The following is a 143,788-nucleotide window of genomic DNA, read 5'->3' on the forward strand; positions in this document are numbered from 1 at the left end:
TCAGGTATATTCAGTTGAGGAAGAACACGCCCTGCCACCTGCACACATTTTAAAGTCATGCAAGCACATGAGTTTCTGCAGTTTACATGAATACTGTCACCACAACCGGGTTTGTTTCTCTAAGGAGGCCATTTGTAACACAAGGTTGCAGCTTTTTTCTAAAGTTAAGTTCCATCCACCTGACAAAGGACACAGGCTGAAGCTGAATTTTGTTCATTATCCACTTCTTCAGCATAAGAGGTGGCTTTTTTTCTGAAGTATGCACGGTTCAGAACACAGAGTCTAGAGATTTTAATAGTTAGGATCATCCTGACTAAAGTACATTTTGTTCCTTTATGAAACGGAAAGTACTAATGGCCAAAAAACTGTTTACATTTAATAACAGTATTTTACGGATTCCCTTTGTAATAAGTAACAATTAAACATGTCTGTTGAGCTTGAGGATTTCATTAAAACCTAATATAGTTCCACATTCTAATATATTTAATTCAGCTGACTACGGACATCCCACTCAATAAATGCTTGCTAAGAGCAGTGTGTATTAGCACCAACGTAGCCTACCAGCATCTTCACTATCAACCCATAAGTCAGAAGCTCCCAATTCCTGAAAATTCACTCCACACTAAACCTTGGAATATCTCAAGTTTCAGACAATGTCCCCGTGCCCCTTCTCTGTGTCAGCAGTTCAAGGTCATGGTGTGTTTCTGGTTTATTTATTAAATAAATCAGGTATTTATTTAATTTATTTTTTAATATGTAGCCCAGGCCTTTAATCTCACTGCTGGTTAGTTCAGAATGCAAACCAGGGTCTCAAGGATTAAGAATAGCAGATGCTAACTACCACTTGGAAACTGGCATGTGTCCAGTCCATTTTTTCAGTACTTTAGACCCATCCGTCTAAACAGGACCCACACCTGCAAACCTTAATCTCATGAATAGTCCTTTTGAAATTGCAAGATAAACACATACTTTGGATTATGGTTTAGTAAAATAGATACAGCACATGGAAGTAGCAGGACAAAGATTTGTATGAGTACTTCAGAGGCATCCACTCAAAAATACACTGTAAAGCAACTGTTCCCTATGCTACGGCTTGACAGTTAGCAAGTAATTGCTTGTGTGGTTATTAGCAAACACACACCTTATTTTAGAAAGGGCCTTACGTTATTCAAGAAGTCACAATTACAGCTCACCCACTAAATTCGGTTTTAAAAGTTATGTCAATACTTATAGACAGGGCAAACCACAACTAGCGCCGAGTGCCTCATTAAGAGATAAACTACCTACTTTCACAGACCCCAAGCACTAAGGTGCATTGCCCTTGGCTGTTGAGGGGATTAAGTAGTTCATAAAGAATTCTGAAAATGGAAAGTGCTAAATATTATGAAATGGCACAAATCTAGAGAATGAGATTACACATAGAAACCCACAGGAAGCCTGAAATCAGTTGTTAAAGCAGCTTGAAGCCAGTGATGTGGGATAAAAAAAATCTAGTGTATAGAATGCAGTGCAGCTAATTTCTGTCTTACCTGCATACTTAAATTGAAGGTCTCCCCTCTACCAAAACATTGTTTGCCCAAGTAAGATGTGTGGCCCTGTTCTATCTGGCTGGACAATGTGGTTTCACTGTACACCTTCTGGAACTTACAGTTTGTAACAGTACAAGAAATAAAAAAAAATCGGCAGGAAGATGTAAATTACACAAATGGAAGGGAATTTCTAAGCCAAGGAACAAATATATTCAACTTAATATTTAAATATTATAGTATTCCCAAATTGGGTTTTGTAATTAAAGTCATAACAAAATCTACAGAACATGTATTTGCCTACATATTACCTGTCTGGAAACCATTAACGTATTGGGATCACAAGCCAAATAAGAATTCTGGAACAAGTTACCTTTCCAAAAACGTATACTGCTGTTTGATGTCTAATAACCTAGGAGTTTAAGTCCAACTGGAGTCAGCATTGCCCCAGAGAGAGGACACTTCTTTATTAATAAACTTGGATTAGTTACCACGTTCCAGGAAATTTTAAGAGAACTATTTGCACTGTTTTCCTCTCATGAAATTAAAACAGGCTGGAAACCAAGGAGACTTGTTACCCCTGCAGTATTTGATGTAATCCAAGTACAGCTGAGTGTTTTTGTTTGTACCTGAGCCCTTCTCGATTATGCTTCTATCACTTTGTATATGTGGTTTTCCCCAGGGGGTTCTCCCTGCATCTGACTCAGAAGTGTCACCCCAACATAACAACATTGCTTTTATTTATTAGGTCTCCTGCCAGCAGTTACAGAATCAGACACTGGGGACTGCAAAGTTAAAATTGCAAGCATAAATCAGAACCAAGGCAAAAAATCCACAGAAGCAATAAAGCAAAATATAAATACGGTGTTCTGGAACTCTTTAATTCATTTATTTTTTTTAAATAAAGAGCTGGTTATGTATTTTCTTTTGGCCTAATCCAAGGATATCATTACTCTTTACCAATCTTAATTCCCCTCATACAAAAATTGATATTCAACCTTTAAAATAGAAGCCATTATTTTCTTTACAAAGTAAGTTGTGCTGCTGCTTGTTTTTTTAATAAGTACTGTACATCAGCTGCTCATGTCTATTCAACAAACGGACCACACGAAGTTCAATCGAAAGCAAACACACAAACACAAGGAAAAGAAAAAAACAAAGCAAACAGAGTGTCTCGTGAACATCTATGTACAGTTCAACAATTGCTTGAATAAGGAGGTACAAAAGGGGTTAGAAACTGAACACAAAAGCACTGGAGTCCCCAACAGTTTTCTTTCACAAATATTTTGAAGTGCAAATCACAAGCACAAGATATGTATTTCACTTTTTTATTGCTGTTCTGCTGTCTCGATTCCCCTCCCCAAAAGGATCAATCCATTCTTCTATTTGCACTAATTTTCTAAAAAGAAACCTTCATTTTTGCAGTGTTGAACACTTGAGCTTATAAAGGTTCAAGCTTTTCAATACTAAGTATCAGAGCATCTCAGACTTGCAAATATCAGAACACCCTCTCTGTCCTCCTCCAAGTTCTTTTGAGGTATGTTCTGCCCTCGGACACCCCTAGTTGTTCAGATATAAGCATAATGTAAACAAGCTCATTAAGCAACTGACAGTTAAATTGAAGTTATTCCATCTCCCACAGAACTGCAAGCACTTGGCAATGTTTCCAGTTGTACAAGGGACGTGTGCATATTCAGAAAGTCACAGGAGCTGTCTGAGTTGCTTACATGGGATTTGTACCTAACTATAAATCGTGATATGTATATGGGTTAACACCTATCTGCCCTGGGCAGTAAAACACACAGCACCCCGACATGCAGTTACTTCTTTATACTTCAGACGCGAAAAGGGTAGAAATACAGAATACTGAAGCCATGTTAAAGGTACAGTGCATAATCCAATATACATAACATGCGGGTAAATCTAACCCATTGAAATGTCTTGGAAATGGAAACATGGTTCAGAGGGCAAAGCAACTACAAAATTTATTTCATTTTTTTATTGGTTTAAAATCCAATGTGCATGGGGTGAGATAAGGGCAGAACATGATCTGCAAAGTTTTCAGTGGAGCACTTCACGAGCTATGAAGCTTTTGTGTAGTTATAAGTTGTTAAAACCAGGTCCTCATCGGTGTGTCTTCATTCACAGTTCTCTATGAACAGCCACCTTACAAATGAGTGCAAATCTTAAGGTCCATGTTACATTTCAAGTCTTAGTTAAAAAATGTTTACAGAGCAACAGGCAGTTTCTGTAAATGCCCCCACACACTCCCTTCAAATGGTTAAAATGGCACGTGCTAGGCCACAGCTACTAAAAGACATTTCAGCATTCCAGACCCAACTAAAACAGTAACAAAAAATAAATCCTTTGACCTTACAACAGCAGCAAGGTACGTTCACTTGTAATGCTGGTGAATGAACTGAGTTTCAAAGAGAACCTCAACCTAAGCACAGATGTGGAGAACATGTGGAAAGACACACAACAATGTGTGACCTAAACTGAAACCCAATTTTTATCCTTAATTAGGAGCTTTCTACACTACAAGACTGGGTGGGTTTCTCCCCTCTGGGATCATCCTTTCAATGAATACCAAGCGGAGTTCTGGGAATGGAGTCGAGGGGTGCTGACTTCGTGTCACCATGCAGGCACTTCTATAAAGGAATGTAGGCTTCTCACTTAGTGTTGATGTATTCCCTACTCTCTAACCCCAGCTTGAGAGTTGGGTATCCAACCAACCACGACCACCACCCAGCCTCCTGCCTCTGCCCTGTGCAAACAAACAGAAGCAGAGTTTGATACAAGGTGGAAAGGAGACTATGATCCAAACACTCAAGTCTTGAAAAGTACAACTGTTCTAGATTTAGGTTCTTCACACAATGTGGCACTGGTGGGCTAAACAGTTAGTTTGCATAGCATACGGATCTTTTAACTCATAACAAACATGGTGCCCAATGTGTGAAGGGGGGAAGAGTACAAATAATTTATTGTATTAGAATAGAGTGTGATGGTGAACGTGATCTAAATTGATTTTATGAACTACTAGCAAGGCAAGTTTAAATATCAGAAGGTATGAAATAAAATGTGCTTATAGCAATAGGTATTGGTGGAGCACAGGGGTTGCTAGGCTTTTAAAACTGGTTTGCTTTGGCAGTAAAATCATAAGAGCTGCTCCCCTTGTCAGTCCAGGAACTGGATGGACAAAGCATTCCTTCTCCTGAAGGAAATCTGTGGTGCATGCTTAAATATTAAACTGGGATAACCTGCCCATTTATTATAACTAGTGAGTAGCTACCGCAGCTTTCCGTGCAGAAGGGTCATTCCACAGAGCAAAAGGAGTTTAAAATACCATCAGCGTGTTACTGTTGGGGGGAGGGGCAGGGAGGGGAACCCCATGCTTTTTCCTTTTATGAGCACAAATCAGTAGGAAATTCCCAGTGACAGTAAAACGCATTTCATTCTTCAGAATGATGAACAATCTGGCAGCATTTCAGATTTTAAAATCCCCGTGCATGAAACCAATAACATCTGTGGTACGAAGAGCAGTAATACCTAGCAGCGGAAACTACCACGACAGTTTGAACATGCTGGAGTCGGGCAGGTAGTAATTTAGAAAACAAACAGCCTATAAAGATGTGATGGATATACACGACACATGGGAGATACACAAGAACATTACAAAAGAATACCCCAACGCTGCATGGACTGCAGTTAGTAATGCACTCATTGGACAGGAAATACTATAAATTTCTGGCATGAACATACAGTCTCAGGAAGTGCAGGGATGTAAACTGACAATGTTAATGACTTGTGAATTTTGGCAACAGACTTCGTATCATATAAAAATAATGCTTAGTAAAAAAAATCCCGATGTGTCCATCATTGTAGAAATTCAGAAAAAAAAACTAATCTGGAGATTTCTGTCCTCATGGGATGAATGCCCCCATTTGTCAGAAATGCAGTTTTAAATAACAAAATAGTGTGCTGGAAACAAAAACGGGTCAGCAGCTATTAAACTTGTCCTATATGAAAGTGCACGTCTTTCAATGGAGTTTAACCATTGTGAGGTTGTGATCTAACACCACCTGTAACTTTATGAATATAAAATTAACTCCTTCAGATGGAAAGATGGACCACCACCAAGACAAGATTCCTAGTTTTTTCCTTACAAGATAAAAACGTTGAAATTTTGCAGCATCGTAGTAAGGCACTCACCCAAGGAAAAGTCTGTGACTGTTGCTTCAAATGGCAGCAGCTAACTAGCTTTTAACATAAGGAAGACAGATTTCATCAGTTCTGAGCTAAGTGCTAGGGTGCCTTACGTTACATGGGGGGGGAAATGTTAGTGTTAGAATTTTTCTATAAACTAGTTTTTTTCCTTCACCCATTAAAGCATCTTGTATCCTAAAATATTAGTTTATAAATCTAGTCTTCTGTTTAAGGCTCTAAAAATCCCCCCACCCCACCCCCAAAATACCAACCAGCATCTGTTTGGCAATGGAGGACCAATTCCTTTGTTTTGCAGTCAGAAGTCTATAGTGTATTGCGTTTTAAAATTAAAACCTGTTTCTGTTTCCGTTTTATCCCTTCTTTAAACACCTTCATTGGAGGTGGAGATTTGCAAAACCAGAAAAATAATCAGTCTCTTCCCATACTATGAAGGTGTCTGGTGTCTCTCCTGCACATGGTGTTGGTCTCCTGCCTCAAGCGACGCTGCCTGCCCTGCAGTGATTCTCATTGGAACAAACAAGGTGTCTCAATGCTTCCTTTTTTGTATGGCTCCTACAAATCTGAAAGCTTTCTTGAGTGAGGTAAGAAAAGTTAGGCTTTCAAGCAAAGTACATGGTACGTAAAGTGTCCTGATGAACTTGCACAGCCTTTGCCAGCGCCTGCGGGTCTCTGCCATTGCTCTGTCCAGATATATGGCTGCCCTCTCCGCTGAAAGTGCAAAACACACAATTGGATCATTTAGCGTGTGCACTGTGGGAGCGTTGAGAACCTGTCAAGGGGCGAGCCCACCTCATGCAGCACAGAAGCCCCCAGGGCAGAGCAGGAAGGCTGAGGTAACTCTGACAGGCCCCCAGGGCTGTCTAGATTCAGCTGGCAGCCACTCCAACCCTCCGAGCAGCCCAGGATCAGGATGGCACAAAGGAAGACTTAAAGCCATTTTAGCACCCCGTCCTGGGGCTGAGAGCTCTGTGCACAGCCCAGAACTGCTCCCTAGGTCTGCTGCAGAGCAAAAACAGTACAGCCCCAGTCTACATGTGCTAAGACCCAAAGACCAGCTGGCTGCCTGTCCTAGCACGGGCATGAACCTATTACCGCCGCACTCTTCTCCTGCCCCTCCCCACACTTCCTACCCTGGAGGGGTCCTCTAGAGCAGTGCCGCTCAAAGTGGTGGTCCACGGACCGGTGCTGGTCCACGAGCCATCGGCTGCCGGTCTTCGCACACGTTGGGGAAAAAAACTGCCGGTCCCCCACATCAGATAGTGGGGGAGCGCTGCTCGAGAGGACACCTGGCAGACAGCGAAGATGGTGCCATGCAGCCCGGGAGCGCCTCTGTGCAGCGGCACCACTCACCTGTCGTGCTCTTTGTCCACTAGGTGGTACCGTGCCCTGAATGCCACCAATCTGGCATAATATGCTGGTGCTGGGATGGAGACTGAGCGGGTGCAGCGCACGTAGGTGTGGCAGAGCTGGTACGTGAGGATCTGCAGCTCGTCTGCTGTAAACCGGTTGTCGTCCCAGAGGACGTAGTAATGGGAAGGTCTGCTCGTACCCTGGGAAGGAGGAGAGGGGGAGGAGTTGGAGATGCCATCTGAGTGTGTCTCGTGATCAGAGCCAGAAGTGGGCCGCTGAAAGGACATACACGTGCACTCCCACCCACCTGATCTAACTGGGACCCTGGCCAAAAGTCTGAGCAGGAGAGACAGATCCAAAGGCTGCACGGAAAGATGCTTTCTGCATGGGAACAAGCTGCAGAGCTGACAAAACAGCTGGGGAAGCAGATGCCCCAGTATCAGCTCTCTCTTTACAGACCTGGCAGAGCTTCTGTGTATCATCTTGCTAAAGAAGAGAAAGCAATGTAGACTAGGAGTTAGATCAAGCCAAGGGGAGTCGGGGCTCCTGTGTTCTGTCCCTGAGACTTCCAGTGTCTGGACCAAGGCAGTTAACCCTTTGTGGCTTAAGTTCAGCCCCATCTGTAATATTTGCTTCCCTACTCACGGGCTGGAGAGTCAGCAGTCTTGAGAGGCAGTGAAGTGCTTGGTGATGGTTGGGTGAAGAAAGCTAAATGCAAAGGACTAACTGCAGCTGGCCAGTCCTTCCCCACCACACAGAGCCAGTGCATTGGTGGCAAGTCATTGCCATGGTGCCCAGGCTGGAATAACCTCCTGACCCTTCGCAACGTAAGCTGTATGCTAGTGTGTTTGACCAGTGGCTCCTCCCAGCTCCTCAGTAGCCAGGAGCCTCCTGTCCTTGGAGCGAGAGAAAGGAAGCCAAAAAGCCTCCCTCGTGGAAGCACCGGCGAAGTTACTGCAGCCTGCAGCACGCTCAGCTGCCAATGCAGCATCAGAATATTCATGGCCCCCTACAAACAGCTGCAGAGCAGACTCACTCTGCTTCAGCGGCTGCTAGAATGGCACTTTGCCTGCCCAGGCTCCATGCAAGGATGGGTTTCCAGGTCCCTCCTGACAATTAGGAGCATCAGCGGGAATTCAGAGCCAGAGAACTCAGGTGAGCCTGGGAAGCACAGAACCCTAGCTGAGGAGTTTTCCGCAGGGCTGGCACTTTGGGCTGCCTGTTTCCCAGGACATCCTAGGAAGGAGAGAACTAGAAACTGCAGGTTACTGCAAACCAGCTGCTACACAGTATTCTGCCCCCTTGGATAAACTGAAACCCCAAAGGCCAAGGACAAAGCTAAGCAATTAAGAATGGAGCACCCTTTGCTGCCCAGGACAGGTAGCCTCTATGGACAGAGCTATTAAGCAAGTCTCCCCTGAGATGGGTAAGGACCTCCTCCCCTCTACAGAAATATCCCACAGCAACCCTGCTCAGCAAGTGGGGAGAGAACAGAACCACCTCACCCCCACCACTGCACCAGTTGAAGCCACAGGGGGTGAGGGGGATTTCAACAGATTTCTTCCCACTGGAATCTGGCCAGGCCCTAGCGTTAACGGCCATATGCCAGGGAAAGGGAGGTTGGAATCTTTAATGAGGAGGACTGGACAAGGCAGGGAGACTGTAGCTGATCAGCTAAGGATGCTGGGCAGAGTCAGCAAACAATCTCTCAGGCTCCGAAGAAGGAAGCCCTGGATGGTGTTGCCTCGCTCAGGCTTGGGACGCAGTACCTGAATGCCTGCATGACTGCACAGGTAGAAGTCAAACTCGAACGGGTGGGTGATGTTCGTATCCACAGTTGTTCCAGCCGGGATGTTCCCGCTCTTGCCAATCTGCAGAGATTGAACAGAGACCCAAGCATTATATTCTCTGGTTACCTGAAGCGGCACAGCTCCGGGTCTGTCCCATACACCCCACCCACGCCAGCTCTGTCCGAGATGTATACTCCCCCAAGCCCTCTGTGCAAAGTTAAATAGCTTCATGCCTGGCAGGTTCCCAGCATGACCACTCATCTCAGCAAGAGCCAGGGACCATTGCTCTCCATGAATCCACAACAGCAGGTTTCTTCCATAGCAGCTCCGCCCTGTAGGGGCCCTTGGCACACTCCCCTTTCCCAGTTACAGAACAGGTCTCTGCAGTGCCCCGACAGGTGCTTCCTGCGTCCCCACCCCTGGTGGGAAATGGGAGAAAATCAGGCCCTCTGCACAGGGAGCAGTGAGGGTGGCAGGCTTGCTAGTGCTCTCTGCACACACGACACTGGAGGATAGTGCAAGGGGTGACGAGGTGGAAGCAGATGGGGAAAGAAGTGCCCCAATGTCTGCACACTCCTACTGCAGAAATGGACTTCCAGTGGCCAAAAATTCTAGGGGCTCTGCAGAGAGCTTCAATCACCCCATACCCAGGCGTCTCTGTCATGCACCCACACACCTTCTTATGCCAAGGTCAACAAAAGCCTCCCTTTCCCATATCTTCCCTCCGATGGGCCCGCTGCCAACTTCGGTTTGGCTCCAAATGTGGGTTTCACTTAGGAACCCTACTAGCAATAGGAGGGTTACCTGATTTTTTTTTTAAGTTAACCTCTTCCCTATGTCCTCCCCCTCACGCCCCCCCGGCTGTTCAGAACCCCATCACCGCAGCCAGCGCCAGGGGATGAGAGCTAGGAAGAGAAACTGAAGTCCAGCTTTTTGCATCTTGCTGCTTGTATGTTGAGAACAGCAGGGATCAAACACATTTCCACAGTCCCTCTCTCTTAACCCTCTAGGCGATTTTAACCCCTCAGGTGAGGAAATGCTGAAAAATATTTTCAATCTGACACTTGCTCTTTAAACATCATCCCTAGAGACTCACCTCCTAGGAGCACGTCATGCAAGTGACCTGTGCCTGGCCTCTCAAGCCAGCACAAGAGACTTTGCTACTGCAGCCAGGGTGAGGGTTGCAGGTTCTCCTGTCAGGACTGCTCCGTTGGTTAACGCTACGCTTTCCATGCAGGTTCTGTTCAACAGGGCTGGTGACTAATCAATCATCCCCACCCCCAAGACTACTTCCCACGCCCAGCCTCGACATCCTCACCCTTTCGTTCTTATCCGCACAGAAGAGGCGGGTGTGGTGCCGTTTCTGGACAACTATGTACGTGATGCCGGGCTGATAATCCTTCTCCAGTTTGATGCAGGCGTCTCGGATTGCCAGCAGCTCATAGTGAAGAATCTAGAGGAGACCGTGTATCGAATGAGTGACAACACACAGCTCTTCCCCTCCACTCTTTGGACAGAGCCAACACAGGGACCACCGCACCTTTACATGGCAGTGCCGGCAAGGCAGCAGCTAGTTTGCCAAGGGGCAGCTCCTTTACTGTATATTATTGGCCTAGCTTCCCTGGCACTAGCCTTCTCCAACCCAAGCAGGGAGAGGGAGCTTGGAACTGTGCTGCCTTACAGCCAACGGCACTGAAGTAAGGAGCTCAGTGCATATGTATCTCATTCACAAGGACAGATATTAAAAAGTCCCAGCTCATATACTGTGATCATTTCCCCTACTCTTGTCAGCAAACATGTAACTAGGACTGTTGGCAACTAGACAACTGCAGGTCTCATTTTTCAAACTCGTTCTCTAGACTTCTTTCCGGTGTAATTCAGCAACCACAGTAGGGAAACCAGAGCTCCCTGGGTCCCTCTTCAGCAGCTCTGCCCACAAACACCATTTCAGAGGCTCCCTCAGATCCCCAGTGCACCCAGTGACATCTGTTGCCTTTAGACCAGTGTTTCTCAACGGCCGGTCTGTGGGCCAGCACCAGTCCCTGAGATCTCCCTGACACAGGTTAGGGAGACAGCAAGCCTGATCCTGGTATCAAAAAGGGGGAGAAATGCTGCTTTAGAAAATTATTTGGGGGTGGGGAGAGGTGAGAGAGGCACTGCTCCCTGCCCTTCTGGCAGCTGTGACTCCTCACTGAGGAGTGTGCACTGTGGACACCGAAAAACAAAGAGGCACCATCAGTCCCTGGGCACTTCTCTATGCAGAGTAGGTAACAGCAGCCATGCACTTGAGCTCTTCACTTCTACAGACCCAAGTTCAAATCCAGCCTCAGTCGACAGGCCAAAGCCAATACAATGACTTCATCCCAGCCTGTCTGTTCTGCTCTACAAAACCATCCCGCCGCTCTGCGTCTGAGCGGAGACTGACAGATGTCCAGCACGCCAAGCATCAGAGGCTACTCCAGTTACGATTGAGAAGAGCTGGCAGAGGTGCCCATGCAGAGCTTGCCCAGCGCCATGGCTAGCTCTAGCCAGAGCATTAGCTCTGCCCTTCCACACAGACAAAAAGAATATCACGCACGTAACAAACAACTAACCCTGGGCTGTGAAATCTGAATGAGGCAAGTCTGGAGCTCCTCCTCTGAGTGAGTGCCAGCAAATTAACAGGGAAGCGTATGCAAGACGCCCCAGTGTAACTGCAGTGCAAGCAGCAACCAGCCCCGCTGACAGGTTCCTTACCTGTGGGAGTTGCCCCTCTGGAACCCCATCCCGGTAGAAGATGATCCTGGTGGGTTTGAAGCGGGTGGACTTGTAGAACTGGATGAGCAGCTCCCTCACCATGTAGGACAGGTCCTCAATGATCTCCTGCCGAGGGCGCTGGACCCGTACCGTGGCACAGTAACGGCTTGGGTGGGCATCCATGCTGCCCACAACCTGCAGTGACAAAGCAGACGGGCCACGCTGAGCCATTACAATGAAAAGGGAGAGGGGGAAGGACATGCCTGGCTTGTCATGCTGCCTTAATAGGGACGCCCATGACCAAGTCCCCTTGGTCAGAGCACCATCCCCTACTCCTGGAGCTCAGGGATGGAAGGAGGAGTATACAGAGAACCTATATCCAAAAGGAACCACTTCCAACAACCAACAACTGTGATTCCCCGATGCTGGTCCACGTCAGTACTGGGATCTCAGATCACTGCTGCCTCCCCTCCTTCCCACCATGGAGCCAAGGCTGCAAAGCATTCTTCAGAGGGACATCAAGGCTGGCTGGACTGAACATGGGACTGGGAGACAAAGGTTCCTGAGCTTCCATCCCAGGCTTTGCTGCCAAAGCCATATAGCAAGGAGAACATGCCATTCCCAGGAAAAGAAGTTCACAGATCCTTGCTAGGCATGCGCACCTGACAGCTCTGTTTGCCTGTTGCATTAATAGAAATAAGGGAGTGGAACAGCATGGACTGTGTTCCACATGGCCCTCCACAAGTGAATTTACTATAGTCACCCTCTTATTCCCAGTTTAAATCAATGCAACAAAAAAAACCCTCTGCAGAACCATCAAGCCCTGCAGATGGCTAGTCTGAGGAACTCGGGAACTTCCTGCAGTAACCATCATCTCTTCCCTGGGCAGCCTTCCTCACCCTCCCTTACTGGGCCAAGCGTAAAGGGGACATGTGTTGAGTCGGGCAGAGTTGCCCATTTCCATGCCTTTAAGTGCTGGAACAAAACCGCCCCCTCTGAATGTAGGTAAGGACACTTACCCACTTTTGTAAAGTGCTTTGAAACCCACTGAGGGAAGCTGCACAATGCTACATATTGTGTTATCAGGCCAGGGGACAATGATTTCCAGAAAGACAGACCCAGGCTCTCTATTGAAATGCTGCTGCGTCAGGCTACATTGAAATTCCTGTTTAATGAACATCTGAGAGCTCGACTCTAGTTAGGTCCTTATCCCATGCCCATCACCATGGTATCAGAGCATCCTGGCAGCATTCTGAGCTGTCCAGGAATGACCAAAGGAAACACTTCTGCCCAATAACCAACTCTTAGCTGGATAAACATTTTTAAAAGGCATCTGCAGGCTTGGACTCTGCTAACCCTCGGTGAACGGTCATTGAATGCACCCACTCAAGCTCAGAACTACAGAGCATCTCAGAGAGCCAGCAAAATCTGCCTCCACTGCTTGCTGCTCTTCTGGTTCCTAAGGAAGTGACGTGGGTCTGAGTCACCCTTCACTTTCCCCAGTTGCTAGGCAGCAGTCCTGGCCTGGGGTTCCTGCGGGAGTGGCAGGGGATTCAGCAAGAACATGCTCTGAAAAGGAGACCTTGAAAATGTCAGGGGCAGGAAGGCCAAGAGCAGCCGCACTCGACACTAATGCAGCCCTGAGTCACTGGAGATGAGTTTGTAACTAGAGAACAAAGCTGTCCGGAAAGGGACAGGGGGGAGGCTGCCTTGCCATTTATGCTGGAACGATTCCCTCCCCCTATCGTGAGGGAGCAGCTTCCACGTCAAGACTTCTCACCCAAAGAGCTTTTGACCCTCTTTCCAAAGGCTCTGAGGCTGCACCACTTGGGTAGGGACCAGCAGCATCAATCAGCTGGAGCAGGAGGTGCAATGTCCAGCTGGAGAAGACGCACCCACACTATCTCTGATCAACCTAGTGGACTAAAAGACGCAGGGCTGTGGAGGCATGAAGAACCGCCCGAGTATGTACCGAGGCTTGCAGATGGGATCCTATGCAGGGTGGTTAGCCCATCCCGGCACTTCCACCTTAGCCCCATCACAGCTAGCGTGGGTATGTCTACCTGCCCTGGAAATTACACTTCCAGCCTCCGGCTCAGACAGACCCTAAAGTAGCCAGTGTCAAGAGGCCACTACTGGAGATAGATGTTCATTGCTACACTAGAGCTTGTTTTGGGATTCATGCCTCCAACCCACCACATCCTGCTGAAACAGACTGAATCCAATTCAGGGCACATATCCGCCGCTGTCCCCCAGGTTGGGAGGGAACGGCAAGCGCAGAAGTAGGGAATTATTTGATGGGAAAGGGGTTCGTAGGCAGGATGTGTTTTCCAGCTAAGTCAAGGGATTAGATAAGACCATTAGAAACAACTGGACTGAGTGGTCTGCCCAACATCCACAGTGATTTCTTCTATTTCTTTTCTACTCTTCCAGGTCCTGCCTACAAATGCAAAGAAACGGCCAAAAGCACTTGTTGCCCCGCCTCCTCCTAATTAAGAAGAGGGAAGGCTCCCAAAGATGATTTCACATGCCAAGGAAAACCTGAGCTCTGAATCCTGGAGGGCAAAGGGTTTATGACGAACACCCTGACATGCTCAGTTACAAATAGCGCTGCTCGAACCCCACAGCTTCCTCAGCTGGAACAAACACTGGGTGGGCATTATGTTACAATCCTGAGAAAGGGGCAAGCTGCACTGTCAGATTATTTCATCTTCTCTTCGTACCAGGCCAGCCCTGGTTGCCTCGGCCTACCAGGGGTGACTAGCATGGCAGGGAGGGTGCCTTCCTTCAGGTCTTGCTCAAGGTCAAGCCACGCCCCTGGCGCTTTATTAAACACCGCTGACTCCTCAGCAGGTGGTAGAAAAGAGGGCTCTGCTCCTCTTCCACAGGCAATATCTTCCTAGCTTGCTGCGACTGAAATTCACTTCTCCAGCCACATAAGCCCTGCTTGTACTCGAGCGGCAGATCTGCAAGGCAAGCCCAGGGGTGAAATGAAGTGGGGCTGGTGATTCTGGGGAAGGGCGGCTCTTCCCTTTGTTAGTACAGTTAATGCACTGGGTACTTCATGGACAACTAAGTCAGCAGGACAAGCTCCCCGCCTTGAAGAGCTGATACACGGAGCTTCTCTGCCCCGCCGACATTCTGCATAGGAAAGTGGGATAGGGCGACTGCTCTGAACACGGATGGACTCCAGTTACCCTGGATGAAAAGCCACCTTTGGACATCTCCAGAGACCTAGTGCAGCAAGCTAGCAGGTCTCTGAAAGATCAGCTCGATTCTTCCATCCCAGCCCCGCAGGGAACAGCAGAGACCAGACTCATGTGTCACAGGGTCAAGAGGATGCACTGACCTTTAGTTCACACTCAGCTCAGGGTGGTACCAAGCCCGAACCGTTAACCAGCTGGCTGCCTGTGAAAAGACCGGGGAGGTCTGGGGCCAGGGTCTGAGTCCCAAAACCACCCCGAGCAACGCTCGCCCACCCCCCTCGTTGGCAGGCGGCCAAGCACTGGCCAGGGACGGTGGGACTGTGCTCCCCGCTAACACCTAGAAGCGGCCCTGCTCCGTATCGGCACGTGGGTGAAGCATCTTCCCTGGGGCTGTCGGTTCAGCACTGCTCACTCCACCAGCACAAGCACTGGCTGGCACTCGGCACACGGGCCCCAGCTGCTGGTGGCTGCCAGAGCTCATTCACCTCTCCCCCAGGCTGGGAGCTCAGTCAGGCGCCAAGCTGGCACCTGGGATTCCCCTGGAGAGCAGTCAGCAAGAGCCAGAGGCCCGGGGGCCGGAATGCTAGAACAATGTTGACAGTGGCAGCAGTGGGGGGGCAGGGAGAGGGCTGAATGCCATTGAACCAAACTGTAATGCTTTCGGTTGCTACTATTACCTCGATCCAGAGATGCTGCCACACACCCAGCACTCCTCGTTCGAGCCCCTGAAGAGGGGCCGAGATCTAGCAGGGCAGCGAGACCCCCGAGCAGCCCCATGTGCTGCATAGCAGTCACCCGGAGAATCCCACGGCCAGGGTACCAACCTTGGGGTTTATCCCCATGGGGCCGGGCACGGCCAGTCACTTGCTCAGAAATTCCACACAGATCCCCCGCAGGACTCAGCCCATTTCAGCACCGCCACCATCCAAGCAGTGACATTCGCAGGGAGCAGAGACAAGCCTGGCCTCTGTCTACATGCCTCAAGGATTCTGGGCAAGCCTGCTCTGGCTGGACAGCATGAAGGGTCCAGCCGAAGCGCACAGCCTCGGCTTCGTGCGGACGCCAACCCTCCCCCCAGGGCACCAGAGCGGGGATGCGCTCCCAACCAGAAAGGCAACTTACAGCCGTTATGGAAGGCTTCTTCCCATCCCCCGCTGGTGGGTGAGTGACATCTGCACCCAGGAAGATCACTGGCTGCTGAAAGACCGCCGAGCTGATTGGAGAGAGGAGACAGGGGAAAGGTTTGCCGCTATTCCAGTCAGAGTCACCGACTGCGCTGGGGTTACTCACATTCGCAGCCACTGAGCTATAGGGAGAGGGCAGACTGCGGTGAGGAAACCCCTCTCTGAATTAGTCTGAAAAGGTCTCAGCCACTGCCTTTTCCTGTGGTTTGCACTGATCTTTGCTCATGGCATTGCAACCTCTCTCTACCCTGGCTTGGGGCACCCGCCCCCCCAAAGTGTCACAAATCAGCCACATTTCTAAGCTGTTTGGGTTTAGATGCATCTTTGCACCAGATCCCGGGGTGAGCAAGGGCAAACTAACAAGAAATACCGTGACATGCCCAAACCAAACATTTAGGCCCCAATCTTGTAAACACTCAGGCATGTGGTTAGCTTGACACACTGGGTAAAGTTAAGCGTGTGTTTCACATGTATGAAGTCACATATCTGCTTAAGTCTTTGCGTAACTGGGGCCTTAGTCTGAGTCATTTATCTAAGTGACAGAGAAAAATACAGACTCAGGACCTGCCAGGAATAGGGATTCCTTTTCAGAACAGAAGGGGAGGGATAGCTCAGTGGTTTGAGCATTGGCCTGCTAAACCCAGGGTTGTGAGTTCAATCCTTGAGGGGGCCATTTAGGGATCTGGGGCAAAAATTGGGGATTGGTCCTGCTTTGAGCAGGGGGTTGGACTAGATGACCTCCTGAGGTCCCTTCCAACCCTGATAGTCTATGATTCTATGAACAGATCCTGTACTAACTTTCTTCACCAGCTGCACAAGCTGCCTATATTGCAGAGTGGGAATTCTTTATTCACATAGAACATGGCTTCAAAGTTCTCTCCTTTTGACTCTTAGGAGATTAGACTGGTGGCCACAGCCTAGCTAGTGGCATATGCAGCAGCACATAGCTCAGGTGTCTCGCAGGGGAGGACTGGTGGCAGAGCATTCTCAGGGAGGGGCTTTTCGCTTTGCAATTCATTTCCTTGCCTCAATTTGGAGCCTAGATTCAGTGACCTTCAGGATACTTTGCAAGACTTCTATTTTTCCCTGGGGGATAGGAAGGGAGGAGTTCGTTCTGGGGTGGGAAAGGTTTTTTTTGAGGCCTGATCTGTTCCAGTGCTTTTTTGACATGTTTCAATCAGTGCTGGTCACTTGCCTAGTGACTCTAGCAATGGGGGAGGGGGCGTGTCCATGGCCATTTCTGCAGTTGACTCAGTTTCCAGGTTCATATACAAGGCAGCACCTGGGCTATATTTCATTCCTGCCCCTCTCCCCCCCCGCATCCCAGAGACAGACAGGGGATTTTAACAGCCACTTGCCAAGCTCTCCTACTGGTAAGGCCAGACAGAGAGAGGCTGGCACAGCAGGCTCTGCTGGGGACCCTGGTTTGGTCCCTTGATCCCAGCCCCACAGGAGCAGAGCAGAAGCGGCGTGCTGGGAAACACGAGGGAGGAAAGCCCTGCATTACTCTCCAGCAGCAGCTCCCCTCCTGACCTCTTCACCAGGGCAGAAAGGCCTAAGAGGGAAAGAGCCCACAGGGATAAAGGGGAGGGGAAGATGTGCAAGGCATGGGGGGCAAGCCCATCCCACTGTCGCTGGAGCCCAAGGCGGGCAGGGGACTCGTACATACCGCTGGTGAGGCACGAGGATGTTGTTGATCCCACCCAGCTTGACGTTGATTTTGAGGCAGAGGTTGGACAGGGTTTGCGGGGAGGTTTTCACCACGTTCTTGACCTGAACGCACTGCGTGGCCATCCCCAGGAGCGTGTCTCCGACACGCTTCACCTCCGCTGCCAGCAGAGAGGTAGAGTGTTAATACAGCAGCCGCCGCGTACACCGCAGCTCGGAAAGAAGGCACCTAAAGTACGTGCATTTACAGGGAGAGCTGGGGCCCCGAGTCAGGACTCCTGGGATCTACTCCCAGCTCAAACAGAGAGACCTCGGGCAAGTCACTTCACTGCACCTCAGGGCGCCCATCTGCGGAGCAGGGATAATTCTTCCCCACCACAGCGTTAAACTGAGAGATTTAATGCCTGTACAGCACCAACGCTCACAGACCCTTCAAGCCTTATGGCCACAGGCTCTACGTGGCAGGCTTTGCATGCAGAGGCAGATCATGAGTGGGAAGACGGGACACAGATTAAAGGCTGTTCTAGGAGCAGCTCTCTTTACCCGTGTTCCCAGGCGGCTCTTAACAATCCTAGACGCTTTTCACCATTTCTATTGCTCCCTTTTGCATTTCATCTCCATCTGCAGGTCAGCTGTTGCTGCACTCCTGAATCCCATGCTTATTCATAGAGTCTAAGGCCAAAAGGGCCCATTAAGAACCACCTGTCTGACCTCCTGCATGGCAGAGGCCAGAGATCCCCACCCAGCAATTTCTGCATTGAGCCCATAACTTCTAGTGGAGCTACTGCACCTCTTTTAGAAAGACATTAATTTGGGATGTAAAGACGTCAAATGAGGGAGAATCCACATGCTCCTAAGTCAGTCATCCCAATGGCTAACACGCAGTCACGGCTGGGATACAAATGCTGCTGAGGGGATGTCCCAATCCCACAAGAAGCTGCTTTCATCGGAATCCTTCTCTTTTTAGCATGAAACATTTCTAACCAACATTGGCATGGATCTCCCCTCATCCTGGCTCCAGAGCACGAGATGGGAATCAGCAGCTTGCAAGATCAGTTCTCAAATCGGGAGCGGATGGTTTCTGGGCGGAGCAGCTGACACAAGAGACTAAAGAATTTCTATGACAGCCCTCCCCACATGGATGTACCATACACAGGTGTTTTCCCTGGCAAGATGACGATGATGAGCTGGAGCCCGGAGTAGGTATTTTTAAGGTGTCGGAACATTGGCTCCACGCTGTCCGCACCCTGTGCATATTTGCAGAAACATGGCTGGCCTTGGATCGGCATCCCTGCATCCTTCGAAATCTTGCGCAGCTGGTCTGTGAAGTTCCTGTGCCAAGAGGGAAAGGAGAAGTCAGTCCCTATGCACATGTGGTTTCTCCTAAACACGGAGCACAGAGCTGCTAGCAGCTGGCGTGTGCAGCATGGAACGGGAAAGGCGCCCATTCCATTCCCACTACTTAGCGGGATACTGTGACACTGCAGCCTGACCGATCCCAAGAGGAATGGAGAAAGGGAGTCACTCCCCAGCCCTCAATCAACATGCCTTGTGACCAAGCACAGAATGACTGACACGTGTAACAGCTGAGCAGATCCAGTTTGGCAAAGATCTTGCCCATGCTGTGAGGAATTTATTTTGACGGGTGAAGTTACAAGCAACTTTTATTCATATAACAGGAAAGTGAGGGTGAGCAGATTTGCCTTACAGGCTGGTGGGTTTCCATAGTTTTGGGAGCACTGATGTGACTCATTCATGTGTTGCCAAACTCGGGAGAAGTTAGCGTTCTGCATGTGATCAGCTCATCCAGTGGCTTTAGGCATCTTCCGTTTGAAGCAGACACACTCAAAAGCCTGGACTGGAAGCTCAGGATGGCTACTCTCAACCTGCTCTTTAGAGAGGTCACAAAAGACAGAACTTCCCTTCGACTAGCTGCAACTCAAGTAGCCAAGTGTCCCCAATAAACCTATTCAGAAATACCCCAATTGTCCCACCCAGTAGCCGTGTCTCATCTATGACTAAACAGTGCAAGGAGTTTAAGTGCAAGTGAGGCCAGAGGCAAATACACAGGGGGGATGGGAGCAACACTACCCAGAAGAGGATTTGATTCATCTGTGGGTTTGCTGAGAGTTTAAGATCCAAAGTCAGGGGTAACATTGCCAGACACCAAGCAGCCTCTCCCACGCCTCAGCTCCTCTCCGTTGTTTAACAGAGGACAAAACCCAGGTTCATCTATAAAAGCCTTTCCCAAGGACAAGATTTAAGTGGCTGTCAGTCAATGGATAGGCTGTTCGAGCCATCTGACTGCTCGGTAATACACCAGAGGTAGGGTACCATTGCCAGCGTAGCCATGCATGAGACACATGCTCCTCCAACCACCACCACCAAAGGGTTGAACGCCCTTAAGAGTAAGGAAAGTTCTCTGCCTTTTAAATTTAAGTTTGCTTCTCCCATTTGAAGAGAAAGCCAGAAGCAGCCACCTTAGCCTCTTACTCTGTAGGGCACAGAGCAGACAAACCATGTTTAGTGTTTATGCGTGGGTGGAGACAGCAGAGGGAGCTCCTGGGAACCAGAATCAGAGTCTGAGATGTGGGAGGGTGCAGATCTAATAAAGGAAACCAAGACTCTATATTAAATTCCAGCGTAAATCTGAAACGGGGGAAATAAACTCATGTTTGCCAGACAGAGGGTGACAAAAACGTCATACATTTCCGGGCCTCTGAGGGGGTGTCAGTGGAGAACAACATTACACTTAAAAGAGCTTCCAGCTCTTTACACAAAGCTGCCGTTTAAAAAAGCCAAGCAGATGTTTCAGTATGGGGCACTCAGATGCCAGACTCATCTCAGCCCCTGCTCTTCCCCCAGCCCCCACTGCAGGCTGCCCAATTCCTTACTTCAGCACCTCCTCTCGACACTGCTTCTGGGGGGCAAAGCAGGCGATAGCCCAGACTTTGATCTCGATCCCGTTGTAGAACTGCTTCCCCCGCATGTCCCACACACCCTGGTTGGGAGTGGCGATCGCTCGGTTCTGCAAGGCAAGCAATCGGACAGAGGTCACCCCCACAGAGTCCAACCTGCCTGGCAATTTCCTTGCTAAAAGCCCCTTTTTACATGGGAGATCAAACTGGGGAAGAGAGCAAGGTCATCTGGAGCGTAATGGAAGGTGCTCCCAGATCCCACAGCTGCGAGGGCCAGGAACATACCTGGATAAAATGATCCATGCAATCATGTTGCAACGATCGTTTCTCCACTCCCACCCCACTACATTCCTTGGATGCAGGACAACAATCTAACTGCAGAAATCCCTCAGACACCCCCCCCACCCCCCCTTCACAGGCTGTGGGGTTTAAATGTGCTGCTCAGAGGCTTGGTATTGCTACACAGAATCTTCCCTCTTCAGATGACTGGTTCTAACCCAACCTGGGCTGGTCATGATCCAGAGCTGTCCCATCTGACTGCTGAGTGGCCCCATGTGATATGGCTTTGGTGGTCTCAGTATTGGCTCCAGTGGCCCACATGAAATGGGTTTGGGAGACCCACTGGGCACAAAAATAAATGTCAGATTTGAATCAAGATCTGCAGAGGTGAAAGGCCAAAGAATCCACCCGCTGGGCCACCCAGCCCCACATGCCCCTCCATGCCACTGGGCTCTACCCAGCCCTGATTAAAGCAGCATTAATGCCCAGTTAGGGAAATACTCTATTCCAAAAGAAGTTAATAGAAAAGAAAACTGCAGACCCAATCTGCACCTCTTAAAAGTCCCCGTTGCAAGAAATTCTCTGTCCTCCCTTAAATAGGGGCCCTCTCTTTAGATGATATAGGCTGGGACTATCAAAGGGATTTATTATTTAACTCCCCAAGTCTCCTGTGGAAATCCCAGCCTTCAGGCACAAACTGAACATTTGAGTCTGTTCTGTTTTGGGCAGAGAACTGCAGGCTGTTGAACTTCCCAAGCCCCAGATTGCAACGTAATGACGTCGCCTTCGGTATGAAAACAGACAGGTGTCTGAGCGACAACACACTCCGGCTTACCCGGCCTCCATACTGCAAGATTGGTGCTGGAAGGACCCTCCCCGTCACTTCTGTCATGTCGTCCTTCACCTTTATCCCAAACTCCTGTATGTACGGATCCAGGTTGTAACTGGCATTCTTCATCTGGGGGAAAGATACCACTTCAGTTCCTTATGCTGCTCAGTAAATGGTGTGGTCTCCTTGGCCAACGTATGGGCAAAGCAGTGGTGGCATGAAACCCGAGCAGTAGCTCAGAGCTGGTTTGCAGCCTTGGGCAATGACCAAACTGACCCATTAAGAGTAGAATGGGCAAAGCAGATGCTGCTAGTCAGAGATGCCTGCACTGTGAGGTGCAGGAAGGTGACGACTTCCATCCGGATCTGGGACAGGCTGAAGGTAACAGGCACCATTCTAATTCTCTGTTGACATCGACATGGCAGGGATTTTAAAATTAAGGGCCAAACTCTGCTCTCAAAACTGCCCCCCCCCCCCCAGTGGAGCTAACTCTGGGTTTACACCAGTGCAGCTGAGACCAGAGTTTATTCCTAAGAATTAAAGCTTCACAGCAGAGATTCAGAGTGTCAAGAAACCCGTATTAAGTATACCAGTAGAAAAATCAAACATCTCTGGCTTCTGGAGCCCAGAAACCTATGTTAGAGTAACGTACTAACTACCAACCCCTCACCACCAGCCATCTGGGCAAAGAGGAGTCTCCAGTCTCCTAGTGCTCCCTGATTTTCCCCAAGAGCTTCCCCAGGCAGCTGCAGAGCATTAGGGCAGCCGGATGAGTGCCATGAGTAGCATGTCCCCTGAAGGGCTGGCGAGAAGTTTTCCTAGTGGTAGAAGGTCCTACTGGATCCCATTAATGATCCCTGCCCCATGGGTTCTCAGGGGTCAGGTTTATTTCTCTAGTCTTTGATTCTAGTTTTCGCTCTAGCTCTTTGGGTTGGGATTCCGCCAATAGCAAGGTTCCTGCACTGTGCACGTCAAGTTTGCATGGCCACAGAGGGAGCTGACTTTATTTGTGAGAGTTTTTATTTGTATATAAATACATAGGCTTATGAAAGGGGACTTCTAGTACCGTATGGCATTAGACTAATCAGATCATTATCCTCACTACGCTCTCCTGAATGGCTCATAGCACTCCCCAGTAACAGCAGAATGGCCGATTGCATGCGCCATACAAGCAAGTGAAGCATGACTTACTACAGCAGTTCTGTAGTAAGTGTGACATATACCATGTGACAGTCAGCTGCCATGCGGCTCAGAGTCCCGCATGGTTCTTGGGGAGGATGCTCCTCTTCCCCCCCCCCCAAAACCTCCTCCCAGAGGACAGGGACAAGTGCCACATACCAGTCGACTGATTTCCTCTTGTCTATCCGGGGCAGATCTCGCTGTTGCTTTTATCATGGTTGACGTCTGATTGTCCGTTAGCTTCTTGATGCACCGCTGGCCTGCCACAATGTTACATACCTACAGGGTAGGGCAGAGAGCGGGAGGCAGCAGCCAGAAGCATGTTAGAAGACCTACATGGTTAGCTGCCTTGAGCACCTGTAACCTACCCGTTCTATGTGGTGCTCTGGCCCCCTCTAGTGGTATCTGGGCCACAGACAGAAGTTGATGAGCCTGTCACAGCCCTATATGGAACAGAGCCACGGGTTCAATTCCTGCACCAGGAGACTTTGCTGGGAGGAGCTCTCTCAGTAACACTGCTCTGCTGAGGTACTCTGCAGTCCTTGCTTCCTGAAAGCAGCTCCCTTTAGACCCAATCGGGGGGCTCCCCTTAGCCTCAGCCCCTCCTGCTCTCTCCCTGCGGCGCACAGCGGTTTACTGTCCAGAGGGCTGTAATGCTCTGGTCTAATGTTGGTGGTTAGGCTTGGCATGCGGGTGCTGATGACACACAGGAGGTCAGACTAGATCTGGTGGTCTTCTCTGGCCACACACTCTAGGACATGGGCCAGGTTCTTTTGCTTCTTTGAGGTGCAAAACATTCACTCCCTGCTCACCGTGCATCTCTGCAAGCCAGCCAGTGCACCGAGGGGTTGGTACCTTCACTTCCAGGTTACCAGTTCAAGTCCAGCCCAGGTTGGACTAAGGGGGAAGGACGGCAGATTGATGAGCACATTGCAGTCTCCCCACCCCTCCCAAACAACAGTCACATGGAACTGGTCTCCCTGTGGGCAGCCTCAGCAGAGGCCAAGGAGCAAGGAGGCTGGGAGAAAACTTTAGGCCTTGGCAGCCCCGTTTAGTAGTGACTTCGAACTCACCTCCAAGGGCAGATATGTGTGCTTCTGTTCCTGGCCGACCTGCAGACATGGCAGGTGGGGGTATTTCAGCTGCAGGTTGTATTTCTGCTTGAAGTACTGAGCCACTGTACACTCCACTGTCTGGCCACTCTCCAGCTGCAGGGGGAACCTGGCAGATGAGGGGGATGCTCAGGATGCATCAACTTAAACAAGAAATCCTACACACTTCCCAAACCAGAGCACATACTCTTCTGCTTGGTGTGAGGGAACAGAGCAGCGTCCAAAGCACCTGCGCATGCAGGGCACACATACCCCAATTACAAATGAGGGAGAGAGAAAGCAAAGAGATGGCTGCACAGCAAGTCTGCACAGGAATATCCTGACCCTTGGGTTGCTCTGAGGTCCACAGATCAAGCACTGATTTCACAAGCTAATCAGGGAAATCATTTTCTTACAGAACACACTGCACATAATATTGCTGGGTACACAAATTGATGGCTACAGGGATTTATATTCGCTCGGTTGCCCTCTGCAGCAGCACAGCTGGGCTCAAGAGGAAAGTCACCAATTTATCCCTTCTTGCAACAGGACAGTGGCTCTTGAAGTGCTAAAGGGGTATGGGGAGGTGTGACACTTCAGAACCAGCGGAGAATTAACTCGTGCTGCTAAGCTGCACAGAATTAAATGATGCTGCCTGACCAATGGCAGGAATCCAGGACACACAAACTCCACCTGCACCAGTCGTTTCCCAACTCCATAAAGAGCTTCTGGAGAACCCGGAGACACCCCGACATTCTTAATGGGGTCATAATTAGAAAGCCAAACAAGCTACAAATGCCCCTGAGGAGACATCACATTATTTCACTACTGACTGTGCCCAAGACTTCCTTGGTCAAAATTTCAAATGAAAGTCCCTGGAAGGGGTTTTGGAATTAAGGATACTAAAGGAACAGGGGGAGGCAGATGGGAGCACTCAGTGCTGGGGAAGTAAAGCACTCTGAATTGCACTCTACAGCGGGTGCAGAAGGAACGCATGCAGCAATGCTTGGCCCAGGAGGCAAGTGTCCAGAAAGGGATTCCCTGAGCTAAAAGGGAGGCACAGGAGAGATCTGCTGGGGAACAAACTCCAACCCCTCCAAGGAGCCACTGCCTGCACTTGGATCTGTTCTTCCCACATATTTACCTGGGATGTTTCCAATTTACTGGTGAGCCCAACAAGTTTCAGAAACAGCCCCATGGCATCAGAACTATAACAAGGGCTGGCCCAAAAATGCTAATTATTTTTCAGAGGCAATCGTGAAATTTAAGTGTTTTTCCCACCAATGTTTCCAATGTTTTTTAAGTTTTGGTTTTCAAACATCATTCCGGTGAACAGATTTCAGTTTTCGAAAACCACAAAGATCTACCCAAATAAATCAGTTTATATTTTCATCACAAAATGTTTAAACAAAAATATTTTGAGCAGCTCTAGCTACAGTGCAGGGGACACCCTGGAGAAAGTGGCAACCAAAAGGCTGGTACAATTCCCATTTAACACATCACACACAGAGACCTGGACCAGCCACAGCTCATTCACTGCCAATTCCCAATCCACAGCTCCCACATCCGAGGATCTGTAGCAATCCTGGACTTCTGCAAGTGTCTCCTGGTGCATTTCACAGGTTACCGGGGAGTCCTAGAAAGGCTCTTTGAGGAAGGAACTGTCTCTACTTGTGTGCAACTCCCTCGCATGCTTATGGGCACACACAAATAATTTAAGGGATTAATTTACCTCCTGATTAAACCTTCTGTTCTCCAGTGTCTATTTTTGACCAAGTACAAAGCCGAATTCAAAGAGATGCAAACTGGGCAGGTTGACAGCGAGTTAACTCATGCAGTCTGCTGCATGCCTCCTAACATCATAAGAACCTCCTCTCAGCTCCCACTCCTCCTCTGCATCCTGCTCCTGTCATTTATAGCACACTACATGCAGCCATGTAAGTCCCTCTGTGCAGCACATCTGCAGAGAACTGAACACCAGAGCTCCCTTTACCGTCACATGCTATAGAGTTTGCCTTTTGTATCTCACTAATGCTACCAGCAGCTGCTAAATAACTAAGAGAATGGCTCAGATTTTTCCAAGGGCATTCCCCCCCGCCTTACGTCTGGTGACTGGCTGGTCGCCTGGTAACATTACACACTCGGTATTTCCTCTTCATCTGCCCACAGTGGGTCACCTCTACTTTCAAACCTAATGCAAGAGAGAGAGACAGCAAATCTCTGATCAATGTCAGGAACTCCACCAAGCATTTCACTGACCAGCTTCCTGTCTACTCCACATGTGCTTTAATTAAATCGTTAACCCTTTGGAGACTTGGCCTATCTACAAACATGCCCTCTGAAGTACATGTTTGTCTGCCAATGAGGAAGATGCCAGGGTGCTAAGGGTTAAAGAGTGCATCTGCAAAACCCTCATCAATCCTCCCTGTTTTACAGATGGCGGGGGAAGGGTTAAAGTGAATTCCCCAAGTTTGCAAGGCGATTGAGGCAGAGCTGGGATTAGAACCCAGGTCTCCCATGTTCCAGGTCAGAGTCTTCACCATAAGGCTATAGTAGGCAGAAAGTTGCTCTGTACCCTGGGATCTCAACACCCTCCCATCCACCCACAGGACATGAGACACTGCACACGCCCTTGCCGCCAGAGTGCCCCATCTCTTTACCTTTGATCTCCTTGGTGAAGCGCACCCTCTGCGAGTCCGTCAGGGGCTTTGGCTGCTCGTCGATGTTCCGGATATCCAGCACTTCGCACATGAACTCAATCACGGGCTGGGCTTTGTAGAAGGCGGTCGCCGACACTGCAGGGAAGGAGAGTGCGAGACGTGGAGATCTTTCCCTCTCTCTTTCAAGAGTACTAGGCACTCCCTGAGAGCAGGCGACATCTTGGGCCCTGCCCTAAGTCAACACTGAGTCATCACAACCTAGCACACGTTTTCCCCATGCTGCTGTGGTCAGTCTAGTGTCTATCATCCCAAGCAAATGGGCTTCCAGAGATGCCCCGGGGAGACAATTTGACAGCCTAACAAATCTTCTAGTGACCTACCTGAGAGTAGGACCAGACTCTCCACCTCCTTGCGCCACCCTACCCAGCCCTGCATCCACTGGACAAAACACGGAGTTGTGGAGACACATCACTTCTAATGAGAAGGGCAGCGCCAGTCAGGAGTGGGGCCCCACTGTGCTAGGCAGTGTCTGAACACCCACAAACCCACCCCTTGTCCCAAAGGGACAGTCAAAAGATTTGGCCTCTTCTAGTGCAGATCCTCGGCACTGGCTGCAGTACGAAGCGAAGCGTCAGACAGAAGCTGCATTTAGCATCCTCCTGGCCCTCACCTAGCTGTGCCCCTATTGAAGTCTCCTGGGAAGCGCCCACCAACTCAACGGGTTCAGTTAGGCCCGCACTGAGCCCTTCTGAAATGCCCACCCTCACCGCACAGTCCTTCCCACTGTAATCAGCAGATATTATGACACCCCTGTAACTAGTGCCTTGGGATACACGTCTCCGCCAGAGCCTCAGAGCCTGCAGACCTGGGTTTGCACTACAGCCCTAAAACCCGCTGTGCGGACGTTGCAGCTCAGCTTGGAGCTCAGGCTCTGAACCCCACCCGGCACCCCGGCTTCACAGCCCGAGCCACAACGTCCGCGTGGCTGATTTCAGCGCCACAGTGCAAGCCCCAGGAGCCTGTGGACCCAGGCTCTGAGACTCATTGCCGCTCCCTGCATAGATGCACCCTAAAAATGAATCCCACTTTGGCAGGCGAGCAGTGCCGACGTGCCTGAGTGGGACACATGGGAGGGGGAAGGGTGTACGTTAGCAGGTGAAGCTGGAGTCTGCCAGCACTGAAGGTGACTTACCGTCAATGTTGAGCATCATCTTCCACATGGCAGGCCTGACCGACTGGTGGAACCCAAACCAAACCTCCCTGCCTCCTCCTAGAGGGTGGTAGTAACCTTCAGGAGGGGAGAAAAAGGAACGGCCCACAGGGGTGTACCTGCAAACCAGGGAAACAAGGCTCATGTTATTCAAAGCAATGTCAGCAACTGACTGTGCAGAAACAGGGACTGCAAGTCAGCCTGCATGCCCACGGCAATGGCTTAAAAACTCTAACTTAGCCACCTACATCCATGTGGGTGCACCAAACTGAAGTCCCATTACTTGTATCGTGGGAGTACCTAGGAGTCCCAGTTATGGGCCAGGACCCCACTGCGCTAGGCACTGTACCAAGAGAACAAAAAGAATGGTCCCTGCCCCAAATTGATTATGATCTACCTAAGCCACCAAGATTGGGGGCGCTCAGCCCCTCAGAAGACAAGTCAAGCCTGAAGTTAGGTGGCTAAATTCAGACCGCTGAGAAAAGCTAGGCTTTGGACATTCAAGTTTGGAAATTCCAGCCTCCCCAAACATCTCTGCCTCCTCACAGGGCTACGGCGAGGGCTAGCTAATGGATGTGCCGTGCCTAGAGAATGAGCACTGCGATGCTGACCCTTAGCATCTGCCCCCATCACTCAGCAGGGGGAAAGCACAAGGATGCAAAGCAGTAGACAGTTCTCTTTGAAACGTACCCACCAGACTCCTCAATCCCTCGCGTGCAAGGGCTGTCCTTGCAGCACTGAAGGCAGAGTGACGGCACAGGCCACCAACCCACATGCAAACCCCAGCAACCATAGAATCATAGAATATCAGGGTTGGAAGGGACCCCAGAAGGTCATCTAGTCCAACCCCCTGCTCGAAGCAGGACCAATTCCCAGTTAAATCATCCCACACCACAGTGAGACTGAAGGATCCCAGCCCACAGGAGACCAGGCTGTGCCCGGGCAGAGAACAGGAGAGACCGAGGTGCACCGGTGCCCAGGGAATTGCATTCATCGCTACCACACACACGCGCCATTCGCTCGTTTTGCAAGGCAGCAGATGTGTAACTGTTACCCGTGACCTGCCCTGGGAGATCTCAGCTCCTCTTGGCAACACTCCCAATGTCTCTCCAGCACACGCAGTTCCACTCCGATGAATGCTCGATTACGCCAGCTTTCCTCCGGACTCTGCTGCTCCTGCCCCGGACACATCACCCCATCCCAAGCGCCCAGGGGAGCAGATTACCTCATTGAGGCCAGATGTCTCATGGCAACATCTAGTGCCTGGACAGATTCCAGTGGGACGGGGATCTGCCCGCTCACCAGGGCCTCGTGGAGCATCCGCCAGCTCACAATCGCCATCCACTTGATGGAGACCTTAAATATCCTGTCTTTGCCTTCCCCTGGGATCGTTACCTCAAAGTCAACCTGAGGCAGGAGGGGAAGAGAGAGACATCATTAGAACACTGCTAGCCAGACTGCAGCAACATCTTCCCCTTCCAGCTGCATCACCTCTTTCCACCCACACCTCTTCCCCTTCAGGGCATGGAACTTTCTACCTTGCAGCACGGTCCAGCAGACACAGCAGGGACCCCGAGTCCTGGGTCCACATTCCAGCTCTAGCACTGACCGGATGCATGACCTTGGGCAGTTGCTCTTGGCCTCCAATTTCCCCTCCCAGCCTTTGCGGGTAATCTGTTTAGACTATAAGCTCTACAGGGCAGGGATCACCTCCTGTACACAGCCTGATACAGCAGGACCCTGACGTGGCTGGTACCTCTAGCCACTAGTCTAGGCAATCTCTAGGAAGCACACTTGGTTGACACTGCTAGGTAGTAACATAACACAAACCACCACCTCTGTGTCTTAGTCTCCTCATCAGCAAAATGACACAATGACACTTCCCCTGTATCATGAGCAGTCAGCCGCAAATATCTGCTCTGAGCTCACCCACTGGCCCCAGGAACTTAGAGCCCACCCATCCCCACATCTCTACCCATGGGCCGAACTTCTTGGCCACAGACTTGGGGAACAGGACCCCTCTCCCATCCCCAAGCTCCTTTTGTTTTGTTTTCTAGACCCAGAACCACGCCCCCATTCAATCCTTCTGCATACTGTGCTCCCAGGAAGCACTGAGCACCGCTGGCTGGGCCACCCCCAGGAGGTTCTGCTCCCCGCTCTCACCCGTTCGTTTCCGATTGGCAGGGCAGTGACGGTGTAGATATTCTTTTTCCCGTCATACACCGGCTTCCGATCTCCAAAGATCTGAGGTTTGAAGTGCTGCACCATGTATTCCACAACCTCCCTACAGAGAACAGGGTGGCAAGAGAAAGGAAGAAGAAAAGGAGAGAAAAGCAAAGCTAACTGGATCATTTATTTGGCTGGTTGACTCCCAGCTTAGCCTCTCGGGACAGAGCAGGTCATATAAAAATTACTGTAACCTGGGCCATCTCCAGATCGGATAGCAGGACCTCAGGCAGGTCAGAAACAATACAGACAACCCTTCAGCCCCCAGATGAATGGGTGTGCGCCTTGCCCGGTATCTTGAAAAATCAGTGATGGTGTAACAGGGTTACAAGGCACATGGGAATGTGCACCTGTGCACTCGGAGCGGGTGGCAGCCCCGGGGAGCGTGCCACAAGGGCAGGGGAGAACGACAAGTGTCTACACAGACACAAGCTGCCAAATGGCCTGGGAACAATAGCAGCATCTGCTCACTGGTCTCCCAAGTTCTGAATTAAATATGCTGCTGGGGTCGGGCGGAGTAGGGGAGCAAGAACTTACACTGGCCCAGGATCTGGGGCTTTCTATTTTTAAGTCTGCATCTGTTGCCAAAATATCCCAGCTGCTCCGAGAGACCGGGGACAGTATTACGGTCCAATATCTCCTGAGCCATCAGGGCCAGGAACAAATGCTGAGCAGCACAGGAAAGCTGGGACTGTACAGGTCTGCGTGTCAGCTTGTGGGTCAGCCATCTGCGTAGCTAGAAGAATGCCCACATCACTCGGCTCAGGAAGGCTTGGGGCACATTGGACTGAGAGTGTACTAGCTCCATCCAAGAAGAAATACAGCTGTAGCTGGTATGTTCTCAGTGTCTAGAGCGAGCATGGATGCCATTAGACAGCCGTGCTAGTAGAATTCACTTTGCTGCCCCGGGCGGGCGCAGCACCACTCCGGAACAAAGCAATCCATGTGTCACAAGCCACACTGCAATTAGAGGGGAGTAAAACAATCACGGTGCAATCTGGAGCGCTTTGCATCTTGTTGCACATTCAAACCTGACCCTGTTTTCACACTGAATGGGACAGTGTTTGAAAAATTGGTTCTGCTGGGGAAAGGCGACGTTTCATGTTCTCACAGCCAGATCACATTATCCACTGAACTTCACAAAGGTGGCAAAAAGCTACAGGAGATTTTGCAAAGAGGTCCCAGAAGTTTCACGTGGTCTTGGGCACAAGCAGGAACAGCAGAAACTTCTCCACATTCTGTTCTACATCCCAGCGTGGGGAGGGAACAGAGATCACAGAAGCTTCATTCTGGTGCATCCCTGCACCACACACCTCCCGGAAAGGGAACAGCGTTCACGACCGCTGCTTCTGTACAAAGAAACTGAGTCAGGAAAGAGTTCTGAATCCTTTAATACTTGCCTTACCTGTTGACTCTGCGTGGACATTTATCGGGCTTGATATCCACTTCATAGTGATACACGTCAATCTTAGGAATGTCCACTTCAAAATAGTTGGCCAAGAGCTTGATAGGCTTCCCTACGGTTCCTATCCCAGGCCGACGTGGTGCTTGAAATACCTGCTGCAAGGGTGGCAGGTAAGTGCCTGCAGCTAGGGAACAAGAGACATTTGGAAGGTCAGGAGATCTGGAGAGACCACAATAAATAAGCAGCCAGGAACTGTGAAGCTGGAATTCCACAGAGAGCTTTTGGGGACAAGAGCCAGAGAAGCAGCACTCAATAGAGCTTCTAGTTATCAGATGACATGTTTGTTTTTTCTAATGTGTTATTTCTCCTTTGTTTCAGTCTCGCTGCAGTCCTGATGTGGTGCGGAGATGCGATTGCAAATAATTTTTTACAGAAGTTTACTAGGTTACAGCGTTGCAAGAGGTGCTTACAACTTCAGAACTAGGATCAGAGCAGCTAGAGATGGAAGAGGCTTCACCTGTTCTCTGCAAGTGCCAAGCCCAGTCAATGTATCAGATTATAACACTGACTTCTTCCCTTCTGTGGTGCCTTTCACCCATGCATCTGGAGCAGCTTGCACACAGGAAAACCGCCCACACAGTAGGCAAATATCCCCATTTTGCGGATGGGGAAACTGAGGCACCAAGGGGTAGCAACTTGTCCAGGATCACACAAGATGGTGACAGAACTGAGGCTGGAATCCTGGCTCCCAGCCATGTGCCCTGATCACAAGTACACTTAAAACATGAACCGCTGCTCAGACGTACAGAGCGAGAACCCAGGGTAGCACTCAGTTAACTCGGGGGCGAGAGGACCGGTTGTGCCCAATGCCTATTTTAAAAAGAGCCTGAAAGCAGCCAGTAATTTTCCCAAGCTGCATACTGATCTTTTCCACGCTGCACAGAAGAACTCATCATTATACACAAGTAGCCAGCACTAGTAACAAAAAGCCCTCCTGGCACTACTTCTGGAAGATGGAACACTCTTCGGTGTTTGGAAGGTCAAGTGCAACCCTGCATTTCTGCCAAGAACCTTCTCTTTCCACAAGCCGCGGCACTGGCGACGAGCTGAGTGTTTGAGGCAGATGGGCATGTGGGATTACGGACATCTGACATTTAGATAAACTACAAAACTGGAAGGGCTGATACTTCACCACCCACCCCATCCTAATTCCCAGCGGGAAATTCTCCTGTTGGAATCTTTCCCTGAACCTCTCCGGTGATCCCATTCCATCAGATGGCACTCGCCGACACAGAAATGTAGAGAAGGCCAAACGCTGGCCTGCCTCTAGGGCATGTCTGCTCAGCTGCATGGAAGTGATGGTAAAGTTAAACATGATCCATGCTGGGCTATGACAAATGGAATGCTTTGTTATAAGGACAGCCCTATAAATAGACTCTGGTCCTGTCAACTCCCAAGCCAGGCACCGCAGCACAGAGGCAAAAGCCTTGATGGTTGTTAGAATGAGATGGAGGGAGACACTGTTTAGCATACCCTCCAGAAGTGGGCCCCATAAATAAATCCATCTTTGGCATCAGTATAAAGCTAGCAAGGGGCCTGCCTCTGGCAATGACAGAGGCCTGCTAGCGGAGCAGCATGCAAGCTTCAGGCTTTGCATCTGAAAGTTGTGTGGTCTCATGAGTAATTAAGTGGATGGATTAAATAAAAACAATCCCACGAGCTTTCAAGCCGGCCATCTGCACCCTGTTTCGCAGCAGGAGGACGTCACTGCAAGGGTTGAGGGACCACTGTGACTTCTGCACAAAACAAAGACCCTCTCCCACAGCCTGAAAGCAAACGGAACTTTTATCAGTCGGCCTCAGCACTGAATGCCAGTGCCCCAGAGAGGCGTCTTTATACACTCTCCAGACAAAGAGCAACAGATTTCAGCACCCTGCCACAGCAGAGATACTGCCCCAAGCTACATATGGAGATGGAAGGCATGGCAGGAACAGGTCTTTCAGAGACAGCCTGAAAACAGAAAGCCAGCTACCATTCCCTCCCCGCTCCCACCAGCCCAAACCGTAGTTTGCTTTGCCATGCATGTGGATTATCAAAGGCATTTGGCTTGTGGGGGTCCAGCAAAGGGCTAAGTGTATTGCTAGCAAGGAGCACCATGACGACAGACCTCTTCACAGAGCACGCACAGGCCACGGATACGCAAGGTCCCCCCATTACGTCCCATCGTCCCCACCCCCGCGTCAGCGTGCCTGTGTCAGGCTAGAAGAACCCACTGTAGGAGGGAAGATGGTCCATTCTCCCCCTTAGCTTCGCCACTTACATGGCCACCGAGAGGGATCTATCAGCAGCAACTGTGGTGGGGAATGTGTTTGACTTAGACACTTGCCACACGGGAAGCAGATAGGGACAGGAGCTTGGAGGCCCCTGAATAGATTTATACTTAAACATTAGTAAAGCCTCTCCTTTCCCCAGCTCTCACATGAAGCCTAGATGCACAAGTGGCTGGATCCAAGTCAGTAAGCTCTGCAGGCCAGGGGCTGTCTCTCCACGTGTGTTTGTAAAGCACCTAGCACAATGGGGATCTTTGGGCACTGCTGTAACAAACACTATTAGCAGAAAGAAAAGGAGGACTAGTGGCACCTTAGAGACTAACCAATTTATTTATGCAACAATGCATCCGATGAAGTGAGCTGTAGCTCACGAAAGCTTATGCTCAAATAAATGGGTTAGTCTCTAAGGTGCCACAAGTCCTCCTTTTCTTTTTGCGAATACAGACTAACACGGCTGCTACTCTGAAACCTGTCACTATTAGCAAAAGTAATAGACTCAGACAACACTATCCTCTCGCCTGACCTCCTGCATGTTGCAGGCCACAGAATCTCACCAACCCACTCCTGTAATAGACCCGGAACCTCTGGCTGAGTTACTGAAGTCCTCCAATCATGATTTAATAATACCGATAACAACTAGAGATAAATACCAGTAATTACTGACAACTGTTCAAGTTTTGAATGGTCAAGAGACATGGATGTTAGAGGATTAAGGGCAAATCCCCCTCCTTGTCTGGGTAAGGGGTTTGCCTCTGGGGAAAGAACTGCAGCAGCGGGAATGCAGAATAGTTACCAGCCACATTCATTGCTTTGATCCACTCCCACCCCTCACCCAGTAGCCTCAGGTGGAAGATAGAGGATGTTTTATAGCAAAAGAAAAGGAGATTGTCTCTCTCCGTGTCACATGTCGGGGTTTCAGAGTACAGGGCATTGGCAACATTTTACAGGTGAAAAGAGAAAAACTAAAGATATTTTAGTCCAGGCACGTTCCTCTCTTTAGGTTTTCAAATCACCAGGTTGAATATTTACTTGGGATCAAACATTTAACCCCTTGCCTGCTCCTGTGAACCGAGTTTGGGGGTGGATTCCCAGCCAGGTCACAGAGAGTTCAGTGTCAGAGTCACAGTGGAGAAAGCCTCATTGGCAATCCCCAGGGTAGCTCCCCACAGCACAACCAGCTATTGTCCCCTCCGAGCAGAGAGGAATCTGACGAGCCCCAATCTCCCAGAACCCTGTCCCCAGCCTGATTTACAAGCAAGAAGCACACACAATGGGGAAGGAACCCCGCTCTGGCAGACAGACACAAGAGGCTGGCCTGTGCTCCGAGGAACAGAAATGAGGGTCATTCTGGGAACTATTATTTAATAGCACCTAACAGCATGCTGGGCACTTGGCAGGACTCAAAGACAGACTCCAACAAACTCACAGTCTCAAAAGCAACCCCACTTTCCATTTATTTGCTCAGCATGACCATGTCTAATAATAAAGGCTAAAGCAACTATTCCACAGCCCTTCGCACACCCATGGTATACTGTGTCCATCATCTTGAGTATACAGACTTCCTGCATCAGACACAGAACTTAATCCATCTTGCCTAAGGCTTTACAGAGTCCACTGGGAAACTGGGATTAGAACCCAGGCAATCCCAATTTTAGTTCTTGTATTCAAAACTATGGCTCTCCGCAGCAGGCCTGTAGCGAAGCTGTTCCTTACACAGGTGGGAAGGACAAGCAAATTAGGGTCTCAAGTGACAATGCGCAGAAGATAAACACTCCTTAGCAGCTAATAGGAGGGGTGTGGCGGGGCTGTGTTAGGAGAAGGTATTAACCAGATGAGCCGCACTCCCCAGTGAAAAAACCAAGACATGCAAGTTTACTGTATAATGGATGAAACTACTGGCATAGATTTCCTGGCCATGATACAACATGACTAGCTAGCTCAACCTTCCGCAGCTCAGGGGCTACTTACTGTTCAGCTGACACTCTGATTTTGCTAGTTTTTTTACCTTGAGGTTTGTATCTTCTCCACTAGACGCTAGGTAAGAACGCAGCCACAAGCAGTAACTCTGCGTGGCGGAAAAAATCACATTTAGGCATATTTTTGCAACAATTACATTCTGATTTATTTGGATGCTGCCAACCTGGTACCTAGTGGAGAAGTTTAAAGGTGGTTTGAAGGTAAAGCACTTTGCCCTACATCTTCCCATGGGTTTCCAGTCACTGCTAGAAAGGAGCTATTTGGGAAAAGCAGGAAATCTCTTATGTAGAGAAATCATTAAAAAGGCAACAGTGGGTATAAAAAGAACCTCCTTCCTACCCCAAAGCCTCTACCAGCCAAAAAAGGAATTTAATAAAAATCTAAAAATAATGCCACCCCTCCCAGACTAAATCCCAGCTCCAAGCAGCATTTTAACCCCATAGAAGGAGAAGCACTAGGGACCCCATGAAGTTCACAATGGACTTTGCTATTGCTGTTGACTTTACACGGACAGTGCCCAGATACTCTAATGATGGGGAGGTAGTATGAAACCCTAGAAGAAAAGTGTGGTTTCTAAGCTGATGGCATCCCTGCACTCTGGTGCAGTTATAAAATATTACATGAAATAATGTCAACAACAGATATCACCCACCCCCCGCAAGAGGCTGCAGCCACAGATCCTGCCCACTCCTCTCACTGCCTTCCCACTTGGCTAACCTTCACCCAGCAGCCTCAACCCCCTGCTTCCCTATCTGTTTCCTGCAGTCTGGTCACGTCTGTAGCCAGCTGGGCCAGGTGTAAGGGACTGTGTTGCACTGGCTGGTCAGAGCTCTCAACTTGCATGATCCACTGGTGTCTATGTCAACTGGTCACAGAGAGCTGGAGCCGCCGTTCCAATTCCAGATCTGTAGGACATGGTGCTCTTAGCTCCAGTCTCTGCCCCCTACCCCTTCGCTCATATTCACTGACAGCCAGTCTCAGGTTCTACTTAAATCCAAATTTCAATTCCAGGCTGAAAATAGCAGCAGCAGAATAAGTAGGCAGAGCAATCTGAATTTCAAATTCACTTCTCAAATGTGCAATGGAATCTAATTTTTCAATTGCACACATCTTTACAAATGGTTTGATTTTAAAAAAAACAACATGCCAACGCGCTCCATAACTCTAACAAGGGCCCTTTCCTTTCCAGGTACTCACATGCTAAATTATCATTTTAATCTTAAGGGATCAACAACACCTTTGCAAATACTGTACTAAATACACTTTGCATTTTCATCCAAGCAACTTAAACTTTACAAATCACGTCGCATGAGGAAAGTATTTCCGTTTTACAGGCAGAAACCTGTGGCTCAGAGAAGTCTGGTGAATGAGCAGTAGAACAAGAAATAGAACCCAGGAATCCTACTCCCATACAGCAGGGCAAGTGCTGTAATCGGTTAAGGTCCCTGCAATTGCTGACTTTTGCAAACAAAAGTTACATCTTCTGTATTTTCCACAGTATGCATCCGATGAAGTGAGCTGTAGCTCACGAAAGCTTATGCGCAAATAAATTTGTTAGCCTCTAAGGTGCCACAAGTACTCCTTTTCTTTTTGCGAATACAGACTAACACGGCTGTTACTCTGAAACCTGTGGACAATGAAGCCCGACAGTTCCATCGAATCTGATTTTAAACTCACACTTCCCTGCTCTCTTACTTTCACCATGCTCTGTTAACAACTCTTGCAAAACTTCCGGGAGGGGGGAGGGGGATTCTCCTGCAGTTCCCTTCCAGAAAATTATTAAACTGTGCTGAAGCATTTCTTTAAAAAGTACATGCCATAGTTTGCAATTCCTAATATGCATCTCTGGCAATCCATTTGATACCAATGATAATCTCGGCAGGGAAAGGACATAACTTCCTCTGACTAACACTTTACCTTCCTTTTGCACTTGTCATCTGAGGATCTCAGGGCCTTTTACAACCATGAATCAAGCCCCACCAACCTCTTCCCATGAGGCAGGCATTACCTTCATTTTATATACAGGAAAACTGAGGCACAGAACTGGAAGTGACTTGCAAAATGCCACTCTGCAAGTCAGTGGCAGAGCTGCAAAAAAGACTCAGGAATCTTGACCCCCCACTTGGTAAGGCAACTCCCATCTTTTCATATGCTGTGTATATATATCTCCCTACTGTATTTTCCACTCCATGCATCTGATGAAGTGGGTTTTAGCCCACGAAAGCCTATGCCCAAATACATTTGTTAATCTCTAAAGTGCCACAAGGATTCCTCGTTGTTTTTGCTGATACAGACTAACACGGCTACCACTCAAACTTGTCTCCAAGTGTAACAGAGCCGTGGTCCGCGGACTCCTGGAGATCCGCAGACTATGTCTAGGGGTTCCACGCAATGCTGTTGTTACCACAGAACAGTTGTTTTCAACGTGTGGTTCACTGACCCCTGAGGGTCCACCGACTATGTCTAAGATTTCCAAAGGGGTCCCACCTCCATTCAAAATTTTTAGGGATCCACAAATGACAGAAGGGTGAGAACCACTGTTATAGAGTGACCCCAAAGTCAATCCATGTCATGGTTCTGAGAGAGAAACTCCCTGGATGAAAGCAACTTTTGAAAGTGCAGGCCCAGAGATACAGATGGGCAACATATGCATTGCTTGGAATCCCGACAACAAACCAATTTCTAAGGTGACGAGAGCTATTGAGAAGTCTGTCCTACAGGGGAGGAAAGAGCAAAAGCAGGGCTTCACATCCACAAGGGAGCCAAAGCAAATGGCCAGGCAACACACGCTGCATCAGATCCCACACGGCGCTGCTGGTGCAGCTCTGGTTCAGACATTTGCAGAACAAAATGAAATGAACACACTGCAGCTGTGAACATGGGACAAAAGAACCAAAATGTTATCTATTCCCAGGCACCACACTTTCCAGCATCTTCCTTCCCTCCCATTTCCCCACTGGCCACCTGTGATCCACTCTGCCAGTTACCCAATCCGCAGCTGCCACTGAAGTTAATGATAGCTGTTGCTTTTGTGTTAAAAGCAAACCTTGCACCTCTGTAGAAGAGGAGCCTTTCCAGAGCCTTCTCAATACAAAGAAAAAGCAATGCAAGAGCTAAAAATGGCTCTCAAAGCTCCCATGGTGTCAGGGCACTGCAACCCTAATGCCATACAGACTGGCTGATAAATAAGACTCTGCATTTACAAAGCCTTTCATCCAAGGACCTCAAAATGCTTTATGAACATTAAGCCTCATAATTAATTAAGACTGTGAATTAATACCACAGATTAAGCAGTTAGTTCTGACAACAGGATTTGGCTCAAGAATTATAGCTTGAACCACTAAGCAACAGTGACTGCAACAAAATTAAGTTCGACATCGTTGCTAGAGAGATGGTACCCAAAAATTAGCACTGTGACCAGTTGGAAAGGAGGGATTTCATAAGAGGAGAAAGCTAGGCTACGAGACTCTTCTGGCGGATGTGAGGAAGTTCAAATCCTTGGACCTGGTCTACACGACCAACTGATGTCGGTATAACTACATCACTCAGGGGTGTGGAAAGTCCATGCCCAAGTGACTGGGAGTCTGAAAACTTAAATTCTGCTCCCAGTGCTGGCACTGAGCTGTGGTGTGACTGTTGGCAAGTCATCTCCCACCCCAAGCTGTGCCACTTTGGCAAAATGGGGATAATTATTTTCCTTTCCAAAGTACTTTGAGATCTACAGGTGAAAAGCTGCTGTCATTTATTGTATTTGTTCAGTGCCTAGCATCATAACTAGTGAACTGTTATTCTACCCCATGGCAGGCAGAGTGTCAGCTGGAAATTCAGGGGTTTAAAGTGGAATACGAAGAGCAAATTGCCAGACAGCTACTTTTACACCTGCTAGCTAGACAGGGCCCACGAGCAGGGTCTGAGGGCACCACCCGGGGAGGAATCCCAGTATTACCCAGGCTTGGAGCAACCTCCAGCATAAACAAACCCAGGTCTAGATGAAGAGAACTCCATTAAACCAGTAGCTAAGGCATCTCTGGCCAGCAACAGTATTTGGGCACGAATATTTGTGCACTTGGTGGGCCATACCTTGGGACAGGCTGAGCACCTGCAGCCTGCACTAGCTTCATTTTCACGTGCGCATGTGTGTCATCTGCTCACAGGATTTACACTTGCTACAAACCATCACCGTGCAAGTATGCAGGACTCTTGAACAAGATGCAAAACACTTCTCTTCCCCCCACCTTCACCCCCGGAAGAAGCACAGCAAATACAAATGGTTAAGACGAGCCATGAAGGGGGCATATGCATGGGAAGGAGGCAGCAACGGAATGTGTAAGTTTTGCCCTGGAAGAGGGAAGCTTGTTAGGAGTGACCCGTCTGCCTGGAGACAGGGGGTTCTCCCCGCATACCTCAACTCTCCATGGTAAAACTGCATAAACTCCCATTTTGTCATGTAAATGAGAGCGCTGAGGCACAGTAGTTTTGCTGGAGTACAATGCATTCAGTGAGCAGTATGAAATCTGCCTGCCATTATAAATTCAGCAGACTGGGAGGAATTGCAGACTTTAACACACAAAAGCAGGGCCCCAGAGCCATTAAGATAGAGGTGCGATGGGAGAGCTCTGATCACTTCGCACCAGAACCCCCCCCATGCTATGTACTTTCACACATGAAAAAACAGCCCCTCGTGAACTAACCAGCTCTTTTAGGAAGGGTTGTGTGTGTATGGGGTGCAACAGGAGTCAAGGTAAAAATCCACTTGGGGTTATTAGTGCTGAAAGACGCTTTGTTTATATATTTAGCGGAACAGCTGGCAAACACAACCAATTGACCAACAGCTGCCTGATGGGTGAGAACCTGTAATGTTTAGGAGGGCATGAAATTAACATGTCAATTTAAATCCTCTCCAAATGCTCTATTCAAAAAAAAAAAAAAGACGGGCCACTGGAATTGGACAGACACACAAAAAGAAGTTTCTTTACACAGCAGAGTTTGTATAATAATCTCCCCTCACACACCTCACGCACACACCCTGTTCTTAAAAAATAAAGTTAGGAATCTGAGAAAATTATAAATGGGTTTTGAGGAAAAACCGGTTGCTTTACAAAAGCCTTGAGGGGACACATTTGGCTGTCACCAAGTGGCGTGTTAATAAACAGAGAAAGGCCATTAATCACCACTACCCCACGCTCACTTTAAACACCCTGAAAGATCTTCCACCCTGAATCAGTTCAATGAAACCTCTCATAAAAAGCCAGAGAGCAAGTGGCAACACCAGATGAAGGACGATATATTCAGGTGGGGGGAGTTAACAGCCTGCACAGAATGAGATGGTCGTCTATTAACTTTGAGGGGACAAGGGCTGTATTTCTCTTTTGCACAGAGCCAAGCAAAATTACAAGAAAATATGGACATCTATTCCCAGGACATTGCTACTAATTCAATACAAGTCTTCTTCCTGCATTACCCAAACTAAGATCTCGGAACCTGCTGGACAATGCGTCCCATTAACACATTTGCTGGGTGAGGAGGATTTGCTCAGACCTCCTTGTCAGTTTAGCAGCTCACACACAAAAAAAGTCACAGCAGAAACACAGCTTCATCCACAGTCCCCTCACGTTCATTCTCAAGCCTATGATCAAAATTTAACTCTGGGAGAGAATCATCAGCACCTGTTTTCTTGAGTGTCTTGTTTTCCCTAATGCAGCAAATAGACTTAAAATAGCAAAATTTAATATCAGCTACTACTAAATAGCTAATTACAACTATGCAGTTTCATTTGCTGTAAAAGGCTGCACACCAGATGCAAAGAGGTTTCTGTGCTCTTAGGTTCACTTGAAGAGATTTTAATTTAAAAAGGTGGAAGATAAATTTCCCTATTGTTTCAGGATTAAGGATTTTCTCTTTCCAAACTAAATAAAAGCCTGTTGCCACCACTCCTGTCTGGTCTACCCTGGTGAGTGCACATTCATAGATGCCAAGGCCAGAAGGAACCATTGTGATCATCTAGTCGGACCTCCTGTATAAAACAGGCCAAGGAACTCCCACGCAATACTTAGAGAAGATCTTTTAAAAAAACATCCAACCTTGATCTGAAAATTATCGATGATGGAGAATCCACCACAACCCTTGGTAAATTGTTCCAATAATTACTCATTATTAAAAATGTGTGCCTTATTTCCAGTTTAAAACTAATTAATAGTGGGTTATACACTTCCCACCTCCAAGCTAACATTTTTAAATGCACAGAGGAAGACTTATTTGATACAGGGGACAGAAGAAAAATATATGCAGAGGTAGATTTATTAAAAACACTTTCCTTTACCTAATCTCTGCAGATTTGTACTCACTAACATTAATTCTCTATCACACAAGTTACTTTAACAGCAATTAGGTTAATACTGGCTGTAGTGGCTTTTTGGTTCAACACTAAACTGAGTATAATTAGAATATGACCACATGGCAGGCAGAGAGCTCAGACTGAAAACACTGATTCAAAGCATTAAATCTGTCAGCATGCTCCAGGGCCAGCCTTCTGGGGGAAAAACTGAATTGTCCAGCCACCCAAGTATTGCTTCTGGCCCGGGTCTTGGTAGCTGTGTCCAAGAAACGTGAAGAAATAGGCACTAATCTGTTTTACTATGGTATTTACTTCTGAAAGCAATTTAGCTCTTTGTAGACACTGCACAGAGAGCCTTAAACTGTAAAGCACATTGTTACGCAGTGTCAGGATCTCAGCTTTTAACTGGGAAATCAGAAGTGTCTAAATTGGAACTGCCAAATTAAAAACATCACCCACCCTTTGTCTGCACAGATCTGCATCTTGTCTGCACTAGCGTGGTTGCAAACTTCTGAGAGACACCCTAGACTCTTGCCAAGCTCTGTTCACAACTGGGAAACTCCTTGAGAGTCACTGGGTTTTGCAAATTAGCAATTTAGTGAGTGAAACGGAAAGCAAATGTACCATAAGATGTACTAGGCTCATTTAATTTGAGTTTAGGTTTAAAATTTCGAAGACTACTAGAAAACATAATGCAGTGTATTTTGCACAAATCCCTCTTAGTAATATGAGACCTCAATACAGCACCTGCTAATAAAAACCAAGCTGGGGAGATACCACCAATTTTTTGGGGTGGATTTTAAGGAGGTTGTAATGAAACGAAATCTGCTGAATGATTTTATGACACCTGCCAAGTTAACTTAAAAAGAGATAATGGTTTTGTGACATGACAGATGAGTACAAGAAGCTGCAACTCCAGCCCTGTTCCCTTGTGCTCCCCATCTGTTTGTTACATCCATCTGTCATCTCTGGTCTAAAGTTGGAAACCCTTTTGGACAGAGGTCATCTGTGTGTTATGTTTGTACAGCTCCCAGCACTTGGCTGTTAAGTGCCATCACACTACCAATAAAATAATAATGATTATAGGCTCCAAGCAAAGTAACAATTCCATTATTTGCAATCGTGCAGAGGATTAATGTCTGGAATGAGTCTAGGAAAATGTCTCACTCTTCGCCTCCATTACTTTGCTTCCACCCCTCAAAGCACAGCACCCGCCTTACAAGTCTGGGAAGGGTCACCGAGATAAAATAGTCCCTCAAATACCTGGTCCATCTCCAGCCTCCTGTACAGCAGTGGAAGCAGACCCTGGTCTCTTGGCTCCAGAGTTTGTGCACAGCAGTCAAGTTTTTAAGATGTTTTAAAAGCACACTCTCCAGATAGCCACACACTTAACCCAATCCCAGACTATGATGCCTCACGCCACATAGCCAGAAGCCACATTTGCTGCTAGCAACTAGGAAAAAGCTTTGCTGTGCTCCTTGAAATATGGAGAACCATGAAGCACGGGAGTTTTCGGGAGCAGGGAAGGTGGGAAAGTTAGAGCCGTGACATTTATAAAACAGAAGCCCCACCACAGTGACAGGCTTTGCGGATTTCCAAGGCTGGCTCTTTTAACATCTGCTGAGGTGGAAACTGAATTCATTAAAGTCACTTTCACTTGTGAATTAGTCTAGGATCTGATTCCTGTCCTCCACAGATAGTAGCGTACTGCAGAACACAGGCTGATTACACTGTAACAAATAGAAAATATAGGAATTGCCAGACTGAATCAGATCCGGAGTCCATCTGGTCCAGTATCCTGTCTGACTGTGACCCAGTACCAGCTGCTTCAGCGAGAAGTACAGGAAACCCTGCAGTAGGCAGTACGGGACTATATATGGAAATATGTATTTGCTCACTGTATGGAAAAGGCCAGCAGTGTTTTGGAACGCTGGCTGCTTGCAAGATTCTCACAATATCTTCAATGTGGGTTGCTAATCCAGTCTTTTCAGTCATGGATCAGGAGTGTCAGATCTCTGCCTTCTCAGTGTCTAGAAGAGGCAAGAGATGCCCTTGCTACTATCGCTTGTTCCAGCCGCATTTTACACATATAGTCATCTAGAACTTCTACACAGAAGCCACTAAGCTGCAGATACATGGAACTGCAAACATTCGGACACTTGATTACTGTGTTCAAAAACACAGGACTAGGCAAAGAGACACTATTTCCTCCTTTTTAAGGATTCTACTGTAGTAGCATACAAAGTTACTCCCTATCAATGGAGCAGGCCCAAAGACTGGGATCTAAATGCCAGTTTCCTCCATGCTAAAATGATTTAAGTGTATGCACACAGCAGTGATTTACCAAAAAATTACTCTACAAACCATACAAGAGCATCCTTGCAGGATAATTTCAGTATGCTTATTTTCCTGATTTCTTTTAACATCTGCCATTTTAATCATTAGTCTCACATTTGCTTTTGTAGGTGTTGTAGCTACACAACAGAAAGCATTTAGAGATAAATCACATGTTATGTCTTGAGGCAAGGTGCTTCTCCCGCCTTTGTTGCATGAAATAATCCTGTCTAAGAAACACAGTAAATACCCAGACATGAATTCGTGTTTCCTGAAGATAAAAAAATCCTTTAGAATGAAACAGCTGCAGGTTTTTGTGGAGGTTAACACACAAAGACAACAGTTAATCTTAACGGTATTTAGGAAGTTTGTAAGGGATATAGAAGGTGCCAACTACAGGAGAGTGGGTTTAGTAGTTAAAACCACCATGCATGTATGTTTAGTTTCCTTTTTCCCCAAAACTTCCTTTCTTAACTGCATGTAATTTAAAAGCAGAAAGGGCTGAGTTCTTCTCTGCTGTCTTTCCACTCATTCTTATGTTCCACATATCTATATTAAGTTTTTCCATACACTGTACTATCGAATCAAAGATCAGGATTATGGTACTATTTGATGCAAGGTTTATCTGGCTGCTTAGGCTATAGCCAAAGAGGGAGAGTGGGGTGAAAGGGAGCTGAACTGAGAAGGGAGTGTACAGAATTTTCTTCTATTGATACATGTTACATTGAAATTGTTTATTTTGTGCATGCACCTAGAAGTTCGATGTACTTTATTGCAAACATACAAATAATTTTCAGTACAGATATTTTCCCCCATCTCCTTTGCTGTGGTGTTTGCTCAAATGTTCATGATGAGCCTAACTGGATTAATGAAAAGCAAAACAGTTCTTCTCCGTGTCATTACACAAGATTTTCAGGGACAGACAAGGTGGCCTTTGCGTACAGAACCCAGTTATGGATTTCAGAGCCATTCTATGAGCGAAGAGTAGCAGATCTTACAAGCAGAAACAATGGGAGGCAGTCAAGAGAGCCTCTTGGCGGATCTGTTAGATTTATGGGTTAGACACAGCCACACTCACACTAGACACTGAGGACGTGTGTCCCACACTGGGCCTTTTCTGTCACTGGCGTCTCAGCTGCTGGGGATGGCACGGTCAGGGATGCTCAGCCATAGCTGCTCTACGAGCAGTGTCCAGAGCCTAGATTAGTGGCGCATGCCCCACGGTGCACTGTTCTAGCCCACAGCTTCTGGACTGGGTGAAAACTGTAGCAAGTTCATGCACATTGGGTGTGATCCTGGCTAGGTGCTGAGTGGACTTAATCCCTATTGGCTTCTCGAGTGGGTGAGGTTGCCAAGAACCTGTGTATATATATTCTCTGTGTATATATAAAGCCTGCTGCAGTTTCCACGATATGCATCTGAGGAAGTGAGCTGTAGCTCACGAAAGCTTATGCTCTAATAAATTGGTTAGTCTCTAAGGTGCCACAAGTCCTCCTTTTCTTTTCAAGAACTACATTGACTCTCAGACACCCTTTTTGCTCCAATAGCAGCCACACCACCTGCAAATTAAGTTTTTCACAAGTGTGCGGTGGAAAGGAAAAATAAAGGCCACCACCCTAGAGTAGCAGCCTGCTGTAATTTATGCAGAGTTCCCGCAGCTTCCTGCAATAACTGATGAGTAACTGACCAGAACGAATAAGGTGCTGCATTCCCATGATCCAGCCATTCACAGCAGGGTCTTTAAATGTGGAGTCTAGTCCACCAACACACTTCCCCCACTCAGAGGGCTTGAACCCGATACAGTAGAGTGCTAGGCATGCAAAGATGAACAATATAATGCAATTCTAATCTGATGCATACTTTTCCATCTTAGGATCTCAAAGCTACTTTAGCTTCACTGTGCAAGGGAAGAGGGCATCATTATCCTTATCGATAAGAAATCAGAGGCACAGAGAGATTAAGTGTTCACCCAAGGTCACACAGCACAACATCGGTAGGAACAGGAACCCAGGAGTCCTGGTTCCCAGCTTCCTACTTTAACCACGAGGTCACACTAGTCAGAATGCTAATAAGCCAGTGTTAAGTATTAGCTTCTAGTTATCAATGTACAGATGAGCTATTTCCCCATGACACTGAAAACACCCACGTTATAACTGAGGCTTTGATGCGTTCAAGTTAAATTAATTTACTTCAGAATTAAGCCAATCCCGTTTTAACTGGCGCCAAACTCATCAATTTAGTTTTAAGAGCCTAACAGAAGCCGATGATCTAGCATCGCGACTGATTTCTTCTCTCCACCCACCACCCTTTATTTTACACAGTAATATTCTGTAGGAAATTAAAGTCACGCATTTGAGATCAAATAAAAACATCCATGGAACCCACATGAAGAAGAATTAAATGATCTACTGCTACGAAAGCGGCAGTCTAATGACATTTGGAGGGGTTTTGCAGGGGAGGGGCAAACCAAGAAAAGGACAGTCTCAGAAGCCTTGTTAGCCGCTCACATTGCTTCTCCCCAGCACACCCAGTTAAACACCGTTGAGGGCACTAGAATGAATCTCTTTAGCAACAGTCGCTGCCTCCCCTCTCCAGCTGTCAGGCGTGCAAAGGAAGCCCAGACTTCACGCATGCCCCAAGCACAGAGACAGAAACCACTTCATTCTGTCACAAGAAAACGGCCGCCACTGGCCCTTGTGTCCAAACAAGAGCGCGCCAGCACTCCTGCTCCAAGGCCGAGCACCGTCTGCTGCCTTTCGCCCTAAGACTCTCCTGCAGGCATTAGGTGGGGGAGGAGGAGGATGGGTAGAAATGGGGGATTCTTCCTCCCCTCCCTATCCTGGAAAGATAAGCCATTTGCTGGGGTTTGAGATATAAAAGGAGTCTTTGGCAGTCCAGGACCTTAGCAGCAGGATTCATCTATACACAACATGCTCTGCAGGGACATGCACCTGCTGCTCAACTCAACAGCCCCTTATCCTGCCCCTTGCAGCTGCCTCAGTCCCCCAGGCTCCCTCCCCCTAGTCAGCCTCTTGCAGGAGCTTGCTGCCTCCCACCACCATCCTGATGGGGCTTGCAGCTCCTTTACCCAACAGTCCCCTTCCTCTGCAACCATCCCCTTGCACAACCCTGGTTCAGTTGCCAATCCACCCCGAAAAGCCCTCTCTGCTCCATGCAGCAGCTACCCCATCTTCTTCACTAGGGGGCAGCCCAAGAAAGCTCCCCTTTTCCATACTTCCCCTCCCTGAAGCTGTTGGATTCACTCATTTCTTTAAAGGGTCTTCTCCTTTCCACAACCCCCACCCCACAGCCCCCTCAACAACCCATTACACCCCCTCCTATGCAACACTCAGCCCCCTCAAGGCCTCTCCCTTACAACACTTCCCATTTCCCCATCCTTCCTTGACACCCCCTGGTAGCAGCCCTGTCTTCCCCCTTCCCACCGAGCCCCCATTTTACAATACACAGCACCGAACAAACACCAACGCAGAGCCTTCCGGGCCCCAACTTCACAGGACCCGCCACTCCCAGATCACACAGCCCTCAACTCAAGAGCCCCCTTACACCTCCAGTGCACCAGCAGCCCCTCTCTCCCAGTGCCTCTCCACTGCACAGCCTTCCTGGACCCCACATAGCAGACCCCAACCCTACAAATGCTAGCCCCCATCCCTCTTGAATCCCACCCATTGCACATGCCCCTCGATAATTTACAGCCTCCCCTCCCCATTGCACAGCCCTCCCAGGCCCCACATTGCAGACCTCCTGCCCCTACACTGCATCAACCACTTCTCCATCCTTTTGCACGGCCTCTCCCTCAACTGCAGCCCTTAACTACACATTGCACCAACCCCCCATCTCTTTTCACACCCTCACTGTACAGCCCCCTCCCCCACAAAACAAAGTCTCCCCATCCTCTATGCACAGCTCCCCCACTTCCTTCTCTCCACTGCAGCCCCATAACCCCATATTGCACAAACTCCCCTTCTCCTTTTGTAACCCCACTGCACTGTCTTCCTTGGCAGCACACCACATACCCCCTTCCCCATATTGCACCAATTTCCCTCTCCCCTTTTGTGCAGCCGCTCCCCCACTGCAGCCCCTTATCCCCACACTGCACTCCCCCACTACACAACCCCCATGCCTCTTCCCCACCGCACCACATCCCCAATTCCTCCCCCATCGCAGCTCCCACACATTGCACCAGCTCCCCTGCCCCTGCCTCTTTGCACCCCCCTGCCCGAGCCCCCCTGCCCCACGGCACCCCCCCGCCCGAGCCCCCCTGCCCCACGGCACAGCTCCCTTGCCCCCGCGGCACCCCGCCCGCCCGAGCCCCCCTGCCCCACGGCACCCCCCGCCCGAGCCCCCCGCCTCACGGCACCTGCCCCACGGCACCCCCCCGCCCGAGCCCCCCTGCCCCACGGCACCCCCCCGCACAGCCCCACAGCACAGCCCCCCTGCACCCCCCCGCCCGAGCCCCCCTGCCCCACGGCACCCCCCGCCCGAGCCCCCCTGCCCCACGGCACCCCTGCACCCCCCCGCCCGAGCCCCCCTGCCCCACGGCACAGCTCCCTTGCCCCCGCGGCACCCCGCCCGCCCGAGCCCCCCGCCTCACGGCACCTGCCCCGCCCGAGCCCCCCTACCCCACGGCACCCCCCCTGCACCCCCCGCCCGAGCCCCCCTGCCCCACGGCACCCCCCGCCCGAGCCCCCCCGCCCCACGGCACCCCCCGCCCGAGCCCCCCCGCCCCACGGCACCCCTGCACCCCCCCGCCCGAGCCCCCCTGCCCCACGGCACAGCTCCCTTGCCCCCGCGGCACCCCGCCCGCCCGAGCCCCCCTACCCCACGGCACCTGCCCCCCTGCCCCACAGCACCTGCCCCACGGCACCCCCCCGCACAGCCCCACAGCACAGCCCCCCTGCCCCACGGCACCCCCCCGCCCGAGCCCCCCTGCCCCACGGCACAGCCCCCCTGCACCTGCCCCTTGGCGCCCCCCTGCCCCGGTACCTGCTCCCGAGGGTCCTGCTTCCATCCCATCCACGCGGGCACGGCTCCGAGCTGGGCGGACGGGGGGGGGGGCGAGCGCGGCTCCCTCCGCCTCCCGCTGCTGCTGCGGCCGCCGCAGCCCCTGGGCAGCCTCCTGCTCCTCCCCGCCTGGGCCCCAGTGCGCAGGCGCGACCGACCGGCCAACCAGCGCCGGCGCGAGCGACTCGGCCCGGCCCCAGCGCCCACAAAGGCGGCGGAGCGGGGGCAGCGCCCCCTAGCGGGGCGGGGCGGGGCGGCAGCTCCCTGCGGGCCCACAGCGCGTCCGCACAGCGCCGCCATCTTGGATCCACAGCGAGGCTGGGCGGGTTCCCTCGCCGCTGCTCTAGGAGTGTCCTGTCTGTGCGGGGGGGGCTGGGGAGGGAGCGCCGGGTGTGCAAAGGGGGGAGTAGGGGAGGGTGTGCAAAGGGGGGAATAGGGGAGGAAGTGCTAGGTGTGCAAAGGGGGGAATAGGGGAGGGAGCGCCAGGTGTGCAATGGGAGGGCGTGTCAGGTGTGCAATGGTGGCTGGGGAGGGAGTGCCGGGTGTGCAATGGGAGGGAGTGCCGGGTGTGCAATGGCGGCTGGGGAGGGAGTGCCAGGTGTGCAGTGGGGGGCTAGGGGAGGGAGCACCAGGTGTGCAATGGGAGGGCGTGCCAGGTGTGCAATGGCAGCTGGGGAGGGAGTGCCGGGTGTGCAATGGCGGCTGGGGAGGGAGTGCCGGGTGTGCAGTGGGGGGCTAGGGGAGGGAGCACCGGGTGTGCAATGGCAGCTGGGGAGGGAGTGCCAGGTGTGCAATGGGAGGGCGTGTCAGGTGTGCAATGGCAGCTGGGGAGGGAGTGCCAGGTGTGCAGTGGGGGGCTAGGGGAGGGAGCGCCAGGTGTGCAATGGGAGGGCGTGTCAGGTGTGCAATGGCAGCTGGGGAGGGAGTGCCAGGTGTGCAGGGCTGACATAGTGCCAACTCCACTCATGCAATTTACACACAGACCGGCAGTCAAGAATATATCCAATGCCACAACAGGAATGAAGCTGAACTATTCCTTTGAAGTATAAAAATGCCTTTTTCCAAATTGAATCTGACAATTAAAATTTGGCCCATAACTTATATTTGGGTAAAAAAAAGTTCTTAAAAACCCGAAGATCAATAGAGATGTTTCTACAATTCTGTTTTAATGCCAGTAAAATAGTTGTTTGAAATAAATAAGCATTCTCCTGCAGTGTCACAAACCTTAGCATGGCTGCACGGTGAGGATGAAATTGACTTCATGATCCAAGCAGAGAGGAAAGCAGAAAGTTAAACAAAGAGCATAAACCCTGACAAGGAAATGGGGCTTCTAAAATCCTTCCACATTTAATAATCTAGTGGGGTTAGTAATTTGAGCACTGATCCTCATGTACGTGCTGAACTTAGATACTCCCATGCAGAACTTAAGCGTGTCTATGTGTTTGCAGGATCAGAGCCATAGCTAAAGAAATTTTACAATATAAGATTTTTAAGTTATCAGTATCCGTTTAACACTCCGCTATTGCCAAATACAAATTCCACATACACCAATTGCCATTTAGCTTGAGAGGGAGGAAGAGAAACAGCCCGAAAGGTCACCTCTCCTCCTTCCCCACCGTGTCCCTGCAAGTCCTGCCTATCTGAAAACCGGCACTTTCGGAGTCTCCAAGCAGCACCGGCGAGGCTTCATCACACTCTAGTGATCGTCTTTGCTCTAGCGGGAAGGCCAGACAGAATGTAACACAGAATCAAAAATGGAACGAAGGTAGATGCAGTACAGGGAAATTCTGAATCTAGGAGGATGTGGAAGAACTTTACAATAACTTTGGGTAATATATTGCCCAAGATGGCACAAGGGGTTGTACTAAACAGGATGTCTGGTAAGCACTTTCCTTGGTCTCACTCTACCTTTCGTTAAAGCATCATCAGATAAAAAGGAAATGCTTTAATAACTAAGATGTCCTTCAGGGCTGTCGGCTGAGCAGGGCTCGAGCAGTTTGGGGTTCCTAGCAGGTTCGTGGCGAGACACATTTGGCAGGGTATTTTTTGGAGTCATTTTTCTCTGGTAGGCTAATGAGAGAACAGTAGGGGACAATTTTATTTAATAGCAACTTTTATTGTTTTAAGTTTGCTCCTTTGTGAACCTTGTTGGCAAATGGGAATGATAGGTTGGTTGGTTTGACATCAGGGGCGTTCGTTAGTGCTGTGTTAGAAGCACCCCCTTGTGGTTATGTGTAATGTGTAAGGATCGCTACGAAGCCATGGAAGGGAAATGGGATCTGAGAATGTAGGGGTCAGTGAAAGTGTTCAGTTTACCTGCACAGTAGAGCTCCCACCTTTACCCTGTTCCTAGAGCTCAGGGCATAACCTTCTGCTGGTTTGTAGGGTCTTTTACTAGTGAAAGAGCCTTACACATATATCCTTAACCTCAAATAAATTTGTTAGTCTCTAAGGTGCCACAAGTACTCCTTTTCTTTTTATCCTTAACCTCTGTTAACAATCACTAAAACAGAATGCACACACTAAGCATACAATGCTCACCACTCCCAGTAAGGCAGACAAACTTTTCCTGGTGGCCAGTTAGGATCAGGTCATCCAGGGACTCCAGCTTCTGCACGATATAGTTGGCAGGGTGTTGAGATCTGGCAGCTCTGATCTTGGGCTGTGTCCTGGAGTGGGTTCCAATTAACTTCCTTTTGGACCCATTTATATAGTGAAACATGAGTTCTGCTTAGCTATACTTTAACCAATTATTTAACTAAAATATTATAAAGTAATTCTTTGACCAATCCTAACATATTGCAAAACAATTCTTTACCCACTCATACCCCACCACCTTAGTTAATTTAAATCTTGCAAAATTAGTTATGCAGACAGAAACCAAAGAACCAGACAGAAACCATACAGGTAAACAATAGAGAAGTACGGACCTTAAAGGCCAGAAGCTGGGAATGGGCAACAGGGAATGGCTCACTTGATGATCACCTGTTCTGTTCATTCCCTCTGGGGCAACTGGCACTGGTTGTTGTCGGAAGACAGGATACTCGGCTAATGGACCTTTGGTCTGACCCAGTATGGCCGTTCTTATGTAAGAAAAAACTATAAAGAAGTAGAGATTTCACAACCACAACTGTTGATAAGTGATTCCTTGCCAGACAGAAAGCTGTCAAACAAAGTTTTCTTTAAACATCTTTAGATCTGTTATCTGGTGGTGGTGGTGGGTACTATTGGAATAAGAGTGCCTTCTTTATAGCGTGCTATTTCATTGTTTGAATGTAGTTTAGATGGAATGTGAGGATGTGACTTTCCGCTTCTTGGCTCCTGCTGTCCTAATGTGGCTGCAGAAGAAGCCTCAGACCTTACATTCACCATCAGCATAGCAGGAGTTTACAACAGTAACTCCTGATAGCATTGCTGGGAGCTACCCATATCCACGGAAGAAGGTCACGGTGCCCTTGGATTTCTGAGGCAGACCTGGATGCTGAATGCTCCTTGGCCCCTGGAGGTTGAATGTGGCAGAGAGCAAACTGAAGCCTGAAGCATTTAGTTGTTCGATAACAGCCATGTCTAAATGATCTGCCTTGGGGGTCAGGTGCATTTTTCACTTGCCTCACGTGCAGGCATTTCCTGCTCTCTCGGGTGGTATTAGCAAGTGCACATAGAGCAGTTATTTATAAACTCTGGGCCAGGTCCATCCCTGCTGTCATTATTGACTTAGTCACTCTGAGGGGAGTGTGACCCTCTGGGTTGATGTTGGTGACACTGATTTTTCTTTTCTTTTTTGGAACTAGTTGTTTTCCCCATTGTCCTGCTGCAAGGGCTTGTAGAGGGCAGAAATAATGAGCAACACTTTGACTACAAAGTGTGAACTTTACAAAATCATCTCACAAGGATGATCTGTGTGAACACTTCAGGAACGGCTCCCTTTCACTAGAAGACAGCCTACATTTTCGAGCCCTCATCTTGCAATCTGATGCATACAGCTAGACCATCATGCCTATCCCCTCAATACCAGAGGATCAGATTGGCTGACCAGGGCCTTAACATTATTACTGGAAACAGAACCTTTATATTGCTGTAGTCAATGCATAGTGGCATCAGCCAGATCAGGGCCTGTTGTGCTAGACTCCTCTCTGGAAGCATGACAGATTAACCCAGGTGTGACTAAAAAAGTAACCGTCACATCCCAGTTTTCGTTCACAGTCAGTTCTCAGATGATCATTTTAATGAGCAGAAGCTAACTGAATAGAAAATGCCATTGCAAATCTGGTGAGTTAGAGCTAGGGACTGGGCAGCAGGACTCCTGGGTTCGATTCTTAGCTCAACTACTGACTTTGAAATACACCTTTGTGCCTCCGTTTCACCCCCTGGAATCTACACCCGAATACTTTGCTACAAGCATTACCAGGGCAGAGAATGGTGAGGTTTAATTACTTGTAAAGCATGCTGAGATCCCCAAATGGGAGAGGCAAATTCTTATCGTCAGTGAGGCACAAACTTCAGTAACTCACGTAGTTCTGAAACAGAACATCTTATTCTCATGGAGTTAGGTCAGTTCAGCAGCATTGGTGTCTTGCTTAGCATTAGTATTTTTTAAATAACGACCAAACAAAAAGTCTGCCTGACATTTCTGAGGACACGCACACAAAAACACCAGTGTCTTCAAGCAGGGGGTTAACAATGACCACAGAATTCAAATGACCCACTTCCATTTATGCTTCAAACTTGAAAGCCCAGGGCTCCTCATAGAGCAAAGGAGATTGACTGTGGCATCATTCTAACCCCATTTATTGTTGACATTCCCACAAGAGGCTGTACCAGAAGCTTTGGCAACATATTTAATTGAACCACACATTGTACATGCTAATCAATGTAAATTACACTATTATGGGGATGCTATTTGGTAATATAAACAGTGCTATGTGTATCAGACACGTGACCCACTCTGCTAAATCCTAGAACTGGTGTTCAATCCCCCTGCAGGAGAGGATTCTAGAGTTGGCAGATCCACTTTTCCTGACCTGCACAATTAGCTCCTTGTTGAGCAGCAGCACCTCCTAGACTAGTTATTCAGACCCCACCAACACAGCAGTGGAGGAGCTGTAGTTTAAATAAGACTAGGATACCAGCGATGATGAGGGTTAATACTGACCAACTCAAGTCATTTTTGTTTGGCTGTTGCAATACCAATAGTGGGTCAAAAAAAGAAAAGGAGGACTTGTGGCACCTTAGAGACTAACCAATTTATTTGAGCATCCAATGAAGTGAGCTACAGCTCACGAAAGCTCATGCTCAAATAAATTGGTTAGTCTCTAAGGTGCCACAAGTCCTCCTTTTCTTTTTTCGAATACAGACTAACACGGCTGTTACTCTGAAACCTGGAAATAGTGGGTCAAACGTTCAGCTGATGTTTCATTCATTTTGGGTTGTCCACAAAGTAGTGTAAATCTGGGGCACGAGCACTAGTGTTAAGTGGTAAAACAGAAGGGCAAGAAACAATGGAAATAGGCATCGCCCCCAGGAATGGATAAATCTGAAAGGATTTAATCATCCCCAGCAAGCAGACTTAAAATGGACGTTCCTCTGAAGGATAATTGTGCCAGACAGAGCTGCCTTAGCCGACGGCAGCAGTGACACCAGCATCATTGGCAGGAAGGTTTCAGTTGACTAGACATGGTGTTAAGTCAGGTTTGTGTCACAAGTTCTCAGGTACCCTTTCTGCTTCCTATGTCAGTCATACCCAAGCAGATACAGTGAACACAAAGGGGCCTGCTAGAATTCTCTGCACATTTGCGATGCTTGCATCTCACAAACCTGGTGCTGCTCATATGACAAGAGCTGGGCTGGGCTGTAAATTCTAACTTCAAGATGGACCAAAAATCCATTGTGGAACAGAGCCAGCAACAGGGTCATAGGCCCAGAACCTCAAAGATAATTAGATGCCAAAAACACAGGGAGTTCAGTACCTAAATACCTTTGAAGATCAAGGCGTGAGCTTCCTTGGATGCACTGTTTACTCTCACTGCATTTCCAGACATTACAACGACCAGTTTCGTAACATGATGATACTTAGGCTGTAGTGTAGCCATAGCTTAAGTCAACATAAGTTATGTTGCTCAGGGGGTGTGAAGTAGCCACCTCCTGAATGACATAATTTATGCTGATTTAAGCACCAGCGTGTACAGCGTTACGTCAACAGGAGAGCCTCTCCTGCTGACAGAGTCCACCGCTCATTGGGGTGGATTAATTGACGGGGAAGCTCTCTGTAGCCATAGCCCTAGTGTACAGGCCTGACAAACTGTTAGACCCCCATGCACTGCTCCCGTTGCCCACTGGCACTTTCAGAAGCACTGAAGTCATGCTAGGCATTAAGTGACACCACCTTTCCCTGCTAGGCAGGCAACTCCATCAGCAAATGCTTCCCCCATCTTTGTGTTTTGCCTTTAACTGGCTTAGATAATTTAAAGCCCCTGAACAGTTCCTCCTCTTGCTCAATACATGCAGAAAGAAATTGGAGATGCAGGAAGAAGAAGGTTATTAAAGATACAAGTTATTTTAAACAATCAAGTGTACTGAATTTCTGTTTATAGTTGTGGTTGTTTTTCCCTTTGCACCGGGCCCAACTATTTTTGCCCTGGTCACCTACTTGTACTGCGGAAGTATGCAATTATTAAAAGGAAACAATCCCTCACTTTCTTATTCAGTTTTGATTAGCTCCTGTACTTACTCTAATTTGTGCCTGTATAATGCAGAAATTGCCATACTGGATATGACAAGTGATCCATTTAGTTCAGATTGCATCAATGGCCAATACCAGATATTTCAGGAAATAGTGTAAAAAATGCCACTAGGGACAATTATGGAATGCCATAGGGGACATTTCTTCCCAAATCTTGTCAGTTAATAGTTGGCTAAGGCCCTGAAGCTAGGGTGACTAGATGTCCTGATATTTAGTTGTCTGTCCCGTGTCCCGACCGATGTACGGTCAGGACACCATTTGTCCTGATATTTTGCTTTGGCAGCACTCTGGATTTTTTTTTTTTTTTTTTTGTGCTTGGGGTGGCAAAAAACCTAGAGCTGGCCCGGGGGAGGGTTGGGGGGTGAGTGAGCCTGTGGCTGCCCTCCCATGTGTCCCGATATATTGTTCTGGTCATCTGGTCACCCTACCTGAAGCAGGAAGGTTTATTTACCTTCTTAAATATAACTGGGATATTATCAGTACAAGCATCTAATCTTTGTTTAAATCCTGATCTTGTGGGCTCAATATCCTGTGGCAATGAGTTCCACAGTTTCAGTTACATGTTATGTAAGTTTTAATTTACAATTTAAATAATTTAAGAAAGACGTTTGTTTACAAGCAACAATAACTGTTGCTGATTCTGTACACTGCATTTTTATTATATACCAACAAGGAAAAAAACAGAACATTTGGCACAAGAATGCCAATTTTTTATTTTTTTGGACACATGAACACAAAATATCCCTGCAGGCTAAAAAAAATACATTGCAAATTGTACACGACCAGCATCTTATCGCAACATGGGGCTGCTAACCCACCCATAACCGTTTAGAAAGAGTACCTCGTATTGCTATAGACATACATCCAGTCCAAATTTAATAAAATACAATTTTAAACATTACAAGTCTAACAATATAGAAACAAAAATTACATCATAAGTCAAAATGAACAAATGCAAACATTTTACATTGAAGTTTCAGCCTCTAGACATAGAAATATCATGAAAATGTCAATAGCAAGGTATAAGAAAATCTGTGATATTACAAGATCTTTCCTCAAATTTCACAAGGAAAAAACCTTGCAGTTGAAACAGTATTGATACAATGCCCTCCAAACTCTGCTTTCTTAAAATGAAAGTAGAGCTACTCCCTTGCTATTGAGCAAGAAAAATCCTACAGCACATCCACAAAGGGAGTTGGGGCGGGGGGTGGGGTGGGGGGGGGGGAGAGAGAGAAATGTTGTTAAACACTATCTGAACAAGATGATGCCTTTGCCCATGTGTCGGGCAAGACTTTTGATATCGATAAATAAGCTCTGAAATTTGTCTGGAACAAGATACGTACTGCGCGGGCTGGTCTACACTTGAAACGCTACAGCGGCACCGCAGCCGTCTTTCTGTACAGACGCTCCCTATGCTGGCGAAAGAACGCTTCCCAATCCGCCTAGCGCTGTCGACAGGTCAGCTGAACTACGTCCTGCAGGGGTGTCGATTTTTCACAGCTCCGAGTGATGCGGTGAAACCGACCTCATTTTCTAGTGCAGACCAGGCCGAAGAAGCATGGTTGCCTGTCGATCACAGCCTTTTATGCCCTTTGGATGCACCCACAGGCACTACACTAAACTGTAGAACTTACAGTAAGAATAAATAAGTTGTTCCCGTCTGACTGTGAGACAGGCCAACTGGTTCCTTCTAGAGCTTGTTCAGAATCCAACCGTTTACAAAGAAAGCAGAACTGGTTCAAAAGTGGGGTTTCTGCTAATCTTTACCGTCAACTGCCCCTGCCCCCAACTCATTAAACTTTGCTACATTTAAAATCTTCCACACCACATAGCTAAACAGTGGCCAACAGGCTTTATTTATAAAAAACCAAACACCCTAAGAACTACAGCTACAGAATGCACATCTTCCCATTGATTGACACATGCATAACGATTCAGTCAGTCCCAAGGGGTAATTGAGATCATCGAGCTGCACCTCACCACTCAGCTTTCAGAACTGTATACAATAATATTGCTGCAACTTTGATCTTGCAGTTCTAACCTCCCAAAAGACGCACCCTTCAACGACAATTCTAAATCTAGAATGCTCTTCGGTTCTCTCTACCTCTCCAAGTGACAACACTGTACCCTTACCTGTATTTTATTCCTGTGATGTTCTAACACAGGACTGAGTTAGAAAGTTCTTGCCACGCTTCCCAGAGCTAATAAGGTCTAATAATCTGTACAGTTTGAGGTTAAATATTCAGGCTAATTGCAGGCAAGCAGATAAGAGGCTCTCATTTCATTCAATCTGAACTAGGAGTGCTTGGCACTGGACAACTATCTGGTGGTAAAAATTAAATCTCAGTCTTATCCACCCTTGACTAATCAGTCACATTCTTGCCTAGTGCATGAACCCACAGTGATCTTTGATCCTATAAGCTAAAGGGTGCTCAATTTCTCTTCAAGGTGCCAAAATTCACCATAGATTGGGTCAAAGTTCATTCTAAAAGGTTTTTTTGTATTCTCCCTGAACAAGTATTAAGAAAAGCAGCCGTCTAGCTGAAGCAGCAGTCAGTCTCCCACCCACATGTCCTGATTATTATCCAAGTGAGGTATTCTTTAAAAAAAGTTTAACAAATTAAAAAGAACCTTATCTAAACCTGTCCACACTATATGCCAGGAGCAGAGCTTGCTCCAGTCCCATTTTCCAACAGAAAAAGTTTAAACTAATTTTAATGAGGCATACTACTCTGAAAGTAGGTTATAGAAACTGTCTTGAAGACAAACTTCAGCTTACTCAGGTACAACTGAAAAGACAGCATTTAAAAATGTAAACTTTATTTTATGTACAAGCTTATTTAGAAGACTGAAGGAAAAAACAGCATTTCATATTGCTGAGCTTTTGAGAGGGCTGGTTTCCAAGCTTAGGAACCACACACAACTTAGCAGCAAACCCCACACCAATGGCAGAGACCACAGTGCAATAGCTGGTGACTTTTCAAACTTATCTTAGCTTCTGCAGTGGTGCAACGTTAGCTATGTTGAATCTCAGAATAAGATTTTAGTCTCTGTTAACTCATGTTAACACTAAAAGAAACCTATTCTCAATGTACTAGGTTTGTGAGTTCCAAAAGTATTAAGTGAAACCAAGTCCCTCTTCCTTTTTATACATTTTAGCTGAAAAAAGCCAAGCAAATAAAAACAACTAATTCCTTGTCCGGGACAGAATATATTTGATTTAAACTTTTTAAACATGCTGTTGAATGCAATTGTGAGAGCAACCTAGATTTCCAGGGGGGAAGGGGGAAAAAAAAAGGGATTAAAATGCTGGTACCAGGCTTCAGGTTGCTACGGTCACACAATACACTTAGAACTGTACAGATTGGCGAGCCTTTCCGACATATAACACCCAATTTCCAAGCTTATAAAAAAAAGTGGTAGACAGGACACCAACAGTGAATATAAAACAGTTAAAAATAATTGTTAAAAAAACCCATGGAAGTGCGTCTTTTCTGATTAGTTTCAGAAACTGCCAAATTGTGTGTTCAGAAAATTACACAAGAAGGTTGGTTAAACTCATGCACAATCCTCAGCTAGAATTTTACACTGTCAGGGGGGCTTAAAAAAAATTTATTGCCAAAGTTAAACCTTCTATGAGAAAAGTTTTAAAATCACTTAGATTTATCAAACCACACAGCAGCATAAAGTGGGCACTTTTGTAAAAGTTTGAAAAATATCTAAAAGCTAATTTTTTTAAAATATTTTATCATTTTTAGAAGGGGAAATGGTTCAGTACTTGTTACCATATCACGGCAGTATTATTTGTAACCATCATAATTACAACCTGCTGCCAGGCATCACTCTCTGGTTATGTTACACATTCACAGAACAAGAACCACCTAGCTGAATCCGTAGTATAGTGCAATTGCTTTGCAGCCCAAGTCTGCAGAGATTAAAAAGATAACTAGTAAAACTGACAAAAACCTGCAATACCTGTGAAAGTTATTGTTTGTTAAAAGGCATTTACAGTAGTGAAATCTAAAATCTCCATTAAAAAAAATATCTATGGCCCCACACAATAGAATGGTTACACTGAATTGGAGTAACATGTTTCGCCATAATATGCATACTTACTAAGCAGTGCATGAAGACAGGGAATTCGTCATCTTGATAAACTAGTGGGATGAGGAGATAACTTAAAAACCATAGCTAGCAAAATATTCAATAAAAATCTTTCATGCCAAGTCTTTTAAAAATTTCAGGACGATCGGCCTTTTGCGCTTTGAGGTAAAAATTCAGTCCAATGCATCAGAAAAGACAGTTCATGAATTTCTATTACTTAAAACAACAAAACAAATGGCTCAATTGTGTTGGTGCATCAGACTTTGCTGTGAAGTGTAGATTCAGTGCGACTGTTCAGAGCTGCTGGTAGTACACTGTCTGAAATAGACTGAGACCTAGCTATAAGCAGTAGGCGTTCAAAACATTTCAGGACTGCGTGGGTTGCCGGTTCTGCCTCGTCTTCCCAGATGGACTCAGGCAAAATACATTGTATGCTGGGTATCATGATGGATCTGCACTGCCTTTGCCAGAGCCTGGGGATCCCGGCCATTGCTCTGTCCCGACACGTGGCTGCCTTCAGCACTGTAAAGATGCAGACACATTTAAAGGGCTATGTACAATGGGACAAAAACGAACACACTTAAACCGTTCATTACTCAAGGTTCTGTACCTGCTATCTCTGACTACAGAGATAGTGCTCCAGGACCAGACTTACTTAGGCCAGTAGCTGATCATGAGTTATCCACATACAGATTAGTGCAGAGAGGAATCGTCCATTAGTATAGTTTACTTAAGTCTTTAGACCACATTCCATTTTAGTCCAACAATCATCACTTCTACAGCACCTTTCATCCAAGGATTTCAAAGTGCTTCACCAACATTAATTCCTACCAACACCTGTGAGATAAGTATCTCCTTTGTAATGATGGGAAAACAGAGGTGAAGTGACTTGCCCAAAGCCTGAGGGAGTCCATAGTAAACCTGGGTTAGAGGCATTCCTGGCATTTGGACCTATATGTCTTCTGGCCAATGCTGCTTCAAATACACCACCTGAAAAGTACTAAGGGATCTTTAGTGAACAAGAGTCGCCAGAAACTCAGTTTCAGGACTCCTCCCAAGTGCACAAGGAGCTGGAGAGGAGGAAAACCTAACTTCCTGCTACAGTGCTTTAGCTGCAGTAACTCGAATAAAAACCCATTCAAGGGCAAAGGGAGGTAGAACAGTTGAAGTTACATTTTCAAACTTACATAAAGAAAAATATTAATTTTTTCTATAATGAATAAGATTGGGGAAAAAAAGCTCACACTGTGCTAACGGAAAGTGTAATGATCTAAAAAAACCACACAAGTGTGTTGCTGTAATAAGTAAAGACTCTTCTGACCTCAGCTTCAGTTCTTCCCATGGCTGTTAACCATCCAATTAAACAAACAAAAAAAAATAGAAATGCATAAGAACTAACCACCAAATTTGATAGTTTGGCTTTATGAGGCATATCCAGGCTACTGAGAAAGGCTACATTTTTTTTAATGACTTTTAGTGACTTTGCTGCAAGACTGACAATCCTGGAGAGCTACATCTGCTATATATGCCCAGGGCAGACACAGAGCACTGCACAGCTCTGCCAAATTTCCTGCCCCTGAACTGGAAGGATCCCAGTTAACAAGAAGAGCAACGCTGTCTCCATGCCCCAATCAATTCTTAGCCTCTCAACACGGTCAGACATTGCTGTTTGAGGTAGGACTAGACTGAGAACTCACCAAATTGTTTCACACAGCAGGCCAGTTCAAATCAGTGATTGGTATCAAGGGAAAGGAAGAAGAGTTATCAAGATTTTATTCTTCACTTACAAGTAAAACAGATCTTTTTAGACATGTTGAACAGTCTACTATAAAAAGAGACAGAAGCCTTTCACTCCTTACCTATCATGATCCTTGTCTACAAGATGATATCTTGCCCTAAATGCTACCAGCCTGGCATAGTATGCAGGAGCTGGAATGGAGACGGATCTTGTACAGCGGACATACGTGTGACACAGCTGGTAGGTTAGCAGCTGCAATTCATCTGCAGTGAAACAGTTGTCATCCCACAAGACCTGATAGTGAGATGGGCGGCTGGTACCCTGGTGAAGGAGGCAAATACTTGTTTAACTGGATTATATCCATCTAAGGCAGATGGAGCTCTAGAGACTTCTTGAATCAGTATCATTCAACCGAAACTGAGAAGCAGTTTCTAGAGAGATTTATATTCAAGTGATATATCAGAATCTTAGCACCGATTCATCATGTGTTAAATAAAACTGATAGACCTGCAAGTCTGCTCAAACTGTAAACAGGTGATGATGTCATCCGTGAGTGACGACAGCTCCCAATGGAGATTTTGCTCCCAACAGCACAAGTCTGGCGCAGACTGAAGATTACCTGAATTCCTGCATGGCTACAGAGGTAAAAATCAAATTCAGAGGGATGCGTGATGGTGCTGTCCACAGTAGTGCCTGCTGGTACATTACCACTTTTACCCACCTGTTTGGAAAAAGATTGTAATTAGTACATTTACTTCTGCAGGTGTCCCTTATGCAGCCCTGCCAGGACGGACTTACTTTAAGTTTCTGGTGAATGTAGCGCTTATGAAAGTGAGGAAATACTAAGCTCTTTTCCACACTAAGGATTAAACAAAGGTCGCAACATGGTGCGTCATTTTCTGGGAACCTTGCTATAAGCTCCTCTATGTGCCTAACCTCCTAGACTTGAGCAGTGTTAACAGTAAAAATGTGGTTCCCATGCCAGTCAGTATATATTTAAAACAGGGCTGTTGGTAGCACCATTATAACTATTGGTGGGAGTAGGCCTAAAACTGGATAATCCAGGCACAACACAAGCTTTCACTGAAAGTTTAATTTGAATATAAAGTTCCCAACGCCACCCCTGCTCAGACCCTTTCACTGGGACCTGCAATACACATACATTCTTAAATCCAGGAACTTTCCTGAGAAGAGATGGCAGTTTTGTGAAATGAACAAGACTCACGCATATTTAGAGACAAAGTAGGCAAGTTTTCAGACCCCCAATTTGGTGCCAAGGATCACCCTGCCACAAGATCCTGATTTGCTTAGAAACACTGCTTACTGTAGAGTAGAATCATTCCACTACTCTGGTAAGTAAACTGGACATCATCCCCAGCCAGCTGTTCTCGCATTTCTACACAATTCCTTCACTTATGTATGCAACAACATTACTTGCCCTTTCAGTTTTGTCAGCACAGAAGAGTCTAGTGTGATGCCTTTTCTGCACAACAATGTAGGTTATTCCTGGTCTATAATCTTCTTCCAAACTGATACAAGCCTTCCGGATTGCAATCAATTCTGGCCAAGCTACCTAGAAGTACAAGTGATGAATTCAGTATGCAGGACAGTATTCTCATTGGTTTCTCTGAACAGATGCAATTTCACAACAGTACAGTTCAAAGCACAATTAATTGTGTGCATGCCTGAGGGGGAAAGCAAAAGGAAAATTTAAAATGTTGCTTATATGAAGATTGATAAAAAATAAATCCTTGTCCTTCAGGTTTGATTAAGCCTCATTCTTACATTAAATAGGATTTAAAAAAAAACAACAACTGAGTTTAAGGTATGAATTGATCAACTAAGTTACCTTACATTTACATTCACCCCAAAAGGATCCAATAGTGTATTTCTCTAGCTATAAAACAGCCTCAATAACAGAGCCGTCTTTGGGGTGGAGGGCAGCAGCCTATTAGCTACAATATTTCACTCACAATGGAGAGGAGGAGAACTTTAACCTTGAGTAACCCAGAGCAAACCCAGCTCCTCCAGAAAGCAGGATTGGATTTTTAGCACCCGCATGGAGCAGACAAGACCTCTTGTCGAGAGTCTCTCACCCTAAAGACTTCCAGATCTGATCACCTACACTCAGTCTACCTTTCCCCAAGTGTTATACAAAGGGCTGTCTTGATGTTCACAAGATTCAAGCCTCTGGTTCTACAGGGTCTAGGTGTTTCAAAACTGAAGCTTAGCACCATCAAGCCACTCTCTGAGGAGAAATGTTCGTAAGAATCTTCATCTAAACAGCTGATGTAGATAAAGGTGAGCTCAGGCTGCCATGCGTGCCAGGGTGCCATCCATTAAGGAGTCTCCCCCTCCAGTAGGGGTTCATTTGCCAATACCATTTAGATTCTCAATGGCAAGACTTCATTCAGCCCCAAAGAAATGTCATTAAAAAATACCTGTTTCATCTGTCCCTCTGAAACTCCTCCTCTGTAGTAAATGATCCGTGTGGGCTTGAAGCGAGTAGATTTGTAGAACTGGATCAGCAGCTCTCGTACCATGTTAGTCAGGTCCTGGATCACTTCCTGACTGTACAGTAACTCCTGGGAAGTCTCCTGACGGGAGGTTTGCACACGCACTGTAGCACAGTAGCGGCTAGGGTGGCCATCCATGCTGCCTACCACAGCAGCAATAGATGGTTTCTTTCCATCCCCAGCAGGAGGGTGAGTGACATCTGCTCCCAGGAAGATCACTGGTTGCTGGAACACAGAGGGCCTGTTCAATTTAAAGAAGGCTTAGTCAAAAGCAAGGAAGGAAAAGAGTTAAATGTAGCAAGTCATCTAACAAGGAAAGATTAGACAAGTAGATCTGAAATATCCTTAACAACTGAAAACTTGCCAGGTATTTTTTACAGGAGAGTCCCTGCCCCCAAACAGCTTGCAATCTAGAGAGAACAGACAAAGGAAGTGAAAAGGGAAGTGCCAAAAAAGAAAAAAAAAGGGTGGGGGGGAGAGAAGAGGTGCAGATGGCTGAAAGTTAAAGTTTAATCTGCCACAATTCACTCACCTCCCCACTTTCTCTCACTTATTAGAAGAGCACTACAAGAAGGGAAGAACTAGTGCGTACAGGCCTCCCAGAAGTAGGGTATTTAAGGAGATACTTAGATGGGAAGGTGGAAGGATAAGGACACAGAAGCAGGAATGGAGAGACATAAAGGGAGTGGGGGTTATTCAGGGAGGTTAGTGGAAATGAGCAACAGAACAGGCTTTACAGTTTACTACAAAGCTAAGTGAGGTCTGTGATAAAGACAACAGGTGTCTGATCAGGAATCACAGCCAGTTTGACTACGTGCTCCGTATGTAACAAAGCAGCAAGAAAAATAGGTTTCTTGCTAGAGGACAATTTTGGATGTAGTCATCCATCAAACTGTAGGTCTAGATAGTTTACTACACATCACTGGTTCTAGACCAGGGGTGGCCAACCTGTGGCTCTTCAGAAGTGAATATGAGGCCATCCTTGTATAGGCTGGAGCTACAGATGCCAACTTTCCAATGTGCTGAGGGGGGCTCACTGCTCTACCCCTGGCTCTGCCCCCACTCCACCCCTTTCCACCCCCTTCCCTGAGCCTGCTATGCCCTTGCTCTTCACCCTCCCGCATGCCTCGAAACAGCTGATCGGGAGGTGTGGGGAGGCACTGATCGGCAGGGCTGCCAGTGGGCAGGAGGTGCTGGGAGCAGGGGGGAGCTAATGGGGGGCTGCTGACGTATTACTGTGGCTCTTTGACAAGGCACATTGGTAAATTCTGGCACTTTCTCAGGCTCAGGTTGGCCACCCCTGTTATAGAGGAAGAAGGGGAAACATGTCGTCACAAGATGGGTGACCATTCCCAATGCAATTCAGAAAATGGTCATGTGCTAACAGAAGACCAACACTGATGGGACTTGAGAATTTTAGAGCTCTCCCATCTTTTCATTTTATTTTACTCCAGCCTTTGTCTCCTGTCCAGCCACATTGCTGGACAAGTCTGACCCCCGAGGCAGGCTTTGTCCTAAGGCACAATGTATAAACACAGCATGTTGTGCGGCTTCAGTTCTAAAACAGAAGGCATCATCGCTTGTCCCATTTAATACACAAGCATCTACAGCTACAGAAGATTTCTAACCCACCCATTGTTTGGAACGGTACCGTTCTAGTTACTAAAAAGCAGACCAAAATAATCATTAGGCCTTCATTAAAGCTTTAAATTTGATCTAACCTTTGATGAGGTACAAGAACATTGTTGATCCCTCCAAGCTTTGCATTTATCTTCAGACAAAGATTGGACAGAGTTTGGGGTGAGGTTTTTACCACATTCTTCACCTGAACACACTGCGTGGCCATTCCTAAGAGAGTGTCACCAACACGCTTAACCTCAGCTGCAACAGAAAAGCAAGGTGATTCTGATTATCAGAAGCATCAATGCTCCCCTACCTCCCCCTTGTAAGACATCTGAAAAGTAGGTCAAGGGTCTAAAGATTCAACAGTGAATGAGTCCACTCTTTGTAACTATATCTGTACAATTATGAAGTAAAGAGATATTAACCAACCTCTAGAAAACCCATCACAGAAAAAGGCATTGCTACTCCTTACCCATCTCATCATTATGCACCTTTAAGTACAGATGATGTACAGTGAGTTAACTTTATAATCTCCTTTCCATACCATACACAGGTGTCTTTCCAGGAAGAATCACTACTATGAGCTGCAGTCCAACATAGGTCAACTTCAAGTGTTTGAACATCGGCTCCACACTGTCTGCGCCTTGTGCGTATTTACAGAAACATGGCTGGCCTTGGATTGGCATTCCCGCATCCTTGGAGATCTTGCGTAGCTGGTCTGTGAAACTCCTATAAAACAAACGAAGTATTAGAGCTTTTGGCAAATCAGTCCACACAGTTTCAGTCATTTCAGTCCTCTGGGCACGTTATCTTCTACTCCAGTGATCCTCAAACTTTTGTACTGGTGACCCCTTTCATACAGCAAGCCTATGAGTGCGACCCCCCCCCTTATAAATTAAAAACACTTTTTTATATATTTAAACACCATTATAAATGCTGGAGGCAAAGCGGGGTTTGGGTGGGAGGCTAACAGCTCACGACCCCCCACATAATAACCTCATGACCCCCAGTTTGAGAACCCCTGCTCTACACTATTCCATTGCATGGTCAGTTTTATACTGCTAAAATTCTCTTTAATATTATACCCAACTTAGACCTTCACTAGCACAGTTCCAGTTTTGACTCAAGAGAAACTTTTCAGGTCTTCACACTGCAATTGTTCAAGTGTCCTCTCAGCCACATGAGTTACATGAGCACAATCATAGAAACCTGAACCAGCCATAGATGGTTCACCAAGGACAGGTGCCTTTGGCATATCTGAAGAAATTTGGCTTAACAATAATGGGGCTTATCCTGAAGTCCTTACACACAGGTAACTCTCTGAAGTCAACAGGAGTTTTGCATGCAGACAATCACATTTGAGTCCCACATTAACAAAAGCCACAGTTTATTTGGTGGGACTTTCCTATTTTTATCATATCACTACACCCACCACTAAAACTCAGTGATTGTTAAACTGTTGGATAGTATTGCTTTAAGACGGGAAATTACTTCTGTAAACTGAAACTGCAGCAAGATGTTAAATAGCAACTTAATGCAATAATTACAGTTAGAATTAAAATGCACATACAGGAAATTCAGTTATTGTTCCAAAATCAGCTAACCCTGCGTCATTGCACACAGAACCTATAAGAACATGAAATATATAATGCACACCCAGGTCAAGGAATTATTGGCGCAAGGAGATTGCTGCAGGTACCATAATAAGTGCATTAATGGAGATTTAATGCCTCAAACAGACTTGTCTGTACCAAGCAAAAGAGAGAGAGTTCAACATTACCAAAGGAGCAGACTCATTAAACATTTAGTTGTGTTCATTTTGTATACTACAGAAGTAGGTAAATAGTTGTCTTAAATCCCCCCCAACATGACCAACTCCACTGGGCCCTTATATTGCACAGATCTCATAATGAGCAGAAATACTCCAGCACATACATTTAAAGTAGCCATGGTATGAAACCACTGCAATACTCATAATACAGTTAGTCAAGCAAGGTTCTCCAGATACTCAGCTTCCTTGCTTTTGCAGATTTAAGCCAGTCCTCTCTAACAATCCAATCTGAAACAGTTTGACATTTATAGTAATCTCCCTTCCCTCCTGAATCCCTAAAATGAAGCACCAAAACCCTCAAAAATTTAGTATTCTATGTAATATTAACAGAGAAAACAAAGGACAATGTCTTATTCTATGTTATGTAAAGTGTCACACATATTTACGGTACTAAACATTTAACAGTCTGGTTTAGCTACACAATGTTAATAATGAGTTTCATTTATATCTAAAAATAAAGAAATTTGAACTCTGTAAGAAGTGAGTTCAGTAGAACGTTACACAAACACTGAATAGCTCAATAAGTACATCCCGCTCTCTGCACTACTACAGTGCTTTACAACATGAAGGATATTCTAACTTGGACTCTCTGGCATCAAGAGTATACCGTCTGAAAGCCTATATGGATAATGAACCAAGATGGTACTTAGAACTTTTGGAGGAGACGGAAGGAGTTTGGTACATGTTGACTGGGAAGCTGTTCAAGAATGAGGAGCAAGTGAAAAGCAAGTCAGGAAAACAAAGGGACCAACAGTCAGAAGAGAAACATAGGCCAAATGCAGGCAGTGGGAGGAAAAAAGCAGAGCCATATAGACAGTTGCCTTCTCCAAAGATAGCATTTCAGTGGCTATATGAGCACCTTAATCCTTTTCCTAGTTTAACAGTTTACAAAAGTTAACCAAATCAGGTTACAGACTTGGTTATTCCCCACCTTCAAGTTGCAAATACTTAAGCTACTACAGGGCAAGGATTTCCTGCTTTTACTGCGTTAGATGTGTTCACATCAAGTTATCATAGAAATGAAGGACTAGAATAGACCTCAATAGGTCATCTAGTCCAGTTCCCTGCACTAAGGCAGGGCTAAATATTATCTAGACCATCCTAGTGGATGTTATATCATAACTGCTGGTAGTACAAAGATACTCACTTGAGCAAGTCTTCTCTGCATTGTTTTTGAGGTGCAAAGCAGGCAACAGCCCAAACTTTAATCTCAATGCCAGCATAGAACTGTTTCCCTCTCATGTCCCAAACACCCTGGTTTGGTGTAGCTACTGTCTTGTTCTAGATAAAGTCAAAGACAAAAGACAACTTAAAAATTAAAAACTATGCTCAGGTTGATAAGGCAGTCAGTAGTATTCTCTATAGGTTTGTGTACAAGTGAACTTTTAAATTACAAAATACTGGCTAACGCTTCACGAGTCTGTTTCTTACAACAAGCTATTTTACAACAGATACCAAGAACTCACCCGGCCTCCATACTGCAGCATCGGTGCTGGCAATACTCTGCCTGTTAACTCTGTCATTTCGTTATGGACCACAATGCCAAACTCCTTCAGATATGGATCCGGTCCACCTACCATACTGTTACTCTTCACCTGGAGATCAGGAGAACCTCATCATACCCACACACAGTATTTCAGGTGGCTGTTATTAGCACAAGCAGTACAGAGTGGCTCAAGCCATATCCCCTGATGTCAGCGGTCCCCAAACTGTGGGGCACGTGGAGGAATGTCCAGGGCTGTGTGGCAGAGGCTGGGAGTGCCACCCAGCTCTGCTCTGCCCCTGGCCTCAGCTGTGGCCCCTGCTCCCGGCTGCAGCCTGGCCATGACTCCACTCCTGGCACGTGGAGGTGGGACGCGGACACATTCTATTACTGCTAAGGGGAGGGTGAGAGCCGAAAAGTTTGAGGACCACTGGCTTACACTAAAAGGGAAAAAAAAACTTCAGCTTCTTCTGTTCTTGGCTAGTCTGCTTATACAGAGGAACCTAAAAGGGATCAGAAATTCTATGGATTTTGGTACAATTTTTCAAATGGAAACCATTTGAAAGATATACACAAAACCCATCTATAGTGAAAAAATGTGACACACGCAACTTGAAAATTTTGCATCAGAAAAAATGTTTGAAGGGGAAGGGAAAAATCTTCTGACTATTTTCTATAAAGTTGAACCACAGCTACTCACAAGTCTGCTGATTTCTTCCTGTCTGTCTGGTGCCGACCTTGCAGTTGCCTTTATCATAGTTGATGTCTGATTGTCTGTTAGCTTTTTGATACATCGTTGGCCTGCCACAATGTTACATACCTACACAGCAACGGAATTAGAGATGGCTTATCGCCTCTGAAACAAGGGGTGTAAGTCACAATGCAGTGCCAGTTAAAAGTTATCAGACTCTTTACCTCAAGTGGTAAGTAAGTGTGTTTCTGTTCCTGTCCCACTTGGAGACACGGAAGGTGAGGATACTTCAGCTGCAGACTGTACTTTTGCTTAAAATACTGAGCTACTGTACACTCCATAGCCTGTCCATTTTCCAGCTGCAGAGGGAACCTATTAAAAAAAATGCACTGCTTTGATTACGCTTCGCAATGAAGTGGTTAATTTTTAAAAAATGATATAGAGAATATATTTGAAAGCCCTGAAAATGCCCATTTTCTATAGTTATTATTTCTCTTTATGTAAATGTATGTATAAAAGAGATTGTCAATGGGCATTGGACTTGAAGCCAAGTTAAAAAATTAGGGCTTTAGAGACACATTTTAAAAGCCAAGGCATCTCTCTAATTATTCATCTTGTGGAGAAACTACAGTTGTAGCCCAAATCCACTGCCATTGTTCCAGTCTCGTAAAATTAAGAATTCTTTTAAAAGTCACATGGATATTTTGACTCCTGAGCCAGCTACCCTTGTAGAAATAAGGCACTTAGCATCTCCAATAGCTTTCACTTTATAGAGGAGATTGTGTACATACGTCTGATGGCTCGCCGGTCGCCTGGTAACATTGCAAACTCTATATTTTCTCTTCATCTGGCCACAGTGGGTAACCTCTACTTTTAGACCTGAAAACCCAAGACAAAAGCCACCAAAATAAAAATCAGACACAGTCAACTTATTACCACCGCTAAGATTTACTTTCAACTCGGAAAGATGAGTGACAAGGAATAGGCCAGTTTCCAGTGTCTGCAACCTGTGAACTCTGGTAGCACAACTTAATACGCTCACGGGCTTCCAATATTTTGCACCAGCAGTTTTTAAACTATTCATTTACCTCTGATTTCTTTGGTAAACTTAACACGCTGGGAGTCTGTAAGAGGCTTGGTCTGTTCATTGATGTTCTGAATGTCCAGGACCTCACACATGAACTCAATGATAGGCTGTGCACGATAGAAAGCAGTCGCCGATACTAAGAACAGAAAGACAGGATATTTAGTCTAGAGGAGGTGAAGGTAGGGGGAGGAGGAACTTTCTTATGCCATTAAAAACAGAAGTTCTTGCATACCATCAATATTGAGCATCATGTTCCACATGGCAGGCCTGACCGATTGATGGAATCCAAACCAAACCTCCCTTCCTCCTCCCAGAGGGTGGTAGTAACCTTCAGGAGGAGAAAAGAAGGAACGGCCCACAGGGGTGTACCTGATGAAACAGGAGGAGTTAAGACTTAGATTCTTCCTTTCATTGTATTCCCCGGGTTCCCAAAAGTTCAAGTCCTAATATATAGTAGGAACCCAGTATTTCTTATACACTCATTTGAGTAGTGCTTAAAAATTTACTTAGTATTTCTATACTACTTCACAAGTGTTAGTTACATCTAAGGGCAGGTCTACACTATGGGGCTAAGTCAGCTTAAGTTACGCAACTTCAGCTATGTGAATAACATAGCTGGAGTCGATGTACCTTAGGTTGACTTATTACGGTGTCTACACCGCGCTGGGTTGACGGAAGAAAGTCTCCCGTCGACTTACCTTATGTTTCTCATTCCGGTGGAGTACCGGAGTCGATTGGAGAGCCCTAACACACATGAAACACATCTGAATTTTACAGATAATAAAGCAGCTAGAAAGGCCACAGAAAGTTACTATCAGAACCTCAGACAGAATCCATGCGTCCTGCTGGCAGACCAGAGCTTAAATTTTCATCTGGAGCCGAACGGAGCAGGGCTTTGGCAAATTATTTTCAAACTTGTGCAAGCCCCGGCATGCCCCATGGGCAGAAGCCCCAAGTCCCGGGGGCTCCAAGAAATACTTGCGGAGAATTTAAGCCATGGGGCAGACCATATTTCTTCTAATGCAAGTATGAATCAAAAACGCTATTAAAAAAGTCACACAACAGATCCCTTCACCGCTTTTGCAGCGGTGTAGTTTAAGTTTGGAGAAACGGCAAATAGGCACCATTTTAACAGATTGATACAAGCCCACACTGATTAGGAAACTTGCAATCAAAAGTACCCACCTCATGGAGGGAAGGTGTCGTGTGATTACATCAAGTGCCTGTACAGAGTCTTCAGGAACTTCATTCAAATGCCCTGCCAGAGCTTCCAGAAGCAGCTGAAGGCTGACCACTGACACCCACTGAATAGACACTTTAAATGTCTGGTCTTTCCCCTCACCTGGGAGCGTCACCTCCATATCCACCTAAACAATCAGAGCAGATGCAGCACAAACATAAATTAACAGACTCAATACCCTAGCGCAACACTAAGCAACACTCATTCTCATGGACTTGCTTTGAGTCTACAGGTGGTTTCTCAACTAGGATGTAATAATTTAAGGTAATTCTACAGCAAACAAGAGTAGCTACATAGAGAAGTTTGAAACCTGGTAATTTAATCACACCAAGAAGCTGCTCTGAGGTTCTGTTTGTATTAGCCATTACCTTCAACTGGAGGTTATATGGTGACACCAAAGCACTAAAGAAGAGCGCTATGATTAGTCACCCACTTTTTGTCCCAAAGAATTGATAGGAAGAGGCTGGTTTGTGTCCATAAAACCACAGTAAAGGTATGTTAACCTCTAGTCTTCAAGTCAATGCTCTGAACTTCCTCGGGAACCAGTCAACACCACAATCAAATCACCAAGGGAAGCAAAGATCTATAAGGGATGCAAAGTGTTCGTCCCCAGAGGTTGAGCATGCTACTTGAAAAGTACTCTCTTCCACCATTAGCCTACAGGGTCTCCCTCACATTGCAGTGTGCCACCACTAATCTGGTCCTCAGAATGGAGGGTAAAGTAGGGTTATTTTCTCCAGAAAACTGAGTATCTACACAGATTTCACCCAAATCTGGAATTTTTGGTATATATTTCTATCTACCAACATACTATTAAGAACGAGGACACACTAAAATATTTCAGTTGAAAATTACAGAGTTGTAAACGTAAGGCTTGACTGGAAGGTGACAGTGTGTTAATGCTTATCCTCAGAAAGAGTAAATTTAAAGAGGCCCACTAACTTCCTTGACCTTGTTGTGAGAAACCTAAGGAAGCATCTGAAATATCTGGTAACTGTTGATCAATAAATGCTACATTACACTCTGCTCAACTTCCTTCCCACTCCTCCCTTATTCCTATTTACCTCACCTTCTTCTACTATTTCCCTTCTCTATACCTCTGACACCATTAATAAAAATGTATTTAAAAATAGGAACTAAAACAAGTCATGTGTCTCATCAGCCTGGTCAGTTTGCTTGTATGTCATGTTTCCCCGCTATTCTTTGCTTTTAAACTGTGTTTTAGTCTCTTCTGATTAAGCATTTTGGGATGTTGACTGTCTTCCTGCGTCTTTGGATAGTACCCAGCAGAACTGTGCTCCACTCCAAGTTTGGGACTTTGGGTGCTACCATAATATAAATCACATCATCAGGCAGACAAGTTGATGGTCTGTTAAAAGTCTTAGAAAACCTAATATTAAGAAAAAATGATTCCATTCAAAATTTTCAGTTTTAATGAAAATGTTCCTTGCCTTGGATTTACTCAAGTAAATTTACATGAGTAAATTACTAATATAAGTAAGGTTTCAGAGTAACAGCCGTGTTAGTCTGTATTCGCAAAAAGAACAAGGAGTACTTGTGGCACCTTAGAGACTAACCAATTTATTTGAGCATAAGCTTTCGTGAGCTACAGCTCACTTCATCAGATGCATACTGTGGAAAGTGTAGAAGATCTTTTTATATACACACAAAGCATGAAAAAATACCTCCTCCCACCCCACTCTCCTGCTGGTAATAGCTTATCTGAAAGTGATCACTCTCCTTACAATGTGTACGATAATCAAGTTGGGCCATTTCCAGCACAAATCCAGGTTCTCTCACCCCTCCCCCCCCGACACACACAAACCCACTGGTACCAGCAGAAGATTTGGTTTGTGTGGGGGTGGGGGAGGGGGTGTGTGTGAGAAAACCTGGATTTGTGCTGGAAATGGCCCAACTTGATTATCATACACATTGTAAGGAGAGTGATCACTTTAGATAAGCTATTACCAGCAGGAGAGTGGGGTGGGAGGAGGTATTTTTTCATGCTTTGTGTGTATATAAAAAGATCTTCTACACTTTCCACAGTATGCATCCGATGAAGTGAGCTGTAGCTCACGAAAGCTTATGCTCAAATAAATTGGTTAGTCTCTAAGGTGCCACAAGTCCTCCTTTTCTTCATATAAGTAAATTAACATGTGTAACTAAGGATCTGTACTATGAGACCGTAAGTCTGTAGAGAGGAAGTGAGCTATAAAAGCCTTTGTTTTCAAGTAGATGGGGAAAAAATTGAGAGTCTAGTGTAGAAAACTGTACTTTGTTTTGGTTCTGAACTTCAAAACCAGGTCTGGAAGCAACTAGTGTAGCCAGTGCTAGAGCATATTGGCACCGTGGCACCCCTTTCCTGTCTTAGTACTTGCCTAAACAAATCCAATCGCACCAGAACAGCACATCTGCTGCAAAGTACAATTCCAAGGTCATTCAATAGTCAAGCAGCTAACAGTATTGCCCTTTAAGTGGTTTTAACAACCTTCTGAGAAAAATTTACACCAAGAAGTGTGATCTGTCTTAGCAGCCTCCAGACCACAGTGTGTTGGTTTACACTGTCACGGTCAAGTTCACAAACATAAGAGCTCCTGGAAGAGAGTCCACTGAAGAACCCAAATCCTTGGATTTCACACAATTCCTATTGGCCCTTGGTTTTCAAATACTACTAAACTGTAAGGTTTCTTTCTATTGCACCTTTCATCCCAGCACACTTCATAAACTATACATAGTATTGCAATGTTGGTATGGCAGCATGTCACAGGAAGATTAAAGCTGTTTACCACAACACTTACCCTATCTCTCCCAATAGGCAATGGGTGTGCAGTATACATGTTCCTTTTGCCATCATATCCTGGCTGCCGATCACCAAATATCTGCATCTTGAAGTGTCTCACCATAGTATCTACCACTTCCCTAAAGAGGAATGGTATTGTTCAATAGATTAGTTTGAAGAATAGGCAAATTCAGTGATGCATTAGCACAGTTATTATAATTGGCCATGACTGCACTCAAGCCTGAAACCAGTAGCTATCAGAGACAACAATGCACCCGATTCTGCACATACCCAAGTTGCCAGCAGCCCCTTTGCCCCGAACAGAGACACAGGACAAACACATGTGCAGAATAGAACACAAAAATTTGGTCCAAAGAACAAATGGCTTCTACCAAAATTGCACCATTAGTTAAATTATAGACAGAAAAAACTATTTGGCCCCCTGGGAGACCAGTGTAGGATTGTTCCTCAACATATTTCTCGATGTTTTCTACATCTACAGGCCAACTATAAAAGCTTTTAATACAACTTTCTCTGAGAATAGGATAGAATTTGTTTTTCCACAGCACCTAGGAGCCCTAGTCCTGGCTCATTGCTAAATCAGCAACTATTACCGACATTGCATATATAAAACTATACTTGACAGCAGCTGGAGAAATGCTAAAAAGCAGACTTTCCTTAAAATGAGGCTGCTTCAGTGTTTATTAAGCCATCCTTACCTGTTCACTCTCCGGGGCCGTTTTTCTGGTTTGATATCTACATCATAGTGATAAACATCAATTTTAGGGATCTGCACCTGAAAATGATTGGCTAAGAGACGGATGGGTTTCCCAACAGTTCCTAGGCCGGGGCGGCGGGGCGGCTGGAAGAGGCTGGCTGGTGGCCCTGTGAAAGTCAGAGAAACAAGTTTGAGATCATAAATGATCATGTAACACAATGTCCTCCCACCTGTACATAGGGCTGTAATTCAACTGAAGGCTCCTTATGACAGACGAGGGAACAAAGTCTGAAGTGCCTTGCTCAGGTTGCAAGATTTACAAACGAAAGTGCTCCTTAGTCGCTCCATTGCCTTTTGACAGCTCTAAATGGTTTTCATGAAGAAAAGAATTATGTACCCAAAACATACATACATTACTGCTGTAATTAGTTTACAAGACATCTACCTATGTAAACACGATTTATGAAGTCAGAGCCCTGTGATGGAATTTAGTCTTTTGTATACTATATATACCCTTATCACCACATATAGTATCATTAGTGAATAATAGAGAGTTTATTATTAAGTCCATTACAGGCTTCCATGTGCTGTATTATGCTCAGAGTCAGGATTTTAATGACAGATTCTTGGCATGATCAAGTGATTAGAGGTCTGATTTTTATCTGAAAATTGATAGTATCCAGAATTGGTGAAGTTTTTTTATTCTATAATACAAAATTAAAAATACCTTTTTTATATAGGACTGGCACAAAATATTGCGCTTTCCACTACCACAAAAGATGCTGTGTTGACATGCTAACAGTGAAATGCTATTCAATGTAAACAAAGCTCGGGCCAATTTCAAATTCCAACACAAAGATGAGAGTGAGGAGGGCAGTTTTCCCTAAAGGAACGGAAACAGTAAGTGTAAAATGTTTTCAACAAAATTATTAGTGTAAAGACAGTCATGTCTTGTTAATAGAACTGGTCAAGATAGCTTACAAAAATCTGAGGGTTTTTTTTTTTTTTTTAATTATTTCTACTGAGAAAATTTGCAGAGGCTTCAAGAAGGAAGACATATTTGAACTCAAATTAGCCAATGTCATGTTTTGCCAGTTTCCTCAAAGATATAAGTTATAACTGGAATGTTACATAATTTAAAGGGGCTCTCATTTGTAAGTCAAATTTGTCTGATTTCTTTTAAACTCACTATTGTTTAAACACTTGAACTGAAGTGACTGAATAAAAAAAATCCACCCCCCCCCCAGTTTATTTTGTGCATTTGACAGCATTCTGTGTAGTCACAGTTTCACTATTCCCCTTCTGTAGGCAGCTTTCCCTACTTGAGTCTTAGCAACAAAGGAGAGAAAGACATTTGAAAAATAGTAAAGCCACAAAAATTGGTAGGATAACTTGAGAAATTTAACAACTGAAGCTGCTCTAAAAGCTTTTTTTAGCTGACTAAATTTGAGGTTGACAGCATCCCTTTCAGTCAAAGGGCTGACAAACCGAGGGTCTGAATTTATCCCAGAGGGCGGGAAGGAAAGCAGACATGCTGGGAACCAGCTATACCTTAGAGATGCAGCAATAAACTTTTGCATGCAAGGCTAAACCCCAAGAAGCCACATACCTTTGTTTTATAGGAAGACTTCTAAGTTTCTACTAAATTACCAATATTTATTTATAGATTTGTGATTATTAACACTAAAATACTTTAAGTGCTGAAGTACTTAGAGGGTGACACTCCGAGTAGATGTAGTCCATTTGATATATCAATTCTCTGAAGTTGAGGAGAACAGCACACCAGCTTCCTTGGGGCACGGATTTTTTCAAACATGCCATATGCACCTTTGGCACTGCACTTGTATAAATAGTTATTTTAACTAATGACAGCTTGTCATAGGATATAGTTTCATTTTTAAAAAAGTTAAAAAGCATGAATCATCGAGCGCAATCAAAGTTTGCTGTGCTTGTTTGGATAGCAGAGAGACGATCATTAATCCTGTGCTAATTAGTCTGAAGCAGTATAGCTTTTGTGGGCACTGACCTGCTAAAAGAGATTAAATGACCAACTATATTTACCCATTTACCTTCTTCAGTATTTGCAAGTTTTGTAAATTAGGAATCAAAACAATTCCAGACATTTGTCGTCGAGAAAGGAGGTTAATATTACATCTTCTCTTTATAATCATTCTTATTCATTCTGATACAAAGTAGTAAATTAAATGCTATTTTCCATCTGAAGCCAGGGCTTCACTACAATTTATATAATTTGTTTCCATAATTTTAATTTTGGCCATTCAACTTCACTAGGATGAAATACTTCTATCCCACACACTGTTGCTCTAGTTTTCCTGCCATGTATTACCAGCCTATAACCACTGTACCTCCGAGGGGAAGCAGTTTTACACAAATGAAATAGGATCTCTTGGAAATGTGTGAATTTATACTGCATCACACATTGATTAACAGACTGTAAACATTCAAAGAAAGAACTATAACAGTGATCTTTCAAAACATCTCCCAAGATGTGGAATTAATGGAGGGAAGATTTTGTCTTCAGATCAATAACTTATCGCTGTAGATTAGTTCCTAAAAATATCAACTTGATAGGATAGGTATTCTGGAACCTAGGTGTAGATATACAGACTTAGGTCAAGAAATACATCTTGCACACATTTTAATCTTTAACCTTTTTCTCATATGACAATACTCACCAAGTTCCACATCCAATAAAAGATGGCATTTAGTCATATACCAACAGCTTTAGTTTTAATGCCCAGGATTTAACTCTTTCTACAATGGTCCACCTTCAAAAGTTAAGCATTTTTATTACACTAATTATGCAATTTATTTGCAACCATAATGTACTGTGTGTACGCCAATTTTCAAACCTATCACACTACTGCTCCTCTTTGACATAAAGTCACTTCCTTGGCTAAGGCTGTATTCCACACACTCTCATCTACATTTTTAAGTCAAATCATATTGTGGAATGTCTAAGTAGAAAAACTCCTGTAGCAGTCTGAGTGGCCTGTCAGTCATGCAGAAAGTTTTAAGTGTATAGTGAATCTGCGGGTAAAGTTTAGCAACCCACTTAAGTTCCTCTTTAAAAATGACAGATCACTGAGATACACTTAGTCGGGTTTCATGTCAATATAACCTCTGCCAGAAAGACCTCTACACTGATCACCAGCAATAATCTTGCACAAACATATCCCAATTTGTTACTTACAAATATAGCAGTAGAATGAAATAGTCACTACATTCACAGCATTTTTAGTAGCATGGCCTCCCCTATTCTTATTAGGAAAAAAACCTACTCAACCTACTCAAAAAAATACTCAACCGAACAGTATAGAACAGAAAGTATCACTGATTTCTGAAAGGCCTAAGAACTGAAGACAGGGTTAACCACACATTGCAATATAGTTAGCAAATTATTAAACACACTGCAGCAAAAAAAACATTTAGAGAAGGTGAAAATACTCTGGCTGGAAAGTTACGGTGGGCAGAACTTAGAGGGGGAATGGAAATTTGCATGGGTTCCTTCGCCCACCTATGAATCAGTCACTGCTAGCAATATGTCCAGTGTCTTTACTCAATATCAGAATACACCCCCGACACGCCAAAAATAACTGGATTTAAAGCACAGCACACAGATTGTTGGCATCAGGTGCTGGACCTCCTGGACCCAGGAGGCAGAAACAACTTCCTTTCCCCTCCCTCATGCATTTAAACTACTCTGGAGAAGAGCAAGGATACTACCAAATAAAGAGCTTCATGTCCCTAGCCCGATAGGGCCCCTCAACATGTAGGGCCTGGAGAGAGGGCTGATGGAAGAGAGGGCAAGGGTGACAGGCCTCTGATTAAGGGTGCACACCAGCACCCAGCTGAACCTGGGCTCTCCCCCAAATCCTTGTTGACGAAGTGTTCCCTGCAGTGCGAGCCAGGCCTCACCAGGAGGCTGGGCACCCTCTGAAGCAAAGGAAGCCAAGCCCCCAAGCTCCTCAGGACCCAGTGTCACCAGGAAACACACACACACCACACACACCCCAGCTCCAGGAGGAAGCCAAGCCCCCCCTTCCCCCTCCCAGCACCGCCCACCTGAGGACCATCCAACCCTCTGCTCCCCTGTCACCTGGGAGCCACAAACCTCCCAGTGGAGGAGGTTACCCCCCCCCCAAGAGCTAGTCACCCCCCCCCAGGAGCAAGTTACCCCCCAACTCTCCCCCAGGAGCCCCCCCACCCCCGCAGTGGAGGAAGTTACCCCCCAGGAGCTAGTCACCCCCCCAGTGGAGGAAGTTACCCCCCCACTCTCCCCCAGGAGCCCCTTCAGTGGAGGAAGTTACCCCCCCAGAAGCTAGTCACCCCCCCAACTTTCCCCCAGGAGCCCCCCCCCGTGGAGCAAGTTACCCCCCCAGGAGCTAGTCACCCCCCCCGGGAGGGGGTCACCCCCCCCACTCTCCCCCAGGAGCCCCGCCCCACCGGAGGAAGTTACCCCCAGAGGCAGAATCCACCCCCCTCCCCCGGGGACCCCCGCCGCTCACCGGGTCCCAGCGCCTCCATGGCGGCGGCGGCGGCCTCACTGCGGTCCCCCCCGGCCGCCCCGGGCCCCGCCGCCCCCGGCCCCGCCGCCGCCGCCGCCGCGTATCGCTTGATCTCGGGAATGGTGGCTGCGGGTGGGGTCGGCACCGGGAACTGGGCTGAGGCGGGGGCGGGAGCGGGGCGGGGGGGGGGGAACGGGCGCGGGTGGCTCCTGGCGGCGGCGGCGGCACAAACAATCCCCTCTGCGGTGCCACCGAGCCCGAGCAGGAACCGGCGCGGGTCCGGGAGCGCGCCCCCGAAGCCGCCGCCGCGGGGTCGCGCGCGAAATCCCCCCCCTCGCTGTCGGGGTCGCGCGCGCGCGCGCGCCGCTGGAGAAGCCGGGTTCAGAGGCCTCTCCGGGCTCGCGCTCGCCCCGCCCTCTTTCCCCGCCGCGCGGGAGCGCGCACGCCGTCACCTGGGCCGGAGAGCGGCCTCCGCGCTTGCGCGCGCGCGCGCGCGCCCCCCCCCGGGGCCCCTCCGGCGTTTTAAACCCGGCGGCGAGCCCGGGCGGGCAGCTGCGTGGGGGCCCGGGGCACTGAGATGGGGCTCGCGCCCCATAACCCAGCCCCCACCTCCGGATCCTCCCCATATCCCGTCTGTCCCGAACCCCCCCCCAAAACCCACCTCAGACCCCAATAACCCCGCCCCACAAACCCCTCCACGGAACACCCCCTCCCTAAACCCCACTCGCCCCCCAGTACCCACCCCCCCTAAAACCCCCCATCCCGAACCCCCCCATACACCCTCCCTAAAACCCACCTCAGACCCCAATAACCCCGCCCAACAAAACCCAAATGCCCCCTGCTCCCCAAACCCCTCCACAAAATACCCCCTCCCTAAACCCCACCTACCCACCCAGTGCCCACCCCCAAACCCATCATCCTCCCTCCCTAAAACCTACCTCGGAGCCAAATAACCCTTCCACACAAAACCCAAATGCCCCCTGCTCCGCAAACCCCTCCACTAAACACCCCCTCCCTAAAACCCACCTTCTGCAAGAAAACAAATACCCCTCCCATAAAACTCACCCCTCCCAAATCCCCAAATATCCCCAAACCACCCTACCCAAAATATCTCTTCAAAACCCACCTCCTCCCCCAACTACACTTCTTCCAAAAATACCTTTCCACCCCCTGGGCACACACACTGGAAAGCTACATCTCCCCAATTGCCCCAAAGTTTTTTGGGGGAAAATACAGCTCATGTTGAAAATTGATTTTTTTTTAAGACCTCACCTTGTTAACATCTTAAGTTATCAAAACTGAAATAAAATGAACTGAATCATAAATGATGTGCATCACTTTTAGCATCCCTCAGTTTTGGCACTTAAAAGTCTGGGTCAGTGTCATTTGCATTGGCACTCGTTCTCTGGCTGTCACGTGCAGGCACAATGCTCTGTGCCAGAGTAAAAAGAAAAGGAGGACTTGTGGCACCTTAGAGACTAACCAATTTATTTGAGCATGAGCTTTTGTGACCTACAGCTCACTTCATCGGATGCATACTGTGGAAAGTGTAGAAGATCTTTTATACACACAAAGCATGAAAAAAAGATACCTCCTCCCACCCCACTCTCCTGCTGGTAATAGCTTATCTAAAGGAGAGTGATCACTTTCCTTTAGATAAGCTATTGCCAGCAGGAGAGTGGGGTGGGAGGAGGTATCTTTTTTTCATGCTTTGTGTGTATAAAAGATCTTCTACACTTTCCACAGTATGCCTCTGATGAAGTGAGCTGTAGCTCACGAAAGCTTATGCTCAAAAATTGGTTAGTCTCTAAGGTGCCACAAGTACTCCTTTTCTTTTTGCGAATACAGACTAACACGGCTGTTACTCTGTCCCAGAGTAGTGAGCAACAGGTAACATTTTAACCAAAAACATCTCTGGAAATTTCTTTTAAATTAACGATTGCTTTTCTATTGATTTTGTTGGGCTGAATCAATTGTGTCCCTTCGTGCCATGTTTCCATCTTAAGTACTTTATGTGCACCATCACAGTCTTTAATGTATTTATCCTCAATACCCCTGTGAGGTAGGGAAGCGCTATTGTATTTATTTATATAATTTTACAGATTAGGAACTGAGGCACAGAGAGGGCTAAGTGACTTACCCACAGTCACACAGGAAGCATGTGATGGAGCAGGAAATTGAAACAAGGTTTCCCAAGTCTTTAGTGAATGCCCTACCTACTGGATCATCCTTCTCCCCTGTATAGAAAAGCAGGATTTCCCTACCCTTTCCAGACCTTGCACACTTGGCTTTCCAGTGTCCCATAGAACAGCAGTTCTCAACCTGTGATGTACAGACCACGGGCCCACAGAACTAGTTGAGCACATGGTGCCTGTTCTCATTTCTAACTGCTACATCACATTTTAAAATTCCATTCACCTCTACTTTCCTAATATTAGTTTTTCATATAAACAGCTGCCACAGAGCTTGTGTGATTGTGAACAGGAGGGAAATCAGAGACATGCCATCTAGACCAGTCCTCACAAGAGATCCACGTCCTGGACACTACGGTGCTAATAAGCGATGGTCACATAACCACCACTCTATACCGGAAACCTACTGATCGCTATTCCTACCTACATGCCTCCAGCTTTCACCCAGACCACACCACACAATCTATTGTCTACAGCCAAGTTCTATGATACAACCGCATTTGCTCCAACCCCTCAGACAGAGGCAAACACCTACAAGATCTCTATCAAGCGTTCTTATAACTACAATACTCACCTGCTGAAACAAATTGTCAAAGCCAGAAGAGTACCCAGAAGTCACCTATTACAGGACAGGCCCAACAAAGATAACAGAACGCCGCTAGCCATCACCTTCAGCCCCCAACTAAAACCTCTCCAATACATCATCAAGGATCTACAACCTATCCTGAAGGACAACCCATCACTCTCACAAATCTTGGGAGACAGGCCAGTCCTTGCCTACAGACAGCCCCCCAACCTGAAGCAAATACTCACCAGCAATCACACACCACATAACAGAACCACTAACCCAGGAACCTATCCTTGCAACGAAGCCCGTTGCCAACTGTGCCCACATATCTATTCAGGGGACACCATCAGAGGGCCTAATCACATCAGCCGCACTATCAGAGGCTCGTTCACCTGCACATCTACCAATGTGATATATGCCATCATGTGCCAGCAATGCCCCTCTGCCATGTACATTGGTCAAACTGGACAGTCTCTACATAAAAGAATAAATGGACACAAATCAGATGTCAAGAATTATAACATTCATAAACCAGTCGGAGAACACTTCAATCTCTCTGGTCACTCGATTTCAGACCTAAAGGTCGCAATATTAGAACAAAAAGACTTCAAAAACAGACTCCAATGAGAGACTGCTGAATTGGAATTAATTTGCAAATTGGATACAATTAACTTAGGCTTGAATAAAGACTGGGAGTGGATGGGTCATTACACAAAGTAAAACTATTTCCCCATCTTTATTTCCCCCTCCACCGCTCCTCGGACGTTCCTGTTAACTGCTGGAAATGGCCCACCTTGATTATCACTACAAAAGGTTTTCTCCCCACCCCACCCCGCTCTCCTGCTGGTAATAGCTCATCTTAAGTGATCACTCTTGTTACAGTGTGTATAATAACACCCACTGTTTCATGTTCTCTATGTATATAAATCTCCTCACTGTATTTTCCACTGAATGCATCCGATGAAGTGAGCTGTAGCTCACGAAAGCTTATGCTCAAATAAATTGGTTAGTCTCTAAGGTGCCACTAGTACTCCTTTTCTTTTTGCTGTCTATTAAGATATCATCTGCACTATGAACAAGTTTGTGAACCCATAGGAATTGCCATAGTAGCTGAGACCATGAACCATCTCGTCCTGTACCATCTTGGTCGCTTGCCAGTATCAGATGCTTCAAAGATAGGCACAAAAAACCTCACAGAAGACAGAACTGGGATAACCTGCCCTTCTTGAAGATCTCATCCTAATCCCTAATAGAGACTGGTTTAAACGCTAATACTTCTCCTACTTTAGTTTTCGATTTATTATAACATGGCTTCAGCTGCTCTGGAACCTATATGACAGGCCATTACCAGTTGCTCTAGAATTTTCATAGGAAATAATGAACGCTCCTTTGCAGCTACCCAACTAGCCCTTTCTGGTTTACTTTCTGAATGACACACAATACGATTTGGTTTTAGGTGCACATAGGCAATATAAACCCACCCCTATTCACATCTTTGCAGACCTATGATCTTCTAGGTTCCTCACTCACTGAAGGGAATATAAGAACATAAGAATGGCTATACTGGGTCTGACCAATGGTCCATCTAGCCCACCATCCTTTCTTCCGATAGTGCCCAATGCTAGATGTTTCAGAGGGAATAAAGAGTATAGGGCAATTTTGAGTGATCCAACCCCTATCATCCAGTCTCAGCTTCTGGCAGTCAGAAGTTTAGGGACACCCTGAACATGAGGTTACATCACTCACCTACTTTCAGAAACGTTTACATTAATCCCCCTTACAGAAACTTTCTACCATCCATTTTCCTGCTTAGAATTTAATAAACACAAGACTTACCCACAGTTTGGAAATATACAACACCATTTCTTTCAAATTCTCTGTAAACATCTTCCTCATGCTCCTTTACTGTTTCATAACCCATGGTTCCAGGCCCAAAGCTCTTCATGTGAGAATTTCCCTCTTCTGTTTCTCCAAGCCCTACATTATACCCCCAAGCAGGGTATTTGTTTAACTTAATTGCAGCCTATATAACCTCCTGCTGCAGAGCAAATTGTATTAATTAATGAGCTTCATTAGATCTTCAGATATTTTGAAGAAATGAAAATTATATTACAAACCATTCCAAATCTGAACTTTGGTTATTCCTCAACTTTGCAATATACTCATGTTAATGAGAATAGCTATTTTTTGTGCAGGGTTATAGTGCTCTGGTAAGTGTAATAGTTTCTCTTAATAGTGTTAATGATTGATTAATACCCAGCAGCTAATAGTTAACACAGAGAGATGGATCAATAATAATCATGGGATGTCACTCAGAATTTGGCTGGCAAGTGATTGCTTGGGAATTGGGTGGTGTCGTTAATAGTTTGGTCATTAAACACTTGGGATGCATTTTGTGTTGTATTCTACATTAATTTACATTGTAAGGCTTCAATCCTGCAAACATTTATGCCCATGAGTATCTTTACTCACATAAGTAGACTCGTTAAACTCAGTGGACTACTCACATGTGTAAAAGTTACATAGGTGTGTATATGTTTTGGAGGTTTGATGCATAAACAAATTGCAATCCCAGATTAAGATATAAGGGATATCAGGATTCATTGCTTCTAAGGTAAGCATCTAATAATTACAATAGTAATTAGTGCTGCTTCTTTTCAATGTGATCTGATAAAGTATAGCATATGTAAACTAGAGTGAAGAAACCTGGTGTTTTGGCTGTAAAGTGACATCCCCTGGATATATGTAGCAGTCTTAAATTTGACTCCATGCCAAGATAAGGTGATACCAAAAATTAAGTCTTAAACCTCTCATTCTTCTGCATCCAGGTAAGAATATACAATATGTTTATTCAGGAAAAACATCAATACAGGTAGGGAGAGAGAGGCTAAAATAAGTGGTTAGAAATTAATCTTAATAGTTTAACAAAATTTCTGAGACTAAAAGAATAAAGTACTAGATAGAAAACAGTATTTGAATAAAGCTTAACCCCTGTATTGATTATGACCACAAATCAGGACTTCTTTGATCCCTTTTAAGTCACTAGCATAGCTACTAGGCTGTTCACATGGCTTTCTGTTGGACTCCTCATTTTCCTGTTGAAGCAAGGGTTTGCTTATTTGCTTGGAAATCTTATTTTTGTAAGTGTACATTTCTCCATAGCGTTGCAGTGGTATTTTACCCTTAAAGGTGAAGACGTTCAATTTTGTATGACCATCCTGATCCAGACTGTTTTTTCCTCTACAGTGATACGGATGGAGTAGCTATTATTTATTTATTTTGTTGGAGAGATCTGTGACAACTTTATAGTGGGGGTGTATTCATAGAATTCCATCTGCCTAGATCCCAGCCAGTTATACCTGGCCTGGAGCACAAATACCAACTTTGGCCTCAATTCTACAAGCTGTAGGTAGGCAGAAATCAATGTGGGTTCATGTGGATACAGAGATACTGCCATACATAGATCATTGCTAGATTGTGGCCTTGCTGAGGATGTTTTTTACTTATCAGGATAAAGATACCTGGTGAGTTAGATTTTGTTGTTTGAAATTCAACACAGCTAGGCACTGTCTATCTGTTTAAAACATTATGTCCTTCAGGGCAAATTTTTATATATATATATATAAAATTTTATATATACTATCATTTCAGAAGCATGGCTCGTTTGGTAAACTACACTCTGGTGTAGGCTATGGCTGTTTGTTTTCTTTCCTTCTTCCTTCCTTGTTTAGTAATTCTCTCTCTGTTTGGTTTAAAAAAAACATACTTAGCTAACTTCCCTCTTACAGGGCTGTCAACTTTCTGAACAAGTGAAGGCAAGCATTCAACACTATTAGTAAAACTTCATAATAGTATATGCCAGCATCCTTTTACTACCAGGCCAAATATGGAATTTGTGTTGATAAACTTTGCATCCAGCGATCAAGCTTCTTGAAATGCAGAATTCTGTGGGGATCTTGGACTATTTAATAACAGAAGCCAACTGGTAATGTTTCCTGGGTAGCAAGGAAGCAGTTGTGCTTCACTTATGTTGGAATTATACCTGGTTTACTCTCTGAGGGTGAAGATCACTCCTGTGCCATGGGGCACAACAGTCTGTGTATGCACCATATAAGTCCCAATTTGAGGTGAAATTGTTATACCACATTCTCTTCTATCACTATGAACCTCTAACTCATTTTAGGTTATTACTAAGTTACAGCATCTTTTGAGAACATTAATCAACACCTTTAGCAGCTGTTCTAATACAAGAATATTTTCATGATTAGATGGTTTCGGGGATTCTTAATTACACCTAGAGACTTTCACCACCTAAATAACTAGTTCCAGTGGAAATCAGGCTTATTTCTATAACAGTTTACATCCATATAGCATCTTGATGTTCACTGTTATTAGCTCTTCTTCCCTGCTAAGAGAAACTACTTTCCTTCATTTCTCTTGCCTATGTATTTATAGAACCTTTTTCTTATTGCCCTTTATGTCCCTTGCTAGGTACAACTCGTTTTGTGCCTCAGCCTAATTTTATCCCAGTATGCTTGTGCTGTTCTTTTGTACTGCTCTTTAGCAATTTGTCCATGTTTCCACTTTTTGTAGGATTCCTGTTTTTGATTTTTAGATCACTAAGGAATTCCTGATGGAGCCATATAGGCCTCTTACTATTCTTGCTCTTTTCTTCCCGGCGGAATAGTTTGCTGTGGTACCTCTACTGTTCTCTCTTTTTGAGAAACTACCTGCACTCCTGAACTCCCTTTTCCATGAGATTTTCTGAGCTGTTAAAAGTTTGATCATTTTAAGTCCATTGTCCTTGCCCGCTTCTGCTGGGAATGCTGTTTTGCTAAGCACTGTACAAATATAGGCCTTGACCTTGCAACTCCAGTGGCTGATGGTTCTGCCCCAAAGAGCACCACTGCAAGCCTGGAGCCTCCCCGAGCACCCAGGAACTCAGAGGAGTAAAGCTAAACAATTTGATGTGCCAAGATAGCATGAAGTAACAATTGCTTTACATTCGTGGCAGGCGGCATGGGCAAGAAGGAATCTGCACCTGACTTCCTTAAGGGGCGCTGCCTTGCTTGGCTCCACGCCGTGGGTTTCTTTTATGACACGGGGCTGGGGAGGAAGGGAAGAGCGCCCCAGCACTAGAAATGCCATTACAACGGGGCCATTAACAGTGGAAGATGCCCCCTGGCCATGCCTACCCACCCTGGGGAAACTGAGGCAGTAGGCCCAAACCAGAGCACCAAGCCACGCCCCCTAGCACGCACTGGGCCACCACCTGTCTATCCCCTTTGGCCAGAGCCAGGCCACCCATGAGGGGGGTGCCCCGCCCCTTGAAGTACCAGAGAGGCGCGGCCCTGACTGGCGCCATAGCCCCGCGCTATGTATTCTGCGGCTAGAGCGGCGCAGGCTGGGTGGGACTGGGCACCTCTATCCCCGCAGAGCAGACGAGGCGATGGGGGAGGGGAATTGACAGCGCTGAGGCGCCAATGGCATACTGGCGGGGCGGGGACATCCTGGGCAGAGCGGATTGCGATTGGGCCAAAGAGCAGGAGGGCGGGCGAAGCTCGCTAGTCGTTCAATGGGACGCTGAGTGGGCGTGGTGACGGGGGGCAGAACGAGCTGTGATTGGTCCGAGGTGGGGTGGGGGAGCGGAGCCTGCTCAGGCAGAGCGCGAAGACTCGAAGGGGCCTCAATCGCTGGCTTGCCGTTGGCTTTAACGGCGGCGGCTGAAGCGAGCCGGGCGGGGACCTTGAGGGGTAGCCGCGCCGCGGGTCCCGCTCGCCACCGGACAGCAGGGGGCCATGGCGGCTGAGGTAAGCCCGTCCGGCCTGCATCGTCTGGCCGGCGCCGGGAGGGGATGCCGGGGTGCAGCGTCCTCCCACCCCACCCGCTCCCTCCCTCCCGGGGGACTGGGTCTCCCGCAGCTGGCGGGAACTACGACTCCCGCCATGCCCTGCGGCCACCGGGGAGGCGGTACCCCCCCCCGCACGGCGGCTTCAGGGGATACTACGGGTCCCAGCATGCACCGCGCCCATGTAAGGACTACACTACCCAGCGTGCCCTGCGGCACACGGAGCAAAGTGGCTTGCCCGAGCGCGTGCTGGGAGTGTTTGGGGCCTGGCTCAGGGGTCGGAGCAGTTGCCCCCTTTGAGTCTGATTTGCCTTGTGTACCGCAAGTTTCACCTCACTTAAACTACTGGCTTACAAAATCAGGCCTAAAAATACAAACGTGTCCCAGCCACAGGGTCACTGAACAGTTGCTGACTTTCTCATTTAGCCAAACCATATAACTAGAAACTAAATCAATTGGAATATAAGTATTCTACTTACATATTTCAGCGTCTAGTTTACAGAGCCGTATGAACAAGTCATTGTCTGTATGAAATTTTAGTTTGTACTGACTTCGCTCGGGCTATTTATGTAGCCTGTTGTAAAAGTAGGCAAATACCTAGGTGAATTGATGTACCCACTGGGAGAGCTCTGCGTACCCCCAGAGGTATGCGCAACCCTGGTTGAGAATCACTGGCCTGGCTTTCCTCTCAGGGTGAGGCGTAAGGCATGCTGGGAGGCCTGGCCTGGCCAGGCCAGGTACGCGGTAAAGGTGTTGTTCACACTGGCCCATGCTGGGCATCTGATCTCCTAGTGGGATGGGAGTGCTGGTGTTGCCAGGACTGTGAGCCTGGTTAAATGACCATCATTCAGATTCCTGCACCCTTGCTCTACTGTTCTCTCTACCATCACTACCTGGGGTGGGCAATTGAATGCCTGAGTTATGTCAGTACAGATTCCTGTTAATTATGAGAGACGTGCCCACAGAGCATAAGACCCACACACAGTACAAATGAAGACCCCAAACTATGAGATTTGGGGTGCACATATTGGTATGGCATCTGTTTTTAAATGTCATATACTGCATTTAGTCTGCAGCCCTGCTGTAAGGGCTTTCTCTATTACTATTTCTATGGCTATGCCTCCCTGGCTGCTCTTCCCTTGCCCCCCCGGCACTTTCTGTCAAGGACATGTTTTTTCCCATTTCCTTGGTACATTAAGAACTCTTACCTCATGCTCCATATTATCCCTCCATCATCATTTTGGTCAGATGCCAAAAGGATGTCCTTCTAAGAGATGCTTAGCTGGTCTGTCTTCTGTCATCTTAACTATGTGCTGTGCTGCTGAAGTTGCTGGGATTTCACTACATTTGTCCATTACACAGAATAATAATTAATAACCTATTGGGCTGTCACCTTCCTGGAATGATTTTAATTGCTCACACAATTTGGGATGGCTCTATTTTATGTCAAGTTACATAAAGTTAAGTGTTAATATGTCAGATGAAAGTTGCAAGTTTCTCATGGCTTTTAGTGTTGTCTCAGGCAGTGGTTACCAAGCAGTGTCTGGGTACGATGTTTGATTTTGCTTTGATACGTTCAATGAGTTCATCATTTAATCAACTTTATATAATAATAAAAGGTGCATACAACATAATCATGTTTCAGTTGAATGAACTGAATTCCTAAGAGGTTATAGGGATAACATTTCAATATATCTTGTGTAATCCAATTTGATGCATAGGGATGAAATTGAATTCAATGAGTCATCTCTGTTAAGCAGCTTATACTGTATTAACATTAATATTATTTTTGGTTTCTAGCTTAATTCAGAAGTAGAGGATCTGAAATCTGACTTGCAGAAAACCTTTGACAGTGATTCTGACAGTGGACAGGGCAGCTGTGAAACAAGCTCTCCAAGTCAATCCAACAAGGGAACTGCATCTCTTGGTGACATAGGTCTGTAATACTGTCAGGTCTCTCTTTTGAGTTTTAGTTTTAAAAATTGGGTATTGTACTTTGCATTTATAGGTGTTTCCTTTGCAGAAGGCTGAGAGAATGTGGTCTTGAACTATCTGCGCTTCAGAAGTCACACGTTTGGTTTGCTTACCCTTGATTATTTTTTCTATGTAACCTGCATAAGCTGCTTATTTTTCCTCTATGTATACAGGCTTTAATTCTGAGATTTTTACATTTTAAAAAAACAACTTCAGAGCAATCACTAACAACATACATTGTACATTCATAAGTGTTTTTCTAAATATTATAGAAGAAAATATCTCATAATAGTCATTTGCAGTCTGACACCACTTGGCTTGCTAACATACCAATCCAAAACAACATACAGCACTTATGCATGATGTAGTGTAGGAAAATCACACCAATACCGTATTAATAATCAAAATACATGAACATATAAAAATATGTCTGGTCTGAATTCAAAGTGCCCTTTTGGTTGCTCAGGGTAAAGGTAGAGATGTGATGATGGTAGAAGGGCCGTAGTTGGGATTGAAGAGGGGAAATGCTGAGTGGGGTATTGAATATCTTAACTCTTTGTTTCCTTCTTTTTTTATCAGCAAAGCAGATTTAACAGCATTAACTCTAATGGCTTAGCGTGTGATGTTTCTCCTACATTTACACCAACCCAATCTGGCCAAATTTTTAAAGGCTGTTGTGGGTCTGTAGATGTTCCATTTGAAAAGTGTTGAATTTTTTGATGCTGCAAGAAGAATGCTCAGAGCTCGGTTGAGAAGTGTAACAGTATTTTTTTTATAAGGAAAGCTTTCTCTTTTTAAGATAACACTGTCCTAATGATAGTTTCCTATTAAAGTTAAAGCTCAGTGATGTTTCCTGTACCTGGTATGTTGGAAAAGTAAATGAGAGGATAAGAGGATTCTGAATGCACACTTGTTCCATGTCTAGCAGATGAACCAGTTCTTTCCTGATACCACACTCTCAAATTTTAAATATTTCAATAAGTATTATAAACTTACTACCTTTTGACCTGAGCTCATTAGTAGTTTTATGACATTCTGGACTGCAGGCTTTTTTAAATATAAAAAAGCTAAACAAATATTGCATTTCAATAATATTCATACAAAACGTAATTAAAGTGCAGCTAAGGTTTCTGCTGAACAACATTGCATTTTTCTCCCTGCACCATTCTGAAATATGGAACATCAGAACTCTGACCTCAAACAATAGAAAACCGGGAAATGCTCAGTTAAGGTCCCCCACATATCCTTGACAAGAAATTTAATGTTGCAAGAAAAAATAAAACACAAACTTACAAAACCTGTTAAGGTTTAAATATTTGCAAGATTGGGGTCATAATGTGTCTATTATAATTCACTTAGTATATTACTATTTGCTATATATGTTTGTTTTTATATATAAGAAATACTTTAGTCTCAAGGAAAGACACAAAGTCATTTTGAGATGGTTCTAAGCTTCTTTAAGGGTGGATAATTACATATATTATGCTACTGTGAGGGAAATGGGTTTTCAAAGCACAGATTAAATTTGATTTGCTATGCTGTACTAAACTTCCATTGGTATTCATGAGACTTCAGGGGATAATAAATGTCTCAGAGAAAAGTGTCTGGCATGGTGCACAAACTGATCATTTGGCAATTAACATATCTTTTTAAAAAACGTGTGCTATAGAGTGTAATGTATTTCCACCAGATTCAGATGAGGAGATCTTTGTGAGTAAAAAATCAAAAAGCAAGAACGTGCTTCAGGACAGTGAGAGTGAAGGGGAAGCAGAAAGCATTTTTCTTGAGAAGACTGACATTGTGGATGGCGATGTGGAAAACAGGGAGGAAAATAAGAACATTTTTGCCCCGAAGAACAAAAAATCTCATCGGATTTGCCAAGCTCTGCGGGACAGTGATGAAAGTGACACAGGTGACCCATTGCATCCTGAAAACCTTGAAATAGATGTGAAGTCCGAATTGACTAAGGATGAGTTGGGCTCACAAATGAGGAAACCTACAAAGATGTCAGTGAAATCTCGGAAAAAATACAAAAAACATAAAAGTGATTTTGAGAAAGAAACAGACAAAGTGATAGGCAAATCAAGAAGGAAGACAGAAAAAGAGAGAAAAATACAGGCTATTAGACAGCTGAAGAAGGAAAAGAAACACAAACAGGAGGTATAAAAATTTACTTGCAAACATTTCTGGTCTTTTCAGTTGTTAAATTCCAGCATTTGGTGGTGGTCCGAAGCTTCCAACACAATATGTGAGTCCACACCACAACAGTAAGTTGGACATCCACATATGGGGGCCCCAAGTTCTGGACAGGGTTTTTCTCTGAGCCATTGGTGGGTTTTATGTAATTCTTCCTTGTGTATGCTGATTGCATCAGTAGAGAACCTGCCTCCATAAATTAGCATATCTAATTTTGGAATGCTATAAAGTCAACATGATTGGCCTACAGAATTTGAAAGATTTTTGTTTTGGAGATGATGTAATGATGGGATGGTTGGTTTTTTTTGTTTTGTTTAATGACCCTAAAATCATGAAGATATGTTTCAAATATTTTGAAATAAACTTGTAAATTAATATAGTTCTTTCCTCCTTATGCTTACCAGAAGGATGGTGGTGAAAGATACCATTTTAATGATAGTGGGTGTCTTCTTGCTGACAAAGAACTCTTTGAGAATGATTTAGAGGAGGAAAATGATCCCCTTCTTGAAGATGAAGAGTCACTAGAATCAATAAGAGCTGCTGTGAAAGACAAAATGAAAAAACATAAGGTAACATACTTTAAGGTTATAATATTCTTGTAGAAGGTATTGTACCTGAGTATGTAACACAAACTTTTGGTGACACTGGGGTGCTTCCGCTTCTCCCCGCTATCACGTTGCTCGCTAGAGGTGAAGGGATATTAGCACCTTCTCTGAAGAGCATTGTTACAGAAAATTCCAAAAATAGTATTGCAACAGAGGCTGTAAAGGCACTTAACGAAGTTGCAGTAAAACAGGACAATAGTTGGCATCAGTTTATGAAAATGTTTGCTGATCCTATTTCAAGGTTGATGGCACAGAAAATAATTGTACAAAGTTATTTTGTTGCAGCTTCTTTGCCCTTGAAAGCTTCCATTTGTTTTGAAATTTAATAGACTTCTTTTTACCAATTATAGAGTAAAGGTCTGTTTTCTGAGAGTGAAGACTACAAATGTGTATTTGATGATGAGAATGAGGAACCTACATTAAAAGGACCCAAAAGAAAGGTGGAATATTTCATTATGCATATCTGTTCCTTTTTAAATCTCAGTAGTTCATTCTAACTTTATTTGAAGGCTTCTCTATGTTGCTCCTCGAAGTAGCTTCTTCTGTTTGATTTGGGTCTTGTTTTTTTAAACTCTTCTCCAACTGTTGTACTTTCTTCTGTTTTCTTGCTGTTTGAAAGAAGAAAACTAGTAATATAGATACACTTCTGCATTTCAGTCCTGTGGCTTCAAGGGTCTTTCTTTTCTCTGTTTAAGGAGCGGAAGGCAGCAAGATTAAGTAAAGAAGCCATTAAACGACTGCATAGTGAGACCCAGCGACTTGTTAGAGGTAAAACCTAAACTCTTTGGTGTAAGGGTGAACATAAGAACAGCCATACTGGGTCAGATCAAAGGTCCAGCTAGCCCAGTATCTTGTCTTCCGACAATGGCCAATGCCAGGTACCCCAGAGGGAATGACCAGAGCAGGGAATCATCAAGTGATCCATGCCCTGTTGCCCATTCCCAGCTTCTGGCAAACAGAGGCTAGGAACACCATCCCTGACCATCCTGGCTAATAGCCATTGATGGACCTATCCTACATGAACTTACCGAATTCTGTTTTGAACCCTGTTATAGTCTTGGCCTTCACAACATCCTTTGTAAAGGAGCTCCACAGGTTGACTGTGTGTTGTGTGAAAACATACTTCCTTTTGTTTGTTTTAAACCTGCTGCCTATTCATTTCGTTTGGTGACCCCTAGCTCTTGTGTTATGAGAAGGAGTAAATAACACTTCCTGATTTACTTTCTCCCCATCAGTTATGATTTTATAGACCTCTATCATATCCCCCCTTGTCGTCTCTTTTCCAAGCTGAAAAGTCCCAGTCTCATTAATCTCTCCTCATATGGAAGCTCTTCCATATCCCTAATCACTTTTGTTGCCCTTTTTTTAAACTTTTCCTATTCCAACATATCTTTTTTGAGATGGGGTGACCACATCTGCGTGCAGTATTCAAGACGTGGCCATACTATGGATTTATATAGAGGCAATATGATATTTTCTGTCATCTTATCTATCCTTTTCTTAATGATTCCCAACATTCTGTTTGCTTTTTTGACTGCCGCTGCACATTGAGTGGATGTTTTCAGAGAACTATCCACAATGACTCCAAGATCTTTCGTGAGTGGGAACAGCTCATTTAGACCCCATCATTTTATATGTATAGTTGAGATTCTGTTTTGCAATGTGCATTACTTTGCATTATTCAACACTGAATTTCATCTGCCATTTTGTTGCCCAGTCACCCAGTTTTGTGAGATCCTTTTGTAGCTCTTCGTAGTATGCTTGGGACTTAACTATTTTGAGTAGTTTTGTATCATCTGCAAATTTTGCCACCTCACTGTTTATCCCTTTTTCCAGATCATTTATGAATATATTGAATAGGACTGGTCCCAGTACAGGCCCCTGGGGGACACCACTATTTACCTCTCTCCATTCTAAAAACTGACCATTTATTCCTACCCTTTGTTTCCTATCTTTTAACCAGTTACCAGTCCATGAGAGGACCTTCCCTCTTATCCCATGACAGCTTACTTTGCTTAAGAGCCTTTGAGAGATCTTGTCAAAGGCTTTCTGAAAATCTAAGTGCACTATATCCACTGGATTCCCCTTGTCCACTTGCTTGTTGACCCCCCTCAAAGAATTTTAGTAGATTGGTGAGGCATGATTTCCATTTACAAAAACTATGACTCTTCCCCAACAAATTATGTTTCTCTGTGTCTGACAATTTTGTTCTTTACTATAGTTTCAACCAGTTTGCTTGGTACTGAAGTTAGGCTTACAAGCCTGTAATTGCCGAGATCACCTCTGGAGCCCTTTTTAAAAATTGGTGTCACATTAGCTATCCTCCAGTCATTTGGTACAGAAGCTGATTTAATTGATAGGTTACAGATTACAGTTAGTAGTTCTGCAATTTCACATTTGAGTTCCTTCAGAACTCTTGGGTGAATACCATATAGTCCTGGTGACTTATTACTGTTCAGTTTATCAATTTTCTCCAAAACTTCCTCTGACACCTCAACCTGGGACAATTCCTCAGATGTGTCACCTAAAAGGAATGGCTCAGATTTGGGAATTTCCCTCACATCCTCAGCCATGAAGACCAATGCAAACAATTCATTTAGTTTCTCCACAATGGTTGTTTAGCAGGCTTCCTGCTTCTGATGTACTTAAAAAAAATTTTGCTATAACTTTTTGAGTCTTTGGTTAACTGTTCTTCAAATTCCTTTTTGACCTTCCTAATTATATTTTTACGCTTCATTCGCCAGAGTTTATGCTCCTTTCTGTTTTCCTCACTAGGATTTAACTTCCACTTTTTAAAGGATGCCTTTTTGTCTCACTTCTTTTCCTTTGTTGTTTAGCTATAGTGGCACTTTTTTGGTTTTCTTACTATGTTTTTTAATTTGGGGTATACCTTTAAGTTGAGCCTCTGTTATGGTGTCTTTAAAAACTTTCCGTGCAGCTTGCAGGGATTTCACTTTTGGCACGGTACCTTTTAATTTCTGTTTAACTAACTTTCTCATTTTTGTGTAGTCCCCCTTTCTGAAATTAAATGCTACAGTGTTGGGCTGCTGTGGTGTTTTCCCCGCCATGGGGATATTTACATTTAATTATATTATGGTCACTATTACCAAGTGGTCCAGCTATATTCACCTCTTGGAACAGATCCTGTGCTGCATTCAGGACTAAATTAAGAATTGCCTCTCCTCTTGTGGGGGTGTGTGAGAGCTATTAAGATATCTTTAGGAAAGCAGCAGAAACTCCTTAGAGGCCAGATTCTGTTGTTGCTTAACCTGAAGTATTCAGGATCTAAAGTGGATAGGCTGCACTATTCTGTCAAAAATCTTGTTCAAGGATGGTCTCTCGGTGCAAGCAAGATTCCTGATTGGAGCTTAAAACTTGCCTTTACGCAGCTGTGGAAAGTCACTTGGAGTCTTTTTTTAAAAGTTATAGCTGGGCTACATATAACTGACTCGGTGTGACTTGGGTACTTAGTTGCAACAGATTTTAGAATTGGTCTTATAATTCTGTTCTTGATAGTACAATCTGCTTTCTTATGAAAGCACCTGTGCGTGCTGCAGTCCTTGCTCTTCATGACAGTAGAGCTCTGCTATTCATCTCTGCTCTGATATTTTAGCTGGACAATACTTTTCCCAAGAGCAATTGGATTTAAAAAAATACATGTTGTTTTTGATGTACAATTTAAATGATTTTTTTCCCCCCTTTTGGCAGAATCATCTCTGTCTCTCCCGTATCATATGCCTGAGACCAAAACCATCCATGAGTTCTTCAAGCGTAGACCTCGACCAACATTGCAGGGAAATGCAATGGCATTGCTAAAGTAAGGACCAAGCTTATCTCATAGTCTTTCTTTCCTAAATCAGGGCTCTCAATCTTCCTGAAGCTGATGTGGTCTATGTTATGAAAAAGCTATCTAATATATAGCCTCCCTTCTTATTTGCAACTGCATAGGCCTCCCACCTTTCCTTGGTAATCCCATACTGCTTCTATGGCAACTAAAGTCATTGCCTCTCTAGGAAAGTAATACTAGAGAAGTATTTTATTATGTTTTTAACGATCTTTTTAATGCAGTTTAACAGCTGGAAACAAGAAGTATCACCATGTGACTAGCCAACTCTCCACAGACCAGCAGCAAGGGTGTTGATTGATCATCAGTGGGACACAGATCACAGTCTGAAAACCATTGTTCTAAGTGGCAAACCTGCTAGTTTAGTAACTAGTATGTAATAGCAGGGCACATCTGTTTTCCCCTGAATAGATTTATTTACCAGCTAGTCTCTGATAGGAGTGAAATGAAAATCTTCGGTTAAATTGTACTTGCTATACAGAAGTAAAATTTGAAAGGAACATGCTCATCTAAATTCTTGTGACAGTGTCCCATTCTCCTCTCCAAATTCAAACCATTGCTCCACACTCCATGCTCAATTTAATACCAAATCCTATTTTAGAAGGTGTGTTGTACACTGAAATAAAGAGTATTCAGGGTGCAGCTAGGGAACTTTTTTCCTTTTAATTAAAAAGAAAAAAATGAAATCCAGAGAATCCTGCATGAATTTGCATTAATGGCTGAGATTTTAAATGCCCAAATGTCAGGCTATTTACTGTTCTGTTTCCTAGAATCTCCCTAACCTGATGTTCTATGCAAATGCAATTATTAGTAATTTGTGTTACTGAATAGAGTATTATACATTGGCATAAAAATTATAGTGTACAGTAATATTAGATAATTGGTATTTGTAATGTGATATGGCTTCTGAGCATCTAAGATCTGAATTACAATATTGCATTACTACAGTTGACTTCAAGTGAATATGTTAAGTAAGCAGGGCTGATTGAGCACCCCAGAATAACCCTGGTTGCCCCCCTCTCTCCCATACCTCTTCCCATCATGAGTTTAGAGAAAGTTTGGATTAGGATACAAATTTTGTGCTTGGGTCCTCTTTTTTTGTTTTAAATAGTGTAGACAAATTGTACTCTACATGGCTACAAAATCGCTGAGGAATTAACTTAATCCAAGTTGTGATAACGTAATTCACTTATCAGTTGACTTTGCACCCTTTAGAGTGAACCTATTGTAACTCCTTGTAGTAAAAATGTACCAGATTAATTTTTTTCCATTTTTAAAATGGAATTTGAAATGAGGATAGGCTTAAAATAAGCAGCAGTTATGAATGATGATGATCTCCCCACTCCCTCCAAAACTGATTTTTTCAAGGACAATAAATAGAACACGGTTTTGTTGCCTTGGTTTGATTTAGGCTTTTCTCACATTTAACAGTAGTCATTTTAAGGACTGATGTACTATGTTTTGGTTGGTGACTTTCTTTTTCTGTTCTTGACAGGTCCACTAAATATCAACTCTGTCTAAATGAAGAAATTACAGCCACTAAGAACTCAGCTGTAAATTGCAGCAATAATCAGACTGAAGAGGCTGATCAGCCAGAAGCTAGGGAACTGGAAATGGGGTTTAGTAAGGATACTGGTATTACCATTGTGGACAAACCTTCCCCTGATTTAGTGGAGAACCTGATAGAAAACTGTGCTGAGAAGCACAGAGAGGATGGTGCCTCTGATATTTGTGAGAGACTCACAACTGCTGATAATTCAGCAGAACAGCAGCAGACTAGCCTACTCAACAATGAATGCAGTGAACAAATGGAGAGTGAAATTCCCTTGGCATCTGAAGAATGTGCCTATGTACAAAGAGAGGACCAGTCACAAAAAATAGAGGTGGAACATGAAGAATCTGTTCAACAGGTGGTACCAGTGGTGGGGATTCAACCTGAAAAAGTAAGGAAGTCTAAACTGGATAAACTTCGGGAGCTGGGAGTGGATCTATCCATCAAGCCAAGACTTTGCTCTGATAGTGATTCCTTTATTATCCTTGATGAACCTGAATCAAACAAAGGTACAATATTACCTGTTGCAATCTACTTGATTTGACAAGCTAAGCAGGGTTAAGTCAGAACTTAGATGGGAGAACTCTGAGGAACAACTTTCTTTTGAGGAGAACTAATGTCACAGCATAGTGCTGGCTATGCTGGTGGCTGTACTGTCTTTCAGATGAGATTTAAAAACAAATCTTGATCCTTTGTGATTGTTAAAGATCTCTTGGATCTGTCAAGAGGAAGAGTTTAATAATGTTTTGCATAGTTCAATTCTCCCTGCAGTTCGAGTTAAATAAGGTGGTATTCGCTTTCTGTACTAAGCAGGAAGGACAACTTTTTCAACTTGGGCTGCCTAAAATTAGGCCTTTAAATCTTTTTTTATTCAGGTATCTGAATAAGAAACCTGACTTTCAGAGATGATGATGAGCATGAGTACTTTCTGATTATCTCATTAGAAGTCATGCTGCACAGCAAATGAAAATCAGGTCACACTCTTATTTAGCACTCTAAGGATATAGGTGTCTAGCTTTAGGCACTCATGTTTGAAAATTTCAGCTGTTTCAGTGTGGATAGGTGGTTCCATATCAGTTTAAGTTTGCATTATACTTTGAGGTCCTATAATATAATTCTAGTAAGTTTCCATTTATACCTACATACATTTATTGATAGCATTCAGTCTGTTCTTTAAATTACACAGAAACATGGTCTGTGCCATGAAATGACTCCTCCACTATCAACCTGGATTTAAATATATATGTCAGTCTGATCATATGGGGGAAGGGTCTGTTAATGAAATGGAATGTTGATATCCAACTCTCCAGTGAATAATTAGTTGTGGGGTTTTTTTTAAGGTTTTCAACTGGCATTTGATCATGTGCCCAAATATTAAAGTAAGCCATCCTAAGTGCATGGTTGAGCAAAGTTATCCAGAGATGGGCCACTGTTGTTAACGTTGTTTTTCAAATCAAATAATGTTGACCCCTCTTACACATTGGATGCTGAAGTGCTTAAAACTTACTTACTCTAGAAACGTATGTTACACCTGTATGTATAAAAAAAATTTAGGCACTTTTTATTTATTTTTTTTTTGTTGCCTCAAATTAACTTGATTTTAGCAGGAATTTTTCTTCTGACCTTAAATATAATTTTTTTTTTAAGAACTGGAAGCTCTGAAAGCGCGTTTCTTGAAGCATACACTTCACACAGCCACGTCAAAAACGGAACGGACTGTGAACTTGAGCATCATTCGTAGAGAGACCACTGCTGAGGGAAAAGAGGAGCTAAAAGCAGCTGTGGTGCCGGTGTCTTTGGCTGCAGAAAATCTAGATGATACAGTCCATGCAAAGCCAGGTATGTTTGGGGTGAGGGTCATAGCTGTTGAGTTGGAAAACAAGTATATTTTCTTGCTAAGACTCTTCTATAATATCTAATATCCTACATCTTTACTGGAAGCCCAGGCTTCAACTGGAGTTTACTTTCACCAAAATACAAGTATAAGATAATTCAGTATGCCCTCTGGGTCATCTTGTTTCACCTGCGTCTGCCTGGTTAATTATAAGCTTCCCTGGGCAAGAATGGTCTTAGGATGTTTCATGCAAAGTGCTGAACACATTGACAATTAAAACTACATGCTTGCTTCAGTGTCACAATGAGCTGCAATCAATTGATAAAGTAAGTGTGAAGAAAAACACTCAGATTCTCTAACTGGTTGATCATGGTCAATAGAACATAAGGGCGTTTAATCTGTGATTCTCTTTGCAATTGCAACCATATTCCCTCCCCCACCCCCCCCAAAAAAATCTAAAATACAAATGAAAGTTACTGCTTCCATAATTAACAGGCATTGTTCCAGTTAGCTATATTGTTTCTAACCAGGTTAGTATGTTAGAAACTTGAAAAGGTAACTCTTGAACTGTGTTAGCTATTAAAGAGGATGTTGCCCTGTGCCATAATTTAGCCATTTGCCCTCTGGAATCTCTCTCCCCCTGCCCCACAATTTCATATAAAACATATTTATCCTTAATATCTACAGTACATCAATCTACATAAAATCTGTAGATTAACCCTCTTGTGGTATTCATAATTAATAGCACTTTCATCCCTGTTGCAATTCTTAATACAGGCTGTTTGTGTATCGGATCATTTTATTTGCATGTATTGAAAATGATAAATATATAGGAAACTTAATCTGAATCACCTATAATATTTAAATGTTAGAGGTAGGTAATTTGGCTTGTTCTATGACATGCATGCTTTCTAGCTGTTGGTGAAGTATTTCATTTGCCCAGGGCAACTGGAAGTCACTGCTTTGATAGGAAGCAAGGGAAAGAAGAACCCTTTGCTAGCTCATGGGACTGTGCCAGTGGCATTTGTTGATAATGAGGAATCTTCCTGATAATTCATGAAGTTGTGTTACCTCTCTAAATGGTGTTTAGAAGAGCTACATCTCTTAGCCTAAACAATCAGCAGATCAAGTCAGAAAACCTTTATTTTAAAAAAAAAAAAAAAAAAAAAGCACAAATGCCTTTAATCTTCTTTCTGTGTGTGTAGTTACATTAAATTATCTGCTTGAGGCTTCATTGTAATGTATCTAATATATTCATTTCTGTCCAGGTGAAAAGCTACAAGTGCTGAAGGCTAAACTACAGGAGGCCATGAAACTCCGCAGGATTGAGGAACGCCAGAAGCGGCAAGCACTGCTTAAACTGGATAATGAGGACATGTTTGAGGAGGAGGAAGAAGAGGAGGAAGAAATGACAGACGAGTCTGAGGAAGAGGAGTGCAACCCGGAGGTCTATACACAACATTTTTACATAACTTTGTCAATGTCTAATGTCGGCTGACTCCTCATAGTTAACAGGGAAATGAGATAAATTAGAGTTTTGTGCAATATTTATATTGCACAATTTGCCAAATGGAGACCATTCTTTGACACTAAAAAAATACTGTAATTAGAATGTTGAAGATTCCATGTGCTCACAGACCAGTATCCAATCAATCTTTTTTTAATACCAGTCTCTTCCTGACTGTTCAGTGACACTAGCATAGAGGTCCCCAAACTGTGTGCTGAGGACCGTTCGGGGGGGTGGGGAGGGAGCGCCACCCAGCTCTGCTCCTGGCCCCAGTTGGCGGCCCCAGTTAGCAGCCCTGCACCTCTGGCTGGGGCTCCGTTCCTACCCCAGCCTCTACCCCTTACCCCCGTCTGCCTCCCCTCCCTCCCAGCCACGGCCCTGCTCCCGGCCTTGGCTGGGGAGGGTGGAGTGGGGGGCACAGACAAGGGTAAGTGGGGACATGACCCTGAAAAGGAGACCACTGCACTAGCATCGGGTTATTAAGTGATCTTTACCAGTCCATATGCTAGTTCAGGCTGAGCTAAAACACTTGAAATATATGAATAGTCAGAAACTTTTAAAATTATTACAGCATTTTAGTAGCTGATTGACTGACTGTCTTAGCAACTTAAACCTTTTTTCTGCTTAGAGTAAATGTTCGTTCGTTTTGCCATACGAGTTCAAATAAGTCCCCTCTCAGTTTAGGTATGCTACCTCCAGGGTTGGCCAATATCTGATCCTTCACACAGGTGAAGCCCATCCAACTGTCTCACCTAGCCAAGTAAACAAAAAGCCTATATATATATTTTTTAAAATTGTTCCATTTTGAGTGATGCCAGTATTTTCAGCTTCTGGCTGCAAGAAGTTTGATTCCAACAGGATGGATGAAGACTTAAGTGAGATCCCTTGGCTGATCTCAGAGATGCAGTAATGTCAGACTTGGAGGCTAGACATTCTTTTTCAAACAGTAATTAAGGGGTCAAAATGACTTGGTTATTCTAAGCCCCTTCAGAGCAGGCATTGGAGTAGAGAAGTCCAGGAGTTGGAAACATCCTTCAATTCTCCCCTCAATAATTCCATGTTAGAACTGGCCATATAAAAGTATGCAGTTTAAGTAGATGGTCAAAATAATAATTCCTGCTGTCTCATTACATGGATATGTGTTGGGTTTTTTAGACTGTAGAGTTCCTTCTTGGTGAGGCTGAGGAAGATGATGAGGAGCTGGAAGAGAAGGGTATTGAAGATGGCGATAAAGAAACTGACAAAGAATCAGTTGATGAGGAAAGGGTGGACAAGTCTGTGCATTGTGACTCTGTTCCCAAACCTTCCTCAACGGAGTCTACATTGATGCTGTTTAAGGACAACTCCTCCAAAATGGGGTAAATAAACCGGTCTTTAGAAATGGTGAGCCCAGCCCCAACTATGTTTTAATTTGATTAACATACACATGAGACATTTTGATTTGAGAACTAGTGAATTCATGTGTGTGTGTTAAATATAAGGATGCCTGCTGTCTGTCTCCCCATTTGTGGTAATTTTTAGGAGTGTTTTTATTGCAATAGTCACATGTAAAAATAATAGTTTGCGTGTGACAGTGACACTGTGATAGCAGTGATACTTCGAGTTAGTTTCCCAGACCTGAAGAAGAGCTCTGTAGGCTCAAAAGCTTCTCTCTCACCAAGAGACGTTGGTCCAATAAAAGATATTACCTTACTCAGCTTGTCTCAGTGCATTCCACATGCGTTACCTTGTCTATAAAAGACCAGACCTGAGAGTTAATGCACACAAAACAAAATGTGGTCAAAATACTTTTTTTGGTTTGTTTTTGTCATTAATTGCAGATACTCTCTTCCTGATGAAAAAGCTGAGTTGGAGGAAGCTCCAGGCAAAAGACCTAGCAAGTTAGGTAAAGTGAAACTGCTGTTTAAAGCAAGCATTTTTCTTTGGGATTTTCAGTTCTGGCACATAAGTGATTTGCACATTTCTGTATCTAGGTTACCATTGGTGTGTCTCTCCTATCACATGTTTGCACTGGGGCTGTGAAATGTTGCTTTGCTACTTTTACTAAGAACTTAAAAAACCACAGGGTCCCTCTTTGTGGTGAGGACTGGAGTAGGACTCCTAATCAAAACTTCTTGCATCAAATTGTAAGCCAAAATATTCAGGATGTGGGTTGGATTTCAATGGTAAAATGTCATTTGATTAGGTATTTTAGGGAAACTGCTGATGCCAATTCATTGTGAATTATTGAGGCAAGTGACTCTTGCTGATGGAGCCAATGTAACTCTTCACATTTCTTGGTTTGTCTGCACGCATAGTACAGAAAGAAAAGGAGGACTTGTGGCACCTTAGAGACTAACCAATTTATTTGAGCATAAGGTTTCGTGGGCTACTGCTCACTTCATCGGATGCACCGATGTAGCTGTAGCTCACGAAAGCTTATGCTCAAATAAATTGGTTAGTCTCTAAGGTGCCACAAGTCCTCCTTTTCTTTTTGCAGATACAGACTAACACGGCTGCTACTCTGAAACCTGTCCTAGTACAGAGGCATTCCTAAAACTCATCTAAAATAGCTGCTTTCTTCCTTAGAAGATGACGATTCATTTTCACTGCCAACTTCAGCAAAAGAGAACAGCCACAACAGCAGCTTTGAGTTGATTGGCTCCATGATTCCATCATACCAGCCTTGTAACAAACAGATGGCACGTGGGGCCAATTTTCTATCTGCAGTAGGAGGTTTCAGGTCTTCATCTCCAGCTTTGTTCAAAGCAAGCTTTATCAGCTCTGCTTCCAAGGTAAGACTCCTCCCTGACCTCTTCTACCTTCATTGCACTCCCCTAACAACTTCATATGTTCTGTGACTTAAGGCCAAAGCCAAGTTTCCTTTTAATCAAGAATGTAAGCGTAGAAGGTAGCCAGTTTCCCCTCTGTGGTTAATTGGGATTTAATCAATGCAGAATCTCTGTCTTGACTGATACGAATTTTTTAAATACTGTATGTATCTATTGGAACAAATCAGGGTGATGTATTAAATACACAAATCCAAATTCTAAAAATGCAAAAAGTATTGGAGGAAACCCATTGCTGAGTAATCTGTTTTTGGTAACTTTTTATGAACTATATAAAAATATTCCCATGGCCTATACAACATCTCACACTAGTGCATTTTTAACTGGGTAGCAGGACAGTCATGAATACTTGTTAACCTTCTTCTTCTTCTGTATTTTCATCTGTTTAAAATGGCACAACCATTAACCTTTTTGATTCCAACTTGTAGGACTGTGAAAAGATTAAGTGTTTATATTCTAGTTCATTATCAGATCTTGTTAATTTTATTTTAATTTTTTTCCCTGACTAGAGTTCAGGAAAGATGTCTGAGCCCTCTCTTCCCATAGAGGATTCCCAGGATCTGTACAACGCCTCTCCTGAGCCCAAGAGTTTATTTCCAGGAGCAGGAGAGTCTCAGTTTCAGTTTTCTCTGGAAGATGATACTCAGAGCCAACTGCTTGATGCAGATGGGTAGGTTACTGATATTCATCCTTCTGAGTGGCATTCTGTGTGTGTTAACAGCAGTAGCGAGGTTCTTACTCCCTTAGGCTACATGAAAAGGCATGCCATTTAAATGGCTCTGTTGGTCTTTTTTGTTATGTTGGCTTTACGCAGTGTGATTGGCCCAATGATAACCTCTTTCTTAGTGTTGGAAACTGGAGTGGCTAGTATATTGAATCCCGAAGGTGCCAATGCATGTGTCTGTCCCTCACAAATTTTTAGTTGGTCTTTTGCAATTTTTTTTTTTAATCCCTCTTTAAAAAACCCTCCACAAATCTGAAGTAGGTCTAGATTTTAATTAATTTTTTATCTTCTGGGTTTCAGTACAGTATTCGTTCGCTGAAACAGTGGTTAAGATCAGAAAACCATGTAATAACTAAAACCTTCTTAATCAGCTGATCTGTTGACCTCTGTTAACTTTACTGACTAAACATATTTGAATGCATTTTACTCTTGCTAGCCAATGCAGAGCCATTGCAGCTTTGGCAGAGCAAGGTGGATTTTATTCCGCATCATACATCACCAGAACAGCCAAACTGCATTGGCAGAACCATTGCTACTGGCAGTGTGAGTTGGAAAACACAACTGGATCCTCTTATTCCAGATTGAGTTTGAAAGACTGGCAGTTAGAGAAGCCATCTACCTACTTAAATCAAGCAAAGCTGATCTAGAATCAATGAGAGACAAACGTGGAACTCCCACAATGTCATGCTTAGTATTGCTATAACTGAGTGTTTAAGACTCTTTTGGGAGTTCTGCTTTGTCTCTCTAGACAAGTCCTCCGCACAGGTGGAAAGGCAAAATTCTCCAATATGTGGTGGTTATTTAAACTGTAGTTGCCAACTTCTAAATCAGGGCTCTCCAAACTCAAATCACCACGAGGGCCACATGAGGACTAGTACGTTAACCCGAGGGCCACATCACTGACATCTTTTCATACAAAGATAACAAAAGTCCCCCACCTCTGCCCCTGGCCCCACCACTGCCCCGCCTCTTCTCCGCCTCCTCCCCTGTGCATGCCGTGTCCCCACTCCTTCCCCCACTCCCCCTGGAAAGTCCTAAGTGCTGCCAAACAGCTGTTTGGCAGTGGGAAGCGCTGGGAGGTAGGCAGAGAAGTGGGGACGCGGCATGCTTGAGGGGGGGTCGGGGGGTGAGGGGAGCTACGGCAGGCCGCAGGAAATAACTCCACGGGCCGCATGTTTGAAACCCCTGCTCTAAATAAAATTTACTTTCAGGTTCTTGAATGTTGGACACCACAGGAATAAGTACCAGTCCTCAAAGCATCGGCTGTCTCTGGCTAGTATGGATGAAAATGCAATGGATGCCAACATGGATGAGTTGTTGGACTTGTGTTCTGGGCAGTTCAACAGTCAGACTGAGCACATGCCGAATGCTAATACTGGCAAAAAACAAAACATGGAAGAACTGCTCAATCTCTGTTCAGGGAAATTCATCTCTCCAAGTAAGTTCCGAGTTCTGTTCCCAGTGACCTTGATTTGTGACTTTTGGGGGCAAATCTGAGTTTTAAAAAAAAAGTCTTGTACTAACTAATGGTTCAGTGCTGGCCACGCCTAAGGAATTGTGATAGTGTACTTGGAACCCTAAGAGTTTAGAGTGCTTTAACTGTTTGGAATTGTTCTAGGCATATGTTGACGATCCTTTCCAAGACATTCAATGATGTTCCAAAGGCAAAAGGGAAGCTGTGTAATGATTTCTCTGTTGGTTTCTTTCTGTAGCAACATCTCCAACCTGGGCATCTTCAGCATCATCCTCTAAGCCAGAAAAAGAGAGTGACGCAGATGATCCAATGGCAGAAGCACTAGCTCTTTGTTCAGGCTCCTTCCCAACTGACAGGTCAGCATTACAGGAGTTCTTGTTCTGCATGGCCATCATGGTCTGACTGCATTTCTGATGTGTCTCCCTCTGGCTCAACAGGAGTTTAAAATGCTATTGACACAAACGTGGTTTGCCTTGGAGGTGAAGGAGTTGAGTATCTCAATGCTCTGTAGTAAGAGGAGGCCCTGAAACATAAACTCTTGTATCAGAGGCCCAGTCTGAGGCCTCAAGCCTGAACCAAAGTACTTCCAGGCAGTTTTAAGCAAAGCTGGGCTGTGAGCCAGAGGCAGGTCCTACTCACAGAAGTTGGCAAGAAAAGGTTGTTAGAAGCATGTGCACACACACACAAGTGCTAATGAGAGGAACTTGCACCAAGACGGCATCAGAACGCTCCACAGACATAACAAGGAACAGGCAGGTGCATCTTAAAGACAGGGTCAAAAGGACAACGTGATGGATAGATTTGTTTGAAGTATGATGAGTAATCTGTTCTGCAACTGTATAAAAGTAGGTCCAGGAGCGCGCATATTTGCCCAGCCTAGAGGGCAGCAGAGTGTCCTGCCAGTGACTGAGCTGTGTCCATTGCCAGGGAGCACAAATTCGTAGTATGACCTGTAGAGTCTATAGGGAACTATCACTGTGCTTCGTTTGACAATAAACCTGGCTCAGGTTCCTTTGTACCTTACTCAAGTCTGTGGGTTTTGGGGGTTCTCTCGGGGGTCTGCTGTGTTAGCTATCTGTGCAGAGTCGGGGCAGCACACGGAGGGAACATGCACGCAGCCGGCTGTTACCATCATCGAATAAGAGCAGAGCACCACACCGGTAGCTATTGACAACATGCTCAACAGTTCTTTCTTTGACCAGTGATACGTGAGAGTTGAGAGGCTCCTAAGGCATTGTCGTTCCCGATGTCCATTGTGAGGAAAAAGAGTCTCTACTGCTATTGATGGTGGAGGCGGAAAGTGGGAAGAAAATTTTGATCAAATCAAAGCACAGGATTGGGAACTTCTCGGCTTGTGTTCCTAGTTCTGCAGCTGAATGCAGGAACTGTGGGCAAGTCATTTATCTTCTGCACCTTCGTTTTCTTCCTTATTAAAATTGGACTGATTTACATGCACTTAACAAGGATGTTATTGTTTAAAGAGTGCCAAACATACTCCCAAGAGGCATTCCATTTTACTGAAGGGGAAACTAACACAAAAGATAATGACTTGCCAACGTTACTCACACTAATGCTAATGGGGAATTAAGCACCTAAAGCTCCATGCTACAGTGTTGGGAGACTGCAATGTTTCAGATGCTATCATGGATAATTGCTTGTCACTAGCTCATCCAGCAGTTAAAACCCTGTTTCAATCCATTTCATATCCATTGCTGGAGATCAGCTGTAAGTGTGTGATGTGGTTTGATTTTTATAGGGAAGGGGAAGATGATGAGGAGCAGGAGGAAGAATTTGGCAATTTTCAGCTTGCAACAGATGACCATGCCTTTGATAGCGAGGAGGTGAGTATTGACGGAATGCAGTGATAACTTCAGAGCTCTGCCCGTAAGCATTCAGGTTATTTTCTCAGTTATCTGTCCATTTGTGCACAGATCTAAACTTCCAGCATAGATTGCTGAAACCGCTGAAGAGCAGTATTTGGGTCAGTGTAAGAAGTGATGATTTAGAATTCTGATGTACTAGGTAAAATATCTTGGTTTTGTGGGCATTTTGAGAAAAATCCAGGAGGTTTTAGTCTGTTTTTGTTTTTAGCCATTGAAAAACAGAGGCAGTTGCAGTTATAGGGAGTAAACGCTCTACGGAATGTCTTAGGAATTTCTGAAAACTGTTCCTTGTTGACTGATAGGATGAAAAAAGTGACGGAGATGAGAGAAGCGAAGATGAAGCAGAAGTTAGTGATGATGAAGAGGAGCTATTGAGACAAAGACAGGGCTTAAAGAAAAAATTGTGAGTAAATCTTTCTCCCTATCTGACCTGCGAGAAAAGCAGAACCACGTCACTAGAAATTTAGTTTTTAGTTAAGAGTCAGAGTTGAAAGAGCTTTTCAGGAGCTAGTAATCTTTAAATATAAAAAGCAAGAGATCAGGATAAAAGTAACAATGACTTTTTTTTTGTTTTTGATGAAATAGTACTTCTCTTAATATTGCTTGTGACTTAAGCTCTTTCCGTGAGCGCTGTAGTACGCATTTTGCAAGTGAAATGATCTTTGGGTTTTTTTTTCTTAGAAGGCAGTTGTCATCTTGTCAGATGGTGGTCTGGCAAGAAAGCTCAGAACTAGAATAATAGTGGGCACTGCAGGACCGAGGTGAAGTAAACTGGCAGACTTTCCATACGTTCATATGCTCTTAAACTTGAATAACTTAATCAAATTGAAAATGAAAACTGAATAATAGCATCTCTAATTTAGCATACACAGTAGTTCCAGAAAGACTTCGCTCTTGCTTTCAAAGATTCACGCGATGCAGCTAAACGTTCTAACTTTAACTCGTTTGGAAACTCTCTTCTAGAAAACTGCAGGATTTCTTGGAAGATGAGGCAGAGCTGTCTGGGAGTGAAGTAGGAAGTGAGGATGAATATGATGGTGAAGAGCTGGATGAATATGAAGAAGAGATTCTTGATGAAGAACTCCCTCCTGAAGTGGAACTACAGGATCAAATTAACAAAATACACATGTCAGTAGCAATCCTAGTATACTTATACAGTACAGCAAATGCACATCTAAAGTTCTAATCGGTTATAATCTGGAATTGCAAAACTAACCTAGGCTTCTCTCCTTTGGACAATAACATTAGGAAGGCGATGCTTGATGATGACAAGCGTCAGTTACGCTTGTACCAAGAAAGATACCTTGCTGATGGAGACCTGCACAGTGATGGTCCTGGGAGAATGAGAAAATTCAAATGGAAAAACATAGGTATAATGTTGGCATATTAATCTCCTATTGTAGAGCAAAAAATACAGTGTGGGAGATCAGGGGAGGAAAATGCTTTAGCAAGTACTTTAATATGAGGCTTATGGTTGTAAGATCTACTGATCCCTAGTTTATTGTTTTAATACACACATATTGTTTGTAACTGGGAGTGGGGGACTTGCTTGGACTTCTCTTGCCTGGTTTCAGACCACAGTAGAACCTTGGCTTGAAAAGTCTGAAGAAACCATTTAAAGCCATTTTTGGATCACATGCTAGTCAAAACAGAACACTCCTGGGGAATCAATAACTTCAAGCTAATATAAAGAAATAACTTTAAAAAAAAATAGTAACTGTTAAAAGATTCTCTCAGTCTTAAGTGGTTTTAAGTCCCACCATCTAACTAAAATAGAATATAGATGCTGTCTATTGCTCTTCTGCAGGCTAAGTCCAGGAAAAAGTAAACAGAAAGCTGATGGGCATGACTTTTGAATCTTTTAGTTAAGGTGTATATAATGATCCCCATTATAGGTTGTCTGCAGGACTTGAACCTGGAACTTTCAGCACAGGCCACTACCACTTGAGGAGGTATAGGAGCATCTCCAATCACTTTTTGTCAGCAGAAGGTTCTTACTCTATATGTGTAGCCACTAGAGGGGGATACAACAGATCCAGTTTGTTACACACAAATAGTTTATATTTTTAGCAAGACTTCATATATTGCTGTTCTGGACTCCCCTAGGACAATACTATTATGACAAGATACAGTCTATATTTTCCCCCAGTAGCTTTCCTTTAAGGAGTCACTTACTTTTTTTTTCCAGATGTGAAGTGAAGAATTCACTGCCTCTTGCTGGATTTTGTAACTCTTCTACTCTGTTCTGAAACATCCCTGTTATCTCTGCATTTTGGCACAAACCTATTAAACAGACTCTTAGTATTGACAGCCATTGCCCATTTGCTTGGGAGCAGGAGGAATGGTTAGTTGGGCAAAAGAGAGAATCCTACAGACATTCTGATTGTATATTTCCTGTAGAAACGAGCAATACTCAAATTGTTCTTGATGGCTTGGTTTTAGGGTTTATTCCTGGGTACAGCATAGCACGCTTAATTTGCTGGGGCAAGATCTCTTGTGTAACGACTGTGCCTCTGGTACAAGACTTGTTTATTCATAAGTCAGTCTCCAGCCTGTACCATTATGTGCAGTGTATACAAACTGTGTGCACAGGGAATGTTTCTGCTAATTTTGATGTCAGTAAGGAATAAGCAGTAGACTGTGGCAACTGTAAATGTATGGTAATCTTAATTTAGTAGCCAAGAGTAAATGAACATTATCTTGTATGTTTAAACAAGAATGTGGTTTACATCTACATGAGCATTCTGCAGACAAAATTTGTGTTGCTGAAGTACCCTGCTTTAGTTCTTTACATTGTTTAAAGCTGTTAATCTTGTTGAATGATGCTTTCTAAAACGCCTTACAGGAAACATTTCCACTGGATATTTCGTCACTGTTTTGCTAAATGCTTTGGTTCCATCTGTGTCATCCATTTAAATGAGAGGAAGCATTCTGCATGTAATTCACTTCAGAGATTCATTGCCAGGAGTTGTTTAGGAGAAGAGAATTCTGGGCAGAAAGGATTTCGTTGCAGCTTAACTAGTTCTAATAACTTGCGTGTGTGGGTTGGATTTTTTTGTTTTGTTTTTTTTGTCTTTATTGTTTCTGAAATTCTTACTGATCTCCAGTGGGGAGAGACCTAAACTCTGTGTGTCCACTTACTACATTCTTAAACAAAACCTGTGTACTTTGTGGAACCTTTTTGGAAGTATAGGTTTCTTTTTAGTGGACAGGAAAGTTCATCTGCATTCCTCATGCCTCTCTATGATTGGGAGAACTAACTGTCTCTTCTTTTCTAGATGATGCTTCCCAGATGGACTTATTTCTCAGAGACTCCGATGATGATGATGATGATGATGAGAATGAAGAACAGCTTGATGAGACAGAGACAAAATGGAGAAAGGAGCGATTTGAACGAGAGCAGTGGCTCCGTGAGCAGGTATTGTGTTAATCTGCAGAAAGGCTGACTGCTTAATACTTCTGTACACCATTAACAAAGTATGATGGACTGTTGGCAGAGCTCTCGGTTTTGTTGATCCTGTTAGTTAAAAACCATATCAATTATAGTTTTCACTTCTCCCTTGTATAGCACCTTTTGCTTTCCCTCCTGTGATCTTGGCAAGCAGTTTCCCCGTCTTGAGGTCATGCACTGAGTTCGTGGCAGAGCCAGAAATCCTGTTTCCTGCTCCAGAATCCTAATTCCATGGCCTATAAATTTCCAGGTCAAGTTGCTTTAATTAACGTAAGGTCTGAGGAATGAAATCTAGTTGGTATCTTGAAGCTTCGACTGTTGTAATAGATAAAAAGATGCTGATGAATGACCTGAAAAACTGCAGGAAACTTTAAATGCTGGTTTATATTGGCCTTGTATCCTAAAACTGATGTAATAAAGAGAGTTAGTATGTTCAAGTCACTGAATGAAATGTCCATTGTTTATTTATGAATTAGCAGTCTAAAAAACATCTATTTTTATCAGACAGAGAAAGGAAAAAATGAAGGGGAGGAGGAGGAAGAAGAAATTGGTGAAAATAGTCAGTTCATGAAACTAGCAAAGAAGGTGACTGCTAAGTCCTTGCAGAAGAAAGGTAAGTTTGCTTCACACTGAAGTGGCATCCAAGAAGAAAGAGAACCTTGACTAGCTACTGACTGTTCCAAGCACTAGTGAAAGTTGCTTTTAGACTAGAGATCTCCACTCATTCCCCCCCATGCCAGTGCAGGATGGGCTCCAAGTTCGTTAGAGCTTTGACTTGTCTGGCTCTAAGAGATGTAGCTGCAACCTTGATGGCCAACAGACATTTTTCTTTGCTAAAATATTTCTTTTCCATTAATTTTTTTTTTAAAAAGTTAGTGTGGCAGTATGTCCCTGTGCTCTGTCGTCTTCCTCTTTTGGTCCCTGACTCATAAAGACTTTTTGAGTATAGTGACAGTCAGCAGAGCACACCACTTCCAAGAGGCCAAGCTGCTTAAGGAAAAATTGCACAATGTGGTTTAAATCAAATAATCTAGTCAATTTTTAACTTGCACATGGCAAAAATGTGATTCTGAGACTGCATAGCTACTTCAGAAATAAACAAGTTCCCTGCCAGTGATAAAGACTTCATTGCCATTGTTCTTGTTGGTCAGTTAAAAACTGACTGCAGCATTTCTTGGAACAGGATTGCTGTCCTTTGTGAGTATTTCTGTCTGGTACAAAAAGGTTTTTTTCCTAATGATACTCCGGAATTGAATTTATTTTCTGTGTTTTTCCTCCCCCCTCAGCCAACCCTGTAGCAGCTGTACAGGAAACAAAATCACTACCAAGAAATCCCTTTGAAACATTCAGACCTACCAATGACCTTCAGGTTGGTACCTGCATGGCATGAACTTGGATGTGTATTTTCATGTTGCATCTACAGAATGCATTTAAAAATAGAGATATAGAAGGGTTTTGGGGAGCGTGGGTGCAGTGTGGTTGTCTCTAAGGAACTGTAGTGTATTAAAATTATTCATGCAATGTGTTAATGTAAAATTCATTGGTTGTCTTCAGCTAAAGAATGGATCACTTCTGAACAGACCTAAAGCTGTCCTTCAGAAGCTTGCAGCCATGTCAGACCTTAATCCAAATGCTCCCCGAAACTCACGAAACTTCGTCTTCCACACGCTTTCCCCAGTCAGGAGCGAAGAGGCAAAGGAGAAATCAAAACCGCAGGTACAGATTTGTGGGATATGCCAGTAGTGTCAATTTGCATATGTTGCCATGTTAAAGAATGTGCAGGGGCAGAATCCTGACAGGCAGATGGGGACAGCTACACTTTGTTTCAAATGTGACCTTGTAATTTATAGCTTGTCATTTACTACATGCACAATGTAGTAAGAGCTGTTTGTGTGCATTGCCTGAAATAGGGGACAAACTAGAAAACCAAGTGGAATATTTGGGATTCGGGTGAGCATATGTGCTCTCATTGGACAGTGGTGATGAGAAACCTTGTTGTAACTGTCCTGAATAATCACAGATTTGTATTGCCAATATATCATGCTTTCTTATAGGTGGTGAAAAGAGGTCCTACAGAGATGGTAGCACCTTCACCCAAACGGCCCAGGACTGATGATTCTGCAACACCAGGGAACCAGAGCCGAAGCATATTCCGATACTTGGAGAGCTGAATGTTTGTTTGGGGACAGTAATTGCATCATGTCTCGTTGCTAGTGACAGTATATGCTTTGTAAATCTCTAGCTTCAAGCACCAATGGAAAACTGTTTCTCCTTTGCCTGGATTCTTCTGACCTGTGTCAGTGCTGCCAGATAAGTCTTTGTATACCCCACAAGGTATTTCCCAGTATTCCAGGACAACCAGCAAAACCTAAAGTCCATGCTTTGGATGGGCAGAGACTGAGTTAATACTTCGTGCCAAAGCATTACTGAAATTACACTATAGGATGCAGATCTTTTGAAGTACGACTCCTCAAATGTTTTGACTCAGTCCCACTTCCTCCTACAATTCTGTTAGTGAAGTAGTCTGTTTTTAGGGTAACTGTACCACCTCTGTATTGTGGAGAACTGATCTATAAAGGACCGAGGGCTGCATCATTGGGAGGTGTAGTGTCCATAATAGCAATGGTTTGCATACACTGTTTACAATTGGAGTATTAAGGTATTGCTATCTTCCTTTTATACCTACTGCTTTCTCTAATGCTGACCATGTACAGACTTGATATCCCAAAAGGTTAGGGTTTACATTTTAAATACTTTTTTTTTATTTTTATAAAGTTAACCCTTCTTTTATAGAACAGCAGTGTAGCTTTTCTTCTTCTTCTCCCCCCCGCCCCCCATTACCTTTTACAGCCAAACTTCACATACACATCAGCATATCGTGTCTACATGTATGTGAAGAGGTTCTTTTACACAAATGAAGACTTATTTTTTTTTAATTGCCTGTTGCTTTGTTTTGGACCAAGGTGCCATCTTCCATGAGAATTCATCCTTTGTAGTGCAGACAGAAATGTAAGGCCTTCTTTAGATAGAAGAAACAAGATTTTATACTAGCAAAGAACCACTGTTCCCAATTATTCTAAAGTCTGAGGCAGGAACAGAAACTTGGAAGACCAGTAAGAGTGTACAACGTGCACCTGGCTATATTGTGAATGTGTGAAGCTAAAACTTATTCATTGTAACATACAGGCTAATTCTTAAAGACTCCACATGTTCCTAAGGCTTGATTTGAAATGCTCAAGATGCTGACCTGATCACAGAAGAATCCTGAGTTGTACATATTGTAATTTCATAAGCACACTTTGGTGTGTTGGTGGTGTAAAATATTTTAATGTATATTGTGTTTATAAGGAACTATGGTACTGTTGGAGTGCAATTTTACAATAAATGTGTGGGTTTTTTTTAATTTTTGTAGAAGTTTAAAATTTAATTTACAAAATCTCATGCGGCTGTGTGCAAGTATTTCAAAGAATATATTTATCTACCAAGCTTGCTTTCTCTGTCACCGTTGCCACACTAGAGGGCCCTATTATGGGCTAGTACAAAGAGGCACTACTTAAGTAAAAGGTGTCTTTTACTCCATGTAAGGTCTTTTTCACAGGGGTTATATTTGCATATACATTCTTGGACTTGAGAATAAATTTCCTTAACTTCCTTTTTTAATAGTTTGGTTTTGTTAGTTTCTAAACAAAACTACTTTTATTGCTGGCTAAAAATATGCATGAACTGCTACACTTTGCCAGATTTGAACTGGCGACCTAGAGGTGAAACTGGCTACGTCTGTGCTTGGAGCTGGGGGTGTGATTCCCAGCTCGAGTAGACCTCCTCATGTCCGTTCCCCTGGAACTAGCGTGCTAAAATAGCATTGCCACAGTAGCCTGGGCTAGCTGCAGCAACACTGGGGTCTGGGTGGGTTTGTACTCCTAGAAGTAGCCAGTGCCTCTTTACCAGATATCTCTGCTATTCAGTCTCTCTTGGTGCACTTTTTCTCCCATTAAATATATTCAAATACATATTTGCACCTCCTTACTTCGTTTTACTCGGTAGGCTGAGCTGTTACTATCAGTCAAACTCCTCATCGCTAGCTCTGCACACATGGTAACTTGGCTTCCGACTTGTTCAGACATAGCCCTTTGCAAGTAGGCTGTGTGGCTGCCGTAAACTTAGGCAAATCTCCAGTTATTTATGGTGTGGCAGGAGCATTGCACCAACCCAATAGGGTAGCAGAGAGCGACTGAACAGTGAATGTGCTAATAAGGTAAGAAGTGTTGTACTCAATGACTTGAGCTATAAAATGCCTCTTCCTATTGCTTTGAGAAAAGGAAGGCACATTAAATCAAACTTCAAGGTGTTCATAATTCCCTGAACATCACGTTAATGTAACACAGATTAGCACAAACAGTCTCTGTGTAGAGTGGTTGTAATTGGGTTTAGTGCAGGGGTTTTCAAACCCCTTCAGGGGGTCACAAGGTTATTATGGGGGGGGGTCATGAGCTATCAGCCTCCACCCCCAAATCCTGCTTTGCCTCCAGCATTTATAAGTATTAAATAAAAAAAAAAAAGTGTGTGTTTTAATTTATAACGGGGGGGGGGAGGTCGCACTCAGGTTTGCTGTGTGAAAGCGACTACCGGTGCAAAAGTTTGAGAAACTGGTTTAGTGCTTGCTGTGATAGTGAGACCATGCGCTGTCTCTCTCCTCTCCCCCCCCCCGCCCCGCCTCTCCTCCGAAAGGTAAGGGGTGTGTCTTGGCTATTGGCAAGTTATGATGTATTAACTGTTTACCTTAGGAATGTAATATAGCACATCTCTTACTCATCTATATTAAAACAATAGCATCTGACAGGGAATGTTTCCTATATGCTTCCATAGAACAATCCTGTCTTGTATTTTTTTTTTAATTGTTTGCCATGCTGAAACCCCCCCCCCCCAATCAGGATTGAAGCCATGTGGTGCTAGGTGAAGTATAGACACAGTGTATCTGTATTTTTGGTTTGTTTGTTTTTATTTCCAGTCTTGACTATCCTTTGTGTGAATGCTTCTAAGATTCTTGGTTGAAAGGTGCTACAGAAGTGCAAAGTGAGGCTGAGAAAAGTAGTTTTCTTCTAAGAAAACTTTCTAATATAGTACCCATTGCTAGCCTGCTGACTGTATGAAACAGATCATCAAACACTTGTGCCCTGTGTGTAATTCTGCTGTATCCACAAAGCGTGCATTAGGTTGGACAATCCAGAGTACTCCTAGCACATTTCTTGGTAATTCCATGGTCTCTGTATCTGGATTTTTGGGATTTCAGCCATCAAGTTTGACTACTGCTTCTCTGCAGAGAGAATGTAAAAGATGAGTTTTTATGAGGGACTTAAAAGAAAAGAGGATGGAGTCGCTACTCCCTAGGTTGTTCTCTGGTTCTTGGAATTATATTATTGTGCAAACTAAGCTAATTCAGCACAGACTTGCCTACAGGAAAACAACCAGAGGACTCAAAATAATTGATTCTTACTTTGTTTTTAAACATGTGGCTGTTTCTAACCATAGAAAACTATTTTGAATTTTGCAGCTTATGAGAAGCTACAGTGCTGTTTCCCTAAAGGCTCTGCTAACAGTTCCAGCCCCTAGAGAACAGCAAGGGAATGATCAGGCAAGAGGAGAGAGGCTAGTTTCTTCTTAGAATTGTGTCTCTGACTTGAAAAGGAAATGCAATTTAATCATGATAGTCTTCCATCATGGAATCCTAAAATATCCATTGTTCCCTAATTAGACTCAGGACTACTGTGGACGGATCTATGCTTCCAGGATTGGACTCCTGAGTCATCTCAGGACCTATCTGTAAATCTGGGGTAGAGATCATGCTCGAACTGAGGGATCACCAATGATGATGAGACTCAGGTTTGCCACTGTGTTGGATGGCTCTTAAGTCTACCACCACCTCCTAGGTGAGGTAAAGTACCCAGAGAAGGCTCACCCTGTCCGTCTGCCGTGGTTCTGATAGATCTGAGTAGAGGCCAATGGGATGACCTAGCATAAGAGTGGTACCTAGCTCTCCTTTAAGCCTAAAACTGTTATCCAGGGGTGACTATTCATGGCATGCTCGGTAGGTGTCTCCTAAATGGAAAAACACTATCTGGCCTGAAGAGCTTTATGACAAAAATAGAAAAGAAAAAAAAAAAACTTCTGAAGCTTTGGGGAGTGAAAAAAAACACTTTGCTTCCCACAGCAAAGGTGCAGGAGTTCAGGCGATTACTAAATGCTGCCATTAATCTTCTCATGATCATAACACATTAAGTAACTACATGAGCCAGTCAATTTAGTTTAAATAACAGAACTTGACACTGTGGATGATAGAATGGTTGGGCCTGTAGCAACCAGCCATTCAAATCCCACAAGTTTTAGCAGCCTGCTGTCATTCCATGATAGGTAAAACCAGAGTTCTTTTGTGGGTTATTCTCTGGTGCCATGGAAATCCGTGAGACTGCTGGCAGTAAAGAGAAATATGTCTTCACAGGCTGGGGTCTAGGTTATTATCCTGGTGGAATTTTTGGTGGGGGAGGAAGAAGTAACCAGCTCAAAGATTTGCTCCCTCTCTAGGATTTATGTTAGGAGGAAAGGGGTGGGTGGGTGGGCGGGCGTGTATGTGTGGGTGGGGGCTATGTTAACCTGTGGAGAGGAATGGTCGGTGTTAAGGAAGGAAACTAAATTGCATCAGGTGTGTAGCTTACTTATAGGAATGTATTATGCCCTTATTTCATGGGCAGTAGGGAGCGTGATAGATGACATCTATGATTGCTCATAGGGGCAAGCAATAATCTCTGCCTCCCTCTGTTAACCACTCATGCTCCCCATGGTCGGGGAGTGATTTGTGAGGTTTACACCCAGTCGGGCAAATTCTTGGCCTAACACTAGGAGCTTTGTTGTCTCACGCTCTGATGACCACTAAGCAGGCTGTGGAATGCTTTTATAGAGAGTAAGTGCCAGAGGTGGGAACCCTCCAATTTGCAGGCTTGCTGCCATCCTCAGGCATGTAAAACTAGGGCATGTCGGTCAGAAACCCTCTGTCAGTACACGTGGTGTGGTAGTGGACAGGGTCAGAGTCAGTCTCTGCCGTAGTCCGATGCTAAGCCACATGAAGCTGATGCTAAAGTTAAACCATGTGGAGCTGCTGCATTTGGACCATCTCTGGCCGCCTGCAGTATGTGTGTAAAATGTTCCAGTAGTCACCAGCTGCGAATATACATTATGGGCTAAATTTGGCTTTGCCACGCTAGTGTAAATCCAGACGAATTCCGTCCACTAACCACTATTCCAGATTTACATAGGTACAACTGAGCAGCTACTAGCCCTGTGCTCAATGCTTATTCATTTATATGAGAGTCGTGCCTAGAGGCTCCACTCAGGAATCGAGGCCCCACTCAGGAACCAGGGCCCCATTGTGCTAGGTGCTGTGCATGCAAGAAAGGGCAAAGAGTCAATACCCCCAAAAGCTTCCACTATTAGTTTATAACACCATGCGGGAGGCGAATGAAACAAACAGATGAGTGGGGGAAATGGGGCAGGATGGGGTAACAATGAAAGTTAGGAGCTATACCTGGTAAGCAGCTGGCCACAGCCAGCTCAGATCATGCAGCAGGTTTTGTAGGCATCATGGCAGAGGTACGTCTTAGGGAGGATAAAGCTGTGGGGGAGGTGGAGGGCCTGTGTGGATGTGATGCAGCAGAAGCCAGACTGATTCCACAGCTCAAAATAGATTTTTAAACAACAATGTGCACAAAGCAGAGCTCTCTTTGTGGCTTTATATTAGGCAGTGCAGCTAGAGAACCCTTAATGCTACACTTCATTAAGTCACATCTAATGTATCATGCCTTCCCTTTAATTTTAAGATACCATAATTATTGCTGATTTTTAAACTCTTGTTTAGATCAATTTGTCCTAATTACCTCTGACTGTGTTATGGGCAAATATGGAACAGAGTGAAAGGGAAAAAAACACAAACACGTAATTCATTTTATTTTTTTTTTTTGAAGGAATTAAAGTCATTAGTATTTAGCCTCTTGCAGAGTTAGTGGGAGCCCGAGAAAGAAAGGGGCAGGCAAGAACCTTTCCCGAGGTCACCAAAAGCTGTGTCCAATGCCTATTGCAGTCAATAGGAGTCTTTCCGCTGACTCGAACAGGCTTTGAATCAGGACCTATGTGAACAGCTAATTGTTAACAATGCTCTGGAGTTCTCATTTGAGTATTTTCTGCCTTACTGATTAGGAGCTTCCATGATAATCGGCCTGCTATCAAATCAATCTTTCAGTAGATGAAGAAAGAAAAGGAGGACTTGTGGCACCTTGGAGACTAACACATTTATTTGATGAAGGGAACTGTAGCTCACAAAAGCTTATGCTCAATTAAATATGTTAGTCTCTAAGGTGCCACAAGTACTCCTTTTCTTATTGCGGATACAGACTAACACGGCTGCTACTCTGGAAACCAGTAGATGAAGAGGAATTTTCAGCAACAGGGCAATGCATGTTTGTTTATAGTTTGTCACTTACTTCACTTCCCATCCTGAGTCAGTGCATGTGCAATTGGCCTGAAAATGGTTTAAATGTGTGGAAACAGCCAATGACTGGACTTTGTGGTTTGCAAGTTACAGGTGCTTTCTGCAAAAACAGTGTTGGTTCACTCTTACCTCTATTGCCCACCCCATTGTGTCTTGTCATGTCTAACCTGAAGTACCTGCCCCAGGGAGCTTACATTTGACCAGCACCTAGCACAATGGGGACCCAGTTCGAGCTATAAGCATTTATGCTATACAGTACATTCCCTATCCTACTCTATCAGAGAAGGGTAAGGATATAGTAATATACTGTATTTATTAATTGCCTTTGGTTGAATGATCTCAAAGCACTTCACAATCTAATTAGGCTTCACAATTAGCAGCTAATTAGATCTTCACAATCTAATTAGACTCCTCTGAGTCAGTGAATTACCATCTCCTCCTAAACAGGTACCCAGACCCCTTGTCCCATTGCTGTCAGCTGGAGTTTTGTCGGTGGAAGGACCAATTATCGGTGCTGTTACTTGTCCCTTGTAGCTCGGACACATCCTGAGGCTGCACAGAGGTGGGAAGGTGACTCTTTAGTCTTTCCTCGCGGGGTGAGTAAGTGGGAGGGTGTTGGCAAAGCTCCCTGTAAAGCTGGGAAGTGAGGCACTGGGGGAGACTGAGCAGTAGCATCCCATGTTCCAGGTGGCACATTGCTCTCCGGGGTTGAAGAATCCCACCCTTAGCCCCAGTCTGTCTTCCTTTGTCACTTTCCATTACTATTGATCTTTGTCATCTGCGCCCATCCATCTCACCACTCCCACCTCCCTGCTTCTGTTGCTGATGTACTAATCCCTCCGGGCTCCACCCCGCCTCCGTCTCTCACGTTAACTCAGCCTCCTCGGCTCATTTTGAGGTATTGATCCATTTCTCTCCTCCCGGCGCTGGGATGATGCGGGGAGAGAGAGAGAGACTCCCCCGCTTTCCCGGTTACAGCAAGCGCCATCTCTAGTCCGGACAAGCCAGCTGAATTTTCTGAGCTAAGCAAGACAGAAGGTGGGACTAGTGGTGGGGAAGCAGGACTCCTGGGTTCTGTTCCCAGCTCTGGGAGGAGAGTGATGTCTAATGGTCAGAATAGGGGACTGTAAGTCAGGACTCCAGGGTTCTCTTCTCAGCTCTGCCACTGATTCACTGTGTAAAGTTGGGTAATTCACTTCACAGCTCAATCTGGAAAATGGACACAAACCTCTATAAACATTATTAACTAACTAAGGGGCAGAGTACCCTGGTGAGGCAAAGTGCTTGTCAGGAAGACAGCAAAACAAGGGTGATGTCTTGCTGGCTGTCAGGTCCTATGGGGAGGGTGTGTTGGAAAAGCATAACCAGAGGGTTAATTCTCAGTCGGGGTAGAGAGCTATTGATTATTCCAGGCAGAACTGAGGAGAGCTAGAAATCGGAGAATAGCATCTCTGCTAGTGCAACTCCGCCCAGGCCTGCAGAGTTCGGTGGAAAGCCTGAACTTGCAGGATAGTTGTGGGTCTGGATGGGGGAACAAACACGCTCACACAGTAGCTCCATTTCCCAATGGCTTTAGCCCGTTCTCCCATTCCTTGCTTTCACATGAGTATTTTTAAAGTGGGGCATTGAACTGGTGATAAATTGATGGGTGGGATCGTATGATAGGTCTGCCTGAGGTGGAAGGGAGCTGGGCTCAGCAGTTCCTGGGGGTCACTTGTGGTTCATGTCTTTTATTCCTAAAATCTTTTGCTTCATGGCTTCTACTGATCATCTGCAGGAATCAGTGGTATTTCTCTTCTCCTTCCACCCCACGGTGATGTATTCCGAATATGGCAGGGGATTTTGTCTCCCTCTTCTGAAGCATCAGAAATGGCCTTGGCTGGAGACGGGACATTGGTCGGGGTGGCCGGTGGTGCTGAGAATTCTCTCTCTCGCACTTCGCTGGCTGGTTAAATTGCTCACGTGCTCGGGGTAACACTGATCACCACGTTTGGGGTTGGGAAGGAATTTCCGCCCAGGTCAGATTAAAGTCCTTTAATCTGGTAAAGTGCTTTGCAGAAAAGGCAGGGGGGTGTTCACCATCTTTTGCAGCATGGGGCGCAGGTCACTGGCCAGGATTATCTGGGTATATCTCACTAAATCCAGTGCCCGAGGCCCTGGCAGGGAACTGGACACCTTCGTCCCTGCCTCCCACCTATTCTCTGCCTGGGCACACAATAGCTTAGTCTCCTGTGGGCTGTGATTCTTTGGTCTAGTTTCAGTTGCTAGCTTTAGTGCGGGTGCTGCATGGTGTTAGTGGCCTATGCTATGCAGGGGTTCAGACTAGATGATCTGGTGGTTCCTTCTGGCCTTAATGACACCGAACTTTGATGCCATAGAGTTTAACACTGTCCAGGGACAGGCCTTCCAGGACGGACTGAGGGGCAGATACTAAGGGACGTTAAGACTGCGGTGTCTCCTGAGCTCCAGCAGTTCTGCGCGAATCCAGTAAAGTAGGACAATACCAGATCTTTGTGAGACGGAAGGTGGTTTAGACCCCAGCTGGCTGGGACTGGCCCGGAGAGAAATCACAGCAGAAAGGTGCAGCAGCTGCACCTGAAATAATCTGCTTAGCTTATCGCTTCCCACCTCTAATCACATGGTGATGCAGTGTCAAATCGTTAGAGCAGGGAGGACTGGGAGTCAGGACTCCTAGGGATTGTTCCTGGCTATGGTGGGGAACGTGGTGTAGTGGTTAGAGCAGGGGGGCCTCTTCAGAACACCTGGGATGTATTGCCAGCTCTGCCATGGTCTTGCTGTGTGACCTTGGCCTGCACTTTTCTGTGCCTCAGTTTCCCTCTCCATAAAGAGGGAAATAATACCTCCCAGGTATGCGGTGCCACTCATGAATGTTTCTGCAAAGCACTTTGGATAACAGGAGCGATAAAAGTGACCATTGTTATTCTGCTGGCCAGCTCATGGGAAATCATATTATGGCAAAGAAATTAAAGAGCTTTGAAGCAGAGGGAAGCAATGGTCTTTGGTCCGTGTTAAAGGTTAACATTGCAGACACGTTTATAATCATAGCTTTCACCACTGCATGGCTCCTCAGGGGGCTCAAGGCAGTCACTGAATTATGTTTTTCTTTTTCTTTTTTTTCCCTTTCTTTTTCCAACAGACCGAAAGGGGGAGAGAAAAAAAACTATTTGTTTGTCTTGTCTAATTTAATTTACGTTATTTATCAAAGAGACAGGTTATTTGGGAAACCAGATGGACCCAGGCTACAATCATCTGTATTTTCAAAATGTGAAAAATTATATCAAAGTGGACACGTGAAAAGAAGAGAGTGTGTGTGTGTGGGGGGGTTGCATGTGAGAGGGAGGGGGTACGCGTGAAGCACATGTGAGCTTCTTGAACCTCACCTGCCCTGGATCCTTAATCACATGCCCAAACCTGGCTATGGGGGTTAAAGACAAAAAGACCCCCTCAGGAGTTAATGGGAGTAGGGGTGGGAGCAGTGTCTTCTAAAACAGCCATGTCACAATTATTTAGCTTCTCTGGTTTTCAACCATCTCATTAGCTGGCACATCCCCTCTCTGGGAGTGACGGATGGGGGCACATCTTCAGAGCCATGAACTATGTACTGAGTGCATTTGTTTTTGGAACCGAGCAGATGACTAACTCAGCATCAGTCTCTTTTCCTTCAGGTCCTTTGTTAACAGAAATGCAATGAGGAAAATAAAGAAGCAGAAACAGATGAGGGGAAAAGTCTCTTCTTCTTCTTCTACTTCGGTTTTGTTTTTAGCTGAAAGCAAGCAGATAATTTAATTTTCTCCCTTGTCATAAAGAAGAAGATGGCTGGCTTAGAAGGCTGCCGTGCGTCTTTCCGTAGTTACTTCTTGCTTCTCTCCTCTTCAGAGCCATGGTTCTGGCTCCCTATTCTTTTTTCCTTTGTTAGAGTGAAACAGGGCTGGATTCGGGCAAGCCGAGACCCTGTGCGCATCAGGACCCGGGCCTGCAGTAGCTCCACCCCACACTTGCCGTGGTTGCAGCAGAGAGTCCCCCTCACTTTACACCCCTTCGAGTTATTGTTCCAGGCTCTCAGCAGACTCAGGCAGACATTGCTGAGATTCTGATGTAAGCAACTGGCTCCAGAAGCCGGGCCTGGAGTGCCTATGTCATAAGCTGCCAGAAATGGAGCTCAAGCTAGCTCAGGGTGGGATGCCCCTCTCCCGACCACTAGGCTCATCCCCTTTTTTCCTCAGCTTCCACTCTAGGGCTGATGTATGAAAATTGTTATGAAGCACTGAGGGAGAAACACACACAAATGTTCCTAGGATTTACTGGCTGGAGACTGTTCCACAAAGGCAGCTTTCCCTGACCATTGCCTGCTGCTGTCCTCCTCTGCCCTGATACTTGCCTTGGCTTGCTGTCATTTCTCATTGTGCTATCGATCAAAGCCAGAGCCAGACTTTGCCTGTTCTTTTTCGGGGTGTGCAGTTATGGGGAGAGGGGCACATACATAGCTTGTTACCTCATTGTGTTTGGCAGACTGGCAGCCCAGGGGAAGCCGGGGGCTGTTCTGTCCCTAGTGTCCTGGGGTGCCTGGCTCTGATGGGGGTGGTGGGGGAGCCAGGTGGAGCAGGGCACTTTGCTCTGCACTGACCTGCAGAGCCAGAAAGGCTGTAGCAGTGGGTGTGCCGAGGGAACGGGGAACTGACACGGAGAACTGGACGGGCGAGCTAACAGCAGCTTGCGTCTCGGTGAGTAGCTGCTATTTGGGCCCAGTGCTGGGGTGCTGAGCAAGGTGAGTGCGGCCCCTTGAGTTTCATTTCAATAAGGGTTTAAATGGCGACTGATGTCATCCCACCCTGTTGCTCCCATGAGATTTGGTGAAATGCCACAGGGCAACCTGAGCACCATTGGGTGCAGGATCTGGCTGGAGGCTCTGAAATGATTGGGTTTGGGTCAAATTCAGCAAACAATTTTGGCCAGAAACACCCTTCCCTCCCTCAGAAACAAAGACTTTAGTTTGTTCCACATCAACGTTTTTAAAATGTTTGTTTTTTCATTCCAGCCCCCAACTGACCGATTGGTGATTCACCAGCTCTCTCCTGGGACCCAGAAACACTGGCAGGGTGAGTTTAATGGAAGTGGAGCAGCTGCTGTGCATATGAAGGGAGCTCAGTGTGCTGGACGGATAGTGCCTGGTGAGTAGGAAATCAGAAGATTAAAGGCTCCTAAAGCCTGGGCCAGCCCCTTCTTGGCCCTGGACATCCCAGATGATGTCTTTATTTCAACCAGATATGCTGCAGAAACTTGTCCGGAGGCATAATAGTTAGGGTCCTACTAAATTAATGGCCATGAAAAACGTGTCACGGACCGTGAAATCTGGTGTCCCACCGTGAAATCTGGTCTTTGGTGTGCTTTTACCCTGTACTGTATAGACTTCACAGGGGAGACCGGTGTTTCTCAAGTTGGGGGTCCTGACCCAAAAGGAAATTGCGGAGGGGTCACAAGGTTATTTTAGGGGGTCGTGGTATTGCCACGCTTACTTCTGCGCTGCTGCCTTCAGAGCTGGGTGGCCGGAGCGCGGCGGCCGCTGACTGAGGGCCCAGCTCTGCAGGGAGCGGCGCAGAAGGAAGGGTGGCGATCCCAGACCGTGCTGTCCTCACTGCTGCGGAGCTGCAGGCGGGGGCTCTGCCTTCAGAGCTGGGCCCCCGGCCAGCAGCGGCCGCTCTCCAGCTGCCCAGCTCTGAAGGCAGCGCAGCTGCAAGTAAGGGTAGCAGTACCCCCCCCCCCGCCCCTACGATAACCTTGCGATCCTGTCTACCCCCCTGCACACACAGCTCCTTTTTGTGTCAGAACCCTACAGTCACAACACTGTGACGTTTCAGATTTAAATACAGCCTAAATCCTGATCTGAGCAGTTTCACGGGGCCTCGGCTCAGTCCAATGCTGTCTTAGCCCACACCCAACCTTTGCGCTGTCAAAGCTCCTGTATGCAGCTTTCCTTGCTGTGTTGTCTGCCGGCATCTGGTGCAACAGCACAGTCTTCTCTCCCAGGGCCTGCTCCTCAGTTAAACAGGCTCACCTGTGCCTGGAACATGTATTTGTTCTGAGCCCGTTGAAAAGAAAAAGATACAGAGCCCCAAAATCTGATCGAGCTGTGTTTATTCCAAGGCGTTGTCTCCTCTAGGCACAGACCGTGCAATCTATGGTGCATCCTGCCACATGAGGATGCCTAGCCTGGGTCTGGAGAGTAGCTATCCCCCCTCCTATTCCTATGACTATGAAATTTTTTGGCCTCCTAGCCATCCAAGGGCCATTTAGCCAACCACATTAATCTGCCAGTGACAGACCTTAGGGATGCTCCATCCATCTCAGCTCAGCGCTGGAGTCGTGATGAAGTTAACACTGTGTCAAAAGGGCCCCCAACATCTCCCTTACTCCCACGCTTTATAAATGATCTGAAAGCAAGTGGGAAAATTGAAATTTAACGGAGACCTTCCCCCCGAAGCCCCGGACCAAGCCAGGACGAGGAAATCACTCACTGAAGCCCACCTGTCACATTAGGAGAGATGGTTTATAAAAGACACCAGGGACTTAGCAGTGAGAATAGCAATCCTGGGTCTTGAATGAGTCAGATGGGGTGCGTTTCCAGGGAACCTTTGCTAAATGTTGAGCAGACCGGAGCCTGTGGCAGGCTCCTTGGCACATCCCTGGCACCCAGTTCCTGCAGGCTGTTAAATCGAAACTGCAGGTACCTCTCCTCCTGCCCCCTTAAAAAAGCACAGGAGTTGGACTTTGTGAAGTATTGGGAAAGTAGCACATTGAAGCAGGTAAATTGCAGGAAGATGCGAGGCATGAACTGACCCCTGGGTCTTTTGCTTATGTTGTTAAGTGTTTGCATTACAAGTGAAGTATAGTACAGTGGTGACGACAGGCCACATTGTGCAGGGTGCTGTACAAACACAGAGTGAAAGACAGCCCCCTGTCCCCAAAAGCTCCCAGTCTAAATAGACAAGACACTCACCAGGTGAGAGCCAGTGAATATTATTCTCCTGTCTTTACTACTGCATTAACCATAGATGTTCTCTTTAGAGATGGGCTTTAACTAGACCCTTTATGGGGTCTCCCTGAATTTTGACAACAGATCCCAGGCCTCAATTTCCAGTAGCTTTGACTTTGCGGAATAGAACAATATTTGTTTGCAAAATAAACAAACAGATCCAGTGGGTAATAAATATGAACTGTTCTACCGCTCTGGGCCATTAGGGTCAAGCATACTGGCTGAATTATGTGGCAAAAGGTTCATTGCGTATTACTGTCTGTGGGTAGAGTTAGTTATAATTCTGTGAGCACAGTAGTGTGGCCAGAGTCTGGGTCCTCGGGGTCATTATTTTCTCTTGTATCATTCAGAGCCCCAATTAACAACCAAACCCAGCTACGTTTGCCCAGATTGGAGACATCTGAACCAGCTGTAAGACAAGAAAATGACATAAAAGTTTGCAGCACCCAACAGGAAACCCCCCCAAATCTTATAACTTTGCAAGAGATGGATTTTACTTTTAGCCAAGACTTTTCTTCCACCTCAAGGCTGTTTGACTGCACCATGCAGAGTGGTTTCTCTTGCTGTATTCCACTGAGCTTCAATATTTGATGATGTTCCCTCCATGCAGGCTGGTGGAGGAAGGTTCAGCCTGGGGGGGATGTGAGGGGGTGTATTTTCCTTTGGAGGGGAATATGGCTAGACATTTATGAATGTCCCAGTGCATGGCTGGAGCGCCTCGGGCACCCAAAACTGAGGCTACAGTGCTCTATGGTTCTTGTTTCTTGGAGGGGATGAGGGATGGGATGTTCAGAAGTTCTCAGCATTGACCCAGTGTTCCCACTGGTGTTGGGGACAGATGGGGGTAGCGTCACTTCACTGAACTACGCTATGGCTAGTCATAGATTTGAAGGCCAGAAGGACCACTGTGATCCTCTAATCTGACCCTCTGGACAGCACAGGCCAGAGAACTGCCCCAGCATAATTCCTAGAGCGGATCTTTTAGAAAAACAGCCAATCTTGATGTAGAAGTTAACAGGCCTGGAGAACCCTTAGTAGATTTTTCCAATGGTTAATCATCTTCACTGTTAAAATTGTACACCTGATTTCCACTCTGAATTGGTCTAGTTTCAACTTCCAGCTGCTGGATCATGTTATACCTTTCTCCGCTAGATTGAAGAGCCCATTATTAACTCTCTCTTCCCCATATAAGTACTTCTAGACTGTACTCAGATCACCCCTTATCCGTCTCTTTGTTAAGCAGATTGAGCTCCTTCAGTCTGTCACTATAAGGCAGGTTTTTTAATCCTTTAATTGTTTTCATGGTTCCCCCTTCCCAGGACCATAGGGGGCTATGGGAAGCAGAGCATGAGTTAGAGCAGCTGTCAGGCTGCTGTAATTTATACCGAGGGCCAAGCAGGCCCCTGAAGACAGGGAGCATGATGGTGCCTTAAGGACAGCTTTGCCCCCCACCCTCCACCCCTGCCCAAGCACGGGGACAGGGTAACTGAGCAACTGATGGGTTGAGAGCCATTGAGCCTTTGTGATTTGCATGCCAGGCCCAGCTAGCACTGCAGACAGAACAGACCCCAGAGACTGAACTTCCCTCTGGCCCACAGCGCTCATCCTCCCATGAGGGATGTTGGCCAAGGGCAGGCTCAGCTAACTGCTACCCATTGGTTCTGTGGATAAGGAGGGAATTTTCAAGCCCCCTGTGCTCCACGTGTCCAGAATGAAACCTATGCAGGGAAACAAGTTTGCTGCAGTGACTGCAATGAACCAGGACTCATTCTGCCGCCCCAGGGAAAGTGCCAGGTGATTGCCTGGTACCGAGAAATGCAAAGGGGGTGGTCACACTAGTGATGTACACAGGGGTGTGGTGTTAATGCAGGATTCCTAGGGTTTGTGCATAGTGAAAAGCATATTTCAGTAGCACAGATGTCCTCAAAACAGTGATCTGGCAGCACAGATAGTTTCCGAACCTGCATGCTGTGGCCACAAGATGGTGCCGTTGTAACGTTAACCTCCTCCAGCCTCAGCCAACGGTGCAGTGTGAGAGCCTGGGACAAAGCTTAGTTTGCCACATTTAGGACGTTGGCAAAGCAGAAAAATACAGACCTAACTGAGCTAGTGGAGGTGAGGAAGCAGAGGGGCAGGGAGGACATAAGAAGACATAAGGAAGTACTACTTCACACAACGCACAGATAACCTGTGGAACTCATTGCCATAGGATGTTGTGAAGGCCAAAAGTCTAACTTGGTTCAAAAAAAAATTGGATAGGTCCATCAATGACTATTAGTCAAGATAGTCAGGGGTTCAACTGGGTGTCCCTAAACCACCAAATGCCAGAAGCTGGGACAGGACAACTGGGGATGGATTACTGAAAATTGCTCTGTCCTATTCATTCCTTCTGAAGCTTCTGGCACCGGCCACTGTCAGACAACAGGATACTGAACTTGATGAACCATTGACTGTGGCTGTTCTTACATTATCATTTCATGAGCTCTACCATTCAGTCGAGTGCTGTATAAACACCAGGCATGTCTGATAAAACAGACGGTCCGGGGGGAAGTCAGTGAAAACTTTTGCAGAACATTTTCACTGTTTTTCATTGAAATTTTAAAATGTTTCAGGCGGCTCTGTTCAGCCGCAAAGGATATGATGCAGCTGCTGCCAGGTGCTTATAAGCCAGTTCAGACATGGACAAAACACACAGTGCAACGGATGTTGGGATGGGCTGGAAGCAATTAAAGGATGTAGCAAAAGGAGTATTTTGAAGAGGGATCTGAAAGTACAGACTCATTGAAATGAGAGGTGGGAAAACCAGCCACGTGTGTCCATTCCAGTGCCTTCAGCCAGTTCAGGATGGTTAATTTTCTACAGGCTATTTGCTCATGCTTTGTGCAATTCAGTTCTATTATGACAAATTAAAGGTTTTATTTGTTTTTTGCTGGTTTTAATAATTACACCACATGCACTGGAATATCAGAACTTTGAAAAGCTGCAGTCAATGCACAGAAGGCGATCAACCCAGTCTGTGCCACACTGGAGGAAAACAGACACTCAGCAAGGTAACTGACAAACCCCAGGGCAGATCATTGTCATCTGAACAGTGCGAATATTTAGTAACCAATAACAAAATTAGCCTCTATCTGGGAGCTGATCACAAGTTATTTACTACTCGGACTTACTTGGGAGAATTTTCATCTTGGATTTTCACACTCTCTGGCTTGCTTGCAGGCAGTTTGCTGAGAGTGTTCAGGGCAGGATATTCCAAATTCTAGATGAGGCGTTTGGCTGGATATGTCACATGGTATTGTTTGTTTTTTGTGTTCCCTGACTGGATGAGCCCAAAAGCACTTCCAAAAGGAGCACGTAGGCATGCAAAATTAAAATCTGCTTCCTGGGTGACATTCACCCGTGTCCAAAGGGCCCTCCCAAGGAGATCCCATTTAAGTCCCATTCACACCTACTGGACCAGATCTGGCTTAACGCCTGTCTAAAGCAGGTAAGGTGTTCCAGACATGGCGGTCGCAGCTAGTTGCAACCAGGAAATCAATCAGTCAGTCAGTCTGTTTTCATAATTCTACAAGCACCTGAAAATTGTTTGTGGTTTGGTCAGAAAATATGATTTCTCTCTCTCTGTCTTTACAACCTAATGATCCTGCATCATTTACAATTGTGCCTCTTCATCTTTGACCTCCTGATCTGATCCTACTCACATGTGGGTGCAGGCGAATGTATGGCAATGCGTGCAGGCAGGTGTGTCTGTCTAGCCAGGTGTTTGCTCATGTGGGAGGGCCTGTGTGTGTATGTGGAGCAATGTGAACAGTGTGTGTGTTTTTATTTACATGTGTGTGTAAGCAGGTGGCAAGTGCCTGCGTGCCTCTATAAGTAAAATAGTTTCATTGTATCTTTGAGCTCAGACATTCCCCTTCCTGACTCTCCCCCCAATATTCTTTGAGCCAGGAGAGACAAAACAAGGGCTGGTTAAGCAGCCAGAAAGGATCAGGGAGGCTGGATGGCTCAGGGGATGGCTCTTGGGACACATTTCATCTAAGTGATGGGCTGGAAGGTGGCCCAAGTCAGCAGTGACCACAGTGGGGTTAGGGTCTGGTGGATGCGGCATCGTCCATATGAGCAGAGTGGGCGGTTTTAGTCAGCTCCCCATCTCTGCTGGCAGGAGCCAGCCCCCAGACGAGCAGTCCCAGCTCAAGGACCACGCAAACTCTGGAAAGTGAACCCCCTTCTCGCTGGCTGGTTGTTCCAGGTCAGGAGTGAAGCACACTGTCGGGCAGGGAGGATGGGCCCAGCATGCCTCGGCTGTTCCCACGCTGTACGTGCTCTGTATGGAGTCACTGGCTTTCTGTTCAAAGCAAATGGATCCAGATGCCCAGGTTGTGCCTGACCTGCCTCCCTGAGAATGCTGTGAGCCACGGGCTGCACCTTCTGCAGCCACCCTCAGGCTTGCACAAACAAAGAGCTCAGGGACTTAATGATTTACATTTGCTGTCATGGTCCAATTGTCAAAATCCAGTGTGGGTGAGATGCGCTGGGCTCATCTCCTGGGACCACCATTAGCTCGATCCCTTGGAACCTGTGGAAGATCAGAGACTGGACTGACCAGAGCCTTCTTTTGGAGAGCTCCTTCTGTCTTTATGCCCCAGCTGCCAGCAAATGCGACCGCTCAGAGGGTGGGTTAATTCTAAAGTGCAGAGGGATTGACAAACCCCTTGTAACAATGGAGACAATTCAGGAAGCCATGTGTCACTCAGGGGCCTTGTTCATTCTTGGGTGCTTTCTGCAGATGCTGGTACAGGCAGGCTCAGAGTCTCAGTCCAAGCTGGGCCAGAGCAGTACAGATATGAAAAGTCAGGGGCCCTGTATTCCAGTCCCTGCTCTGCCACAAACCTCCTGTCAGCCCGTGTGACCTTTGGCAAGTCACTTAGTGTCTCTGTGCCCCCATCTGAATTTCCCTACTACGAAGGGCTGTAGGGAGGATCCCAGTGAAGATTATGAGATGCCCAGACACCGTGATAATGGGGGTCAGACAAATACCCACGATAGATATTAGTTTATGGGATATCTTGCACATTATTCTGAAGCAGCCAATACTGGGGACTTCTCTGAAGAACCCTCTAGTCTGAGCTCTCACTTTCTCTACCTATCTACAATTATCAGTATCCATCTTTAGTGTTCCAGCCTAAGCTATCAGTCTTCCACTCCCAAGCAAAGAACAGTCCCGTCTGCTTACCACACTTCTCCTGTGCAGCATGAAGAGCAAGAATCTATGTTCCAAGGGATGCAGCAGCAGTCGGCAATTTATGTATGAGTCAATTATTTATATCGGGGGCCCTCTTCTACTTCATTCTGGGAGATGATATTTCTGAATGCAAATGGCCCTACTGTGGACGTATTGTAAACCTGAGCACATATGCTGTGTGTTCTGAATGATGACAGCCTCCATCTGGACACGGGTGCTATAAGGCAGGGGATGAAAGTAAGAGAAATTGAATGAATTACTCAGAGGGAAAATTTAAGCTAGGAGGGAGGTGGACCCCACGGGAAGGAACGGGTCTTTTCCTTCTCTAATGACAGTGTTTCTGTTTTACCGTAGTAGGAGATAAAATGGTGGTAGGTATGGCTGCGAACTTCTCCAGCCTGGTGAAGTCCAGTTCGGAGGGTTCCTGAGAAACTCCACCCCTCGCCAACACTCCGGCGAGGATATTAAGTGCCAACACGCTCACCCACTCCAAACCCACGTCTGAAGCTTTACGTGATCGGAGCTAGCTCTCATTGGCTGATGCTGCCAGGCCCATGTGCTAAGAGACAGCCATCCCCTGCCTATGGAATACTTGCCCTGCTACGGAACATGCTGGACTTGTTCTGGGGATAAACTGAGGACTCCTTTATATTTAACACCAACATGGAGATTCTGCAGCTGGGACAGCTGGATGGAGGCCCTGCACACCAACTGCTCCCACTGGCTGTGACCCCACCAACTGGGGAGGACAGGTAAGTGCCAAGCAATGGCCCCCGCAACAAGTAACTTACTTACCATCCTGCTGGGCCCTGGCACTAACAGGAAGGAAGTCAGCCTGCACCAACCTGGGGTTCGTAGTTTGTACTCATGTGTTCGCTTCTCCCATGCCCTGCAGCTCTCCCAATGCACTTCATGGAGCACCTCGCACAAGCGGGTCCTGGGCCATGCTTGGACTCCAACACAAATAAATAATAATAAGGTCTTTTCTCACTTCCAACACGTTCCCTGCTACGCCCATCCTGGTCTCCACAAAGCCCTGCTGGTGAAGGTCACTCCCAGCCAGCAGCCCCCTCCTATTCCAGTCCTGGGCCCCCTCCCACCGAAGTCCTGCTCAGACCCCCTTAGCTCTGCAGTGCCCCTCATTCCTGGCCCCGATCGTCCCGCCCCGAGCCTCTCGAACGGAGGCTGCTGGTCATGCTGAAACATGTTGGTTTTGTGAGGTGGACAAATGAGAACTCTCAAGCCTGTTTTTGCTCTTGGTTTTTGTCAGGAGTGGAGCTGAGGTCTCTGGAGGTGTCCGGTTAATGCGCTGAGCTCCATCCTGGTAGGGTAAAGAGCACTGCCTGTTCCCCAGCGACGGGCTTCTCAGCGTCAGCTCCCGCTCACCTGACCTGGGCTCTGTGCTCGGCTTCATCACCTCCCTCAAGTCAGCTAGCGCCTAAGGGCCCAGTTCCAAAGGCAGGAGTCTGTGGCACCGGAATAGCCTGTACGTACGGGCAAAGGGCAGATAGTGCTTCAAGCATTCCTTCCAATGGGGCGTAAAGCCAACATCCGGACGACTTGTCGTCAGTGAGATCTCCTAGCACTTCCCTCTGGAGGCAGAGTGTCCTGGCCCAAGCCTAACCCCGGTCACTACGTTCAGCCTTCTTCAAATTTCCCCTTGCGGTTTCAATCTGGGACAGCATTGCACATTTCCAGCCTTAAGCTGCTGTTCTGCATGGCTGGTAAAGAGGTGTCTTGTCCTGCCCCAGAGGAGGTCGCAGCTCAGCAGTGGGTGAATTGGGTGCCTCTGTTTTTCCCTTTCTGTCTTACAGGGGTCCTGTGCTAAATGGCTGCAAAGCCGTTTGAGTCCCGCCAAGTGAATGGCCCTAGGAGAAGGGCGAAAGTATGAGCAATAACGATTTGTTATTTGAATGAGGTAGCTTGGTGATTACCCACGAACCAGTGCTCCCTGTAAAGGAGACAGGTTCTGTTGCATGAGCACTCTGCAGCAGGGTGGGGGAGGAGAAGACCCAAGCTGCCACCTCCTGTGAAAGCAGCCACCTTCGCCTGCTCTGGGGAAGTGGCGCGTCTCCACATCCCACCCGCCCAGGACTCTCCTGCACTCTCACCCGTCGTTCCTGCCTGTAAAACCCAGCGCACAAGAAAACAGCTGCGATTAATTAAAAGGAATCACAGACCCTTATCGGGAACATCTGGCCACATCCCCGGGGCGGGGGCTCCGCACGAACGTACCGCTTCTCTTCCATCCCCACTTCCCCCAGTGCCACATTTTCTGCGTTACAATAGGGGACAGCTCAGCTTGCCAGGAACCCCTGGGGTTGGCTAGGATGTGGCTAAGGGCCGTCTCTCTGGGAGCCCAATGGGGGGTTGGCTGATAAAGTCGGATAGAAATGATTCCGTGACGCACGGCTCCAATGCTCCCTTTGTGACGGGCTCAGGCCTGGGGGGATCTGATTTGGGGAGCTACTGCCCCCCAGGGAGGGTGGTTCAGGCTGACCCACCATGGAGCAGGAGAGACCTGGGCTTCCAATGAGCTCGGCCAGCATTACTCAGGATCCCTGTCTTCCCAGGGCCTGGTATGCTCCTAGCTCAGGGAGCAATTCCACCCCACACCTAACCCTCTGTTTCTGTGTTGTGCCCTCTCCGGCACAGCCCTTTCTAAACTGCTGAGCTCTGCACGGCGAGTCACTAGCAGAGCTGGGGAGAGAACCCAGGAGTCCTGACGCCCACGTCCCCTGCTCTAACCACTAGACCCCACTCCCCTCCCAGAGCAGGGATAGAACCCAGGTCTGACTCTGAGTGCCTTGCTCTAACTGTTAAAGCCCTGTAAGTCCCCCCCGCCCCGTAATGATGAGCACAGGACTGCATGGCATTTGGGGGGGCTGGGGGGGATTGAGCGGCCCTGGCTGCTTATTCCCCTCCTGAGGTTCCGGTCCACACCCTCCATGAGTGGAGCCGCGGCGCCCCCCTCTGTGAGCCATGGCAGTGCAGGCTGGAACCTCTCCACGCTGTGTAAAATTCCAGCAGACATGGTTAATATAGCCTCATTGCTGTGAAAAAAGCATAATTAATCGTCGAGGCAAGGAGCTAAAGCCGCGTCCTCAGCTGCTTGCGATATTAATAGGTGGTATTTCCACATTCCTATTTTACATTCAGCCTGAAGGGGGACTTTGAAAAACCCCAACCTTTCCTAATTAAATACCAGATTAGAAAAATGGCTTTCCCTTCCTGCCTCCACTCCATTACTGAGAGGGCAGGCGTGATACAGCCTGCAACTCCCGGACCAGGGCATCCCAGGCCCTGGGCTGACCCATCCCTTCCTGCACCAGGGAAGGCTGGGGCTGAGAGACAAGAACTAATTCCCTGGTCTCACCACCGGATCCACAGCAAACCTGAGCGCAAGGTTTGGCCAAGGAGGGTCTGTTGTCTCTCCTGGCGCAAAGAATATTGCGGGGGGAGGGAAGAGTCAGGAAGGGGAAAGTCTGATCTCAAAAATACCACTACATAAATACATAAAACTATTTTACTTAAAGAGGCACGCAGGCACTTGCCACCTGCTTACACACCCATGCAAATACACACGCACACATTGTTCACATTTCTCCACATACACACACAGGCCCTCCCCCATGAGCAAACACATGGCTAGACAGACATGCCCGCCTGCATGCATTGCCATACATTTGCCTGCACCCACATGCAGTCACACATGGGCCTGCACACACACCCCTATAGACACACACACGCCAGCAGCACCAGCCCGGCCGGGCGTGGGGGCCCGCAGAAGTCGAAAGCCTGGCTAAGGCAGGGGGACGGGGGTGAGGAGGAGGGGGAGAAAACAGGTTAAAGGTCCTGAATGCCCCTCTGGGGACAAGCTCTCCTTCTCTGATGGAACATTTCACCTCAGTGAGCTGTGAAGAGGCCCTGGGCGTTGGCCACAGCAGCTGTCAATCAGGCCCTCCCTGGGATTAATAGGCCTGTCAATCACCCCCTCTCTGCTGCCATTGTGTCTCTTTAGCCACACAAGCTGGGCCTGTCAGAGATTTTTTGTGAAGCTCTCGCTCTGCAATGCACGGTTGTCGCCAGTTATTTTAACCTTCTTAACACTCCCAGGCTGCACTACACCTCAACACGGAACAGGGCAATCGCTTCAGCAGACGTCAGTTCTTCTTTACCGCAGACAGAAAGACCAATAAAATGCAACAATATTGAGATCCAACAGGCTTCCCTGGGTGGTAACGGTGACAGGAAGGCTGTAATTTCTATGATTTAAATGCTCCAAGTAGTTCACCGATTCGCACATCCTCTCTGTTTTTTGGGAAATGTTGTCTAGTAGTTAGAGCTGAGGACTGGGAGTCTAGACACATGCCTGCCACTTACTTGCTGTGTGGCCTTCAGTGAGTCACTTAACTTTTCTGTGTTTCTGTTTACTCTGCTGCAAAATGAGCAGGGTATTGTTATGGAGTCACCAGATGGAGTTACACTTAGTCTTCCAAATTCTTACTGTGCAGGCAAATGCTCAGTCTTGGGAAGACTTCCAGAACTGTTCTATACGTGTCAAACAAAAACAAATTAAACTTACAACCTACTCCGAACGCACATAACTGATTTCCCCTGCAATGGAGAACCTCGGACATTTGCTACCAAGAAGCGGAGTGCCAATGCTGGCATCAGATTGGGACACTGGGGCCAGAAGAGAGAACAATAAGTACCAGACTTCCAGGGTCATTAGTGTTCATTGACACCCTCTGATGGGAGGCATTCTAGTAATGTCAAGTATTCCTGCTACAGCCGACTATTACAGCAATAGCCAGATGGGCTCTTCATTATCCCATGGAGAGACTTCTGGTCCTGAAGACTTTCCCGTATCCTGCCCAGAGAAGACAAGAGGCATCCTTGGCTATAGATAACACTTGACCATAACCCACAGATATTAAGTAGTGGGGTGCACACTTCCTAGATTCACAATAATGGAAGCCAAATTAGCAGACAGCTCAGAACAAACACAACATATAAAAATATGATCACATAATATAAAGAGGATAATTAAAGCAACAGTCGATTAAAACTGACATGTGTTCCCCATTGTGCTTTCTGTGAGGGCTGTGGTCTTGGAATATCAATCCATGAGCAGGTCCTCATGGGAGAATGATATCACAGCCTGATCTGGCCTTATTATGGTAGCCTTAGCTCCATGATCTTGCTTGCTCTGTGTGTGTGTGTTCTTTGGGAAATGTATTACATGAGCCAAAAAGTATGATAATACATCTGGCAGGAACAGTGCCTTCTCTCCCGCTCCGTGGGGTGACAGCAAAGCTCTGTATGAGCGCACAGAAACATCCCTACAAGCCTTAGCCCCAGAGAGTTGGCCAATTTATTTCTCTTATATTGACAAAAATGAGGATGAAAAGCTTTGATGGGGCAACAGAGTTGGCCAAGGCATCAGAACATCTGCAAAGGACAAAATTAGGAATGGACAAACTGGATTAGATCATAATCATCTGGCAGCAAGGTCCTGAACTCTTTTTTCAGGTTTGAAATAGTTGGGATGACTTTTCTTTTAGTCTTCATTTTTCATCCTGGGTGTTGTCTGTGACTCTTTCCAAATGCCTGTGAGCAGAACCATTTGGCTGGCATTTCTGATGTGAGCAGAAGCTGGGCATGCCAAAAACCTAGTGACAATTCCTGGCCCTAGTGACCACTCCAGCCCAGGTCTAGCTGGACTGTTGGTCTGATCCAATATGGCAATTTGTATGTTCCAAAGTTATTTGCCCCTTTGGTTCCTGCTATGTTGTCCCACGTGACTGAGGCCTCCTTAAATCGAAGCACTGAACCTCATTAGCAAGGTCCATAACTGAGCTTTAAGGACCATGTCTGCATTGCATCAGCCAGCCCACAAAATGTCTTAACGCCCAAAACTGCCTCCCCGTAGGATTCTCTGGAGTGGAGTCTTTTCTTTCGTTGTTCTAAAGACCTGGACAGGACTCTGAGGAGAAGCATGTTCCAGTCCTGTCCTGATGCCATGGGCTATCTCCACTGGGAAATGATGCTTACGCCTTGACTAAGGAACTTCCGTTGTGCAGACTGCCTTGGTTCGCCAGTGCACAGTAACCCAGGCAGAGGGAATTAAGATTCCCTGAGGAATTAAACACAAATACCATCCAACAGCAGTTACCGACTGGCACATTGTTCTCTACCTGGCGCAGGCACTGGAGTTAATGCAGCCAGCAGACTTGCCACTGACCAGGAAGTCAATGCACTTGCTGCTGTAATAAATGATCGTTAAGGACTTTTCTCTCCGCCTTCCTGCACAAGGGACACTTTAAGCTGGCTGCAAAGGGCTGCGTGTGGCTGGAACAGGGATGTCCCTCTGTCCTCTTTTGGGAAGCTTGTATGTACAGCACCCCGGAGATCCCAGAATCCATCTTTAGGCTGCATGACTTAGACTCATGGAGCGACAGAGACTAGATCAAACGCATCTCAAAGGTAAGAAGTGAGGGGACTTCCCAGAGATGGTGTGGCTGGAAGGCTTTGGGTGGGATCTGGGAACAAATGGGGAAAGGTTGTAGTAGCATCGGAAAGCTAATTCTCTCCGTGTGTGTGTGTAACTAGAGTGTCTGTATGTGTGTATGTTTTTGGCCGGCATGTGTGAGTGCACATGCATGTGTGAACATGTGCATTGTGCATGTCTGCATGTGCCATGTATCTAGCCATAGCTATAGATAGGTTGGACGGACTCATTTGGCCTGGTTCTGAATCCACTCAAACATGGCAGGGTTCAAACCCTTGACTCGCAGTCTAATGGCACTGGGTTCACACTCTGCCCATGAGGTGCTGGGCACCTGCTGGTTATCCCCAGTCCCGGCCCCGGGCAGCCTGCTCTTTCCCATAAGAGGGAACATGCCCCTTTCTCTGCTGTGTTCTCTCTTCCCCACCACCCACATCTCTCCCCTTTTCTGGGCTCTGATCTTCTCTCTCTCTCTGAAGCCTCCTGCTCTCCCTCTGCTCTACCCCATCCTGCCTTCCCAGGGCTGGGAAAACTGGTGTTTTCCCTGGAGAGACCAGGGAACATGCCAAGGGCAGGGGTAGGTGAGAGTGGAGTCCAGCAACCCCACCCTGTCTCCTGTGCTCTCCCATTAGCTTGTCACCGAAACAGGCTTCCTGGGCTCTTGTTAAAATTTTCCACCCATCAGGCTTCCTGGTGCAATGCAATGAATTTCAGTCTGGAGCCAATGCACGATTCGCCAGACGGGTCCAGGGCGCAGTTAGTTATGGACTATTTAAAGCACAGACCCATGAACTTTTATAACCTCATTGTTTCCTTCAGGGTTGTTTGTAAACCCTGTTGCGTGTTGAGCCGCCTCTTCCCCCACCCAAACCCCTCTCAACTATACAGAGCAGCCCCTGTATTCTCCCTGAGGAGCCCCCCGCCCCAGAAAGCACCCCAGGCATCAGCCTTCCCATCCTGTGTCCATCTGTCCCCCTTTGAATAGAGAGGCCCATGCAGAGCTCCCCTTCCCGAGTTGTTGGGTCTCTCTGAGGCACGTTGGAGACTTGCTGCCTCCTGTGCGTGGACTTGAATACCCCCGAGATGGAGAGCAGGCATGTCTCCCATTTGCCCGGTCAGTCGCTCTCTGGCTGAAGGGGGACCAGCCGCCCAGTATCTCTGCTTTACTTGGGGGCTTTTCTTCCCACTGGCTTGTGGCCACACTAGGAGCAAACGCAATCCTAGCCACATGCTGCCTTCCTTTAAGGCCTGCCAAGTTCTAGCTGATGAGCTCAGGCATGTATCAGGTTAAGCCTCTGAACTGCCCTTTGGCAGATTGGTCTGGATTACTCCTTGCATTTTCTAGGGGGGAGAAACTGAGGCTCAGTGACCTGCCCGAGGTCACACAAAGAATGAGTGGCAGATCCGGGGATAGGACCCAGGATACCCTCTCTCCCGTGCTTCAGCTACCAGACCAGTCTCCCTCCGACAGATTGGTGACTGAGTCCGACCCGAGGCATCATGGGAATGTTCAAACCTCCTGGACTGTGCTCTGGCCAGAGGGCGACAAGATTGCATTAGGCAAGGAGGCTGTATTGGCCAGGTATCTCAGCAAAGGGACACGTCTCACTGAGAGTTCCTCCTCTTTCGCACTCTTATCGGTGCATGCTGATAAGAAATGCCACAGCCAGCTAGCTAGGCCACCCCCTTCCGTCTCTTTTTCTACAGCTGTCTTCACGCGAAGAGAGGTGAGGCTCGGGTTCTGGGTTCCGTGGGCCGAGGCAGCTGGGAAGGAGGAAGGAGGCAGAGTAACTGCTGGCCAATTGCCTGTTGGCGCGGGATAGGCCGCTTACTTGGCAGGAGGATGAGTTCATCTGGTGGGTGGGGATGGGGTGAGGAGAGGCTGGTCATCTCAGTGGAGCCCCCAATGTTTCAGGGGTGCTAAGCCCCATTCGCCTCTCTCCAGCCTTGCCCAGAAGGCTGGTGTCCTGGCTCCTCGGTTCCCATGAAGCTCCAGCGTCCCTGCGCCGTGCTCTGTGGTTGACCCTGGAGGTGCCTCTGCTGCTCCGGCTCTCTGTGCGCGCACACGTCCTGAGAGCGGGAAGGCGCCTCTTTCAACATCTGCGTTTGTTTGTCTTTCATTTCCACTCACGTCCCCCTTTTATCCTTCCATCTGTGTGGGGCTAAATATAGGGCCTCAGCCTGACTTGAGCAGCTCTGCTTAAGCTTCTAGAGACTTCAATGAAATCCCATTTGTGGCCTTTCTTTTTCCCAGGCTGGACAGGACGGGAAGGAACTGATTTGTGTCTCGCCTGCCCAAACTGCGGCCTGCTTTTCAGTTCCGTAGCTCAGCTCAGCCCTGGTGCTGGGGCCAGGGATGACTCTACCCCCACAGGCTGTTACTTAGGGCAGCAGAACCAACGTCAGAGTACGTCTGGCTGCATGCAGAGCGGAGGACGGACATTTTATGGGTGTCTGAAGTGGGATGGACGCTTGTGGGAAGCCTGAGGGTGTGTATGGGAGCTTTGGCAATGAGCCCCAAAGGACCGAGACCCAGTCAGATCCTCGCATCTTCATTGTGTTTACTGCAGGAGGAAGGTCCCAGCAGGTCCAGTGTCACCAAAACCTCAGGATGCCTGGGCCCATGTATTTTTATTGCTGACAAACATGGTCTTGTCTGGTCAACTGCTAGTGTGACTGGGTGTGGGATGGATTCCTTGAGGAAATGTGTGTAGGGGCTTTAATAAATATAGCCGGCCTGATTCTCCTCTCACACCAGTGTAGATCAGGAGTAACTCCCGTGAAACTGGTCTTAGAGGAGGGCCGGACTCAGAGACCCTTCCCAAGAGCTGGGCAGCAATTTCTTTTTCAAGCTGAGGTTCCTGAAGACCCCCACACTGCTGGCTAATGAAGAACCCTCTCAGATCGCATGCAGGTCATACATGGGAGGACATGGCCGTCACTTGCATTACCCTCAACAATTCCACCTGAACCTGGACAACCCCACATTTCTGAGAGGTTCCAAACTCAACGCCTGATCCTGCCTTCCCCGGAGTGCTCACAACACACACACGTCAGTGCATGAGTCAAACCCTTCCCCACACTGTGTGGAGACTAATCTCGAGTGACATCCAACAGATGTCACAGGGGAAGGGGCTTCATTCCTCGTCAGAGGGGCAAGAGCAGAGACCAGCCTACCCACCCTTCTGCTGCCTGAAACCACAGGGATGCAACACCCAGACCCCTGTAGGAGACAGAGAAGGAAGTGGCTGGTGTCTTCTCCTCTCCATTGGACAGATTAGTCTCCTCAGATGCATCCTCAGGGAGGAAATGTGTGAAGGGGAAAAAAATATTCCAACACCTGGCCAGCTGGTGACCGAAATTCAAGAAATGAGCAAATTCAACTCATTGAGGAACAAATTGTCCCTAT

At 45.8% G+C, this 143,788-nt stretch overlaps 3 protein-coding genes across 6 annotated transcripts; 1 reads left to right on the forward strand and 2 right to left on the reverse strand.

Moving 5' to 3' along the window:
* Positions 1–2,409: 2,409 nt before the first annotated feature.
* On the reverse strand, positions 2,410–49,605 carry LOC311510151 (protein argonaute-1). 2 transcript variants are annotated; one of them, XM_084609606.1, is made up of 19 exons: positions 49,464–49,605; positions 31,485–31,668; positions 30,017–30,137; positions 29,079–29,260; positions 27,836–27,972; positions 26,644–26,778; positions 26,087–26,174; positions 23,966–24,113; positions 23,052–23,171; positions 21,720–21,842; positions 20,582–20,715; positions 18,835–19,019; positions 17,689–17,848; positions 15,958–16,048; positions 11,630–11,824; positions 10,212–10,346; positions 8,873–8,974; positions 7,104–7,303; positions 2,410–6,461 (listed from the first exon to the last, which is right to left on the reverse strand). In XM_084609606.1, exons 1-19 carry the CDS (start codon positions 49,486–49,488, stop codon positions 6,353–6,355), a joined length of 2,574 nt encoding a protein of 857 aa, XP_084465732.1. In that variant the 5' UTR covers positions 49,489–49,605; the 3' UTR covers positions 2,410–6,352. The 2 variants fall into 2 exon arrangements, with proteins under 2 accessions (XP_084465732.1, XP_084465733.1); XM_084609607.1 differs by lacking the exon at positions 49,464–49,605 and having other exon boundaries at positions 31,480–31,643.
* Positions 49,606–57,071: 7,466 nt separating this feature from the next.
* LOC311533124 (protein argonaute-4) lies at positions 57,072–80,617 on the reverse strand. 2 transcript variants are annotated; one of them, XM_084652266.1, is made up of 18 exons: positions 80,560–80,617; positions 76,032–76,197; positions 75,332–75,452; positions 72,479–72,660; positions 71,526–71,662; positions 71,295–71,429; positions 70,998–71,085; positions 70,431–70,578; positions 70,216–70,335; positions 69,499–69,627; positions 69,180–69,313; positions 66,746–66,930; positions 66,300–66,459; positions 64,504–64,819; positions 63,501–63,635; positions 62,682–62,783; positions 62,184–62,383; positions 57,072–60,846 (listed from the first exon to the last, which is right to left on the reverse strand). In XM_084652266.1, the coding sequence occupies exons 1-18, from the start codon at positions 80,576–80,578 to the stop codon at positions 60,738–60,740; spliced, it is 2,586 nt and encodes an 861-aa protein (XP_084508392.1). In that variant the 5' UTR covers positions 80,579–80,617; the 3' UTR covers positions 57,072–60,737. The 2 variants fall into 2 exon arrangements, with proteins under 2 accessions (XP_084508392.1, XP_084508391.1); XM_084652265.1 differs by lacking the exon at positions 80,560–80,617 and having other exon boundaries at positions 76,032–76,661.
* Positions 80,618–88,966: 8,349 nt separating this feature from the next.
* On the forward strand, positions 88,967–116,442 carry CLSPN (claspin). 2 transcript variants are annotated; one of them, XM_084652326.1, is made up of 25 exons: positions 88,967–89,129; positions 90,968–91,103; positions 92,832–93,301; positions 93,742–93,906; positions 94,293–94,382; positions 94,638–94,710; positions 97,651–97,759; positions 99,282–99,847; positions 100,986–101,177; positions 102,441–102,619; positions 103,835–104,037; positions 104,500–104,564; positions 105,248–105,453; positions 106,017–106,177; positions 107,443–107,669; positions 107,944–108,061; positions 109,462–109,546; positions 109,891–109,991; positions 110,552–110,716; positions 110,837–110,958; positions 112,867–113,006; positions 113,544–113,652; positions 114,326–114,408; positions 114,594–114,755; positions 115,094–116,442. In XM_084652326.1, the coding sequence occupies exons 1-25, from the start codon at positions 89,118–89,120 to the stop codon at positions 115,208–115,210; spliced, it is 4,056 nt and encodes a 1,351-aa protein (XP_084508452.1). In that variant the 5' UTR covers positions 88,967–89,117; the 3' UTR covers positions 115,211–116,442. The 2 variants fall into 2 exon arrangements, with proteins under 2 accessions (XP_084508452.1, XP_084508453.1); XM_084652327.1 differs by having other exon boundaries at positions 105,251–105,453.
* The last annotated feature ends 27,346 nt before the right edge of the window (positions 116,443–143,788 follow it).

This window comes from Lepidochelys olivacea (assembly GCF_965140295.1).
Source record: "Lepidochelys olivacea isolate rLepOli2 genome assembly, chromosome: 19".
NCBI classification, from domain to species: domain Eukaryota; kingdom Metazoa; phylum Chordata; order Testudines; family Cheloniidae; genus Lepidochelys; species Lepidochelys olivacea.

Bases quoted from the DNA above. Each gene is read 5' to 3' on its own strand.
- CLSPN (XM_084652326.1), top strand. The intron at 91,104-92,831 runs GTCTGTAATACT...TATTTCCACCAG, and splicing joins TGCATCTCTTGGTGACATAG to ATTCAGATGAGGAGATCTTT. The intron at 113,007-113,543 runs GTATTGTGTTAA...TATTTTTATCAG, and splicing joins AGCAGTGGCTCCGTGAGCAG to ACAGAGAAAGGAAAAAATGA.
- LOC311510151 (XM_084609606.1), bottom strand. From the start codon at position 49,488: ATGGAAGCAGGACCCTCGGGAGCAG. The intron at 30,138-31,484 runs GTAAGGCAAGTA...TGTTCTCTGTAG, and splicing joins TGTCCACGCAGAGTCAACAG to GGAGGTTGTGGAATACATGG. The intron at 21,843-23,051 runs GTATGTGGCACT...TCTTTCCCCCAG, and splicing joins AAGAGGAAATCAGTCGACTG to ATGAAGAATGCCAGTTACAA.
- LOC311533124 (XM_084652265.1), bottom strand. From the start codon at position 76,240: ATGATCATTTATGATCTCAAACTTGTTTCTCTGACTTTCACAGGGCCA. The intron at 72,661-75,331 runs GTAAGTGTTGTG...CTGATTGTTTAG, and splicing joins TGCCTATTGGGAGAGATAGG to GTGGATATGGAGGTGACGCT. The intron at 64,820-66,299 runs GTTAGATCAAAT...TAAATTGAACAG, and splicing joins GTTCTTGTACCTCATCAAAG to GCCCTCTGTGTTCCAGCAAC.